Source organism: Gymnoscopelus braueri, assembly GCF_963280865.1.
Source record: "Gymnoscopelus braueri genome assembly, chromosome: 3".
NCBI lineage: Eukaryota > Metazoa > Chordata > Actinopteri > Myctophiformes > Myctophidae > Gymnoscopelus > Gymnoscopelus braueri.
The window spans coordinates 17,506,999-17,647,382 of NC_137612.1; the positions used below are offsets into that span (position 1 = coordinate 17,506,999).

The window sequence follows — 140,384 nt, forward strand, 5'->3', positions numbered from 1 at the left end:
TGTATTAATATGTCACAGACTTGGAAAAAGGGCGCATTAGTTTTTGAAACATTTTGACTCACGTGATTAGCATGGATTGATTCTCCCGATCTAGTAAAACAAAAGTATATATATACATATTAGTTATATATAATAGTTTATTAGTTATTGCTTATAATTTGAGATGTCATCCTGAAAAGTGTTTGACTGCACTTTTGCATCTTTCACTGCACAGCACAGAAAAATCCTCAAGTGTTGATTTATCCATTTGTAACTCTGAGAGTGTTCATAATATGTCTCACTCACTCTCAGAGTTAAATGAACACTCAGGATTTGACTGTGTGTGTGTGTGTGTGTGTGTGTGTGTGTGTGTGTGTGTGTGTGTGTGTGTGTGTGTGTGTGTGTGTGTGTGTGTGTGTGTGTGTGTGTGTGTGTGTGTGTGTGTGTGTCTCCACTCACTGCGCAGCATGTCATTGTAGGCGTTATCTGCAATGGAGTAGATGTGGGGTGGGGACTCAGAGCGGCGTTTGCCTTTGTAGGCAGCAACCACCATGGGAGCGTAGACAGGCAACCATTTGTATGGATTCACTGTCACACAGAAGAGCCCGGAGTAGGTCTATGAAGAACAGCACCATAATATCAATATGGCTGATACACAATCACATAGCTTTTATAGTTTTTATATTGTGCATTTAATATATGTATATGTATAATAACTTAGCAAACATTTTAATATTTTGTTGTTGCTTGTCTGTGTCTATTAAGTAGATCACAACAATACACCAACCTCAACATGTCAAATTCCTTCATAATGTGCAACTCGCAGAAATAAAGAATTCTGATTTTAAAATTGTCATAATAATGAACTCGTAAAGAGAAATTAGACTAGCCTTCAATTCCAAAAAGGGACAAATTGTCAAACGTCATGTTTGCACAAGCTCATGGCTCAACTCTCCAGTTTAATTAGGCCTACTATGGTGAACATGGGACAGTAAAGAAAAACACAGTCAATCCATGTTAAAATACTCACATAGATCATCCAGTGGGAATAGCGTCTGCGCAGGTTGTAAAGCACAGAGGCCTCGTTGAGGTTGGTCAGCATGGCCATGTCCTCTATCATGTCAAACTTTGGGGGATTCATCTGCTGGATTTCCCCCTCCTTCACTACTAATGTTGTCTAAAGGAAACAGAGAGAGAGACCCATGGTTTACAGGTTGACTAGGCCAGTCGTAGCCTACACTTCAAGTTCAGCTGCTACTGCAAACTATTTTCTTTATTATAGTGACAAAGAGAGGTCTGGATTTGACACATTCGATCATGATGATAACAATTTATAACGTTTGATTTTAGACCAAATAAATGCAAAGGAGAGAAGATAAATGTAATAAAATAGATAAAGATAAAATAGATAAGATGGAAAAATAGATCAAATATAAAATAGATGAGGTAAAATAATATCAAATTTTACGCAAAACCATGAGTAGGCCTATAGTGTGTAGGCTACTTACCCTCTGGTCTTTGGTCTCAACGATGACTTTGTCACCGTCCAGTTCTTTGATCTCGACCTCAATATAAGCTTCCTTCTCATCTGGGATCCACACGCGCTTCTTACCTATAATAACAGCAAAGAACCCGGAGGAGAGACAGTGTTGTTATATGTAAGTAATCACTAACTAACACAATGCTGGTGAAATAGACTGACGTTATAATGTCTGTATTCCGATGTGTTGTCGAGTAGGATGCAATACAGTATAAAGACGACAAAATGTGTGACTTATGTTTAAACCCATTAAGACTGGGAAAGCATCTGTGTCATTTTTAGATGTCTTTGGCTATTCAAAAATAGCAGATATACAAGCTCATAGCCCGGCACCGAGTGCCAGCTATGAGCTTGTAGATCTGCTATTTTTGAAAAATCGTGAGAATTTGTGCAAATCTTTGAACATATATATTTTGTAAGTAACTCAATAAATCTTTGCTTCTGTAACAAAAATATTTTCAGATGGGGTTGGGGGGTCCGCGGCCAAATAATCATTTTGGGTGGTCCTTGATGTGAAAAAAGTTTGCGAACCAAGTATTATAGCAACATCAGAACTTCAGAAAAATGTTAGGATTTAGAAGACATTTTGAAGAATCCCCAGAAGCAAAGATTTTAAACGTGCGCGCAGCAAAACCCAATGCCAGATTGGAGCTTTCCAAGTTAAGTACCATCAAACGGTGCCTGCGCGGCCAGCAGCTCCATGTCCGTTTTACGCAAAAACGGTCCAGCCTCCCCGAACTCCTTCACGTCAAAGCGGGACATGATGATGATGATGAAGACAACTCCTGGTGCCCGACGCACCAACGGTACAGTCAGATATGGCTTCTGGGACTCCTTGGACAAGAAAAACAAATCATTCAGTTAGATCATGAAGACGAGACATAATATGGGTGTTCTTCAATCTCCGGCCTTTCCAGAGGAGGTTAATTTATAGGTCGGCAGGCATACCAAAACGCTCGCCCCAAAACACAGTCACCCCGGGTCAAATCCGGCGGTATTCACCTGGTATTCCCAAACGTAACCTCAGTAAACTATGCCTAAACCTAACCTTATTCCTATAACCTCAGTAAAACGGTGCCAAAAGCTAGCCTTATTCCTAAACTTAATCTCAGTAAAACTATCCCTAAACCTAACCTTATTCCTAAACGTAACCACAGTAAAACTATGCCTAAAACCTAACCTTATTATTCCTAAACGTAACCTCAGTAAAACGGTGCCAAAACCTAACCCTATTCCTAAACTTAACCCCAGTCGAACTATGCCTAACCCTAAACTTATTTCTAACCATATATCCTCAGTAAAACAAATACAAGAACCGCTGGTCCGCGAAAAAAAATGGGGGTGAGCGTGTTTTGGGGCAAGTCTTCCGGTTACCGTCGGTAGCAGTTCTAGACAAAAAGAGACCGCAGCGCGTGACCCGCTCAGAAGAATGACTGTGCGTAAAGAGCGCACAAAATCCACTATTATCACCACGGGCCATGCAGGCATTCAATTCCGTATGTCACGCGTAGCAGAAATGCACTTGTCGGTAGCCTATATATGGGCTATATATATATATATATATATATATATATATATATATATATATATATATATAAATATATACTGAATGACATTTGGAGTCGATGAACCACTTTAAAACACAGCCAACCAAACGCGCAAAACGCGTAGCCTAAAACTGGGAAAACAAAGTCAAAAGTTGCAGACTGACCTCGTGATGCCGACACAACGAAATAACAACTCGGTGAGGTGTGTCCCCCTTTTTATTGTGTCTGTCAAGGTCACGGTCAGGGGAGATTTGTCCCTCATTAGCATATGCCACCTCCTCCGACGCCTATTGGTGGTGGCCGCGTGTCTCAATTGACACAAAAGGAAAGCAACGTTTTTATCATTGCGCTAAACCTAAGCCGGCTATTTTTATAGCCCTGTTATTTTATGCGCTGCGTGAAGAGAGTAAAAGAGACATTCTCTGAAGGGACCAGTGGTGTAAAGTAACTAAGTACATTTACTCAAGTAGCCTATGTACTTAAGTACAATTTTGAGGTATTTTTTACTTCTACTCCACTACATATCAGAGGCAAATATTGTAGGCTACTTTTACTCCACAAAAAATATTTGAAAACTTTAGTTACGTTACTTTGTAGATTTTGTAGATTGTTTTTACTTTAACCACTGTCTTCAGCCCTATTTAAACTTCGGCTATTTGAAAATAGCCCACCTACAAGCTACATCACCATATTGATACTTTTACTTAAGTAAAAAAAATGTAGTAGCCTACTACCTTTTCCACCACAGGTCATGTCATGACAAAAACACAGAAAACTGTCAATGATCAAAGTCCCTGGAGTCCCTATTATAGCTGGTATAAAAACGCAGATCAGAGAAATGCCAAAGTATCTTTTAGATCGACAAAGAATTGCCCACATAGATCTCTATATAAGTTTCAACAAGTTACAACACCAAGATCTAAAGTAGCCTACCGTATCTCGAGTGGGCTTCAGCTTTGACTATTTATACTCATGCTATGTCTACTGAAAAGCACAACTTTATTCAGAAGCTCTTGATGTGACTTGGTTATCTATGATCTCATGCTGTCCCAGCTGTAATTGCCCCGCGGCTTTTTTGTAGCTGGGTGCCAACATGGATGTTTGCTATTGTGTGAGGCCGAGGATGCAACCTTAGAAGAGATTATTTCAGGAGGTGCGTGGCATTAAACATGGTACTATAAATACATCACACAATATTTATAGACAGAAACAACTCTCTTTTGAACATGGCGGATAACAGCTCACATCTAGTAGCCTAGGCGGCTAGGCCTAAAGGCAAATGGCTTAAAAAATAAAGAAAATTTGCCTAGAGAAGTGTAATATTATATAATATTATATTATAACACGCAACATGTTATAATATTTAAACTTGAACTTATTATTCACTGTGCTCCTTCAATGCTATCAGTGTCACTTAGGCTATAGATTTAAATTAGGTGTTGGGTTTGAGCTAAAACTGAAAAGGATCTTGGTCTACTAGTACATAATTATGCATATTCTGTGTGTGGTCCTGTAGATTTGTCCTCCCAGTAATTCTGGTGTAAGGACCATGACTTTTAAATCCTGGCCCCAATACATCTGACCTTCAGTGCAAGGGGAGAGGTTGGTGCCTGGTATGAGAGCAGGGTGACAGTGCAACACAGGGGGTGGGGGGGGACCACAGTTTCTCAGAATAGACAAAGCCAGAGTCCAGCATTCCTGATGGAGAGACATAGTAGGAAAATCTTCTGTTGGAGAGATGAAACACTGCGCTGTATTCATACAGAGATTAACGAAAACACACACAGTAGCCGCCTATTGTTCAATTACTGTATGTATTCAGACAGTAAAACACTCATGTTTAAATCTGAGAGTGCAGAAGGGTGGACCCATGACGACCCACATGTTTGAGGGCCATGTTTTACATTCTCAGAGTTAGATGTTTTAGATTCTCAGAGTTAGAAAGGGTGTTGGCTATGCAAATAAAATGTTCAAGGCATATGCTCGCAAACTATAGCCTAAACTAAAAGGGACTTTTCTCGAAGTTAGAGGCGGCCATCTTTGTTGATGGGCCTATCTCTTGCTGTGGCAGGCAGAGAGGTGTTGCAGTGATTGCTGAAACTTTCTTGGGCATCAGTTAGATAGAGCCAGGCCTGAGTTATTCTGGGACAAGGGGCACTTCAGCGTAGCAGAGGCTGGGTTATGTACTATGTCACTTGCTGCACGTTAAAAAAGCTGGCATGTAGATAACACACGAGGAGGAGATGAATCCCAAAGAGTCCCAGGAGCTGCTTGCTTTAAATAAGTCCACAGACACACACACACACACACACACACACACACACACACACACACACACACACACACACACACACACACACACACACACACACACACACACACACACACACACACACACACACACACACACACACACACACACACACACACACACACACTCTCTCACACTCTCTCACTCACACACACATAGTATAGAAGAGCATATAGTATGTGCCGTTTATCTGGTTCAACAGCACATCTCTCTGCACTACAATACTGCAGCCCAGTGCAACAGCTGAGTTCCCAAAGCAGCAGCTCTTCTTACATCCCCAACATTCACATTCAAAATCATTTTGACCCTAATGTGGCAAGGCCCCTGCCATATCATTCTATATGACTACCTTCCTACGTGTTGCTTATTAGTCAATGGGTCTCACAATTACCTCAAAACAGAACAATACAGTCTGCACACACACTGGATCATGCTCCCATGGATATGTATTCAATTATTGCCGCCAAAAAAGAAATTTCAAGCGTCTACCCTTCTTAAGACCCTTCCCAGGCTATATATTTCTATAGGCCTACCTTCCTATATGTTTTGCTTATTAGTCAAAGGGTCTCAAGATCACCTCTCCATGTAATATGACCAGAATAATGTGATTATTATCATACAGTATAAGATTTGATCCAAGTCCACGTTAAAAATGTCATTTGTGGGATTTCCTGCACTACAGTTTGATGATGCGGGACAGAGGAGGCAGCATTTTGGACATCAAGACATGATCTGGGAGGTGCTCACAGTTGGTTTAGATCATCATGCACTGAATGCCAGCAGGCTTACACAGAGAGATGCAGGGAAGAGATTGGGATTTATGATACTGTCCACAACACCCCACACACACGCGCGCGCGCACACACACACACACACACACACACACACACACACACACACACACACACACACACACACACACACACACACACACACACACACACACACACACACACACACACACACACACACACACACACACACACACCCCCACACACACACACACACACACACACACACACACACACACACACACACTCTCTCTCTCTCTCTCTCTCTCTCTCTCTCTCTCTCTCTCTCTCTCTCTCTCTCTCTCTCTCTCTCTCTCTCTCTCTCTCTCTCTCTCTCTCTCTCTCTCTCTCTCTCTAATTTACACACTTTTGGTATTCCAAGCAACCAATGATCAAAATGATTTGCAAACCATGTTCTCTCTTCTCTTTTCTCTTTTCCTTGATTTTCTTCAAGTCCTTACTAACGCTTACAAAAGTAAATCCATATAGTCTACTCTTACAGCATGTTTTTATTGGACTTGAAATATCAAGAACCCTATTTTGGCTGCTTGTCATTAGAAGTAACTAAAAGCCAGTATCAGTGATAGCAAACCAGCCTTTCATTTTGGATCGAAGCATTCACCACTGATGAATATTTCTGTAATCACCCCTTGCCTGTGCACAATAGGCCTTGCAGCAACTGTGTGGGCTCAGGTCTTAGCCACTATTTCATCAGCGTGGAGACAGGCAGACGCGTGGCACAGACACAGGCCAAAGCCCCAATCACTCTACAAGATCTCTCTCCACACCCACTTCTAGCCTAGCACTAACCTACACACAAGCAACAATAACATACAGTAGAGTTAATCAGTCTTTTAGCAACTCGTTCGGGGTGAGATACCTTAGCTATTACACGCTGGCTCCAGACAATACCCTGTCCCTCATTGTGCTAAAGCCAGATTTATGCTTCGTCGTTTGACAGTGTCCCACGCCAAAAAATGCTGATAAACAAGCTCACAACATGTCGCATCTGTGACGCGTTGCGAGATTGTAGATCTGTTTTTTCCGGTGCGTGACACCATTGTACGACGGAGCATAAATTAGGCATTAGTTGTGGATGGGGACTGTGGGCCCAGCAGGCCTGACCAACCCTGCCCCAAGTATGCACGGCAGCCCTCAGCTGTCTTTCTATTCCTGGGGCATGGAGGCATACCTCAGCCCATCAGAGACAATGGGCATGCTGCCTTATCCAAACACAGGACCGCAGACAATCTGACGCACTCCAGGATCCCAGTGAGAGCCCTGCTGCAGCCCCCCTTCTCTCCATTAAGCACCAGCTAAAAGAGAGGGGTTAACAAGGCAGCACAAACACTTACACAGATCACTCATGGAGCAGACAGGCTTGCTCTGTACACTTCTTTGACGAATGGTCTAGTTAGAGCTTCATTTTGTATATTTGTGTTGACTGACACATCAGTGACTGATATTGCGACATGGTTACCTGTGTCCTGTGTATCTCCGTTTTTTGGCTCTGGGCACAGATATGAGGAGTAATATGCAGGAAGATACTCCCGTAAAATCAACAGCCCTAAACGGTGGGCCCGGCGTCAGCCATGTTGCTGGGCTTTAAATAGATTTTGAAAGGAGGCCCGTCCGGCTGCTGGCGAGACCTTCATTTACTGACCTGCAGCAGCTCATTGTCAGGGGCAGACATAGCTTCACCTAATTTACTATCAGTCCCCTTGGGGTCTTTTAAAGATGTCCAAGGTGGCTGGTGCAAGGCCTCTGATGGTAATTGGGGGCCACTGTGATGTTTAGATATGGGAGCTGCTGTCACAATGAGAGGCATTCTACTGCGCTGCCATCAGACCACAAAGCAGAGGGCATAAGGCAGTGTTGCACAGGATGAACCTTTTCACAGTTTACACAGGCTCCCAAGCCACATAGATTATTTTATATACTTGTGCACACGCTTTCATGTCCATGTGCACACACATGCACTCACAAACGGGCGAACACATGCACACGCACCCACACATACACGCCAGTGACGCCACCACTGCTACCACCTCAGCTACATAACAACAGCACCTGTCTCCTATAGCAACTGCTCAAACACAGACACACAAGTGACCAACTGGTGGTACATGTGTTAAACCGCCAATAATTAGTTCAGGAGCGTTCACCACAGAGATAGAATAATTCAGTTAGTTGTCTGGCTTAATCGATTACAATTGATATTGCCTCTCAATGGTTAGTTCAGCTGGCTGTGCCATCACTGAATGAGAGCAGCATCAACTTAAAAAGTTTGCTTAAAACCACATAAGTCATGGTAGGTTTTTTATAGCACGTTTCATAAATAAAGTCAATTGAAAGTGCTTTACATAAGGCATTAAAGGACATAAAAGGCATTTAAAGGCTTAATAGGAGGAATAAAATTGTGAAATAAAAGTAAAGATAGCAAAATTAAGTCAGGGTCACAACCATTCACTCACCAATAATTGCTTTTGACACTACTTGACACTAGTTGTTTATAGTTTTGAAATCTATTGTCCATATTGTATTGTTCTTGTGTTGCATTTTGTAGTTTATGTAGTTTATGCGTGCACACACACGCGCGCGCACACACACACACACACACAGAGGGATATATGTAACTGAGAAGCTGGACTTGACTTCCCTTCAAAATTGTACTTTGGAGATAGATCCATGTAAACATTTTTATGTTTTATTCCCCAATGTTTTATTCCCCAATGCAGTCTTGGTTCATTTCAAATGCTGACGATTCAAAATTATACATTTCTGTTGAGTCAAATTATGTAAATGACTTCAGGTAGTCAGCTCCCTGACTACCCATCCTTCCCCAATAAATCAAGGGATGATTCTTTTATTAAATGAAGACAATAAGAAAGAAATTGGCCCAAAGTAAAAAAAAAAGCTGCACTTTCAAATAGGTTAGGAATTTGGCTCATCAGAATAAAATGGAAGCAACAAGTCCAAGTGTAATTTTAGACTCTGATTTAAATTTTAAATCCCACATAAAGATAACTAAAACAGTATTCTTCCACCTTAGAAAAATTGCCAAAGTATGCCTGTTTTAAATTCAACAGAATACAGAAAAATCCAAATAAAAAAATTTAATTGAGAAACTATAGCTAATTCAGAACTCTACAACCGTAGACTTTTAATGAAAAGAAGGAAGAGAGAGCATACTCTGTTGGCTACATCGTACACTGCACTGGCTCTCTGTAGCTTTTAGAATGTATTTCACAACTGCAGAGGAGCTGCACTCTTGCCTGGTGGATATGGAGAGAAATAAATAAATGGTAAATGGTGCATTTATATAGCGGTGCTTTACAATGATTGTGCATTACATTCTCCCATTCACACACAGATGGAGGAGAAAATCATGCAAGACACCAACCTGCTCATCGGGCGCAATTACAGGGGTTCAGTGTCTTGCTCAAGGACACTTTGACAGTAACTCTGGGGGAGCCCGGATTCGAACTGGGAAACTTCCGGTTCCCAAGCAGCCGCTCTCTAGCCACTGCCGCCCGTAACAAATCTTGCTTCCCTGTCTTTACGATAAAAATAATTGTTGAAGCAGTTTCCTTCCTGTATTGGATTATAGGCAGGCAACCACTTCAATACTCAAAGCTTTAGATGCAGTTTATCACTCAGCATTAAGATAATCACTGGTAATGCTTATGGAAAACACCGCTGCCTGACTGAATCAAAAACTGTCTTGCCTGGTCTATCAGTAAGGAGAGATCAGCATTTTTTTTTAATATAAATCTATTTTACTAAAGCTCCCCTCCCATTTCTCAGACATGCCTTGTAAGAATGTTCACTGTATCCGCTCAACCGGCAGCTTCCAAAAATCCATACAGAGCTATAGACCCTATAGGGAGATCTGCTTTCTGTTTCTGTGCCCCAGATATTTGGACATGCTTCAAAAACATCAGAAATTGTCCATATTAATCCCACTGAGACAATTCTGAGGTTTAATTGCCAATTTTATTGATTTTAATTGTATTTTTTGTCATTACCTTTAGATTTTTTTGTTTTTCATTCTCATTGTTTTATTAATCTATTTTAGTTGCATTGTGAATTCACACTTTCTTGCGCTGTATGATATTAATTGTCTCCGCCAGGCAACCCTGTTGCTGTAGGTTGCCAATCCACCTTAGACCCCCACCAATATGCCTGGAGACAAAACAGATCCAGAGATGACACCACAGCCACAACACTACCCACACTCACCTGGAGAAAATAACTCTTATGTGAGAATGCGGTTTATAGATTACAGCTCAGCGTTCAACACCATAATCCCCTCCAGACTTGACATCAAACTTGCCTCCAGACCATCAGCAGAGGAGCCCCCCAGGGCTGCGTCCTGAGTCTCCTTTACTACCCTTTACAGTGTACACCCACGACTGCATGGCAGAGCACAGATCCAAATTAACCTCTTAAACCATATACAATTTGTTGACCAGAGTCCCCCAGGAGTCTATACTAGACCCACTCCTTTTTTGCCCCATACACCAAATCTCTTCGCCAAAAATAGACACGCTTGTACCTTTTAGATCTGCTATTTTGGCTGAATGGTCACCCCAGATTAGCAAAGTTATTATAGTTTTGAATTTTTCATTCATTTTAATTTCGTTTTGACTTTTTGTTCGTTTTTATAGTGGATTTGCTTGTTTAGTTTAGTTTGTATTCCATGAAACGGCTTCGTTTTTATTTGTTTTAGTGAGCCAGATTCAAAAAGCCAGTCTACAAGCCGCAGTGGATATGGTCAGGGACTTCAAAATCCTTGGCATCCACATCACTGAGAAACCACCAGGGATGCACACTAACCAAGTAGTGAAGGCGGCACAGCAGAGCAAACACCTCTATTACCTCAGGACAGGTGACTGAATAGGTTTGGTATGGGCCCCAAGGTCCTATGGGCCTTCAGCCGTCTATAGAGGCACCACTGAGAGCATCCTGACTGGCTGCATCACTGCCTCAAATAAATACAAAGCAATGCAGAATGGTCATGCAGACAGCAGCGGATGTGAGCTTGCCTCCATCCAGGACATAAGATAGACATTGTGTCAGCAAAGCTGGCAGGCTTATCAAGGATTCTAGCCACCTCAACCACAGACAGATACTAGGGGCAAGTGGCTTCTTAGCCACAGAGCTACTGGCAGTAATTTGCTAAATAAATAGATTATTTCCCCCGGACAATCAGGCATGCGAATGATCTGGCCAAAGAAAAAATAAAATATCTTGGGAGACACCCCCCCCCCCTTTTTCCCCTACTCTGTACATATAGTGTTTTATTTGTGATGATATTGAATGTCTGGTGCTATTTTATATGTTGATGAATTGAATAACTTGGAGGACCCCAATGTAACCAAGACCGCAAGGACTTTTTTGGTATAATCCTTTTGGACAATGTGTTTGACTGTACTTGTGCTGTTTTTACATTTCTGTCTTATACCATATTCAATCAATCAAACACTAGGAGTAAGAACCTTGCACATAGCACACTCAAGCACAACTAGACAATGGTCAAACTGCTCTTTCCTCTTGTTATTGTATATTCATTATTAATAATAGATATTCTTACTGCTGCTGCTACAATGACTGAGGAACCAGAGCAAATTTATTTTACTCTTATGTACAGTGCTGTACACAAGTCATTAACTTAAGACAAGATGTAAAGAAACCTTGAACCTTGAACCTGTTTCCTTACGTTTCCTTCCGTGTTGTGGCCAGCAGAGGGCACCCACTACTGTCGCTGTCGAAACTTGCCATCCTGGCCGAACAACGAGCGAACATTTAACAGCTATGTAGCCTGCAGACCCCAAAGCATGATGGAATGTTAGTTTGAAGTCTATTTTCGGCGAGCGCTACGGCCATACGATGAGGATACATACATTATGCCTTTTAAGAGATGCAGCAGGAGCAGGTGAAGGGAGTCCTGGGGGAAAGTCATTCATTTCCTTCCACTAGTGGCCCCACACACTCGGGAGGCAACAGAAGGATCAACATGGCATCCAGAGAAGTGCTACTTCCCGGCAGAGGGCCAGGCAGACAGCTGGCATGTATGAGTGTCTCAGCTCTCTCTGGTGCACAATGCTGTAGACAGTGTGTTACCAATCTGTTGTCATCTGTTAAATGGCAATTCCAGAATAGTGTGAACATCGGACGGAGATTGAAGTCTGGTAGCAGGAGTCTTCTCTTACCTCACCTGCAGCTGATGCTAAATGAGAGTTGAAAGTAATCTGATCACAGCAACCACTGGCTGTGATACTTGTAAATTACAAGTATTACCAGTTGTAATATTGAGCTATGCTGCCCTCTACTGCCACAGAGGGAAAATAACATGCCCCACCTTACACTGAGTTTTCATGACAGCTTTTGTTTGAATGACCTCTTGGACAAATAGGCCAGCTACACACTGCCCACTGTAACTGCCTCTTGTCTCGAAACAGGGTCTCATGTATTAAGTCAGGACACTGGTGAAGGGTTGACTGCAGGTTAAACTAGGTCCACAAATTCTGGCTTAGTAATTCTGTGCAAGAGGAAGACATCATCAACATGGCAGACATACTTGAAAGGGGATGAGGTATTGCTATCTGTGTTCAATGTAATCTGTGTGCAGATTAGTCATGCTTGCAGAATCCAAAAGCAAACATTTGAAACTCTGGATTTGGATCGTGAGATTTCAAACAATCATCATATTGATGTAGTGGGCAGGCCCGGTGCTAGCCGTCAACTGAGTGGGGCATTTTTAAATGCTATAGAAGGCACCAACAACGTAAGATGAATGTGTTAGCAAAATTTGCCAATTTACATGCCTTTACACCCAATCATAGGCTATACTGTATGTTGTTAATTTCACCATATCAGCAGTGGCTGGCATATGCGTGCAAGTATCGAAAAAGTGGAAAAAAGAACACACAGAATTTCAACACTCAACTGAGGAGACAATGAAGATAGTGGAGCTTATCGGGCACAAAGGAACCACACAGCATCAAAATGACTTTCAATGGTTTACACAGAATGGTTGTGTACCAACAACAGCAAGCAGCACCTGACCTTCCATGTTGGAAGGCCAACTCAAATCCCAATGGACCTGCCATTTTGTTCACTGGGACATTCCTTGCCTGAAATGTTTATCTATTTATTAACTTCCAAGTGTTGCTGATCAAATGCTATTTTCTTGTCCTTGTGAACACATCTCTATATTTAAATGATCTCCTGGCATTCATAATTGTCCTTATGCAAAGAGCAATTTCCTGAGCAGATATTTAAACCACAAGATATTTGTCTTCTGGCCTTTATAACCATGTTGTTGACTTAGAAGCGCAGCCCTAAAGAAGAAAACTATAAAAGATACATAAAGAATCACATACTCATGCACCCTGGCTCCTGGCTTGGTATGTGGACAACATCATGTTTTCCATATGGGCTATTCTGCGTTCTCATTCTTTTCTTGTATTGCGTTTCTTGCTAGTTGTTAACCTATTGTGAAAATATATACAGGATACATGGTTTTATCTTACAGTTTATCTAGTGACACTGGATACACCTAATTTACGTACAATCCTCGGGATGTAAAATTCATGGGGCAGTGCCATGCTGCTACCAGCAGAGGGACCTATATTCCTGTCATGTCACACACTGCTACATAATTATTGGTCTGTGGTCAACACCAGGCTGAATTAGCCAGGCTCAGGCTGAATGACAACACACAGGAGGTTCATAACAAGCAGTATATCTAAAACAATGGGGTTTGCTGGTTAATCAGTAACAGGGACAAAAATGGTCACACCATAAAACTCTAAGGGGTTGGTGATAAATAAAAAGGCCCTTTTGGAACTGAATCATCAAAAATCTTCTATGCTGTCCTTTTCAAATTCCAGGCTTATCTATTTAGACTGAACAGATCAAGGAGAGGAAAGGTCATTCCACCTTTGTCATTGGTCAGCTGGTCCTCTGTGTCCTCTGTTTTGCATAGACAGGAAGGGGTTATCGGATAGGAAGTGGAAGTAGGAGCGTCCCCCCCCCCCCCCCCCCACACACACACACACACACACACACACACACACACACACACACACACACACACACACACACACACACACACAGACTCTCCCTGGGCTGTCCACTTGCCTGCCCATCCTGTGGCTGTTGAGCGGTTTGAGCCAGGAACCCCCCCTCACTGAGGCTATGGCTGCCTGCTTATATTTTGGTAATCATCATCCTCTCCGACCTTCTGGCCCGATCCTGGCGCCAGGAATCTCCACACCTCCCGTCAACCCCCCGCCAGTCTGCCCCCAGCTACCCCCCGACCCCGCTGATAATTCAGACCAGCTGTTGCAAGGTGCCTTGCCCACTCCCACCCACCACACTCACACTTGCCTTTTCTATAAGCCTCTGGTTCGTCATTTGAAGAGAAATAGCTGGTGTTGGTTCGTTTTTTGGAGGCTGCTAAACCTTGCATGGGGTCTCACTGGTGCATAAAATAAATCCCAGTCAATCATAGGCCTAGTTCCACTTCTGTAACAAATCAATGTGGTGTCTGGATTTAATGTTGCCAATATGGAAACGAATTCCACGGGTCATGCAATGGCAGAGAGTCAAACTGCTGCATTGGCCCGTTTGCTGTCCCTGGTGTTATGTTATTCTGCATGGCCGTCCGTCACTGACCTGCATTGCACTGTAGTGTCACAAACTGTTTAGACGTCATGGTATGGAATGTATGTCACCATGGTCTCAGAGCAACAAAGTCGAGCGCTCAATCTTTGCTTTTTTCCCCCTTTGCATGTCTTCATAGCCTATCTCTTCATTGGAGTCACATGAAGAGCATGTGCGCCCTCGATGAATAAGTGATACTGTGTGGGTATTGAGAATTACTGCCATGGAATGTCTGCCGAGAGGACCAAGACCGAGAGAGAGAAAGGCTTCAATGTGCCACAGATAGCTTCCCTCCTGTAAGGAATTTGTGCAACAGGAAAGGAAGAGTGTGTGTGTGTGTGTGTGTGTGTGTGTGTGTGTGTGTGTGTGTGTGTGTGTGTGTGTGTGTGTGTGTGTGTGTGTGTGTGTGTGTGTGTGTGTGTGTGTGTGTGTGTGTGTGTGTGTGTGTGTGTGTGTGTGTATATGTACTTTTATTGTGCTTTCCTTTCGGAAACTTGAGTGTTTTTGGCATCTAGGGGCTCTGCGTAAAAGAGGTGCCTCTCTGTCTAAGGCCTAACCACAGAGGGACTACGCACCGAGACGTTGGGGAACCCTGAAGCTTTTGATCCCCCCTTCACTGCTGAGTAATGGCCCGTGAGTGAACTGTTGGGGTCTGCAGTATGTGGTGTGTGTGTGTGTGTGTGTGTGTGTGTGTGTGTGTGTGTGTGTGTGTGTGCGTGTGCGTGTGCGTGTGCGTGTGCGTGCGTGTGCGTGTGCGTGTGCGTGTGCGCGTGTGCGTGTGCGTGTGCGTGTGTGAGAGTGAGTGTGAGAGAGAGAGGGGTTCTGATTGTTTTTTCTTAGTGGTGGTGGTGAGGTTGCTTCATACAAATGCAATGCATGATTGTCAGAGGTTGGCTGGTTGTGAGACGGGCAGGATGGAGGGGGCGGGGGGGGGGGGGGGGTTGGTACAAAGAGCCGTTCTGGTGGAACGGTGGAGGGGAAAAAGGTTCATGCTGCATTGGGATTTCCTGCTTTTGCCCTGGCTACTCCCCCCTCCTTCTCATATCTACCCACTATGGTAGACATGTCTCTGTCCATGGAAACTGCACACTTTCTCAACGGTGATTGATTAAGTAAACGGTTCGCAGCATATTGAAAAGCACCTTAGGGACCATGGGGGAGAATGTTTCGTAGTGATCCAGACTCTCAAACTTTAGTTTCCATAATTCCATTTCCTGTCATCATCTATCCACTCAAAGGCTCGGGTGGATGGATAGTTTAGAGCCTCAGCCAACGTTGATACATATATCACTCATGGCTTGCGGTACGTCCCACTGACATGCAACCAATCTGGACAGGTGCTATCTGATCTCTTATCAGCCACAGCTGGAATACACATCTATTGCACTCGGACTTTGGGGTTCTGTGGGAGCGAGCTCAGACATCACGCTCCCCTACTACATTATTTGCTCACATTAAACCCAGAGAGGACAGGTGCTTCCCCATTTGGCGGCCCTCAGACACTATCGTGTGGGTGTCAAAGAGGAGGTGGGGGCAGGGTGCATGGGGGCGCCAGAGCGTAAACCAGGCCCACTCTCTTCCAGGACTTTGATCTTAGGTGTTAGCAGCAGAGCTAAGGGACATGTGTCGCTCATTAGCAGCGTGGTGAGAGCGGTGCACTCTGCCTGGCTACTCACATGAACGCTTCTCCTATTTGTGGAGCAAAGCAGAGAGGATGCTGTGAAAAGGACTATGACTTGTAGTGATTCTACTAATAAACCCCACTCAGCCATGAGGAGAGTCACTGTGGCTGTGTGGGTTGGGGTGGGAGTGGGGGAGGGGTGCCATGTTGGAGGACTTAACTCTGTGGCCGGGAGAGAGACTTTAGAAGAAAGCACAACAGTCATCATTCAAAGCATTTACTAATAAGAGGCCATTTCACTTTAATGTGCCAAAGATATCTTTCATGCCCCCTTTTTTGGTGTAACCCTGACTAAACTGATAGCACAGGAAGTGGAATAGACGATTTCATTGAAAAGCCCTGCTGCCAGTACTCACTGTCTTGCGAGGGGAGGGAAATGGAAACCAGATGTCTGAGATCCACCATGAACATGTCAAAGCTCTCGGACTATGTCAGTTCCTCCCTGTCCCATTGGTGGAGCGGGCCTATTCTGCACTGTCATCAGTAATCTCTGCATTACGCCCTCCCAATAGACAGCTCATACATTCGTGGCTGCAGTTACAGCCCAGAAGACACTGAGAAAATAGAATTTTCAATGTTCCAAAAAAAGTTCATTTTCTCTCTGTTCCTTAGGTTTCATGCCTCACCACATTCCTCAAATTTCAACGTAACTTCCCATATCCTAAGGCCCAGTCGGGTGGCAAATCTCTCAGCACTCCTCTCTGGATAGATTGCTTTCTCTTGGCTTGAGAAAATAACAAGCTACAGAGTAATGACTTAACAAGCAACAGGATAATGGCTTCAACATGTGCGAGATTGTGTGTATGTCTTTGCGTGTGTCTTTGCGTGTGAGTGCATGAGCACGGCATGCTTGCGCGAGTGCTCGCATGTGTGTCTCTCTCTGAGTGGCTATTGTTTGCAAATCAACTACACAGACCTCTGTTTGGGGAGTTGTTTGAAAGCTACACCGCTGATGAATAGACTCTTCTCCAGGTTTGCAGTCTCAAAGTCCTTGGAGAGTCAGCAGTGCTTGGTGCGTCACAATGATGGGGACAGCCTGTGTGTGTGTGTGTGTGTGTGTGTGTGTGTGTGTGTGTGTGTGTGTGTGTGTGTGTGTGTGTGTGTGTGTGTGTGTGTGTGTATGTGTACGTGGGGGGGTTGTCAGTGGGGGTGCCGGGTGTTTTCCATCATAACCAGCTGCTGCTTAGGCCTCCCACACAGAAGAACACTCTTCTGTCTGTATGTGTGTGTGTGTGTGTGTGTGTGTGTGTGTGTGTGTGTGTGTGTGTGTGTGTGTGTGTGTGTGTGTGTGTGTGTGTGTGTGTGTGTGTGTGTGTGTGTGTGTGTGTGTGTGTGTGTGTGTGTGTGTGTCACACAGTGACATAGGTATGTATGTATATATGTGTGCTGTGCATGTGTGTTTGTTGAGGGGGATGTCAGAGAAATCGCGTCACTGTATGCTGTATTTAATGATACAATATGACAGCTGTATGTACAGTATGAGTGTGTGTGTCCGTGTGTGAAAGCAGGATTGTTAGTGTTTGTGCTACTTTGACTATCTCTAGGAGTGTTTTGATGCCGTACATCTGTTCTCTAAGGCCCAAGCCCCCTCAGCTGCTTCCTGGGTCTTAGTGCGCCCTTTGATCTCCATTGGAACAAATGGAAGAAGTGCTTGGCACCTTCACACTGACAAACCCATCTCCCCTTCCCACATGCATGCCCTTCTGAGTCTCATGCTGGTGTGTAGAGTTTGGACCAACGCCGATATGCCACTGTACACGGGCCAACAAAATGGCACACTGCAAGCACTTCAATGAGTCCATTTTCCCTTTCTGCATTAGCGTTATGCCATTGTTCGGCAGATTTTACAGTGACATGATCAGACTTGCTGCAACGGGTGTTGTTCCCTTTACACAGTGATCACAATTTCATCAAATCAAAACCTGGGAGACTAGCTTAGTCTTAACCTGGGAGTAAGAACAAACCAAAACAATGTGTTTCTCAATGCACCACCTGATGCAGTTTAGGCACTCCAGAAACATGTCTTGACACGAAGATGAAAATTTTAACACAACCTCTCTTTCACAATACTCTGCCATGGCCTTCGGCAACAGCTCAACGTCCCATGCACCTTGTCTGGGAAATTTAACTCAGGTGCATTCCACTGTGGGATGACAAACAGGTGATCTGCTGCTCTGCTGTCAAGTGGAGAAGAAGGTACTTCTGCATAGCCATGGTGGCTGGTGCTCTAATGTGTTGCTAGTTTGGTGAAAGACTTCGTTGTTCCTCGGTTTCTCCCAATTTCCCCCCTAATTTAGCCACTGCTGCCAATTCCCCCATGTGTACACCAGAATTGTCAGTGTTGCTGCCAACACCATTTTGTGAGGCTCATCAGCTTTAACGGCAGATTTTGCTTGACTTTTTAGTTGAGCGATTGTAAAACTATTGTAATGAGGCTGTTTGTCAGTGTGTGTGTGTGTGTGTGTGTGTGTGTGTGTGTGTGTGTGTGTGTGTGTGTGTGTGTGTGTGTGTGTGTGTGTGTGTGTGTGTGTGTGTGTGTGTGTGTGTGTGTGTGTGTGTGTGTGTGTCACTCTGCCCGTAAAGACTCAATACACTATCATTGTCAACTCACAACACGAGGCCATGATTCTGATCTAACCCTAACCCTAAAATATCATATGAGATCTCTAACTCACACAGTACAAATGGCACAATTTAGTGGTCAACAATATTTCATAGAAGGATGACACGGATTGCTTTTGAAAGCTTGTCTCAAGCACATTCACTTCCCTGTATTAAGTTTCCTAGATGACGTAAGATAATGATGTAAGTTGACATCGAATTTGGCTTTTCACTGCTCAACTATCCACACATCTAGCTTGCCCTTGTGTCATACGTATATATATATATATATATATATACTGTATTTGTTACACATTTCTTTTATTTGTAACCATTATCTATTTTGTATGTGTCTGTAATATTCATTCTTGGTTGTGATCAGGATGTAAGCTCTGTTATAACCCATTTAGACTAAAAACGGCTTCTAAATCCTAAACTAAGTTTTCTGAAAAGCTTAGACAAAAATTTTAAAAAAAACATAGCAACATCTAAAATTGACACGAATGCTTTCCCGGATTGAAGGGTATAACAATGTATAGGCTTTCCAGGTCTTAATGGGATAAATGTAGTAAACATACTGTTTTTCTATATATGGAAGACAACATGTCTCAACAGGCTGAGATGCCACGCAAGTATTTTTGGGAGTAATGATGGTAAAAAAAAAAGAGAGAGAGAGTTAGGTCAAGATACTCTCTGAGAATCTCTTGTTTCCTGTCTCAGGGTAGAAAGAAGCTGGGTTTTCCCCCCCTCCTCCTCCTTCTCCTCCTCCACCTCCCTTCTCCTCTCCAATCCCATAAGCCCTAGTGTGAGGCAATGCCCAGAAGGAGAGAGAGTGAGAGAGGAAAAGCATCGAGCTTAGGCGCCATCCGTCCTCTTCCACCTCTCCTCCCCACTTCTCTCTCTCTCTCTCTCTCTGTTTCTCACTGGCAGTGAGTCCGCAGCAACACATGTCTCTGATCAAGTGCAGCCTGCGTCATCAGTTAGTAAACTCCAGGCTCCAGGAAAACCAACAGAGAGCACATTCATAGCCGGCGACCCTGTGACTGCGTGTGTGATTCATTACTCTTTAATATGCACCCCCTTCCCCACCAACACCACTACCCCCCACCCCAAACCCACTTGACCACCTCTCCAATGCAGCCCCAGGCTGTTCCACAGCCTGATCGAATCCATCATTAGACATACTTGTGGTGTTACTGCTGCTGGCCTCTTTATTTACCAGATGCAGTGGTTGCTTCTCTGCCGCTTTTGGCAGCTAAAGGGAGTGGAATTAGTGTAGGATTTTCATAGGTTAGCTTGATGCTCTGAGGTTCCTCATTTTTATTTTTTTTATTTGGGGGGGGGGGGGTGTAGGACACGACTGGGAATGATCTTTAAAGTGATAAGCGATCACCAACCAAAACAGCTTTCAACTAAGTAATGTAACAGACGTTGAGAGGTGCTTAGAATGAGTTTGAGCTGCTAGTGTGATCTTTGTGTTGGAGGCTATGGGAGTGATACAAGGCTACATGAGGTGAGAGGTGTCAACACAAAATGATGATAGTTTTAATGCAATCAAAACACTATCTACTTCTAAGCATAAAACATGATGATGGCCCCCTTTAGAGCCGAGTTGACAACTGCAACAATTGAATACCATTAAAACACTATCTGGACTTTCTCCTTCTAAGCATAAAACATGATGATGACCCCTTTCGAGCTGCGCTGACAACTGCAATAATTGGACCAATCCCACTGTTGACGTGATATCTTGTGCAATTCAGCACTGGAACGACACCAACAAGGCTGTGCCCTAGATATCATAGCACTTCTCCCATCTGTGTGTGTTGGGGGGGGGGGGCGTCCTCAAAATGCTTATTGTACTACTAGACAGAGAGGCTATGACTGTGGCAAAGCATCCCACGGAAGACCGCCCAAGCAGGGAAAAAAAGAATAATGCATGCCGTGCCCGTGTCTCAAAGGGTAACGTCTTGATGGCTCAACTGAAGGCTGTTCCTGCATGGGTTCTGCAGGCTCAGAACATCATGGATGCAGCATGAGTCCTGTTTATGAGATGCTGACAGTTCTTTCCTGTCTCCCAGGCCACTAGCCCAGGCTGCTGCTGTTGCTGTTGCATCGAAGGCCACTCTGTAGTTTTGTACCCTCCCCACCCACCTCCAAAACTGGGCCTGGGAGCAGGCGTGGGTGGGACGGCCGATGGGGGGGATGGGATGTGGCGGCAGCAACAGCAGCAACAGAAACAGTACTTGAGCTCTCTGGCCCGGCCAGCATGCTTTTTTTGGGTAAAGTAGGCCAATGTAAACTCTCACTTCCTGTCGGCCTTGTCTCAGAGGGGGAGAGATGATCCTTCTGTGAAGAGGGAGGGGGCTGCTGCTCTGCAGAAACCGTTCACAAACACACACACACACACACACACACACACACGGACACACACACACACACACACACACACACACACACACACACACACACACACACACACACACACACACACACACACACACACACACACACACACACACACACACACACACACACACACACACACACACACACACACACACACACACACACATACACGCACCCGTACACACACACTCACATACATAAATAGAAATACAGCCAGCCATAGAGGCAGGCAAAGAGTGAGTGGGAGAGAGAGAGCGCGAATGAGAGAGCGAGGAATACACAAACACAGTGGGGTTCTGGAATGTTAAACACATGCTTTATGGCATAAATAGCAGCCACTTTTGGTAAATTACAGTGAGTGTTCTGGCGCTGTAAAGCACACAGCAGGAAAGAGTTCTCAGATTTCAGATCCAGGCCTTCCACTCCCTGAGGAACAAGAAGGGGAGCATGTTATGTCTTTATTTCTCCATGAGAAAAACAGAAATAAAATCATAAGAAAGTGAGCAACAGACAAGTCAAATGTGTGAATGATAAGAAAAGCCATCAAAATGAAGCATAGAGGGCAATGTCCTTATTAGATGACTAAGAAGCAGAAACAAAAGGATGAGGAATTTGACCGAGTAGAACAGTTATTTTAGTATTTCTTCAGCAGAGCCTCAGCTCATGTTACCAATTTACTTAATCAAACAGGCCTTTTATCAAATTCCCACAGCTGAGATTTAATAGGCACAGTATTAAAGAACATCCTGGACAAAGGTACAAAATGAACAACCAAATGAGCCACTATCAAGGTTATTCGCATTATCACCACATTTGGCCTGGTCTGTATCCGTACACAGCTGTTGGCGCATCTGTCTTAACAAACTTGACGCAGCAAAGTGTTTATTTAACTCAAAGAGCTGGCTGAAAATAACATTCATACCTTTGCTGCGTATATGTAGGCTATGCACTGAATCACTAATGCATAATACAACAGTCGTCCTGGCTAGGGGATGTGTGCATATTTCCCTGACTCAGAAGGAAATGAGGAGCCACTCCGTGGAACAGCTTACCTCACCCTGCACTGGCCTGGGCCTCAGCCCACGCACAACCACCAATCTGACTGCCTGGCTGGCTGGCTGACTTACTGACTGAGAGAAGAGCAGTGCAGTCAAGGAGCCATGGGAACCTCGGCTCCAGGCTGAGCAGACTCTGACTCACTGTCTAGGCAGAGGAAGAAGAGAACATTATACTCTCCTAACGGAGGGGGAAAAATACATTCACTCCGTCCAAGGGCTGAATGGTTGGATGTCAGCCCATCAGAATTCCAACGCAAATGACTATATCGAGCCCTATAGTGATCACAATCAAATACTGTAAATCATGAAACTGTCAAAATAACAAATGTGTCTGACTTACCCGCAACTACTTTCACTTTTAAAGACACCGGCGCAGCGCGCGCACACACACGCACACACACACGCACAAATGCACACACGCACACAGCAGTGTTTGCACAGTGGCTTTGAGAAGTTGGTGGCAGGTGTGAACTTAGAGCAGGTGCAATCAGTTGTCCCCATCCATCACCGTGTAATCACCTGCACACCTGTACTAAAGCTACAACACAATGGTCCATTTTACACCATCCAATATGAGAATAAACATCAGTTGAATATAAAACCCTTGTTTATGGACATTTCTAACCAACATTTTAACTGCTAATTAGAATTAAGCAACGGATAAAGTAATTGCTATAGTTTCTAATAGAAACTACACACATACAGTTTCTAATAGAAACTACAGCAAGAGAAACTAAAATAGAAATGTTCTATATTTAATTATGTATTCTATAGACTGTCATTTATTTTAAAAGCAAATATTTTGCTGACAACATGTCCTTGTGCAAAAAATATTCAATGAATGCAAATGACCAAAAAAAGGTTTTAATAAACATAAATTACTTTATTGAATGCAAATTTCATGAAAAACAAGAAATAGAAGTTAACACACAGGAACAGTACAAAATTGATATAAGACATATCTGGACATTGCACTATAAAACCACCATAAAATATTCAGGAAAGTTTGAAACGGATCTCCATTCAGACCGTTTTATTTACATGGTCTTGGACAACCATACCTCAGTTGAGTAAACACTTGAAACACACGTTCTTTGGTCCCAGCCTTCTTCCTTAGTTTTTTGGTGCCAATTTCCAATAATACTGCAAATGTTATTTTTTCACTTTTATTATTAATTACAACTACCGGCTGAGGTAAAAAAGGCACATTTTTTGGTTTCAAAACGTATAGGCTATATAGATTTCAAGGCACAAATCATATCACATCTTACAAAAAATGGCTTTGGTAGGCATTAGTAACACTGTGGTAACCTTGAGTGCATGACTTGAAATGTCATTAAAAAGAAAAAACATTATTATAGGAACACAGCTTCCATAGAAAATTCCAAACAAAATGGCTTCTCCTTATCTCTGAAACGCATCAGATTAGAAAGAGGGTTTGGATGTGGTCAAAATAGAGGCTTAAAATCCTCTATTTTGATCTTGAAAATAAACCCACGAAGACTCTCTGACGCCATCTTTATTGATAATAGACTTCCTCTTTTTTGTTAGCTATCTGAGGGCAGTGGAAGTTACCTGTTATCAACCAGTGAAGGTCATGGCTGTAGCACCTGTTAGCACTTCGTCTATCTACAACACAGTACCAGGGACAGCTGTGTGTGTGTGTGTGTGTGTGTGTGTGTGTGTGTGTGTGTGTGTGTGTGTGTGTGTGTGTGTGTGTGTGTATTGAGGCCTGCTGAGAGATTTATTCCACCCACGCACCCCTACCTCTCAGCAGCCATGTCTAGGCCATGATCTTGAGTTGGCCAGTACCAGAGACAGACTGAATACTAACCCCCATGAGTCCACAAAAGATTTGGTCTTTGGAATCTAACGCACTTGGAACAAAGGGCCAGATATTTGGTGATTGTCATGATTACTCAGTTCAGTTTTTGGTCCAGTGCCAAGATATCAACCAAGAATGGCTTGAAATAGGAGGCAGTCAAATAAAAATGTGTATATATATATCAGCTCCTCTTGTGGTTTTGCAGCAAACAAAGAAGCCAAGACGCTTGTGAAACTCTCAACCAAAAAGAAGCGTCAGCCCTTACTACCAGGTTGTTGGTTATTCCTTCCAGGGCTCTTCGGACAGTCCCCATGCTGCTTTTTGTCAACAGACTGCTTGGGACCGTGTGTATCTCTTCTCCGCTGCCACTGTCCTCCACCTTCTTCCACTGGCCCTGAGGTCTGTGTGGATCCGCCAACTCCACAGCCTGGCTCAAACCGCAGCAGAGCAACAGCCTGATGAGGTGTGTTTCTGTAACAGCGACATGCGGCTGAATGTGCGAGAGCATACACCACACTGGTACTTCTTCACTTCGGCGTGCGTCTGCAGATGTGCCCTCAGGTTGGAGCGGTCAGCAAACGCCCGATTGCAGTGGGGACAGGAGAAGGGACGCTCACCTGGAGGGGGGGGGGGGGGGGCAAGGCTACGGTTTAGTGAGCACATCATATGACTTTACTGTGATTACTACACTTGCTGCGCTTGAGATGTGGCCATTGAGTGGTTTCATCATAATGCCTAGCAATAGTAGTCTACATAGCAGGTTCCAGGTTAGCGCTATGTTAAGAATAGATTGCAAGGTGTGTTTATCAACCAAAGAAAGGTGACAAAAACTGAAAGGTGATCATATAAACACACACACAATCTGTAGTAGTATCTTGCGAACATATGATGTATATCATGTATAGGGGAGTATTGTTTTTGTTTAGTAATTAAATGGGATTTTGGGTCATGTGAAGCCACCAAAAGTCTTTGGCAAAAGGTGCTAAAGGTAAGCCTCACAGAAATGACAGACAGCCGTCTCCAAGTACAGAAGCAGGCCATTAACACCTGAGAGTGAGAGAATCCTCACCCACAACTCATTCTGAAGCTAATGAAGAGACATGTGGTATTTCTGGAGGGGTCTGACTGAATTAGCATGATTTAATCAAGAGCTAAATGAGATTAGTGCCCTAACATACTGCCACAGGTAGTAAGTGCTCAATGGTAGCTAGAGGCTCTTCAAACATTCTTTGTACCCTTTGACAGAATTCTATCCCTCGTCTGTTGTCTTCAGTCAGTCTGTGATAAGATAAGTACCCAGCAGGTCATTGTTGCAGGAACACAGTGAGTGATCAATGATCCTACAGAGGGCTTCCCTATGGGTGTTTACCCCTTTTGTGATGAGCTCATCGCACTGACTGTATTGAATAATATCCTTCCCCATAAAAAAATAAAATTTCCCCAACTTGCCAAATAATGACTATACTTTAGAACCGATAAATAACAGTTACAACAACCGAAGTGAATTGATTTGCAGCTATAAGATGTGAGCAGAGGCATACGTATGATTTCTTACAATGCTTATACCTCATACCTCATAAAACATAATGGAAAGTTGGCAACCAAGTAAGGACTGTTGTTTTTGTGTGCGGATCCTATAGAGCCAATGGTCTCATCCGTCTATGAAGCAAATCTTACCCGTGTGCGTTCGAATATGGCCGCGCAGCAGCCAAGGCCTAGAGAAGGCTTTCCCACAAGTGGTGCACACACAGGGCAGAGTGTGTGACCGGATGTGCATCTTCAGAGCCCCAAGGCTGGTGTACTCTTTGGGGCAGTGTTTGCAGAAAAAGGCTGGCCTTGCTACTGTGGCGGGGGCCTTTCTCTCCTCCTCTTCCCTGGGACTTCCGTGGCTCTTGGAGCCGGTGCATTTCATTCGCTGGCGAGGGATGTAGCTGTGAGTGGGTTCGGGGCTGGGAGGGTCCGAGGTGCGACCGTCGTCCTCCTCTCCACTGCTGCTGGCATTGCTGCTCAGACTGGATGGGGAGCTGAGGTCCAGTGGACCTGGGGTAGCAGAGGGTTCTATATGGGAGGGTAGGTAGAGGGCTGGGAGAACACTCAGGTCCCACACTAGGCCTGTTGTGTAGCAGGTGGCTGTTGAACTGTTCTCTCCTGATGCGAGCTCAGACAGAGGGTACCTATCCAATGAAGTTTCTGAGGGCGAGAAACAAGGCTATCCGTTCAAACATACAGCCAGCATAAAACAACCAAAGTTCTTTCTAACCATGCAATGATGTATAGATGACACAAATACACACATGTGATCTGGATTATGTTTCATATTTACTCATATACATGTTTTATATACACTCAATAGTGACACCTATTCTACCCATGATAATTTTGTTTAAAATTCCTGTGTTTGTCCTCATAGAGAGCATAAAAGCTGCAGGCAAGTAGAAGTTTCATGGGCCATTTCCTCCCACGTATTCACAAGGGGTTGTAACATGAATGGAGCTCTGTCTAGCAGCAAAAAGGGGGAAAGTGCATCTAACGGGCCTCAACTTGATCATGGAGCTGTGAGGTTTGTAGGCAAGTCAAAGCAAAATCAGCGCACATTCAATAGGTTGACAGGAATTTATACTTGACCATAATAGACTATATATAATTATTCTACAGCCAATTAAGAAAACAGGTGGCTGTGAACCGTTTTATGCACTTATAAGGATGCATCCATAATGTATTATGATTTCTTTAGTAGTAAGAGTTTTGTAACTTACCATTCTGATATTCCAGTTCACTATAGTTTGGCTTTTGTTTGGCGAAATATTTTTTGACCAAGAAAGATCGAGGCATTTTCCTTTTTTGATGTTAAAAGTTATCCTGCGGGACAAATTAAACAGCAGCACAAAACGGCGGAAAACGCAACGGGTTCTTCAGATCTTCACAGAAACAACAATACGAAGAGAAATACCATCCATCCAGTAATCCAGGAGATTTTGGGCTACTTATACAACTATTACTGTAGACTAGACTAGTGCTTGTGAATGTGCAGCGCTCTCTCTCAAAATGACTAAACGCACTTCTGTGCTGAAATACTCTGACATAGGCAGTAGGGGTGTGATCGCCCCGAGGGCACACCCCACCTCAGTGGTGTAAAGTAACTATACATGTAGCTACTCAAGTACTCTACTTAAGTTACTAGTTACTTTGTAGGTTTTGATTATTATTACAAAACATACATTAACCACTTCAGCCCTATATAAATTTCGGCCATTTGAAAATAGCCGATCTACAAGCTCACAATGCTTTGCACGATGCAAAATCTGCTATTTTCAAATGATTTTTATACATTTGAAAACTTGTGAAATGGGACATTATGCATAATGATGAGTAGCCTACTTTTTACTTTTGTTACTTTTATATTTTGATACCAATACTTTTGTACTTTTACTCAAGTATTTTTTTTAATTCCTGACTTTTACTTGTAACAGAGTATTTCTACATTGCAGTATTGATACTTTTACTTAAGTAAAACATGTGAGTACTTTTTCCACCACTGCCCCACCTTCCATGGCAATGGTAAAGTGCACAGAGGAGAGACAGAGACACAAAACATATGCCTCAAAGCCTTAGCAGAGGGCCATCAAGGGCATTGGTCTGTAGACAAAACACAGTAAACAGTTAATGTCTGCTTATTAATTTGCAGCCTGTTTTATTCTGTTGTTGCTGTGATTTATTGTATTTATTCCGTTTAATGTACAAGCACGTTGCAACATTGTATTATGATGATTATTATTATTGTTATTATTAGCAAAACAAACTGGAACAGAAAAACAACTTTCAAAAAAATATTGTTTATCACTAACAGCTTGGTCTGCATGCATGCGCGCACAAATGTAGCCTAGGCCTACACACTAATTGTAATTATTGATTTATTATGTAGCCTACAAATTATGTGACATAATAGCCTACAATCATTACTGAAAGATATTGTCAGGCCTATAGCCTCTATGTTCTTAATCTTAAAATCATGCATTAATTAACATTGTGGTCTTGAAATGCCAAAGGAAACATTTATGGTTCTAATTCTAAATATCATAAATGTTATTGTAAACTTAATGCTAAAAGTTCATTTCTGAGTTGTGACTGTCCTATGTGCTTAACCCCCCCCCTGCCTAAAAAAAACAAACAAACAAACAAACAAAACAGCAGGAGCTCCAGTGCAATAGGCTATCAATCAGTCATTGATTTGTTGTTGCAAACCAATCCAGTGGCGCAACTGCGCCATCTTTGGGAATAAAGTAGCAATTGAGACTACATAGTGCATGCAACAAGTCTTAGTACATACAATGACCGGTTTGTTTGATTGAGGTTTTTATTGAGAAAAATGCATATAGCCTACATGAACATATATTTGTACATAGGCTGATAGGCATATCTATCAAAATGTCATTTCCATTGTGGTCCTTTGAGTGCAAATGTATGAGTAAAATTATTGCCATGTTTATTTCTTTATTTGGGGAGGGGGGGGGGGGTCATCAATCCGTTTTTACTTTTATTTATTATCTTCGGTAGGCCACGTCTGTATTAAAGGAGTAGTTCGCCCAAAACAAGACTTGTTTTCTATCAATGACACACCCCATGAAGCATTGAATTCATGGAATTCATTTTTTTGTTTTTGTTGCATTCCTAAGCCAATACATTTGATTACCGGCGGAAAGATGCTAATGTATCCGGTAAGAGACTCAAAAGGAGACTCTTTGAGTCCGGTCATCAAATTATTGGCTTAGGAATGCGCCCAAAACAAAAAAATCTCGATGAATTCAATGCTTCATGGGGTGTGTAATTGATAGAAAACAAGTAATTGTTTGGGTGAACTACTCCTTTAAAGCTATGTGGCTATGGCATTCCATATGGCAGTACACTTAGGTTTAATGACATTCACTTTTACACCACATTCAAAGTCTTTGTCCTGGTCCTTCAAAAGTGTACAAAAGGTTTTAAGTGAAAATTCCATTCCAGTGATCCATGGCAGGTGTTTTTCTCTCACATTTCTAAAGCCTTTTCAACTGCAATGAAAAAAGAAATCTTTGCCTGCGGGTGTCGCTGGTGAGGGATTTTGCCTGTCAATCATCGCCTCTGCTCCGCCCCCCCCCAAAGGAAAGGATAGGGGAGGGGAGGGGCGAGGAGGAGAGTGGGCGGGATTAATCGACTGTGACCTCACTGTCGAAGGGCCAAGCTCAGATTACTTTTTAGCCTAATTATTCAGAAAACCCCAGACCACAGAAAATCCACTGAATGTTCTAAGTTCAGTTTTTTTGGGTGTAATTGAGGTCATAAAACCCCAAATAAAACAATGAAAATAAAAAAAGTGAAAATGAATGTCATGATACCTTTAAATGTAGGCCACTGCAGTGGTACAACTTTTTTATTTACTCCAAAGATGGGGGGGGGTCCTCTGATTATGGTTTTGAGACTGAGCCACTATATGCTACTTTTAAAATTCAGATTCGGCCCTCAAACCGTTAATGGTAACGCTATCCCCCAAACCAAACCAATTCCAATATAAGAGTCTTTGTCAAGGGGAAAAAACTATAGCAACTGATATATGCAGTAGGCTATTTGATACAGTCTTGAAATATCTCAACAATAACAGTGGATGTTTGTAATTCAATTTAAAACACTTAACTCAACATTAAACTCAGCCCACTGAGCCCAGCTTATGTGTGTTGTGTGTATCTATCTCTGCATTTCAAAAACAGAGGGCTCTTCATGTGCCCTCTGATTGGTTGTGGACCTCTAAGTGGGCGGAGAAAGAGGAGGTTCTGTGGGCGATCAGCTGTTATTTCCAAACAGTTGCAAAACAGCAGCAACGAAAACAGAAATATTGGTTGCAAGTTTAGGCTATTAAAACTGAAGTAGGCTATCTGGTAAAACATTTCAAATTCACATCACAATTTAAGAAAATGGACAGCGAATAACCTCAACACCCAGGTAAGGACATTAGCTTTTTCAGAACCTAGTTCTAGATACATTACATCTGTAAATAGGTCGTCCAACAGTAAATACTGAAATTGGACGAATTCAGACACGATAAAGTAGCCGCCCCCCTACGATGCTCTCATCGTTGGTCTGTAGACGAACAGGTGTTGCGTCCCTGACTCCCTCTTAAATATCAAAATACTAGTAGTTCACGAAAACCGTTATGTTCGGAGGTGATATAATAAATACGACACGGAAGCCACTTCGGATGTTGTCTTATTTTTGTGTGCCACTCCCATGAGGCTGTTAGTGGCATCTCTACTGTTAAACATTTACGTAGGCCCTTGGATCAAGACTATATGTATTTTATCGAGTCTGACTTTTACTTCCGTATCTATGATAGTCTTGGGCTCTACCCCCCAATTGTCAGTGGACATCCACTTCTCCGTACATGTACACAAAATATATATAAAGTACTGGCCCTGATCCGGGGGGATTTTTAACTCGGCATTCGGAACCTGTGTGCGCTGTATTACCATGTGTTTTAATTCCGTCTGTGTCGGATTCTGTCCGAAGTTCCCTGCATTCCTCAATGGGTGGTAGTGACGGGGCGCACCCGGGCGCACCCAGTGAAAGCCTAAATTACACTCAATGTAAACAGGAAGTAAACGAGTGGGGGAAATGGTGTTCGGCCACAGACGGGATTAAAACAAATATCTATTAAAAAATACGGACTAATACAGTGCAAGAAGATTCCGAATACCGAGTCAACATTTGGGGCAACCGGGTAAGCACCTTATATTTTGCATTTGTACATTTTCGGAGAAATACGGACTTTACTGGTGAAAGTCCAGGCTTTCTGGGGGTAAATCCCAAGACTATCATAGATATGCAAATGTCAAAATCGATAAAAAATACATCTATGATAGATGATTGATCCAAGGCTAACGTAGGCCTACTTTGCTCTAAATACTATATAGCCATAACACGTTGGCGATTATTATGCCATTATTTTCGTTTCGTGGTAGCCTATGCTGATGTTCAGAATGCATCTGTTCCAACTTCCAGATGTTGCCTTAAATTAGATCTGTGTTCCGTGAGCAGAAATAACGGAGCAGAAATAAGACTTCCGGTTGACGATCTCTTCAGAATAAGAGTACCCTCTAGAGTAAAAAGAAACCATTGAAAACCATTGAAAAACGGTTCATTTGCACATTAAAACTATAAATTAAGCATTTAAACGAAGCTATATAACACATATTATGTTTCTGTGTAACAAAAACGGATTTAAAACATTAATAATTTATCTAAATGGATAAATGCTGTTCAAAGGAGTGAATAGCCTATACAAATTGGACACTGGACAGGAGACGGAGCTTAGTGCCGGAACTTCCGAGGTACGCACGCGTTCGGGGAGACCCCCTCTACACCGCCACACTCTTCCGAGGTACGCACGCGTTCGGGGAGACCCCCTCTACACCGCCACACTCTCCGCTAAGCGGCACTAAGGTGTAGAAAAAAGTGGCGGCCGTCCAGTGAGGTCAGGGGTCAGAAAAGGGACTTTTTCAGTGCATAACCTATACAAATTGGACACTGGACAGGAGACGGTGCTTAGTGCCGGAACTTCCGGGTTTAGTATGAGCCATTTAAAAGGCATACATCATAAATGTATTTTTTAAATAGATTTGTGTCTTTTAAAAAATATTAAAAAATGGAGATCTTATTTTGAAGGCAACCGGAAACCTTATTTCTGCTACCCCAAAACCGGAAGTCCAATTTCTGCTCACGGAACGGAGCTTTAAATTAGCACCGTTTGAAACATCCCCCTATCGGAGCTAGTCTTAAATCAGCTCCGTTCGCATAGTCAAGTGCATGTTGCTCATGCTCACTGATGGCTACTGCTTTTCCAAAGTTAAACTCTAGCTCATGGTCACATGACCAACATTGCAGTTTGTGCGCTACTAATTTTTGGGTAAATGGGTACTGCACAATATCGTTAATTAATATTACCACACCTGAGCGACAAACTGATACAGAGTAGCGGACGCACGAGAGACGAGACCATAAGAAAGCAAGACTGGAGCACAAGAAGCCCCTCCCCCATGGACCCCCATGACCAAAAACAGATGGACTCAACAATGGGACTCTGCGTGCCAGTTGATTATTCAAAATCACCGTATTAGGACTCTCATTGGCCAATCATCAATGACCATTGCAATCAGTTGAGTGAATATGCTGTTTAATTTACAATAGGCCAAAATGTTGATAGGATCCTCCCAGAAGGATTAGAGTTAGTTACCGTTATACAAAAAGGAGGGGGGGGGGCAGTATCATAGATGCTACATGACAACAATGAACAATAGGCCTAGAGTTGGCAACAGAGAGGCAGGGCCAACTCATCTGATGTGACTGTCACATTTTGTCTCCTTCTGTCAAGGTCTTTTGGTGGGACATACATTGAGAAACTTGCAGCACAAAAGAAAGGAGAGGGGAAATACAGGAGGGAGGCCAAGCAACTACCTCACATACACCAGAAACAAGACAGAAACCAAACATGTTCAAAATAATTACCAGTTTGTTTTTTGGGGGAGATGAGGACGCTCACCAAGACCTGAAGTCTGAAGAAGTGGTTGACGAGGGCTGGCTTCTAGTCAACCATACAGGTCAGTGGTGCTGTAGCAATACTATATGGGTGGTTGGTTTTTTTCTGTGATGATGCAAACAATGAGTTCATGTATCTGCTCTTTTTCCATCGTTAAACTCTAATGCTGAATATAAATCAGAGCTTTGTTTGACACTAATTTATATTTCATCACACAAGGGTGTCACTACTATCAAGTATAAATTAGGCCTTAAAGTTCCTTACTATGTGTTTCTGCAGAAGCAGTAAATGAAGTGAGTTCTGTAGCAGACAAGGATACAGAGCGAGATGACTCCTCTGTCTGTAGGGCCCCATCAAACCCTGCTGTCAATGAGGAGACTGATGCAAACCCAGAAACTGACTTTAGGTGAGAGAAGATGATGGGAACAAGGGAAGAAGTGAGATCTTCTTGCCAGAACTCAGTAGGGTTGCAACTATCGATTATGTCCGTAGCGATTATTCTCTCGATTACTTTTTTAATTATATGAACAATCAAGAAGCTTTACAACATTTTCATATACACATGCATATTTCAATGAGCCGATTAACCTTTTAAGCCCTATGTTATACTTTGTCACACAACGGTGTCATGCAAACATTTTGAAAATAGCTGCTCTACAAGCTTGCAATGTTGCTTTGTGACACCCTGTGAGTTTGTAGATCTGGTATTTTCACAGGGTTTTTTTAAATGCGTGAAATTTGTTTTACAATTTTCACATATAGGGAGGGATTATTACTCAATAATTTAAAAAAAAATCGATTAAATTGATTAGTTTGATTAACTGTTGCACCCCTAGAACTCAGCTTGAACCGAGGGCAGACTGAGTGCTTTTGTCATGTAAATTCACTAACATGTTTCTTTGCTGCATATTAAAGCCAGATGTCTCTGTTCCAAACAACAGTGCCACCATTCCGAGCATCCGTAGCACTACGTCCCAGGCTGGAGCCTTGGCTAAGATGACCCAGGTGACTCGTGTCCAGAGGGCTCAGGCATGGGTTGACCGTCACCAACTGTCCCGCAGCTGCATTCAACGCCAGAACTGTGTCTGTCAGCGAGCCCCGCGGCACTCCTTCCACATGCGCAGCACCTACCTCCACCAGCCAGGGCGTCGCAGCTGCACCCACTAAGGCTTTAGGTCTAGGACGCCAAGCTAATAAGCACACAAATTGGTCAAGCCATAAACCTTGGAAGTCACATACTAAAATACCCATTTACATTTTTTGGGTGCAGCTGGCCTTCACTGGTCGTAATAATGATTGAAATGATGAATCACCTATGATTCAAAATCACTATATAACCAATACATAATATGCACTCCATTGGACATATTCCAAGGTGGCAATTTGGCCCCCATGTCGAGGTGGGAGGGGTGGGGTATGATGTAATAGCAAAATGGTTGCCAGTGAATATGGTCAAGACCTTGAAGCTCTTATCTGATCATGGGCAGCTTTTTTATTTGTACATTTTTAAAGACACTGTTTTTTGGTTGTGTGCGTTTTACTTTTATATAATGTACTTGAGTTGATCTAAATGTGCTTGTTGATTTGGAAAGCCTAGCCTAAGCTAAATGTATCCCCAAACATTTTAAGTTGTGTACCTCAATGTATTTACTTTTATGCTCTGATTTTGGATTACCAGCTTAAAAACTTCATACAGCAATAAAAATATTGGTCTTCAATTTGCATCATTTCTTAATCAATGCCAAGGTTTCTAATGTCTGTATTATGTAAAACTTCACCAAGACTAACGAGAGACAGATATCAGATGCAACTGTGCATGCAAAATCTCATTGGTCAGGAGTTAATTACAACTCCTGTCTTCCATTATTGATTTGTGTAGCTGAGGATTGAGGGCAGTTAGTGAACAACTGCTTAAATAAGGAACACTACTTAATCCCCAAATCCATCTTTTACTGTTTAGCTTTGATATACATCACATGTCTCTTTCAGAGTAAACACACAAAGAATGGATTTATCCCCTGGAACAAAATTGAACAACAACAATCAAACACCTCTCAATTACAAGAGTTTTGGAGGCTCACCCGTGGTGGCTGGCACATTGACAAAAGACTTTACCATTCATTTACAGACCGAACAGGATCCTGATACAGGTATGTGTACCCTTAGTTACCCAGCAAACTGCTTCTACCGTGGTCAGGATCTAAAATCATTATTTTCTTGCCACAGACTTCAGCCATCTCCCAAATGAGATACCTTTAAAACAGCTGGTCTCTGGTGATTGTGATCTGACGGACAAAGGGTTCTCTTTGAAAAATACTGGTGGGGACCCACCTTCTGCAGCACCCAAGACACTTTCTTCCTGGCATGACACACTTGTGCCACTCTATGCAGCATCCATCATCTTTGCCATAGCAGTCACCATTGCTATGATCCTGCATATTTACCTGGGGAAAATTCAAGTAGGCCATAATTTATATCTAACAAGTAGTACAAGTAGTACTCAAACACAACTGTATTCTTGCTCATATCTAAACGTCCTTGTCATCCTAGATCAGGAAAGGTGTGCTGGTGACAGATCATAAGTACTGCACAGCGCTAGGTCAGAGGGTCCTTCATGATCAAGGTTCCAGTGTAGATGCAGCCATCGTTGCTATCCTCTGTCTAGGTGTTGTGCATCCACATTTGTCAGGTATTGGTGGGTATGTGGCCACACAATTAAGGTATTTTTACTGTAAAATATGATTCACAGAATAAGTACTGTCTAATATTGTATTATCTTTCTGTAGAGGAGGGGTGATGCTGGTTCATGACATTTATAAGAAAGAATCCAGGGCAATCAATTTTCAGGAAAGTGCACCTTACGCAATAAAGGAGCTGTTTCACAATGCTCTAGAGCTAAAGGTAATATGAGAATGGGAAAACGTCTTGTATTACTCGTAACATGTTTGAATTTGTTGTTTAGTCATGCAGAAGTTCATTATATGTCATCTCATCCACTCAGCCAGGTCTGCAGGTTGGAGTGCCAAGTATGCTCAAAGGGTTACACCAAGCTCATAAACTGTATGGGAGGTAGGAGACTGGATATGGCTTTTTACCTGGTTTCTTGCCAATTTTTCTCTCCCCTTTTTTATTTGCCTTTAAGCACAAAATTGCTCCATTCCAGCTTGTCATGGGAGGATGTGGTCACCAGAGCAGCTGATGTTGCCAGAGATGGTTTCAATGTGTCTCACAGTCTAGGTAAGTCAAACCAGTGTGTTTTCTCCCACCCAGACTCGTAATTATGTAACTTCAGTTCATGACATGCAGTACTTTCTCCATTAGTATTTGACAAATTGTTGTTCAACAGCTGAAGCCATAAACAAGGTAAACAGTGAGAACCTGTCAGGGCGTTTCAGGAGTACATTCTTCCCAGGCGGTCGGGCTCTTGTTCCAGGTACATTTCTTAGAATGCGGAGGCTCGCAGCTGTCCTCGAAACTGGCCTGTCAGACTTTTACAGCGGGAACATATCGCAAGAGATGGTGGATGAGGTAACAATTTGAAAAGGCTGGGTTTCATAATATATTGGGGGAAATAATTATCAAGTAAAAGCAGTGTGTAGTAGCAGAGTGTCCCTGCCTGTAGCCCAGAAGTTTGGTTTAAACCTGGGTTCGAATCCAGGTGGTTAAGTGCACAGAAGCTGTAATTGACTTGTACTTCGATCATTAGGTGCAAGCAAATGGCGGGGTCCTGAGCAGAGAGGATATCAGTAACTACAGTGCAGAGTTTGTACAACCTGTGGAAGGCCTGTATCATGGTAAATGCTGTACAATATATATCATACGTGACAAATGTGTCTGGTTTCATGACACTTTAACTCACGTTCTACATCTGTGCTTTCCTTTTTAGAATTTAAAGTTCTAGTTACCCCGCCCCCATCTGTTGGTGCTGCCTTGATATCAACCCTCAACATCCTGGAGGGCTTCAACCTCCATGAAACTGGTGGTTCACCTAACGCATACCATTGGATTGCTGAGGTACAGGATCTCAACTTTAGGCACCATGAGCCTATTTGGTGATCACAGAAATTCTAGTTAACTTATTGAATGCTATTTTAATGCTTTTTTCTGTTATGCACTGTAAAGTCGTTGAAAGCAGCTCTGGCATTAGCCAGTGGTTTGGATGACCCTTTGCACAACTCCTCAATTAAGGAGCTTCTTTCTGAGATGCTAAGGTAAACTTTATTTATTTCCAGACAGGCATTCTGTATTTCATGTGTACCGTAAGGACGAAGGGCATTTTGTTCCTGTTTTTTAATTATTCTATGGACCCATGAAATGGCATCCACATGCCAACTAATGGTGATCCTAATCAACAAATTAAACAAATGCACCTAGGGGTGCAAACCCTGCCCACATCAACATCTCTTGTTCTATGTCTCTTGATTGTGACCTTGGCCATTTTTTTTACCAAAATGAAAATCTGCTTTAATTTTCAAGTTTTCATCTGGATCAGTGCCTCTTATGCTGGACTTAAATTCTTATCTTTGTAAGCACAACTCCGAAGTGGTTTTGGTGGATTTTCTCTCTTACACCCCTGTCCTTGTTAAAGCAAGAGTAGGGCTGACATGCTACGGCAGAAAATCGATTCGTCCCACGCCTCTCCACCTGAGCACGACCCAACTATCTCCATTAAGGGTGAGCCTGTGGCTAGCCAAGTGATGGTAACGGGACCAGATGGCCTCATTGTATCCGTGACAAGGTGAAGTGTTTGATCCATTTGGATTAAATCTAACTTTAATGTCAACACAAAAGATAACATTCATGGTATGAGCCACTGGGCGCAGTCTTCTCTTATGTGTTGTTTTTACATTGCAGTTCTTTGAGCAGGCCATTTGGGAGTAGAATCATGACCCCCTCAGGCATTCTCCTCAACAGTCACATCCTTGACTTCTCAATGCCTAACAAAACCAAAGAGATCGTCAACACTCTGGTAAATTACCATAACTAGTAAGCCACAAGAACCAGAACTTTAGTGCAATTCATTACATGTTTTCAAGATGATGCTTTACTTGTAACAATAATAGTGTATAGCATGCAAATTCCTGCATTAATTCTGATAACATTGTGCACTAACTGAAATGTGGCAAAAAAAATCATTTTAGTGGTGCTTTAGGATAGTTTAGCATGTGCAACAATATCAATACAGATTATGCAAGGGAAAGCTTTAAATGTTGGCAGTGAATACACAATACAGGGACAACTGATGTCAAAGACTGATTGTTCATGGAGATTTGACCTGCAGAAAATTCTATATGAAGACTTTCATGATTTCATGTTCTTTGGTTGCCTTTTACATTGTAGAGAAACTGGATCCAACCAGGGAAGAGGCCATTATCATCTCTCATGACCACAATAGTTGTGCCTCCCGGGCATAAATGTGGGAGCTATCTGGCATTAAGCAATTCAGATGGAGAACACAGTCTGAGTGGGATTACTCAGGTCCACAATGTTTCATACTTTACAGTATTTTGACTGTGTATATTTAAATGTGAATGTAGGTAGTTAAGACAGTAACAAGATGCTTTCTATTTTGTGACATTTGTTTTTAGGTGTTGATAAATGCATTATCCAGGCATAAAGAAATGAATGACAGCTTGTCCATAGGAAGACTTCATCCCCAGCTCCAATCAAACAGCATTCTTGTAGACTGTAAGACTTAAGTATATGACCCAATAGTTCTGCATTCTACTATGGCCTTTGTTTTTGACACATACTGTATCATTTGTGTATTTACTTCTGCCCTGCCTTTTCACTTTTAGCTCAGTTTCCGGAGGAGGCGGTGCAGATGTTGCGTGGAAAGGGTCACATTGTCCAACGGGTGAAGGCACTATCTGTGGTTCAGGGTATCCAGTGGAACAAGGACTTTATTGGACCACGATAGTTATACCGTTCATATTATTTAGTTTGTGTTGTCATGTCATTGAAAACTAGGTTTCAGTAAGGTACAAGGATGCAAGAATGTGGTGTCTTATTTGAAAATGGTGCGGCACAATTGTCATTCAGTTTATTGTATTTACAGTAACAACCAGTGACCACCAGAGGGCAGACCACTGCAGGACACACAATAAATGTGTAGTCTACTTTGTATTTGGAATTAAGCAGATTGTTGTTTTGTCTAATAAGTCACCATGTTAGACCTCATCATGTATAATTCATTGGCAATCCTGTAACTAACTAAAGTGAATTCTAAATACAATCATTTGTGGTGAAATGGCTGATTTATTCTGATTTATTTCACATAAACTCGTTTCAATTGATGATTTACCTGTAAATATTTTACATTTTTCCCATTGCTATTCCATGGAATGATAACTGCAGCCTAAATGAAATATGCCACTTTGCATATTACTGTACATGCATGTGCAATGCAGTGGTGTAATAGCCTACATTTACTCAAGTACTGTACTTCGGAGGTACTTTTAGTTTTAGGCGTACTTCCAATTTTCAATACTTTTACTTCTACTCCACTACATCTCAGAGGCAAATATTGTACCTTTACTCCACTACAATTATTTGTTACTAGTTACTTTGTAGTAATTTGATTATCATTACATAACAATTAACCACTTCAGCCCTATGCATACTTAGGCTATTTGAAAATAGCCTATCTACAAGCTCACAAGGCGTTGCTTTTGCAATGCGTTGTGAGCTTGTACATCTGCTATTTTCAAAGTATTTTATAAACGGGACATTCTGCAAAATGAGTACTTTTACTTTCAGTACTTAAGTATATTTCAATGCGAATACTTTTGTACTTTTACTGAAGTACATTTTGAATACCGGACTTTTACTTGTGACAGAGCATTTCTAAATTGGAGTATTGATACTTTTACTTGTGAGTTTTTTTCCACCAATGGCCTGAACTCACCCCCCCCCCTCCCTTTCCCTATCGAAATATCAGTCAGTTAGTCTATATAACCTGCTGTAACAACCAACCTGAACATGGCACATACATATTACTGTACATGTATGTCACGTGCAATGATGTGTCACTTGGAGCATTTTAGATGAAGTAAGGCAAGCTCTCTTTCCAGTCTACCGGCTTCCAATCTGTAACACTTTGTGCTCAGGGCAGCGACGCGCACATGCTAGCACGCACGCACTGAGGAGGCGTCGCCGGTCACTGCCAGGTCACTATATCAACTCACTGGGACCGCAGACTTCCTCATTCAGAGAAACTTTGTGAGGAGTTCAGACGATCGGCTCGTACTGCACCGATAACAGAATGTCTGACATTTAAATAATTGCACTTGGCTTTTGAAAAACCCTGAGTAAGTAGATCTTCCTATATATTAGCCTACTGCTGATATCATCTGTGTTTCAGAATGTTGCAGTGAAACCTTTTAGTTTGACTGCCATCTGATCTCAGACGAGAACCAAACTGTGTCTTTATCCCAGCCTATGGTCAGGCAGATTTAGGCTAGCACAATGTTGTAATTTGTATTATTTAGCAGAATATTATCCTTACTGTAATGCTTTGTATGACCCTTATAAAATGATGAGAATTGATTATTCAACTGAAAGTCACATCTGTTCATTTGAAATATCTTGTCACCAATTATGAATTTTCTTTCATTCTTCTCTTTGATATAAATATAATCAATTTTTTTAGATCCTCTGAAATGACTTTGCACACAATACAGTGAAAATTATTAGAATTATAATTTTGCCCCACAGGTTGTCTGCCAGCCTCAACTTTTGCAGAAAACTGTATTGCGCAAACAAGGAGTCCCATGGAGACCAAAGCAGGAGGAAAAGAGAAGTTCTTCATTGTGACAAGAGGCAAGGCGAGGAAAGGCTTCTCCAGAGGATGCATTGGCCGTGTGGAGGCAGAGATGCAGCATGGGGAACTGATGGGATTGCTGTACACCAGTGGCAGCAATGCGGGCAGCCCCAAGAGTGGGGGGGTCGTGAGGAATGAGGACACGTACCCATTAACCCGCCACCAAGCCCAGCTTCTTCTCTTCGTGTCCCCGTCAAGCAAACGCCTGGAGCTGCTGTGTAATCCTCAGCTGTTTACTGCCATCTGTGAACTGTCTCAGGATGACCTTGTGGTGGTGAAGCACAAGAAAGGACACATGCCAGGGCTGGTGAAGAATCTTATGCAGATCGGAAGGAAGGAGAACCAAGAAGATCTGCAAATGCTTGGCTTTGAGGTTGAATTTGTGGTGAGTGTGTCTTTAATTGGCAATATTACAGAGTACATTGTGAGCCTGTCAGTCATGATACCGTGAGATATGTTGACGAGAATGTTATTTTCTTGCGTGACCTCAGACCTGCCTATATCAAAAAGGAAAATGTATCCAGTTATAATACATGAAGTATATTATTACTACTATGTATGTACTTCCAGGGCTTGACATTAACTTTTTGAGGCACTTGTGCTTCGGAGTACATTTTCCATTCACTTGTCCGGGCACAAAAGTCACCTGTCCGGATAACATCCCTAACATCCCTAGTTAGCAGTCTTCTAACCAGGGATGTCGCCATCGTGTATTTGATATATTTATTTTTAACTGAAGGTTGTTTTTTATTTTTTTACAGGAGTCTGATCACACTTCATCATCCAAGAAGCCTGTCCCTCTTCCCTTATTCAGTGCAGCAGACATCATCCAGGTGGTCCCTGCTTATTCTGTCCCTGTTGGTCTTCACTGGAGAGACAGCCACTCTGGGGGTCAGTACTGTTTGTTTATTTGCATGTCTTTAGACCACAAGGTACTAATCTTCTAAGAAAAATACTATAAAAAGGAGCAGACGTTACAGTGAAATAAACAATTAACAATTGATCACATATAACACAAATAATCACAATTTCTAAGTGTATGCAAAATGATATGAAGGATGCTCTTAAGTCTAAATAGCAAAACAAATACAAATGCTCTGCAGGTACAGTATAACCACATAACTGTATTGTTGGAAAATGTAAACATATTTGTTTTTAACACAAAACGGAATTCTCCAGGTAAGTAGTGGCTTAAGTAAACCCTTTTATTCAACAGAAACATAATCTCTCACACAAAAGGTTTACCCAAGCACCTGTGACTACAGTGAGGGCACCAATCAAGCGGTCCTCTACTGTACATAGAACCTGAAAAACTGGCCCCAGGTGTTCTGGAATGCAGATTCAATCCAAGTTATCGCATTGTGTACATTGTGTGCTCACAGTCTGCATACCTCATATTTAGACCTGTGGCATGTTTACTGGAGATCTGATGGCATGCGGCATGTGACGGTGCACAAAAACCGTCACAAGACCAATAAAATGTCATTGTCAGACACACATCTTAAACGGTGCTGGTGAGAAACAAAGCGTGAAAGGTGGGAACGTGCAAAGGCTGGGAACCAGCACCTGAGGAAGGCCACTGTGGCCTAAAACATCAAATTTTTGCTTCAAATATACAACTTCATAATAACTATGGTTGTTGTCCCTTAACCTCCAGGTCTAAACCGAAAGGCAGTGTCACGCATCAACTCCATGCCAAGTATTGGATCACGTGCACGACAAATGAGGGAAAATCCTGAAGTACAGAGTATCAGTCAAAGCCCCAACGGTTCCCATATTCGCCTAGAAGTAGGGTCCATAGTGGAAGTGACATCAAATACAGGGGTCACTGTATATGGAGTCATCCGCTGGATGGGAGTCCTCCCAGGAAAAACGAATGAATCGGCAGGAATTGAATTGGTGAGTTAAAGAACCATCCTGCCATTGATACATGCAATTTTCTATTCACAGCCTCTGCGTTAACAGCCTTATTTTTAGATCTGGCATTTGTTTACATTTTCTCAATAGTCATTGAAAAGTTAAAGTATCGTAACTTTCACCAAAATAAAACCATACAAATCTGTGTATCTTCGACAAAAATAAAGCCATAAAGTTCAGTGTTGGATTAAGCTGATTTTCATACCGTATTAAAATGTATGGAATTAATGGCTTCCTCAGAAATGTTGGTATGTTTTGGAAAATGATCGGCAGTAATGTCAAGTATGTCATAATGTCAAGCTACTGTAAATAATGGCTATGGCCCTTTAGGACTTAACTTCTGATGTGTTCTGTGTTGAGAGCTCGCTCGCTTGGCTACGTAAAATGTATTAAAACACATTATTTTGCATACTGTAGGCAGGCAGAGAACTTAATTAAGAAGTGTTATGTCAGATTTTCATGTCATCCTCACAGAACAATACGATTCAGATAAAAAATCTGCAACGTTGCCCTTTATGCATAATAGAGGATTATGTTGGATTTTACACCCTTTATCTTGACTCTCACTCTTTCAGGACTATGACGTAAATGGCTGTTCTGATGGGATGCACGGAGGCCAGAGATATTTCTCCTGCAAAGGGAACAGGGCTTTGTTCATGCCAGTTACAAAGTGCAGCCCTGACGGCAGGTTTCTCTGCCCCCCTACATATATGGAGAGCCTGAAACCCAAAGAACCATCTCCAGGTTGCACATGTATATGCACACGTATAGTTTTGACACATACTTATATTGGGACATAATTATTCTATAACAATGTGTTTTTTTGTGTTATTTTTCCCCCCAGATGACTTGGAGGAGGATGCACCCCCTATACATGAATCAGAGGCCTTGTCTTTGTTGGTGGGAAGAATGAAGGGTATTCAGGGTCACTTTAACTCCTGTTACCTGGATGCCACACTCTTCAGGTAAAACAAGTTCAGCAGCACCCCACAGGCCTTGTGCTTCTCCAGTAGCACCCGCTTCAGATTCAGATTTACTTTATTGGCACAGTATTGGGATCGTTTTCATTTCATTTCATTTCACACAACTTGCGTAAAAAAACAAGTAACAGTAAATTGCAACATCCAAGTGCCATGTTGATGAAGTGAATTTTTCTTTCCACACAGTCTGTTCAGTTCATCCACAGCCCTGGATACTGTCTGCAGCACCCGCAAACCAACAGACACAGAACAACCCATATCCTGCACTCTCAGAAAAGAAATCATCAACCGTTTACGCAGGTACATTATAACTCTACTACCCTCAAGTTAGCAAAATAAGGGCATGATGATTTGTTTTCCAACTGGGTAAACAACACATTTTGTTGTATTAGCTTTATTGATATGGTATCTACAGAACATTGATAGGTCTAGCTGCACTAACATGAAATACATGCAGCTATTGTGCATGAGATGGTGAGTCTGTGTGTGTGTGTGCGCGTGTGTGCGTGTGCGTTCTTGTTAGATTTAGCCTGTGCATGCTGTTGTATCATTCCTGTGCTGGCACTGATTGCTACTGTTTTCTATTCAGACAAGGATTTGTTCCTGCTGAAAGTGTGATGAAATTCCGTAAACAGCTGGGCTGTGAAACCTTCCTCACAGAGGAAAAAGGTACAGTATGTGTGCCTGGAGCCTGTTTTGTTTTCATTGTTATGATAGAAAGTGTTCAAGGAACGATCAAGAAAATATATTTTGACCTTGCATCTCAAGATAACAGAACCTACGTTTAAGGAGCCATGTATATTGTAATATACATATACTGATACTGCTTTCCTGCAGACCCTGAGGAGTTCATCACAGTTCTCCTGCAGAAGGGACTTTGCATGGAGCCCCTGCTTAAACTCAGGTATGAAACTGATCCGTTAATGATAACCTGTCCCGTTTCTCTTTGCAAACTCAAGTCTCTAAAGTTCTTATCCTCTTAGATCTAGAGGAGAGATTTCTCAGGGGGCCTATACCTTCCAGATCATCTTGGAAAAAGAGCAGGTGGTCCAGGTGCCCACCGTCCAACAACTGCTGGACACGTCTTTCCTCTCATGTGACCTGAAGTTTGAGGAGGTGGGTTGGGCTGCCCTGTTATGTGATCTTTCAAAGATATGATATACAGTATATTTAAGCTTGATTTATACTTTGCATGTGGGTGTCACACACCGAAAATAACAGATCTACCAGCTCACAATGCGTCACAGCGCGATATAATGATAATAATGTAGACATTATTAATGCCGCATTTTTTGTTTCGGTTTCACTCAGCTGATGGCTGCTTAGACAGTCATATTGAGCGCTTAGGGGGGAGCAGTTAGGGCTAGATGTCTTGCTCGGGGACACTTCGACACTTTGACTGGGGCTGGGAATCCAACTGGTGACCTTCTGATTCCCAGGCGGCCTCTCTACCCACTAAGCTATGGCCGCCCTAAAGCGCCCCAGAGCGACATATTGTGACATGCTAGATAGGATATTTTCAGTGCACTCTCACACAAGTAACTCAGGCTTAATCCCTTGACATTGTCCCCACTATTCCTCCATCAGCCTCCATCCTGTCTAATTGTGCAGATGCCAAGGTTTGGAAAGAAGTACAAGATGTTCCCCCACATAATCCCCTCCACAGAGCTGGACATCACAGATCTGCTATATAACTGTGAGTAAGACATTAAATATTTTTAGGACAACTTTTACTTTTGGATACTTACTGGATTTCCACTTTTTTCATCTTAGTCCCTTTGAAAGTATATGACCATCTAGACTGAGTGTATTTTTAATGGTAGACACAGGTTTGGAGGTTCATACCTTGATTGTTTACCCTCCCTAACAGCTCCAAGAGAATGCTTTGTCTGTGGGTGTGTGGCAGAGATCGAATGTCTTCAATGTCTTCCAGACTGTAAACTCCAACCAGGGAGAATCAAACAGTACTGCTCCACTTGCAATACACAGGTAAGCAGAGCTGTGGCATATGGCTTTAAATCCAACAAAAGTTACATAATTGAAGGACTGATGTTGTTTTTCTACACTACTACAAGTATGACCCTTTTTACATTTCTTACTTTTTCTTAAGGTGCATACCCATCGATTGCGGCAGGGCCACTGCCCCAGAGCTCTGGCAGTGCCACCACAGATGCACTCTGATAACTCTGTGCCAAGGCACATGATGCAGCTGTTTGCTGTGCTCTGTATTAAAACTAGTCATTATGTGTCATTCGTAAAATACGGCACTGACACTCGTTCCTGGCTCTTCTTTGACAGCATGGCAGACAGATGCGGTGAGACAGATTTATGTTTGCCTTATCATAATTGAGATCATAAACAAGTGCTATAGAAGTGTACATTTAAAGTGTACTTTTGACCTGAGCTTGCAGTCACTATCTTTGAGTATTGACTTGTATGTGCAAATAATTTCTATCTTGACAAAAACATGACTGTTCGTGCAAATGCTGTAATGTTGTGGTTTCTCTGCAAGATGGTTATTCATGACTACCTTGTTTTCCAAGTTACCAAGCTAGATTTTGAGATAACACTGCACCATGACGTCTAGGACTGGCTCTTATCTTGGCTTGTGCTGATCTCTAATCTAGTATCCACCTTCTTTTCAGGTGATGACGAAAGAGGCTACAACATTCCAGAGATCATGGCTTGTCCGGAAGTGGGGGACTTCCTGTCACAGACGGATGGGGAGCTAGCACGGGCCAATCTCTCTCAGGCCGACGAGCTAGTGTGCAGGCTGCTGTGTGATTCCTACATGTTTTTATACCAGAGGCCCATCCATGCAAATTGAAAAATAAAGACTGCATTAGTCTCAAACACACTAAGGAAGACAAAATGTTCCCACAACAGTGCCATAATAACCTTGACCTTGTCAGTGTCTTCTTGACATGTCAGTGCATGGCAGCCACACCAAGGTTTTATGCTAATAACTGGCAAAAAAAAGCTAGATTGGAAATGGTTGCAAATTATTACTGTAGAACTGAATGATCAAAGTGTTGTCCCGTTTGACTTAAGCCTAATTGATCCTTGCGAGACTTTTTTTTTTGTCGTCCTTTTGACCTTTGTCAATATCTGTGTTAAAATCTGCCTGTTTTGCCCCTCCACAAAACAGGCATTCAATATGCAATTCACCAAATTGACCTTTGTTTGTCTGTTGTTGTGTGCACTTGTATTTGTGATTATTTATACTAGTTTTATAAAGGAAACTGTCTCAGTGATTTTATGGATTTGTGCTGATTCTCTTGTTTTATCAGATAAAAGTGAAAGGTCCACCCTAAAACACTGACTCTCATGTTCATTTAATTTTGTGTAATTTGTTTATCTACTTCTGGTTAGTCTCTCTCTTTCTCTCAAAAGTCAATTTAAAATGTATAATTATTTTTATAAAATGCACCAATGGTGTAAGCCAGGGAAGTGTAATGATAACACAGGCAAATCTTTGTTTTCTTACTTAGTGAGGAAGTAGCTTGTGCTTACAAATAGCATATCAATTGGCATGCTGAAAACAACAAATCATCTCAAGGATGCTTTTCCCTCATGTTAAAAACAAGTTCTTGTCTGATTGTAAGCTTAGCTGCATATTGTAACTAACATTTGTTCTCTGAATTCCCTCATTATGCTATTCAGTAATGTTATAACAACAAAGTCATCAGTGTTGCCTGTCTCTGCATCTCTTAGGCAGTCATGGGGTGGTAGATCAACTAGTTAGTACACTGACCACATGCTCCCTGTGGGTTGCGAGGGCCCGAGTTCGTGCCCAACTCCCATCATGTCTTGCATGTCTCTCCTCTCTCCTCCCTGGGTTTCCTGACACTCTTTTCTAAAAATGAATACATAAAGGCAGTCCTACGATCTGAGAGATGAGATAAGCTATTATGTGCACAGTTTGACTTTATTCAATCCAAATACAACAAAGTGATGAAAAGAAAATTATTTAACCTCTAGACCGTCTTGACCCTCTAGTACTACAGTAACTGGACCCGAGTAGGCTCTGTACTTGGACCGTTTTTCTTCATGCATCTACACCAAATCTTTTAGTCAAAAATAGCCGATCTACAAGCTCACAACGCATTGACGCGTTGTGAGCTTGTAGATCAGCTGTTTTTGGCTTATGTTCCCCTCTGAATATGGATGCTGAGGTTCAAATGGTTAATTTCACATTATTAGCATACAGGGAGATCTAATAGCCTACTTCCCCTACCATCTTTTCATGTTGCCACACAGAATACCTCACCACACAGCCTGTCAAGGTCTGGGCTAGTTCAATTACAACTACACAGATTGAGAGCATAACCTTTAAAGGCATAATAGGAAAGAAAAGGGGGTATAATTGAACACTTATGCCTCTATACCTGTGCCTGTGTAATTATTTTTTAAATGTTAGTTTCTTTTATAATGAGTCTGATAGATAGGTGTAAAGGTGTTATTACATTTTTTTTAAGGTGTTTAGTTACAGCTTTGTGATGGGTATTGTGGTCTCTACTACCCTCTTGTGGAGAAGTGTAATTTGCTCAGATCCAGTGAGCAATATATATTCTGATTCTGTTCCAAAGTAAGATGTAAAATATGATTCCTAGCCTCGTGAAAAGACTTATCAAGTGAAACAATATATTGTATTTTAAACGATAACAACCAAACAGAGTAGACTAGCTCCTCAGTAACCAGATATTGATACCTACAGGTCCATTTCATTGTGGATATACAATTTATACAGATGTTCAGATATCTATTGAGTGATACATACATTCCAAGGTAATCTTTTTTAAATCATACCTTGTGGTTTGGAACACTATTCTGCATAGTCATATGTATCCATGGGTTGGCTTAACACATCATTCTGTGAAGGTATGGATAGCCTGCATTCTCATCAACTTTGATGGTGCAGATATGGTTACAGGACTAACAGGCCTTCAAAATCACAGTGAAATCAAACAATACTTTTGTAATAACTTTTTTATCTGAGAAAAAAACGTCAGGTTGCAAAATATGACATAGTATTTACAACTAAGTCGGTTAGTTGTAAATTAGTAAATTCAGTCAATGTTTTCCTTATTCACAACCATGTGATCATGTGATATGATGTGGTCTGGGAACACACATTGATGTGTGATAAGGCCCAACAGTGTCACTTACCTTTTATTCACTAGATGGCGTGATAGTTCCTGTCATTCCATTTATGTCTTCTGAGCTTCACCATTCTGAAATCACAGAAAACACAATACTATATTCTAAAAGGCAGAATTATTTTAAGAACAGCTGAATTCCAGTAGCCTACTACAACATCATACAAATGATATTGCATTTTGCCACGCCCACACCCGAAGTGAAAGCTCTTGTTTTGGAGGTATGCTAAAAGAAAAGAGAAACATTAATATGTGATTCGGGGGTTGATTTGATCGTGATAGTGTTTTTACTTTGTTGTAGAAAAAACGCCCCTCAAGGTTCAAGCCTCAAGGTTCAAAGTTGTGCTTTAATGGGAGCGGCAGTGGCTCAGGGGTAGAGTGGCCGGTAGAGCAACTGGATGGCAACCGCGAGGTTTCCAGTTCGATCCCGGGCTCCCCTGGAGTTAGTGTCGAAGTGTCCTTGAGTAATTTCTCCGAAGAGCAGGCTAGTGCCTTGCATGGTTTCCTCCACCAAAGCTGTATGAATGAATGGGTGAATGTAATGCACAATCTATGTAAAGCGCTATATAAATGCACCATTTATTGTTACATCTTGTGTATACAATAGGTACATAAGAGTAAAACTTATTTTTGTTCGGCTTCCTTCAGACAATGCAGCAGCATAGCTAATAATAATAATAACAATAATAAAAAGAAAGCGAGAGAGTGCAAAAAAGAGCAAAAAAAGAGAACATCAGTGTATGTACACGTGTATACACTAATTTATGCAGTATGTAATATCCAAAGCCTTCATGGCTCTGGGAATATCAGAGCCTTAGAAATAGATCAACTGGGAAGTCTGATTAACTTACATGTTTACAAAAAAAGGGTTTCCAAAGAAGAAGAACCCCAAAAAGGGGTGAACTGCAGACTTACAAAGAATATAATTCCAAGGCACTCCGTCTTAAGTGAGAAAATATATAGATTTATTTAGAGCAAGGCAACAAATTATGACCCAACGCATATCGACCTAGAAGGTCTTAATTTTTTGTTCATATGTTCCTACCTGTATCACCAAAGAGCACCTATCTATCAGAGCCACTGAATGATCCCTGCAGCGCTTCTTTTTTTCTCTTTTTAGCTTACATGTTTATCGCATGTTTCTAGAGATAATGTATAGCGATTTGTGTGAGTTTTGGATTAAATCTGTCTCATGATCCAAGGAATCCGGGGTAAAGAAATTCGGTTGTACAATCTATGGTTTAAGAGTTATATGCCAAAACATAAAGCGGGCTGGTAGATCCCCATGAGGCAGATTTGAAAGATTTGGGTGTACTGTGTCTTTCTTGGCCTACTGGCAAGCGTGCACAACACTTTTGGCACTGATTGGTCCAGCAGTTTGGTTGTGAGATTAGTTCTGGAATCACACATGCCCGGACACTGGTGAAAACATAATCATGGCCTTCCGCCTGGCAAAGATAAAAATGAAATACAAACACAAGTACACACATAAAGATGGGTTGGAAGTTCTTATCTTACAGATATCTTCACTGGCAATATGTCAGACTGCAGGGTTGCCAGTCAGATGTGCTAGTGTGCAGTACGGGTGCACCCCAGGGCACAGTGCTGTCTCACCTTCCTGTTCACCCTCTACACCTCCGACTTCTGTTTCAACTCAGAAATGTGTCACCTCCAGAAGTTCTCAGATGACACCGTCATTGTCAGCCGCATCACAGGGGACAACAGGGACAATAATGCCCTGGTGGAGAGCTAGCACCTGAAACCTGTGGTGAGTGACCACCTTGACCCACTCCAGTTTGCGTACTTGCCAGACATGGGGGTGGAGGATGCGGGGCGGCCATAGCTGAGTGGTTAGTGAGCCCGCCTAGGGAGCCAGAGGCCCTGGTTGCCCCAGGTACGATTCCAGGCCACGCCAGCATATGTGTCGATGAAATGAAATTTGTCCCTGAGCAAGACTCTTAATTGCTCACAGGCCCTCATTGGAAACAAGCCCGCAAGGACTTTCATGAACGTCCAGTGAAAAGGAATTATCCTTATGCAATCATCTATCCTGCTAAACAGGGCCTACACTCATCTCGACGCCAAGGACAACAACACCATCAGAATCATGTTCTTTGACTTCTCAAGAGCCTTCAACAACATCCAAACACACCTGCTGGCGGAGAAGCTTACAGTGATGCAGGTGGACAGCGGTATGGTGGTTTGGATTACGGACTATCTCTCAGGTAGACCGCAGTATGTGAGAATGGGGGATGCCGGTCTGATGAGCTAGTGAGCAACACGGGTGCTCCCCAAGGCACTGTGCTGTCACCCTTCCTGTTCACCGTCAACACCTCACTTCCGTTACAACTCTAAGACCTGTCACCTCCAGAAGTTCTAGGATGACACAGTTGTTGTCAGCTGCATCACAGGTTACAACACAAGGGAGAACGATGACGTGGTGAAGGACTGCGCGAGATGGAGCGAGGTGAACTGCCTCCGGCTCAATGCCAGCAAGACCAAGAAGATGGTTGTGGATTATCGCAGGAGCAAACGGGTCCCTCCAGTCCCTAGAGTCATTCACGGGGAGGTGGTGGAGGTTGTGGATAGCTACACGTTCCTGGCAGTGCACCTGAACAAACAACTGGACTGGTCTGACAACTCTGGTGCCCTCTACAGCAAGGGCCGGAGTTGATTGATTCTGAGGAGGCTGAGGTCTTTCGGTGTGTGTAACTGGAATGCTGCAGATGTTCTATCAGTCTGTAATGGCTAGCTCTCTCTTCTTTGCGATTGCATGTTGGGGGGGGGGGGGGGGGGGGTGGGGTTACATTAATGCCGGGGACACAAGCAACCCGAACAGGCTGGTCAGGAAAGCTAGCTGGACGGGGTGGAGGAGGTGATGAAGGTGGGTGTAGTGAGGAAGTTGGATGCTATTATGGACAACCACTCTAATCCTTCCCCTTCACTTGGAAATTGTGGGAAGGTTCAACAGAGGGAATGATTCAGTCCTTTGTGCCGTTAACTATGAAGATGTCAGTATAACGAGGCACATGTTGGTCGCTCATCTTGCTCAGTGGACTAATTTCTCGATAACAAGCAGTCCAGTACAGTATGCTGCATGTGTGTTGTCTTGTACTGTTACCTTTCTTGCACTATATTAGCACTGCCGAGGGTGTTGTATATTGTATGTTGCAAATCTTAATTATTAATAATTTCATAATTATAATAATATAATAATAATATTTATTATTTATTTATTTATTTTTGCCACTTACTGATAGTAAGAAAAACTAACACCTGGGAAGTGCAGACAGAGCGGGTGGTGAAGAAAGCACCACAACGCCTGTGCTTTCTCAGACAACTGAAGAAAGCTGGCATGGGTCCTAAAGTCCTAAGAGCTTTCTATAGAGGCACTACGAGAGCATGACTGGCTGCTTCACTGCCTGGTATGGCAGCTGCACCGACCGCAACCGCAAGGCAATGCAAAGGGTTGTGCTGACAGCCGAACGCATCAGTGGATGTGATCTCTCCCCATCCAAGCCCTGTACGACGAACGCTGTGTCAGCAAAGCTCTCGGAATCATCAAGGATCCAAGCTATCCTAACCATGGACTGTTTGAGATGTTGCCTCATGGAAAACGGCTCAGAGCCACTGGCAACAGACAGATTGCTAAAAAGCTTCTTTCCCTGTACAATCAGGCACATGAACGAACTGACAAGAACTAAAATGAACCAAGACAAAAGGAAACGCTAACACCCCCCCCCCATCCCTCACACCTCTCCCCTCTGCGTCCTTTTCTTGTACTATTATGCTTGAACTGTTCCTAACTAATCTGCTGTATATAGAATATACTGTGAAGTTGTTTACATAAAGTATTGTGGCAGCTACTGAAGAAATGCTGTTGGTGTACATAATATACCAAGATTATATGCATGTGTACTGCACATACGCTGATGTTCTCCCTTTTTTTTGTCTTTACGGTTTTATCAATATTATTGTTGTTGTTATTATCTATGCTGCTGCATTGTCTGGAGGAAGAAATAAGTTTTACTCTTATGTACCTGTACACAAGATGTAACAATAAAGCACAACCTTGAACCCTTGAACCTTGAATGATGTCTCTCTGTCATGCTGTATCTATCTACTGTACTTTTTCCCCTTGCTGTTTTTAACTTCTGTAATCACTGTCTTTGGCGCCTGGATATCCCCAGCGGGATCATCAAAGGTCTTATCTCAAGAAAGACCAAGGAGCTGGTGGTGGACTACCGAATGAGACAAAGGATACCCCCAGCTCCCAGCACCATCCACAGGGAGAAGTTGGAGATCATGGACACCTACAAGTACCTAGGCTGAACACCTAGGTACTTGGAAAGGGAACAATGAAAAAGCTGGAGGTGGAGGCTATCCTGGCAACCCCTCCCCCCCTCCAGAATTAAGTAGTGGGGAAGTTTAGCCCCAGGGGTTCTGGCGGGGTTATCTTCCCCAATCAGAACAACAAAAGACTCGGTCAGTCCTTTGTGCCGGTAGCCTTGAGGCTTTTCAATGCCACGGCAGTGGCCTCCAGTCAGTGGTCGCTCTGCTTGGTCGAGGGAGGGACTAATGTCTCAAAACTGTGAATTTTGTTGTTGTTCTATCTATCTATCTATCTATCTATCTATCTATCTATCTATCTATCTATCTATCTATCTATCTATCTATCTATCTATCTATCTATCTATCTATCTATCTATCTATCTATCTATCTACCATTTGATATGAGCAACAATCCTCTATCAAAGATTAGATCTTCATTTTTCATGAACCCTAATCAGTAGTCTTGAGGGGTGAAGGAGCTTCACCCCTCTGCTCTGCTCTAACATGATATGATTCAGCATCGGGGAGAGAGAGAGCAGACACAGTCTTCTTCTTTTGGCTAATTCCCATCGGGGTTGCCACATCGGATCATCTGTTTCCATCTGTTTCTGTTCTGTGCATCTTCCTCTCTCACCGAATCCATAAACCTCCTCTTTGGCCTTCCTCTTCTCCTCTTGCCTGCCTGGCAGCTCCATATTCAGCATCCTTCACTCAACGTACCCCTCATCCCTCCTCTCTGCACATGTCCAAACCATCTCAACCTCGCCTCTCTTGTCTTATCCCCAAACCTTCTAACCTGGGCGGATCCTCTAATGTAGTCATTTCTGATCCTGTGGATCCTTGTCACTCCTAATGAGAATCGTAGCATCCTCAATTCTGCCACCTCCAGCTCCACCTCCTGTGTCTTCGTCATTGTCACCGTTTCCAAGCAGATACAGTATAGGGTCAGTTCAACTACAGCTGAACTTGGTACATAACATCTACATCAACAGCGCTCCTGTGTGTGTACCTTTGCAATCTTTTTCAGAAGCTTAGCGAAGTTCATTCCCACCTAACCAGAGCCAGCACTGCAAACCTGTCTATGCCCATGTTCACCACAGAAATGGGAAATGCTTATTTAGATTTGGAGGATCAGTAAACTGGAACTCGCTACCCTCGACGATCATATTTATTATTGTACTGCCTGTATTTGTTGTAATGTATTGTTTGTCTCAGACCAAGGACCACAATGGAATAAGTCTCATGACTCTGTTGTGTTTGTATCCTTGATGTTTCTCCGATAAACATGTAACATGCGTTGTTTTTTTTATGACGTCTAATAAAATCAAATCAAGGATTGGAATTCCTAACAGGACTTTAATTTATTATTACTCATCATGCCTTGTTGTCAAAAGAGACATCTGGTTTATGATAGAACCTTAAGTAGCCTAAATCATAAGATTAACATATTCTTAATAAACTGAATACAGACACATAAATGAACAGAAGCAGTGTTGTAAAGTAGCTGAGTACATTTGCTTAAGTACTGTACGTAAGTACAATTGTGAGGTAGGCTACTTTGTGTCGTGAAGCGACTTGTAGATCTGCTATTTTCAAAAGACTTTTATACATTTGAAAACTTGTGAAATTGGACATTCTGCATAATGAGTACATTCTACTTTTGGTACTTCAAGTACATTTTGATACCAATACTTTTGTACTTTTACTCAAGTACATTTTTAATTCCGGAATGTTTCCAAGTATTTCTACATTGCAGTATTGATACTTTTACTTAAGTAAAAAAAATGTGAGTACTTTTTCCACCACTGAACAGAAGGAAAGAAAGCATACAAGCAAATAGAATCTGTGCTGTAGTACCCTCTGTCTCCTCTGCTGTTAACAACCACCAACAACGTGGGCCGGAGAAGCGAACACGTTTCGGTAGGGGGGAGGGGCTACAGCGCGTCTCTCCGCCCATTTAAAGTGTCTCGCGCGTGCGCACTGGTATAAAACTCGGACTTGGTCTATTACACAACTATTTCTTTCTTCACTCTGCCTGCATCTCGTCAGCCGGTGTTTTAAACCACACGTTTCTCACTTTGTTTTTGTTTTTTGTTTTAATCACACAACGAATAGGAAATGAGTGGAGGTCATAGCGACGGCCAGGTAATAGTACATGTGTTTTGTCATCATTGTCATTTAAAAAGCTTCTGTTGTTTTACTTGGCCGTTTTTATTCATTTGCCTGGGTTTACAGGTCAGCTAACTTAACTAGCATTCGGGCTAGCGCGCTCTAGCTAGGGCACTAGGCATGTTTGTAAAGCGCACAACATACGCTTGACTGCTAACGTGAACTTGATATTATCATCGCACCTTTTTATCCTCAATATCCATCCAAATGTATTGTATTGTGTAACTTCTCCCATAGCGGTGAACGAGCATGTGTTGTGTTTGATAGTAACGTTGTTTTAAAGCTGACGCTACTAGCCAGTGATGGCTACGTTAGACATGGGTAACCGTTAGCAGCCAGCTCACACTGTCTGCCGGTGTGGGAAAGCTAAGTGTGGCTAGTAGCTCACTGGCTAACGGGCTAATTTCGGTCTACTTTGTGTCGATTGACTAAAATGACTCTGTTGCGACCTAGAAAAGTGTCGCCGCGGGCCGCCTCGACACTATTTCTATGTTCATGTCCAGGTCACGTTCCACCGTCGCCCGACCAAGTAATATGTCTGTGTATTAAATGACTGACTGTGTCGCCTTTGCGGTCCTCCAGTTGGAAGTTAAAAGTTAGTTAGCCGGGGCTAGTTGGCTACTATGGAAATTTTTAACCATTTGTCTTTTTTTAATTTATTTTCAGATCGACTGTGGCTCCCGGATCAATGGTAAGCATGCGGTTATAATGTGGATGACGAAATAAAATTGGATTTGTCTGTTTTTGAAACGGTGACATGTCTTCTCTTCACACACTGAACGTTGATCTGAGCAGAATGACAGAAATGGCGTCCAGAGACTAAGTCCTCTGCTTCGCTCACAAGCGCCTATTGTTCAAAAGGGGGGCCTTGAAAAAGCTTTTTGGTCGTTTATTATCTCTAGCGGACCGTCTGTATCTACACATTTGGGCGTGTTTTATCAGTTTATCTGATTGGATTCCCATATTGGTCCGCTTTAGATGCCTTATTTCCTGACTGAAAGTGAGGGTTTGGGGGTTGAGGACTTAGTCTCTGCGCCATTTTCTTTTTCAGTAGCGGCCTGACTGTACCATAGTAGGCTGATGATCTGAGGTTGTAAAGTACAGATGAGACCAGGTTCCCTAGGGTGACTACACAGTACAATCCTCACTGTTATTTTAACTGTGTTGGTGTGTACAAATGTAACCAATAGTTAATAATGGATACATTACGGAAGGATTTTACTGTGTATGAACAGTAGCAAAGACTATGTGACTCAATAAGTTCATGATCAGGAATATTGGATTTTTTTTGTATCACACAATTTAGTATAACATGTTGGGATGCTTAACATAACTATTAACTACAGTTTACATCGCTTCTTACTATGGGAAAGGTTCAACAACACCTCAAGCAAGATTTATTTTAAACTCTGATTTAAACTGTATGGATGTATAACGCATTATGATTGACTGTATATGCCTCTAATATCTACAATGTCTACTGTCTAAAATTGCAAACTAATGTATTGAAATACTTGGTTATCATTTGTCTACCTTAAAAATATGAACTCGACAAATGATTACAATGCAAATTACTCCATTCACACTAATAATGAAACTTAATGGAGCACATACCAAAACAAAGTTACAAAGTGCTTTACATAAACTGAATAGATAATCAAATAAAAATAAAATGACAGCATAAAAAAGACAATTTATAAATGAAAATAATTTGTAACAAAAGTTGGGTCTCTCCTTAAATAGCAACATGGTTGATTGATGATACTTTATATACCATGGGCCTCATCTCAGTTGTCATTTCCAGGCGTTAGAGACTGTTGATAGATACCCATTAGTTCTTGAATGATCTGTCCAGGATGATGGGAATTATATACTATCTAGAAAGTAACCTTTTTGGTTTAATTTAAACTGTAATATTGTGAATATTTGAAGTAGACTTATAATGTGAAATGGATTCAGTGGATTTCAGCAACAAATGAGTGTGTGTATATAAAGTATTAGAATATATCAATTGAATATACAGATGCACATCAATCTAATACACATTACTGGTGCAAGAGAATAATGCAAGCAGAATCTGCAGCCTTCTATGGTATAGATTTTTCACATGCGCAAATCATATTTTTTAACAAACTGCATGGCTGACTTTGCATGCCCCTGCAGTAAACGGTTGCCTGGGACCCATTTTGCTCATCTGAGACAATGAGTCCTGTCCTAAATGATGAACTTCTTATAACGCTTCCAGTGAAAAATGTAACTGAGGAACAGCTGTCTGTCTGATAGAAAGTTTGAAAATGTGTGGTTTTCCTTGACTAAAGTGATCACTGAACTAGCTATTTCTGTTACAAGCCATGCAGATTTAAGTTTCCTCCACCACGTAGCATCATGGAAGAGTCATGACCTGATTTTAAGGACATCTTTGTATTTGCCAGTGTGTTTAAATGGCTCTCTTTCAGAGTTTTCTTCATGTCAGACAATTAGCTGAAGTTCTTGAAACATGGACGTTTGGCATGAGGTGATGGTCATTGATGCTGGTCAGTTTTTTGTAGAATTTGTGTTTACAATACCAGCCGTTGAGAAAATGAGAGAATTACAGGGATTTCCTCATGGCTGTGACTTTGAAGCAAAGGATGATTGCCTGTTTGTATTTTCTGAGCATGTTGGAGCCTGTCTAGTGTCTTCCATTTCATAATGTCTCTCTGACAAAGATTAGTAGAACCATCTGGACACTAGAGGGTGCTATCTCACTATGTCATAGATGCTCTCTGCTTGTTTTCTGATGGTACAGCTTGTTCATAACTAAAGCAAAATGCATATCATGCATGGATTTTGAGATGCATAGTTTTTGAAAGGCATCCCTGTTGACTGATGGCGCCCCTATGAACTTTTGTGAAGTGTTGTATTCATAAAATACTGCATTTTTGACATGGACATTTGTATTGCAGTTTTAGTCTTTTTAGGTGGTTGAAGAGGGCTATTTGCACAACTTGAACTCGTTTGTAAAAAATTCAGTTAGATTGGATTTGCTTAGGTGGGTGTTGGTTGATTGGATTTGCTTAGGTGGGTGTTGGTGGTTGAAAGAGGGTAATGTTGTCTGGTCAATTGGTTGGTGGTTGAAAGAGGGTAATGTCATCTTACAATTTTTTTTCCTCTTAATGTAGTGAGACTATGAAAATCTCCCATGGTTGCTTGTCTTCTGTTTTGAATATATCTTAAATGTATTTGACTCTTCCCTTTCTTCAGATTCGCACAAACATAAAGAAAAGTACAAGGAACACAAACACAAGGACCACAAGAAAGACAAGGAACGAGAGAAATCAAAGTATGGCAGTGGGTATGTCACATGCATTGTTTACATGTTGAGACTTTTTGTGAACCTTTAAATATCCCGCCCACAAGTTGGAGATGGGTTTCATTGCAGTTTTGCAGGGGTATGTGCCTGATAAGCAGTCTGCTCATCTCTAGCTATACATACCCGTAGTGGTAACACTTCGGGGTTGCTGTTATCATTGTCCTATTATCGTTTCCTGTTATAGCGATGTTCTACCACACCACAGGTCCAATTTTCAGACTCATTTCGCCAAAAATTTGGCCATGCCTGTAGCGTTTTTCGTCTACTTTTAATTGTTTACTATACATTTGAATTCGCTCTTTGGGACATATTTCGGCTCAGTAGCGAACCACTCTGACATCACGCATATTGTCGCCCCGGAAGGGAACGCTATTAGCGATAGCACGCTAGTGCAGACCGTTAACATGGGCCATAGACAATGCCAAATAGTAAGCTAGTAATCACTAACCGTTAACCATAGACAATGCTAATAATGAGCTAATCTATAAACCGTTAACATGGGGTTTCCCATAGCGATTAGTAGCATCGTCTAACATTAACATGGGGTTTCCCATAGACGATGCTAATAGTAAGCTAATCTATAACCGTTAACAACACTGCTAGCAGTTTTACCTTAGTCTTTTTGGCGATCCACTTTTTTTTTTTTTCAACCCGGATGTAAACAAACTATGTCTCCGTGGAAGTACGAGTCTCTCTTTTCACCGGAACAAAAACATTGTAACCACTATCGTCCATTCTGTTTATCAGCCGTTGAATATGGCTTGTTTTCACCAGCTAATGTAATTTCCGATTATCCTTCTCTGGCAGTCAAGGCATCATTCATAGGTTGGCGAAGAGCGCCCTCTAGTGTAATCACTAAACACGTTATGCATTTTTTTAATGGATGCAATATCGCGTCTTTGGCAGTGAAGCGTAATGTGTTAACATGGGGTGAATCACAACGTGTGAAGCTGCCCTGTGCGTCTTGTAACTGTCACCAGGCAGTCCAACCACTACGCGACTGTGTATATAGATATGTAGCCATGTGCATGCCCACAATACATTTTAGCCTACTAGATGTGGTCTAGTATGACTACATTACCACAACCAAGTGTTTTGTGCAGATTGAGGTGGTAAAATGCCTTTTCTCTTTCCTTTGCTCTTCAAATGTCAGTGACCACAAGGAATCATCTGACAAAAAGCATAGGGAAAAGGACAAGCTAAAGCACAAAGATGGCAGCACGGACAAACACAAGGATAAGCACAAGGACAAGGACAAGAAGAGGGAAGACAAGGTGAGTTAAAGAAAATGCACTATCAACAAGCTTTGAGCTTGTAGGTCTTCTACTTTTGAAAACAGTTTTTGTGTACTATTCTAATTTCTAACTTGATCAGTCACTCTTATCTTGTGCATTCTGATCAAGTAACATAGTTACATCCATAATAGGATTTTGATTTATATATTTTTTTTGTTACTGTACTACGGTAATTTAGTGAATTTTTAAAGCAACTATGACGGGACTAATACTGGCAGAATATAATTTTTCATTTGAAAATGTTAGTTACTGGAGCAAAATACTTGGGGTTCTGGTGGCCCTGAAAGAAATATGACAAATTGATTCAATCACTTCAGCAATCACAAGGTCTAGCACAATGCAGCTCTGGTATAGCACTGAGCCTTTTCCTCACTACTCTAAAGTCTATAATGGGGACATTCTACACTACAGTATCGCTCTCCATCCATCAGGCTCCCATAGGCAAAATGACATTACAGTAGTGTTCCCAAGGTGAGGTCAGGTCTATTAAATGAAGGGAAATGAAGTAGTACATTACACTTTAAGAATTCTGCCAATTTGCTGGGAGTGCTGGGGGCGGAGAGGGGGGGGGGGTGTATGCTGCAACAAATATCATCTTTTGTCACCCAAAACCAATCTTTGTTATAGTGTTGTTTGCAATCATACATTCAAATGGACAGATTGCTTGTTCATGACTTCTGTTGGTCCTCACATAACGCATGCTTGTTCCTTTAAGGTTAAATCCCTTGATGTCAAGAAGGAAAAGGAGAATGGCTTTGCCAGGTAGAACATTTTACTTGTCTGCTAAAATTATTAATTGGTTGATTTTTGAAGTGAAACATCCCTGATTTGTGCCTGTTTTCGTTTCTAGTCCTCCACGTGTGAAGTCCGAGCCCAACGATGACTCTTACCACTCGCCTAAATTCGAGAAGACTCTGAAAAGAGAACGGGGTGATGACAATGAGTGAGTGCCCAAGTTGTCTTCAAACAGGATAGCGTTTCACTTGACCTTAAGAAATGTGTGCAGCCAAGATGATGCATGGATAGATAGTACTTCATTGTGCATATGGTTGTTTTTCAGGGAGAGCGGGCTTGCTCAGCCATTGGAAAGAACTATATAAACTGCTATTCATAGGATCTTTTAGAGAGGGAAAAGAAAAATGTATATATTATCCACATACAGTATATAGTGTCTGTAATTATCGTTTTTTTTTAGGCCTGGGTGTAGAGACAGGAAAGACAAAGGAATGAGATTAGAAGGGCACATTACAATGTAGATTACAGTTTGGCTTTTAAACTGCACCAGATTTGAACAGTTGACAGTGCAAGAACTCTCCCCGTTTCCCACCGAGTTGCTGCCAAATGCAGATTGGAGAAGACCGTTACCTTGGATAACACTTGGTGTTTTCTTTCAGCTCTGATTTCAAGCCTAAGAAAATAAAGATCGAAAATGAAAAGAAGGCCAAAAAAAGGAAACCAGACGGCTATGACGAGGTGAGGTATTGTGCTGAATTGCTCTTGGATTTCATGTCCATGAATGTGGAGAGGTTCTCTGATCTTTTCCAGCATGTTTGGATGGGGGGGGGGGTGGGTTTGGGGGCACACCTGAGGAATTGGAAATACTTAAGTTTCAAGCCCGTCTGTTGATGCTAAACCTTTTTCTGTCAGTCTGGGAGTTAAACGAGGCTCACATGTTCACTCTTCCCTTTTTAGGATGTCAAGCCCAAGAAGACAAAAAACAAAAAAGGTCAAGTCGCTGACGGAAAGAAGAAAGCTAAAAAGGAGCCGGAAGAGAAGTGGAAATGGTGAGCTCGGTGTTCTCCTTGACCACCACCTGCTAAGCATTTCCTTGTCTGTTATCAGTATGGCGACGAGTGAGTTGTGTGGTTGTATTGCATGACATGAAGTCATTTAATTGTGCGTCTTATCCCCTAACTCCTCATTCTGTGGTGGATCCTAGGTGGGAGGAGGAGAGGTCCACAGACGGCTCAAAGTGGAGATTTATGGAACACAAAGGACCAGTGTTAGCACCACCGTATGAACCTCTTCCCAGCCGTGTCAAATTTTACTATGATGGTGAAAGCAATTTCCTTCATGGCATTTTACTCATTTACACTTAATTACCAGGTATGCGGAAGTTCTGTTGCATTCATAGGCGTTAATGACTGATCAACCAGTGTTTATGCATCCGTTTTAGGAAAGCACATGAAGCTCAGCCCGGAAGCTGAAGAAGTGGCCACCTTCTTTGGAAAAATGCTGGACCATGACTACACCACAAAAGATATCTTCCGAAAAAACTTCTTTAAAGACTGGCGAAAGGTAGGAACAAGGCATGGGTCGTGTACCCTTTTGGAGAGTGCAAAAGCATAATCTGTTCATTTTTAATCGTCCAAATGTTTCTTTCCCATCACACCAACAGGAAATGAATGCGGAGGAAAAGGCTACAATCACAGACCTTAAAAAGTGTGACTTCAACCAGATGAACGAGCACTTCAAGGCTGAAACAGAGGCCAGGAAAGCAAGGTCAAAGGATGAGAAACTGGTGAGACATGGACTTGTTCAGAGGGAATTGGGTGCATATTCTAACCATGTCCCCCGGCTTCCAGTGAGCTGTTGCTCTAGTGTTAATTGACATCTCCCTCTGTTTTATAGAAACTCAAACTGGAGAATGAGCGCATCCTGCAGGAGTATGGCTTCTGTATCATGGACAACCACAAGGAGCGCATCGCTAATTTCCGCATTGAGCCGCCTGGACTTTTCCGGGGCAGAGGAGATCACCCCAAGATGGGCATGCTGAAGCGTAGGATTAGACCTGAGGACATCATCATCAACTGCAGCAAGTGAGTGAAGTATTAAGCTTCAGCTTGCTGCAGTAAATGGATTTTCTGTCTAATAATGCACAATGATTGAATGGATTTATTTCGTTTTCCTTGCCTCACAGAGACTCCAAGCACCCCAAGGCTCCCCCAGGCTCAAGGTGGAAAGAGGTTCGTCATGACAACAAAGTAACCTGGCTTGTATCCTGGACAGAAAATATCCAAGGTTCCATAAAGTACATCATGTTGAACCCCAGTTCTAGGATCAAGGTAGGCTCATGATCTTGATGATGTACTTCAATATTTAGTCAATATTAAGTATCTACAAATTAAATTTTATTTAATCTTCTGTAGAGTGAACATTCTAAATGACAAATAAGTTAATGTCTTTGTTCCATGTCATATGGAAGTTACTTTGACTGCTGGATAAACACAAATGTAAGATGACTGATTAGCTTTTACCATTATTTTGTACATGATTACCTCTATATTTATGGGCTGAGAGGAGTAATTGTTGGTTGCAGCGCTACAGTATTGTCATTTCAGTCTAGTTCAGAGTGCTTAGTCATCTCCTCGTATTCATCTTCTGTGGCGTTTGTGCCCGCAGGGAGAGAAAGACTGGCAGAAATACGAGACGGCCCGTCGACTGAAGAAGTGTGTGGAACGTCTGAGGGCCCAGTACCGTGAAGACTGGAAGTCCAAGGAGATGAGAATCCGACAGAGGGCTGTGGCACTCTACTTCATTGACAAGGTGAGGGTAGAGGCTATGTGGCTTACCAACTAGGGGTGTAACCAGTTTTACTCAACTGTGATTACAAATGTAGAGCAGTGGTTTTCAAACCTTTTGTACCCAAGTCACACCAAGTGAAAGTCAAAATCTCTGCAAAATAGATAATAATGTAGTTTGGCTATATTTGAACATTTGGGGAGGATCGCCGGTAATGACATGCCCAAAATGGGAATGCCAGGTGAGTATAGACGTGGTCTCTGTAATGTATTAGGAAATGATTGCACACACTGCCATAGACAGTGTGCACTCATTTCCTAATACATTACAGAGGCCATGTTTGGGAACCACTACCATAGAGGGTCAGCAACTGTATGTAAAAACAAAACGGTTCTGTTCCCAGAAAAAAGGGGCATTACTCTCGCTGCTGCCAGAACGTGCAAATAAATATGGGCTAAAAATGGGACCTGAACGGTCTTGAAATGCCGCCTGGAAGCCACAGTGATTATCCGAATTGAGAGAGAACTCGCACACAGCGCCCGCCACCTCCCACTAACTCAAAGTACTCTGCTGCTCTCTTCTCTCCTCGACTTGAAATTAGTTTGCACATCACAGTGTTGCTTGAATATGGCAAGAGCCTCTGCAACTGGATTGATTGAAAAAGCAGATGTTTGTTTGAATAAAATTGTGATAATTGAATTCAAAGTCGTGTGAAAGTAAGCATTTGTAGAGTTGCCAATAAGACTGAGTTGACTAGTAATTATTTTTCTTCAAGCATTGGAGAACTTATCAGGACTGTGGTAAACGATCAGAATGAAAAGGGATACGTAAAATATAGTATTAAATTATACAATTTTAAGTAGTTAATGGTCATTACAGCAAGTATAGTTGAAATTCTTTCACCTTCCAGTCTGTGCTAGGGAAGCGCTGAACATGCGAAGAAACGACAGTAGTCTACTCTAGACTGTCTTTGCAGTTGTCATAATGTAAATCAAATTAGTCAACGCATATATAGCTTGTTGCTTAGCAGAAATAAAAAAAATATTTCATAGATATTGAAAAACATATTTTCTTGGACGGAAATTGCTAATGGATGACCGCTTCTGTCTTCAGCTTTCAGGAGGTCTAGACTTGCCAATAAGACTTGCCAATTTTGTCTTGAAGCACTGTAGAACTTATAATCAGGAATGTGTTATAAACAATCAGAATGTAGCGTGTGAAGATTAAGCTTGTTGAATAGTTGTCTGGCTTGAGATATCCCTATAAATGACCCCCTCCTTTAGAAGTGACTTGATGTACTGGCTTACAGGTTTGGTGGGGAGATTTCTTATTAAATGCTATGTAACTGCATTATCCTCATGTTGAAAATAAAGGCAGGAGCTTAAATCTTTAGGTGCTTTGAGGGTAATGTTCCTTAAGCCTTTTTTTGTGTGTGTTCTAGCTTGCTCTGAGAGCCGGTAACGAGAAGGAAGAAGGGGAAACTGCGGACACGGTGGGCTGCTGCTCCCTCCGAGTGGAACACATCAACTTATACGCGGAGAAAGATGGACAGGAGTTTGTGGTTGAGTTTGACTTCCTGGGTAAAGACTCCATCCGCTACTACAACAAAGTCCCTGTGGAAAAGAGGGTAAAGGCGGCCATCTTGCTGTAACAGTGTTTGTGAGCGATTTGTGGTATTCTTGGTATTAATATTTGTGGTATTCTTGGTATTAATATATCCCACATCTCTTCCAGGTATTTAAAAACCTCCAGTTGTTCATGGAGAATAAGCAGCCTGAAGATGACCTGTTTGACCGTCTCAATGTAAGCTTGATATTGGATTAACTGTAGTAATCGTAGAATGACCCCATCTGGTCATGTTGAATGTTTATGTATTGCCGGTCTTGAGGACTGAGACATAATGAAAATGATGCATATATGTAACTATTTATGTATCGTCGGTGTCCAGGACGAACCAGCTAACTCCATTTTCAGCTTTAAAAAATATATATATCAACGCTTTTGAACACCCTTTACGTCTGTGTAAAAAAATAAAATAATAATAACCTATGAAAAGTATTAAAAAGCGCCTCTGACGAAAACTCCCAACTCCATTGGATCCTCAAACTGTCCGTCAAAAACAAACTCCCCCCCCCCCCCCTCCTCTCCAGAAAAAAACGTATATTTTGTTTTTTCATTTCCTGAACAATGAGCGTTTTGGAGTTAGCAGGTTCGTGCTGGACAGCAGAGATATGATCTTATAAAGCCTTGAGTCCAACTTTTGATATGAACCAACAATGTAGTCAGTCTTTAATGTATTTGCAAAATGATAATGCAAGATATAAAAGTTGTTGCCGTTTATTGGTATACTCTTCGTAATGGCGTTGAGCATCAAGCGTTTCACATTCAGTGTTTGAATGTGAAAAGCTTGATGCTAAATGACAGTGTTTTGTTAGACAACTAATGACCATGTCCTTGCCATCCCAGACCTCTATTCTGAACAAGCACCTCCAGGAGTTAATGGAAGGTCTGACGGCCAAAGTTTTCCGTACCTACAACGCCTCAATCACCCTCCAGCAGCAGCTGAAGGAGCTGACCAGTCGTAAGTTCTTCTCTAACCCCAACTCATCCTACCCTACCAGGGATGAGCGAAAGTCCTTAATGTGTACTAGTTATGTGTGGTAGATCTCTTTAGTTACCCATCCAAGGTAATGAAATCTTTACTTAGTCTACTATTCTGATCCATCCCAATAGCCTACTTGAACAAGTTAAAGTCATTGTTTTGTTTGCTTTAAGCTAGAGGAAGCACCTATGAAACAATGTGTGGACATGTAAAGTGTTTTATGTGCATACCAGGTGTTTGCATGTGGGTAAGACTTATTTTCTGTGTGAGCCATGCTTGCCTCTACTTCGACATTGAGAACTCTTCTTTTTGTCAACAAACCACCTGTTTAGTATAGCATACTCAACTCTGTGTTCTGCCTCTCCAGCGGATGAGAACGTTCCAGCCAAGCTCCTGTCTTACAACAGGGCTAACAGAGCTGTAGCCATCCTCTGTAACCATCAGAGGGCGCTACCCAAGACCTTTGAAAAGTCTATGCAAAACCTGCAGACTAAAGTGAGTTCTGTTTTAGTTAATTACATTTGAAATGGTTTCCTCAGCTACTGTGGTTTGAAAAAAAAATATTTCTATGTGACTATCCATAGAGTTGTAGGTCTGACTGGGCTTTAGTTGAATATCAATTGAATTAGTCATGTAGGTTAACTAAGGGTCATGATACAATGAAGTGTTGATGAAGAACGGGTCAGTAGTATGGGTTGGTATACTGGAGAACGGGTCAATAGTATGGGTTGGTATACTGGAGAACGAGTCAATAGTATGGGTTGGTATACTGGAGAACGGGTCAGTAGTATGGGTTGGTATACTGGAGAACGGGCCGATAGTATGGGTTGGTATACTGTAGTTGACATGTTTTCAGCAGGGCTTGATGTTTGAATTGTGGATTAGCAATGATAGAATTTAGCAAGCTAAATACTGTGCTTATTTCAGGAAGCATTTATGAATACGCTTGGTGTTATTAGCTTTCTCAAAATGCTGTAAGCCCACATATTAAACACTATTGTCTCCACTCGCTGAAATTAACCATCTTCACCGTTCTCAGATTGATGCAAAGAAGGACCAACTCTCTGATGCCAAGAGGGAGCTGAAGAGTGCCAAGGCTGACGCCAAAGTACGGAGAGATGAAAAGACCAAAAAGTGAGTAACACTAAAGACTAGCAAATTTCCCTGAAATACTTTTGGTGGGGTTTCATAGATTAGATTACTTTTCGTGACGGTTCCCCCAATCTTCCATATCCTGTAGGACCGTGGAGACCAAGAAAAAGGCAATCGAGAGGATAGAAGAGCAGCTAATGAAGCTGGAGGTGCAGGCCACCGACCGCGAGGAGAACAAGCAGATTGCCCTCGGCACTTCAAAACTCAACTATCTGGACCCACGTATCTCTGTGGCCTGGTGAGACTCCGATATCAGCAAGACTCTTCACTGCTGCGCTTGACTCCTGTTACAGCTCCCCATTTCTGCAGCACTCGCCTTACGCCTTTGGCATATGAGACGTAATTGATTAACATAAACACACGGGAGAGTGGAGAGCATTGTGCTTTGCTTTGAATGATGAGTGACGGCTTAAGAGTACCCTTCTAATTTCTCTAATCTTGTTTTCTTAAGGGCTAAGAAGTGGGACATACCCATTGAGAAGATCTACAACAAAACCCAGCGTGAAAAGTTTGCCTGGGCTATCGACATGGCAGAAGATGACTATGAATTCTAAATCCAAGTTTGTGGTTTAACTATGATACTCTCATTTTATTGGATACTTGTTTTTAGCATAACTGAATTTCACCCGATGGCCAGACCTGACAATGAATTGTGGATAAAGTGTGAGCTGACAAGAATGGCAACGTCAGGCAAGCAAACTACTTCATTTTGATTGCATTTCGAGCTGACGAGGGTTGTGGTTAGTCTGAGGACCTGATCCAAGGTCGGGCTCCAAGGCTGAACTATGCCCACAACCGAGCGTCGAGGCGTAGTCCCAGTAATTGGAAGAACCTTTGACCTTTTTTCTCCCTCAATGGGGACAAGACCTGGCAATGCCTGTACTTCGAACTCTGTGGTCCTATAGCTACTGTATTCATAAAAAAAGAAGCTTTGTGTATCATTTTAATATCTTTGTTCACTCTGTATTTTTAGCCCTCCCATGTATTATTAATGAATTCTATATTTTGATAGAGAAAGTTAAATCAAATGAATTCCTTAAATACACCCACACGCCTTTTGCGGGAATGCAATGTGAGCTTTAGTTTTGCGATGAGTGTGGGGGGGAGGGAGACCATGAAAGCTGTGTGTTTGGATGAATGATATTTTAAACTGGACTGTCGAATAATATAACATGAAAGAGCGTGTCTGGATGGGCAAGGGGGTGGGGAGAATACTGCAACCATGTCAATATTTACTTGCAAACAGAATGTGAATATTTTGTTTTACAGCCTCTATCAGGGACTTTTTTTTTTTTTTTTCAGTGTAAATGTGAACCAATCATTTTCTTTTCACCCCCTTTTGGTTGCCAGCATCCTCTTAATCCTTCTCCATTGCCCTGTCTACACCCGATTTTAACTTAATTATTTTCACATGTCAAGAGGAAAGAAACTCCCTTATCTGTTACTTGAAGATAATTATTTAAATGTATTTCAAATCAGTAAATGTTTTTTTTCTTCCTCCCAGAAGGGTATTAGAGGGATATTGACTTTGCCAAAAAAAGAGAGAAAAATAACCTGTTACAATTTTAGGCAGTTTTAACAATTGTGTAGAGGTAAAGGACAAAAACAAAACATTTTAATGTGAATTATCTATTGATCTGATTCCAGTCTGTTCCGCTCATGTATGACAAAATTGATGTAGGTAGTTGTCAAATCATGTCCATTTCCTGTTTTACAAACCTTGTTCATAGCCTTCAATCATGGTTTTATTTTTTCCCCTCAAGTTTTTAGTTTCAAGCTCATTGTAGGTTGAAAAGAGAATTAATTAAACCCTACAACTCAAAATGCTGGATGTCTGTGTGATCTCCTCTTACTGGTATGCGTTTTCTTTAATTGTTAAACCTGCATATTGTTTGGGAAACTAAACTAGAGGCTAGTGTGTTCTGGAATGGAGTTCAAAACCAGTCCCCTCCCTCTGAGAGCAGGCCCCAAGACGCCCAGATGGTTGTTGGTTTTGGATTAGCAGAAGTTTGGCCAAGGGTATTTTTCATATTCTGACATTCTCAAACATTAGATTTCTATGTCCACAAATTGAACTCTGGTTTCTCAAAAAAATTAACTCTGGTTTCTCAAGGGCTATGCTTGGGGCATTTGTATAACAAATAAGATAAACCTGAAGAGTCTTTTGTCAAATTCAGTATAGCATGACTGATTACATTTCAGAATCCCTGTAAGATGTGTTTTTGCTACCGCTTCCCCTAGCTGGTGTACATGCAGGTTGATCTGTGATGGGTTGGCATGGTTTACTGGACTCATTGCAACCTTGTGCATTCTTGTGAAGTTATTCTGTCCAGCCTTCTATCTTGCTCAGGAATGTTTTTGTTTTTCTGAAAACATCTGCCGCCCATGTAAATAAGTCCTATGTTCTGTACACTTTTATTGAACTAGACTATTTTAATATAGGATAGAAATGCTTGGATAACATTAGCATACCTGTATCATGGTCTAACTCGTGTCAACGCATTACAAATTTGAGATCAAATTAACCACTTAAACCCTGTATTCTATACTAGGTCTAGACTGGTTTTCCTTCTACACTAAAGCTCTTTGCTGAAAATGGCTGCTGGACACTAGCGTTCACAGGATGGCATCCTGTCCATATCGGATTTGTTTTCTTGTGTACCATGGCTTACTACCATAGATGACACATTCGTCAAATAGAAATGCCAGCGAGTACTGTGTTGCTTACATTACATCATGCTTTGATAATTGCAATGAATATAAATTCTATGCTAATCATGCAAAGAGCATCCTATGTACAATTGATAAACATTCAATACATTGTGTTGGACACTTGTGGAAAAAGAACTAGACATTAATGCCTGGTGAGTATTCTGTTTATTTTGTAAAGATTTAGAAGTGTAGAAAGGATGATACAACAGTGCTTTATGATCAGACTATTTCATAAAAGTGATCATAACACCGTAAGTCCAGATTCCATTTATCTCGAACCAAAATAAATTTGTAACATTCGACAAGTGCATACACTGCTGGTAGGAGATCAACCTCCAATTTCACTTTGGATGGTATAGCACCGTTCTTAGCTATTAGCAGCTTGACAAAGATGCAGCTCAATAGGATTCATGTAGTGACTTTATGTTTATATGAACACAAAATTCTGACAAGAGGACACATCTCCTCATTTGGCTCTCTAGCTAGCACAATATCTCACTCTGTCAGTGTAGGGATCAAATTGATAATTTTGCCTTTGGCAACATTTTTGCCAGTAACAAGATTTGATACATTTACAGTAAAAGTTAAACATTTCCAAGTGTACAGAAAGCAGCACAAGATTTATTTATTTTTCACAGATGTAGACCAACAGTGACCATCAATGCACTGGCAAGTAATTGTTTGGACAGCACATTAACTGGAAAGCAAAGTGATGGGCAGACAGGTCATATCAACACATGGACAGAGCTGAGTAAGGCAACGTTAGCGTGACAGGCTTCTCTGTTCGGTTTGCAGGGCAGTGTAGTGTACTGATCTTGACAGATCTGTCAATATCTTTACTCTGGGGCAGTGTGAGTTTAGCATTGCTGTCTTCATTAGTGCATTTTATGTAAATAGTCTTGCGTGTAGCTGAACAGCGAAGTGATCACCAACATTTATACAGATCTAAATAAAACATGTTTGATTGCATCTGGACTTACAGTGACTATAGAAGAGTAAATAGAATTGAAAAACCAAATAACGGAATAAAGTAAAATTCAAGGCAGTGCTGAAGTACTGGTTGCTAAAAAAAAGTAAAAAATATCACAAAGCCAACAATAACATTTCTTGACACATCTCATGTTTGTCCAGTCAGTACAAACCCTCCTGTTTAGTGCAGTTTCAATCATATTATATATTTCTCCCTCAGCCCCAAAACAATATCTTTCTTCCCTCTCCTATGTTTTTTTCATTCAAGTCAGTTTTCCAGTCAATGTGCATCTTTTCCCGTTTCTTTCTCTTTCTGTCAGATCCCTCGTACTGACCTCATTGTGCACCCTCCCCACACAACCACAAAGAAAGCATGAAGGGCTTAAAAACATCACAGGACTCAAAGGTGACGAGTTCTTTCTTTTTGATGATGGCAGGAAGTGATGGGAGATGGAAGAGGAAGGAGGAGGGGTGGGGGTATTCACAGTTACAGTCAGAGTCCAGCGGTCCAGCTACAATCACATCTGCTGTCATAATGAACACTCCAGACCATGGCCTGGGAGTGAGCCAGCCTAACCGTCCTTTTTCCCCTCCGGGTGAGATTAGGGCATCCTCTGTCACACCTCCAGCATCTCCATTCTCAGGCGGTCCCTAGTGGCCAGGCAGACACACAAACATGGAAGTGACACGTGTTAGGGCAGCCATGTACTTATATGATCAATTCTATTAGAAACAGTTTATGTCACCGATCCACATTTTGAGAGGGAGTGTTGTGAAAAGAAGCCCGGGTATCATCCGTCGTCATGATTTATTCACATATATTAGCACGCGCTCTCTCAATCTATAATTTAATGGCCCAGACTCCTACTTATCTAAAAATAGCTTCTTAAAACAGACCTTTGATTGTCTGAATAAGCCACTCAACAACATCAGCGTGCATCATTTTGCTTTTAAATGTAAATCACTCACTACACGACAACCAAGTGACAGATCTTTGTGGCTTTGACTGGCATTTAGACATACATTTATTTAATTTATTGATGCAAAATTCAAATAGCATAGAAAAATATTAAGAGGCCAACATCAGTAGGCCTGTCACAATTATTACATACTCGCCTAATCGCAATTATTTGAGATAATCGCAATTCTTTTGCATAATCGTCATAATTGTTTCCATGTTGAAAATTTTTCATTCATTTTCAAACATTTTCCAAAAACAGCATAAATAGCAGATCAACAAGCTTACAACGCGTCACGTGATGCAATGTAAGCTTGTAGATCGGCTATTTATGCTATTTTTTGTCAGTAATTTCGTTATATATTTAAGTTATTTGTCATATCTGCCCTAAAAGGCAAGTTTTTATTCATATGTTCCAATGTTCAATGCCAAAAACACAATTAAATCGTTAATCGCAATTATTTGTGTGGCAATTAATCGTCAACTTAAATTTGTAATCTTGACAGCCCTAAACATGAGTAAGTATTATGTAGTACCTATTGCAGTATAGTATCGTCATAAAAAGATTGGACTTACCTGGCCTGGCTGGCGTCTGTCTGCTGATCAATGAATGACTGACTGGCCCCTGGCTCCTGGTGGGCTTCTACTCTCTCAGACCAGGGATCCCGCATAACGACCGGTTGCACCGCTTCCCCAGCTCTGCCTTGCTCTCCGGCCTCCTCCGACACCATCGCACCCAACAGCGGTGGGTAATGGTATGTATCCTGCCATACGACCCGCTGCTCCGAGTTCAGTCCTGCTCCTCCGTCAAGGTGCTTGTTCACGTCTTGCTCCACATGCTTCTCTTGAGCCATCGGAGGGTCTTTCTCCATCTCTGTGCCAACTTCTCCATGGCCCCTGGGTGCCTCTGTATCCGCTGGCAGGCGCTGGTAGCTCTCCAGCCTCTTCAGCTGACCGTTCTTATGGATATATCGGCTATCGCTAAACCAGCGCACCACCTCAGACTTGGGCAGGCCTGTCATGATACTAAGCTCCTCGTACTGCTGGCTGCTAGGCCAGTGGGTGCTGGAGAACACGTGTCGGAGTATGTGCACTTGCTGGGGGGACTTTTTGCCCCAGGAGGGCGAGAAAGCGGACTGAGAAGCAGGCACCTCTGCCATTTCAGGCTTGACCCCTGGTACCGTCTCTGAGACAAATTTTGCCTCAGGCTCGTTCATCTTCAACCGTTTCAGGTTGATCTTAATGGGGTCGACCCTCAGCTCTGGACCGGTCCTGTCTGCCTCGAGGTGGTCGTCCTCTTTAATGAGCTGCTGCAAAATCGACATGCCTTTGATCGGGAAGTCCTTGGTGCATTTACCCTCCTCCTCTGTGATGGGTAAGCCACTGCTGCTTTTGGTAATGACAGTGGTGCTGGTGATTTCATTCAGGGATTTGCTGGCATAGTTCAGGCTAGGGGCGCTGTTACAGGTGGCACTGGAGCAGTCGCTGCTAATACTGCTGTTGCTGTTGGGCGGGTGGACGTAGCTGTTGAATTCATCGTCTGCCTTTTTGATGCGGGACTGATCCTGTGGACCGCCGCCGTTATGATCATTGCAGGCGATGTTGCATTTGCTGGTGTTGTTCATTATCACTTTGCTCTGGTTAGTGTTGAAACCTTCCAACCCAGTCGGCACACTGTTACTTCTGACACCTGGCTTGCCGGTGTAATCAGCGAGGCAGTGCTCCTCATTATTGTTAGCAGAGCAACTGACAACGCTGTTAATGCTGCTGGTGGGGCTGCTGTTGTTCATTAGCTTCCTGGCGATGGCATCGCCGCCGTTACTACAACTGGAATAGCTGCTGATGCTGCTGCTGCTACTGCTTCTACTGCTGCTGGTGCTACTGACACAACCACTGCTCCCAGGCATGTCTGGGCCCAATCCGTTTGGCTCCAGAGTATTCCTGGCCAGTACCTGCGTGGTTCTGACCACTGATGGAAACTTTGGGGGGACAGCTGGGGCAGAATATGACACCCTGGTGACATGCGGGTTGGTTGACATGCTAGCCTGAGTGGCTATCACTCCGACAGGACTACCTTTCAAAGTGCCATAGTGAAGTTTGGTCATCTGGTAGTTTGGAGCCACTGGGCCTGATTGTGGAGGCTGAGCAGTGACTGTGTGGTGAGTTATGATGTGATTGACATGTTGCTGCGGAGCAGGGTGTTTTGGGGGCGCGCCGCCCTGGAAGACGGTGTTGAACATCTTCCTCCTGGCCTCTTCAATCTCTTCGGGAGACCAACTTATGCCCTGCTTAAGCCTCTGGGCAGTAAACCACAGTTTGATCTGCTCTTCGGGGAACTCGGAGACCACCGTCAGATAGCAGAGTTCGGCTTTGGTCGGGTAGGGGAACTTGCCAAAGGAGGTCTTGAGAAAGCTGCTGGTGTCCATGGCAGCATCATAGGTGGGGATGCTGCTCAGAGGGATCATCACCTTTGGAAGGTCTTTATTGGAATCAGAGGAGGGGGAGGAGTAAAGCGAGGGAGTGTGCTGGTGAAAGACTTGATTGGACACCGTCGTCGTAATCAAATGATTGACAGTGGTCCTCGGCATAGTTGGGGCTCCAGAAAGACTGAGCGCCCCGTTTTGGAGTTCAGGCACATTTGTCAGCATGCTGGGGTTTACCTCCTTTCCAGTGTCTATCTTCCGTACCTCCACAGTGTGGGAGACCACAATCTTTTTATGCTCCGCCTTGGCTTTCATCATCTTGGCGATGGGCGTTTTGATGAGGGAGAGCCCAGACTCTCTATAGTCCTCTCTGCTGTCTGTGAAGAGTCTCTGCTCCACAGTGGTCAAACCGTCCCTCTTGTTGACATGGAGGGAGGCAGTGATCAAACCCTCCATTATCCCAGGGTGGGCTTTAGCGTTATGCAGGGCGAGGGCCTCGAAACGGATCACTGACACCCTACAGTTCAGGCAGTAGAAGGTGGGCTGGGCCCTGAAGTCTACGTGGCAGTTGTGCATGTGATCCAGGAAGTAGTTTAGATCTCTGGACTCAAAGCGGCAGGTAGGGCAGCTGTACGTGCCCCCGCTCTCTCTCCCATTAAAAGCCTCAGGTTTGGAGGAGCTGTGGGAGAAATGGCTGGACTCCTCTCCAGAGATGCTCAGTATGCTATCCTCTGGGATTGTGGGGAGGAGTTCTGGCAGGCAGCCCAGTATGATCTCCTCGCGCACATGTTTGGATTTGGACGGTATCATGCATGGTATGGTGGATTTCCTCTTGCTAGCCATTGTGCAGCCTTGTGTAGATGGGAGGATGACTGATTGGTTGTCTGGTCTAATGGGAACAGAGGGCAGGTGGATTGTTGAGAGGGCCGGATGAACTTTAGTGTCATGGACCAGCCGCTATGACGTCACAGTGTTTCTTCATGTCTGCTGTCTGCCTGTTTAGGAGCGCTGTCACATGGATGACTGTTTTAACAGCAGCTCACTGGGAACCTATGGCAAAAAGAACAAAAGATGAGGAAAGTGTAAGACAATATGAAGTTTGCAGTTTGCTGTTTCAGTGGATTTCCACTGATTATGTTAGTCACTTTTAGCTTGATGGTGGAAAAGGCCATCATACTACCACTGTTTCTCAACCTGTGAGCCCACTGGTGAGCCGTGAGGCTATTGCAAGTGGGCCCCCAAATAATTGGCAAAACGATAAGATTTAGATGATAATACAACATTAATATAAAAAAACAAAATCTGTTAAAAAATAAAAAAATCTATTTTTCTTTAAAACCTCGAAAAAGATGTCATTGTGATAATGAATGACTAATGACTTAAAGTATACTGTTAGTTCCACTGATTCAAGCCAGAAGCATAATCAATGGATTGATCTTTAAAATAAACAAGTTCTGAAAATGCACGCAAGCCCATCCATCCGACCACTGGGTCAGCCTTTCGGCTACCGTGTTAAGTGGTCAGATGGATGGGCGGCCAACACTTTTTCAATACTTTTAAGTGGGCCCTGATCCACAAAAGGTTGAGAACCACTACGGAAACACTGTATACGACTAGCAGCGTTTTTTACTCCAGACCGGTGAGCTGTATTTCATTGAATTGTGTATTTTGTATTAGTGGTAAATCACATGACACATTTTTAAGTATTTCAATGTAATTAAATATGAACACTGGCAGGAAGGATGTTTGAAAGAATAATGAATACCAATATTTACACCAAAAATTATGAAATGTTTCCAGTATCCTCTTTTAACCCATTAAGACCGGGAAGGCATCTGTGTCATTTTAGATTTCTTTGGCTATTAAAAAAATTGCAGATCTACAAGCTCGTGCCACGCTACGAGCTTGTAGATCTGCTATTTTTGGAATTCACATCTTTGAATATATATATTTTTTAAAGCGAACATTTGTAGCTCAAATCTTTGCTTCTGGGGATTCTACAAATGTCTTCTAAATCCTAACAGTTTAAAAAGAAAAAAATGCATGTTGCTATAATCGGTGGTTCTCAAACTTCTTCATGTCAAGGACCCCCAAAATGATATGTATTTTGCTGCAGACCCCATCTCAAAATATGTTGTTCCAGGGACCCCAAGAAGCAAAGATTAGAGTTAAAGATTTTCACTTTTAAAAATATATATATATTCAAAGATTTGCAGAACTTCTCACGATCTTTCAACAAATAGCAGATCTACAAGCTCATCGCGTGGCACTCGGTGCAGTGCTATGATCTTGTATATCTGCTATTTTTGAGTAGCGAAAGTATAGAATAATGTTTAAAGTGGTTACACAGATGCGTTCCCGATTTGAATGGGTTAAAAGATGCATATTCAGAGGGTGTGATTCACTTCATCAGAAAGTCAAGCTAGTGGTAGAGCAAGATGTGTCTCACATTGCCAACGACGCTGTGTCAGGTTGTGTTGAGACGCCACAAACATGCAAATATATGCACAGCCATGCAGGTTTGTGCTCACTAATGTTCAAATCATACAAGGAATTCAGAGCTTGTTCTTTGTGATAAAAAAAGCATTAATGCTGTTTTTATGTTTTTTTTTTATTATCCAACTTGGATGTGTAGGATAGCAATTTGTACAGTAGACCCCTAACCCATTAAAACCGGGGAAGCATCTGTATCGTCTGTGTCATTTTAGATTTGAGAAACATACGTTTTTCAGAAAACTCTTAGGATTTAGAACAGTGGTTCTCAAAAATAGCAGATATACAAGCTCAGTTTTTTACGCAAATCTTCTCTTCTGGAGGGCCCTGGCACAAAACATTTTCAAATACACTGGTTTAGAGGCCAATTGTAGAATTTCTTAAGGGTGATATACTGTATATCTGGACAACGGTCAACATGGTTTGGTCAAGTTAATGTTTTGCAACTTTCTATATTAAAATACAATACAAAAAAGTTGTGTTTTATTTGTGCTTTTGTAAAGCACACATAAAAAAGGTTAAGAAAATATTACTGACCTAAACGTTCACATTGTCAGCGGGCGAGAGGGAAAACGTATTGGTAATTCTGATCATGTGCCTCATATTAAGGATAGATTCTTCCTACTCGGCCATGGATCCAGATAATTTTTTTCTATATCATGCCACTCCTTCATATTACAGTGTCCACGACCAATCGGATGACTGATGTCCTATCAGTATGTTGTCAACAACGCTGATGACAGGAAACATTCTGATAAATGTCTGACAAGGTTACTGCTAATACATCTGGAGCCATTTTATAAGCCTGCAAATGGGCCTGTCACTCAACAAGAAGGGTATGGCATCACACGTGTACACAATTTACAGATCTTTGGCTGTACAAAGCCATGAGACATCTTTATGTTACAATTCGTATTTCCTAATACACTTCTAGCGTAGAGATGGATATGGATTGTATCTCATATGTCTCAACCCCTTCTCTCCTTCCTTCATGAACAGCGAAAACACGCCCCAGTGCAAGAATGTACATGCGCTTGCACACAGTCTCTCTCACACACACACACACACACACACACACACACACACACACACACACACACACACACACACACACACACACACACACACACCCACCCTTGTGTACACCCTGGCAAACTATAACTTTACACAAGTCACCCGAGGTTAATGTTCTCTAGTTATATAACTGCTATTTGTAGACATTTCAATCCTGGTTGTTTCCCAAAATGTAAAACAAATCCTATAGAAAACAATAACGCATTAAAGTTAAGAAACAGCTTTTCTGCTCCTTGCCCTCCAAATGAACCCTTGACATACACACCCACCTGCCGACAAGCATGTAGTCAGTGCTCTCTCTCTCTCTCTCTCTCTCTCTCTCTCTCTCTCTCACACACACACAGACACACACACACGCGCGCACACACACACACACACACACACACACACACACACACCTCTCCCTCCTTGTGCAGAGCGGAGACTGGTTGATGTGTGACATGCAGCTGAAAACTGCTCTCATTCTATCATAATCTATCATTCAGAATACACCTCCTTCTTCCCCCCAAGCCTCTCATCTTGGGGAAGGAATATCGATGGCATAAATGACACACCTTACCGCTAGTGCCTTACATGGCCGTTACTGCACCTTTTAACGCTGCAGCGTTTTTTTTTTTAGGCCACCGCACAAAAAAATACAATGTCACACACTTCAGACAAATTTTGCATCACGCAGCGTTGGGCGCAGTCTGAAAAACCCTCCACGTGTACATTAACCACAGCCAGCCTGCTGACCTCATAAATAAAAGATGAACCTGTTCCGGAACTCCCCCCAAATGACTGGCCAAGAGTACACACTGATCCCAGACAAGCCTGTGACGTCCTCCTAAATGCCTCTCTCTCATTTCTGATGGTCGCCTTCTGACCAAAAAAAAGAGGAAAACAAAACAAACACACACAAAAAAAAAAACTAGGTCAGCAGCATCTTATGCAGTAATCCTGGTTCTGCTGCATCCAGACGCAGGCTTGTGCTGTATGTTTGCCGCTGGCGAGGTCATGATACTCCCTGATGGCACGCACACGCACACGCACACACGCACGCGCGCGCACACACTCGATTAACCCCTGGTGAGGACACAGGGGTTCAGCGAGTTTGTTCCACTGGAACCAGGGATTTAGAAATCGGTTCTCAAGAGAGGGGTCTTAGTCATGCACATCCAAAACATCTGTGTAAGAGACCTGGTTTTGTTATATACTGTAAGTTGCTGAACAGTTTTAGCTTTAGTTGGACTCTCCACAATCCATTTCCATATGACATTTGTTTGAGCAATGTCATCTATACAGTATGTCGCCATATTTGAGAAATAGCTGATGGGATGTAATGTCGATTTATGGTAATATGGTCATGGCAAATTGCTGTGTCTGGTGCTGCGGCCTAGGGAAGCCCCAGAGGGCATGTTGCTATGTGACAGGCCAGACACTGGCCTGATAGAGAGAGCCTCTCCCCTCCCCTAAACACTCCACTTCCTCCATGAGAAAACGCAAGACAAGCCAAAAGTTGAGAAAAGGTTACATAAAGAATCAGGTCACCTATCAAAAGAATGGGTTGCTTTATCTAGCGGGCGAGACGTGCGATCAGACACAAGACAAGGGCTTTCCAGACAGGGAGCACCATTGAAAGGCGCTCTCTGAAAAGCCTGGCCTCGTGTTTCAGCAGCGAGGTAGACAACACTCAGACGATCGCTGTCCCCAGTGTGTCGTATGTACCTGCACTGGCACTGGCAATGTGGCACCGAGGGGGATGAAGCTCTTTTCATCTACACAGAGCTGGGGAGTTGTATCTGAACTGAGGGAGAGTGACAGAGCTCTCAGTCAAGCTGCCTCTACGCCCACACTCATGGAAAAGGGGGTCTCGTGCATGGAACCAAAACCAAACGGATTTCACTTGTGAATCATTCAGCTTTTTCACGGCTTGCTTTTCAAAATAAAATGTGATTAAATCGGATTCTGATTTTGATAGCTTTTATACATTTAGCCTTATTTGGAAGGAGCTCTGAGATCACACTTAAATGTTATAACAATATCATCTTTGAATCTTATATTTATTCTATAGTGTAGTGTACTGCTCACATTTCAACCAATCCATATTCTAACCCCAAAGAAATCACTAAATTCTGCACTCATTAATTTCCTCTGCAATTGCTGCGGTAGTTACAAAAAAGGCAAGGTGCATGTAAGGTACTTTGCTACTAGCGTAAGGGGAACAGAGGCTGCAAAGTGGTTGCTAGACATTAAAATGTCATTCAAAACAGTCCACTGATTCAGACACTCCCTGTTTGTTGGGTCACCTACAGCTGACATTAACAGAGATTGGTGTTTGTTGTGCCACTTGTCACACGAATGAGATCGTGGAGGAGAGAGGAAAACTGAATCCAGACAGTTGAGAGTGAAGTGAGACAATGAATGATGACAGCATGTACAATATTCCACCTCCTCTGACACAACCAAATCACACATGCACACATGATACTGAAGCATGCAATGCACAATTGCACATACAGTGTCACACACACACACACACACACACACACACACACACACACACACACACACACACACACACACACACACACACACACCGTCTCCTTGCAACTCCCCAAATTAACACCTGCACCATTCTGTGAAATTTCTCTTTGAAACTGAAAAACTGAGAAACCGTCTCTGATGCGGCTGCCACAAGAGACAGTGAAGAACGGCTGACATGGTGCTGCTTTATGACAATATTTTCTTATAATTTGTCTTGACAAGAATTCACGGCTGTCTTGCTTCAATCAAAAAAAAACAGCATCAAATCACCTGGCATCTGTGGTGGTGGCAGTTGGGCGTGGCAGGGAGGGGTGGGGGAGATCAGTGAGTGGAACTCCTGACAGAATGATCAAAAAATCTGTTTAGGGACAACATTTTCTGCCAAATGTCCATTAAATAGATTAACGTCATGTGAGTGTATCAGCAGGACACCCAAATATAAGCCAGAGACAGGGAGCAATTATTCCATTGCACAGCAAAAAGATTGGGAACAATGGCGCCTCATTTACAAGAGAAACATGATCCATGCCGGGAGCCTTCAGACGACAGACTGTCTATCTGCCATCATTCTGTTTCCTGCACGTCGGTGTCAGTCATTCCCGTCTGTGTGGAGCAATGTGCTATGGACAGTGCATGGATGGAGTTTTCTCAGACATGGGCACTCCTTTCGCTGTGCACGTGGCACGCTCGCCAGCATGCATAAGTGGCGAGCTCCACACTTATACGTGTGCTGAAAAATAATTCAAGAGTCATCAGGGTCATTAACACGCCGCTAATATGGCGCATTAGTCCGGCATATCCACCACGTCTACGCATCTGTCCTCGCCCCCACCCCCCAGTGTCCCGGCTTCCTTCCAAAGACGTAGCCTTGGTGTGTCGGCTCTGTCTGGCCCTGTGCTGGATACCCATGTGGGTGTGTTGGTGTCTGAACGTCTGCTGAGACGCAGGTGTTGTTAGACAGCGATCTCCTCCACCCCCTACCCCCCCCCCCTCCTCCCAGACTGCAGCCCCATCCGCTGGGAGACCAGTCAGTGATGCCACTCATGTGTTAACATTGCCATGGCAACCCCTCTCTTCCCGTTGCCCACCACACCGCACACTGGAGTCACTCGCCCACGCCCACCGACCTCAAGACATACACACACACACGCACACACAGACAGAATTCCTTAGACTACGTCCGGTACAAGACAAACTAAATCCACATGACCTGCCAGCCATCTTTGAAAGGTCCATTCATCGTTTAGTGTGTTTCAGATCATTTGCAGTGGTCAGCAGTGAAGACATACATGTTCCTTTTCTCCCCTTTTTGGCCGCAGCCATACAACAATACCTGCACTGTACTCGTCTTGTTGTCTTCATGACATAGCTCTACATAAAAGAAAACACGAGTGCAATATACATTGCAGGCGATGCTTTTATCTTGTTAAAGCAGCAAAGTGCAGGCCTGAGGACCGAGTGCAGCAAAACTACTGCTACTCTGCCTGTTGGGCGCATCTTTGCCTGAACGGAACTGTTTTGTGTTATAGAGGACGCTCACTGCTGAAATCTTACATTGTTCTCCAAAACCCTCTATCTGTGGCCCACATGAATGACAGACAAACAAACCATGTTGTGCGAGGGGGTGTGGGGGGGGGGAAGAAATTTGTGAGTCATGCATCCTTTTTCATCACTTTTGATGAATAACTCCTTCAGTTCTGTAGCCAGGACTACAGGCATTGATTTGGCAACTTAAAAAGAAAGGGAAGAAAGATGGCGGCATACCGCAAATATTGTAGCCTACTGTCCATCCTAAAATGGCTGACATCACAGCCTCTTGCAACTGCCAGAGCTTGGCAAACTCCTGCTGCTGCTGCTGACCAAACCTTTCTTGCATAGGACAAAGTGTCAGGGATTTCTATCCCCTCTAGGCCTTTTCTCTCTTTTTTTTTTTTACAATATGATTGCAGTGCACAGAAGTTTCTTTTGGTTGGAACGCTGCAAACGCACACCGTCTAAGTAAGTCGCTTTTGAGTGCTTTGGGCTGTGATACCAGAGCAGTGGTCCTGTGACAAAAGCAATAGGAAAGGATGAAAGCCTTGAATAAAAACTGAACCTGTATAGAAAGGCATCCTTTCAAACTAGGGGGGAAAACAGTACGCGCTGCTGTGCTTTGGAGAGAGTTCTGTAAGGACCACTTGGTATGCCATTATCATGAATGCTTGTTTGTACAGAAACGGCTTGGAAATAGATCTGGTTGGCATTAGATAGTTGATTTTCCTCTCTGAACTGAAGGAATGCTATACACTTGATGTCAGCTAAAACTGCAAATCATGACCATATGACCTTCCTCAGTACTCTTCTCTGGCATACAATTCCCAGTAAACTGTAGGCTGCACATAAGAACCTATTATTTTTCACTGCTACTGGCAGAAATCATAAAATCCTAAAAGTCCTGTAGTCCTACAGTAAAACATAAGGAGTGGCTTGGAGGATGTTTTTTTTTGTGGAAGGGGAGTGGGCGCATGCAGTCCATTACGTTGTGTCTGTGTGTACAAACACACTCTGTTATGGCCATAACGAAAACTGTGAGCTGTCCCTAATTGCAGGGAGTAAAGGATGAAAGGCAATATGCCTGGCCTCATTAGACCAGTTCCGAGAAGGGAGATGGAAGAGCGTTCCCAGGGATCCACAAAGGGAATTGACATTCCCCCATGGTAACCCTCCTGCTGGAGTGAAATCTTTCTACGGACCAGAATTACTGAGCCAAGCTGGGCTGAGTCCACCCGATCTGGACGATGAGAGCTCATATACTTTTTTTTTTTGTTTTTACTGTAATGGCAAACGCCTGCCAATTAAGAATATGAGTGATTGGATATTCAATGTCAAGGGTTCCAGTGTATGTCATTGCTTTGCTACTGAACTGTATAATTTCTGCACCCATTTTCTTTCTTTTTTTATCCTCATGACTGAGCAAGTGATTTTATCTACAATAGTGCAATCTAAATTATATGAAACTAGTGTATATGCTTAAATGTCATATGAAAATGTGCTTGCTTTGAGAGCAATTTGAGACACTCTTAGCCTATGTTTTGGACACAGGACCCACACATTATAGCCTGCAAAGAGGCAACATTAGTCAGCAAAGAGGTCCCTCCCCTAACGGACAGAGAGACACATGGCAGTCACAGTTTACTCAACATTAATACACATGAGCTATTCATGTATTTAGTCTAGGTTATTACACTGTAAATACGCCGACTCCTCTAGGAGATAACCTATAGTTATGAGTGTATTAGTCAGCACGGTAATGATCAAATGTAAGGACATTTTATTGTCTGGCTTGAGTAAAGGCAACAGCACATGTTGGTGAGAGAGGAAGACGAGGAAATGAAAGAAAGAGTTCTGTAGCCTAACATAGAGATAAAGGCCTACCTTTTATCCTGATCGGAGGAAGGGATTTGTTGGGGTTGACAATCAATATACAATTGATAGTTCGCATGCGTTTCGAAAATCTATAGGAATGGACTATAAGTTAGTCATGATCATGGTGTTGTGGACTGTTTCAAAAAGTATATATTTTAAAACAACTGGAAAACACTCTATTTATTTTTTTTACTACGGGAGAAAATATACTGCGTTGTGCAATAAAATATCCAAAGACGTCACATTGCATATAGCGTGCGAGAGACGGAGGAAGAATTACATTCTTCAAACTGTAACAAACTGACAAGTTTAACCCGTTCCCTTCACAATGCTGTGGGCAAACACTGCCTCTCGGCTTATACTTGCCAATAGCGATATAGCTGCAACTCTCAGAGGGATAGATATAACCTAATGAATATTCCCCCCCCCAAAAAAAAATCCTAACTCGGCACCCCCTCCACCCCCACCTTACTGTCGCCATTTTATACATTGGCGACTTCATATAAACTGCCTAGTCTACAGCATAAGATAAAATGCAATAGCGATCTGCAATTTCAGCAAACAACTTGGGATCATAGCGTCGCCAATAATAACAAGAACGATTCGGTTTCACACACAAGATGCAATTCCTTACCTTAATAGTTAGTCGGGGAGGAAAAAATGGAATCCCGCGGTATTAATATATATAAATGAATGATTTTAGATTATAGCTCCGTTCGGTTGTGCTTTGAGAAGAGGGGAGGAGGGGGGTGGGAGGACCTCTCCTCAAGTGAACCCGGTGAACTGGCGTGAACCCGTCAGTTGACCACAGTAAAGGTACATTACCTCCTGTATGCACCGTATGGACGGTCACACAGCTAACAACTATGGTCCTTGGTCGGCGGCGGTGCAGGACAGAGGCAGCCCAAAATTATAGCAGTGTATTTCCTATGAACACGTGATTCAAAGCGTCACCCAAAAAAATCCAAAAGCTCTTTCATCTAAATTTTTTGGAGAGAGAGAGAGGGCGGGGAGGCGGGGGGGGCGGGGGAGGGGGGGGGGTGCTACATATATTCTATTGAGCATGGGCACATAATGGGCACACGCAGTAGTTGCCATGTCGGCTTAATATAAGCGACCTTTTTGGGCTTATTTTTCTGTAAAGTGTGCTTGTAAAAATTGTAGTTGTTATTAGGGTTGCGTTTTTTTTTTTGGGGGGGGGGGCTGGTTTCTAACGTGTACTTGCTTATTTATAGGCTTGCTTCCACATTTGTGGTTCTCAACTATTTTCATAAATGTTTTGTGCCAGCCCAGGGAGCATTTGTGTTGTTAGAATGTTTCAAAAGATATTCCAAATATTCCACATTTTATTTCAAGAGTTTTTGAAAATAGCAGATCTACAAGCTCACAACGTGTCACGATGCGCTGCCTTGTGAGCTTGTAGATCGGCTATTTTCAAATAGCCGATGCATATAGGTTTAAAGTGCTCATATGGCCTATAGTAGGAATAGTTGCTTCTTTTGGGCTTGTTTTCCTAGACCTGGCTGCTTATTTCTCTCACAAAATATGGCAACACTGGGCACACGACGTTAGGGTAAGACAGTAGGCTACTGCTCAGAGAAGGACAGACAGACTGTAGGCTAAATGCACGCAACAACGCGTAATACACCAAGAGGCAAGAGGGTAAATAGGGTAAATATTTTAGTGCGCATTCTGGGGATCTGGGCTCAGTGATTATTGTAGCTACATTTCACAAGCTTTGACCTAAAATCTTCTTAATCGGGTCAAGGAATCTCAATCGATTTCAATGGAAAATAACGCTCTGTATAATAATAATCTTAAAGAGAAGATTATGTTTTTCCAAGCACATATCATGTTTTTCCATGTACATAAATTATTTCAAATAAAACAGCCAACTACAACAGTGCGTAAAATGTTGATGCACCAATTTGCGCTATTGCACGATATTGCAGGATATTGTCTATAATATTTTTAAATATATGATTCAGAAATAGTCCACACGGGTGTGTGTGTGTGTGTGTGTGTGTGTGTGTGTGTGTGTGTGTGTGTGTGTGTGGGGGGGGGGGGGGGGGGGGGGGGGGGGTGTCCGTGACCCTCGTGACCTTGTTGGCCTTCGCGTAAAGACGCACAGCTCACCAACTCAACACCTATAGGCTACTAAAGGAAGAAAATAGGAATAGCTATCAGCATATATGATTGAAATAATATTATTAGAAGTGCTGATAGCATTAAACACACACACGCACACGCACGCACGCACGCACACACACACACACACACACACACACACACACACACACACACACACACACACACACACACACACACGCACACACACACACACACACACGCACACACACGTTTGTATGACAAAAATCAGAACGCAATTTTATGCATGTCATTTTAACCATAACCAATCTACAAGCTAATGCATTGTGCTGCAACACATTGTGAGCTTGTAGATCTGCTATTTTCGGTGCAAGACACCCAAGTATAAAACAAATCAGGCATAACTCCAACCCCAACCCTTAAACCTGTCTCATTTCTGTCTCAATATGAACTGACTATGATTTTATTAGTGGTGATTTTAGTATTGTAGTATTTTAGTATTCTTTTAACTAAGTAGTTTTAGATTAGCCTATAGTAAGCCAGTGGAACAGAATTTCGTTCAATTATGCATTTTATGTATTGTTGAATGACAATGATTGACATCAGTGTTAATTTTGACAGCAAATTTTGATTTAATCTTAGTCTTAGTCTTTTGAATAACACACCATTTAGTTTATCTATCTAAACCTATAACCTCTTAATATCTAATCCTAACCCCAGCCTGAATCTTGATCTAATTGTAAGCCTAACTCAAAAAATCTGTTTTAACCATAAATCAACCATTTCTCTTGTGAGGACCAGGAAAATGGTCCTCACACTGTCTATTTCTCTGAATCTCCTACTTGTGAGGGAGGAGGGCGAGCTCCAAACCCTGCTGCTATTAGTGGGGACATTTGGCCCACACAAGTATAGTAATTTAAGCACACACACACACACACACACACACACACACACACACACACACACACACACACACACACACACACACACACACACACACACACACACACACACACACACACCCACACACACATTTTAACAATTCATGGCCACATAAAGGAGAGCATACAAGGACACAAATATTAAAGGTACAGTTAGGGTTACCTTCACAAAATTCACAAAATCATGGCATGTCTTCATGATACAATAAGCATGTCACTCAGTACTCTATGGGTGTAAGTAACAGCGTCTGCCACACACACACACACACACACACACACACACACACACACACACACACACACACACACACACACACACACACACACACACACACACACACACACACACACACACACACACACACAAAAAGCTGCTGTGCTTATAATAATCAGAAAGCTCGAATTAAAAACATACATCATCATCATAACTGAAATGCCTCAAGCTGTCTGTTTTCTCTCTCTCTCTCTCTCTCTCTCTCTCTCTCTCTCTCTCTCTCTCAATTCAATTCAATTCAAATGAGCTTTATTGGCATGAGAAAACATACGTTTACATTGTCAAAGCAAAAGTGGAACAAAACAGTCAAAACAAAAACAATGTATGTACAAATAAATATTGAATATAAATAAAAGTGTAAACAGAGCTGTTACATTGCAACTTTGAGGGAAGACTATCTTAACCAATCAAATCAAATTGTGCATTTATGCTCTCTCTCTCTCTCTCTCTCTCTCTCTCTCTCTTCTCTCTCTCAGTCTCTCCCTCTCTCCTTTCCTGTTTTGAAACATTCTCTGTATGTACCAGTGTTGCCAGATGTTGCGAGAGAAATACGTAACCAGGTCTATGAAAACAAGCCCAAAAAAAGAGACTAGGCTACATGAGCACTTTAAAGTAACCTATATATAGCCTACAGTAGGCCTACATTTATATTCGCGACGCGTTGTGAGCTTGTAGATCTGCTTTTTTCAAAAAGATCTTGAAAAGAAAAAGTGAAATAATATTTGGGGGAAAAGTTCTGATGGGGTCTGCGGAGAGAGACATACATGCATTTGACATGCAAATGTTTGAGGACTGTTAAATCAAACATTAAAAAAAAATCAACTACACTTAGAAACAAGCAAAAAAAAAACGCAACCAGCAACTACCAATATTTACAAGCAACTTTACAGGAAAAGTTATAAGTCGCTTATAATAAGCGGACATGGCAATCCTGGGTATGTACAGTGTAACTACAGTGTCGCCAGATCATGGGCGGGGCAGAGAGAGAGGGAGGTACCATTCGGTTTGTTTGCCTCCAAACGGACCAATGAGCGTCGGTTGTGCCTCAGAGTGACAGCCCCTGCAGAGTTTATAATCCGTCGTGCGACGGTGCCGCGTTCCGAAAATCAACGTCCTACAAGTCCACGAAGCGTGGCGGACGCAACGCATCGTGTACTTGTAGATCGGCGATTTCCGGGAGGCTTTCACATCTTTACATTCAGGTCGGTCAACAGTCAGACAGGGTTGCCATGTCCGCTTATTATAAGCGACTTTGTGCTTTTTTTCTGTAAAGTCGCTTGCAAATATTGGTAGTTTGCGGGTTGTCATGTGTCTGTCTATTGTGTAGCTACCCTCCCTCAAACACATCGAGGACAGAACACGGGTTGCAGACTGTTTCTTGGGCTTGTTTCTAAAGTGTAAGTTGCTTATTCGGGCTTGTTTCCTAATGTTGTTTAAACCAGTGGTTCTTAAACATTTTCAGGGCAAGGAGCCCCAAATTAATATATATTTGTCAACAGACCCCCCTATCTGAAATATTTTGTGCCAGGGAGGGACCACCCCCCCTCCCCCATACAAGATTTGTGTTGTTATATATTTTTTCTTAGCTCTGGTCCACAGCCTGAAGGAGAACTCCTTCAGGCTGTGGACCAGAGCTTATTTTTTTCTCACATTTTCTTCAATATGTTTTTTTAAACAGATCTACAAGCTCACAACGTGTCCCATCGCGACGCGTTGTGAGCTTGTAGATCTAGCTATTTTTTATGTAGAGCTAGCAATTTTTTTTGTGGAGCTAGCTATTTTCAAATAGCCGATGCATATAGGTCCAAAGTGCTCATGTGACCTAAGTTGCTTCTTCTGGGCTTGTTTTCATAGACCCGGTTGCTTGTTTCTCTCAACAAAACCTGGCAACGCGGGACAACAGTCAGACAGCCAATGCGGAGCGGCGACTCGCCGACGTCGACGTGGAAGCGAAATACAAATTCTAAGTCGGTTACCTGCACGTTGTTATTATTCAAAAAAGAGAAAAGACTTTTAGGCTATTATCATGGCGCTATCGCAATGTTTAGACGACTCCCCGGCTCGGTGGGGTCCAAAGAAGCCGGGCATGAACGACCTCCTGAATCTCCAGGAGTTGTACAACGAAAGACACCGGCTGGCGCTGGAAGAGCTCGTCTCTGGAGGGGTCGGTCATTTCTTGGATTTCCTCCGCAAAGAGAAAATCCCGAACTTTCTGTCCGACGACGAGATGCAGCGGATCGTCCGCTCGGCGGTGAAGCCACGGTTCTCGGCGACGGTCCACGGAGATGGAGACTCCGCCATCATGGAGCAGTCAGTGAGCGCCTCCATGGACTGCTCCTCCGTCACGTACTTCCCCGAGCTGTCGGACGCGGAGCCCCCGATGCTGGAGATCGGTTGGCCCGCCTTCACCACGGGCTCCTACCGGGGGGTCACCCGCGCCGTGGCTCACTTCCAACCCAGTTACTATGGGGAATGCATTTATAGTTGCAAGGAGGCTGCGAGACGGATGATTAAAAGTGCTAAAGAGGTAGATGATTAAGAATTCAATCTCTTAGATAAGCTTTAAGACTTATTGTTTTAACCAGCGGTGGAAAAAGTATTCACATTTTTTACTTAAGTAAAAGTATCAATACTGCAATGTAGAAATACCCTGTTACAAGTACAATTCTGGTCATCAAAACTTACTTGAGTAAAAGTACAAAAGTATTGGCATCAGAATGTACTTAAAGTACTCATTGTGCAGACTGTCCCATTTCACAAGTTCTAAAAATGTATAAACATCTTTTGCTCACAATGCTTGTAGATTGGCTATTTTTGGGCGAAATGGCCGAAATGTATATAGGGTTGAAGTGGTTAATGTATATCTTGTAGTAATAATCTAAATCTACAAAGTAACTTGTAACTAAAGCTGTCAATTGTAGTGGAGTAAAAGTACAATATTTGCCTCTGAGATGTAGTGGAGTAGAAGAAAAAGTATTGAAATGGAAAATACTCCAGTAAATTAATAAAAATCCTCAAAAGTGTACTTAAGTACATCATGTACTTAGTTACTTTACACCACTGGTTTTAACCAGTTTAAATAATTATTTAAATATATAACCGATAGGCAATACTAAATAATAGAACATTGTATCCAGTCCAGCTAAATATAGACAAATGGGCCTGTTCATTTGTCAATGTACTAATTTGGGTGAATTTCTGTATAACATCTAAAAATACATTTCTGTCACTAAGCAGCTGAGCTGGTTCACATGTAGCATATTTGACTTCCCTGAGCAGGCTCCGACTTTAGTGGTTAATTTTAGGGCCATCATCTAAAAATATTCATATAGGCCTACAGTTAGTTAATGGTGGACGTGTTGGGATCTGTCAGTTTAGATGGCAGGCTTGATGACAAGCATTCCAACATAGATATTTATTAATTCTGGTGTGCCTGAACATGCTTTGCTTCTGACTATGAATGTTGCCATGCACCTTTTCATTCACTTTATGCAGTGAATGTCCTGTGTAGGTGAGGATGGGTTTGTAACCAGAAGCTGTATATCAGTATCAAATGACATATTACTTACACGATGAATGGTGTAATATGAAAATGGGATGTCTGGGGGGGCAAAAAAAAATCCTAACCACATGAATACATGAATATTGTGTGATTGTCCTTTTTGAAATGTAAAACTATCATCTACCACCTTTTATGGCACACAATGCACTATGCATGTCCTGTGCAGAAAATAATATTGTTAACGTGGCACACTTATGACGTCAAAGATACAGTTACCTTGGGTTTTGAATGTTGGGTGCCTGATGTCGATGATGTAGTCACCTGTACAAACTCCTTACTAAACCTCATTGATGACACTAGTCTGAAACATCTGAGAAATGTCTCCATTGCACACTGCACAACGTTTACAACACAATGTGAAATTCCAAATGTACTTGTGACAAAACTGAAAAATGCAATGATCCCATTCCCTACCACGTCCACCTGTCTCCTGTCGGGAACTCATTTGTTTGCTGACAACTGATTGTCATGGTAACAAACCACAGTCAATAGAGAAGCTCATCACAGCACGTCTTATACAGAGTGTGTCCAACAGAGACGCTGCCTCTATGTTTGAGTAAGGCCCTGGATTTGAGCTTAATGAAAACACAATCACACATTGCATCTGGGATACCAAGGCTGCAGCCCAAAATGAATTATATTACTGAAGCATTTCTTTCATTGCAGGTTATTGCCATAGTTACAGACTCTCTGACAGACCTGGATATCTTTAAGGATCTTAAGGAAGCATGCACACTCCGAAAGGTCCCTGTCTACATCCTCCTTGATCAGTCGAATGCACCCTCTTTCCTCAAGATGTGCAGCAACTTCGGTGTGAGGTTGGATGACCTTCAGGTATGTGGTTTATTTAGTAATACTAGGTGTGGTTTTGATGTTTATTCACAACTGAACTGTAAAGGGTTGTGTTTTTAACATTTGATGTCATCTGTATCTCCCTTGAATCTTGTTTTGAAAGAGCCTGTATATTTCTTTGTTTAATCCTTAGCAAATGCGAGTGCGAACCATCACCGGTGCAACATATTTCACGAGATCAGGGGCAAGGATTATGGGTAAAGTTCATGAGCGATTCATGCTGATTGATGGAAACAGAGTGGCTACAGGCTCCTACAGGTAAGGACCCACTTAACAGCTCCACTAAAGTCAAATAAGAGTACGATTAAATGAAGACGCTTACCTTTAACGTCCTTAAATAATGCCTATCTTTGGGTGCCCTGTGGTTTACATGGTAAGAGCACATGCCACATAAAAATGTCTATAGTCCTTCTCGCCTCAGACCTGAGGCCTTTTGCTTCATGTGATCCCCTCTCTCTCCCGCCTTTACTGTCTCGCTGTCACTATTGAAAATGCAGAGGGAGAAAAAAAAGCCTATCCTCCAGACTCCAATATATGAAGTTTTATTTCTGGATTTCTGTGGGCATTTGTTTTTGATTGATTGAATACTTTATTAAGCAGTCAAACTAATTAGACTCTGATGCACAAAATACAAATCAGCCACCCCCACACACATTGGAGCTTCTGTATGAGTCTGCTCTGGCTTGTAGCACCTTGCCCCTCTCTTAAATAACCTGGGATGTGATCTTTCAGTTGAAGCAGCGTATCGATGGGGACTGTCTTTGGACAGCTGGGGCTGGTAGTCAAGCACATAGCCAGACTGCCTGACTTCGGATGCTGTCAATGCACTGAATGGGACATTATCACGTTTAATCAGACTATTGATTGGTAGGTGAGATACTGACCTACCGACGGGACTCAGTAGGTGTTTTGTCATTATTCTGTGAGTTGATGAAAGTTCGCTGAGTCGGCTCAAGCGAACTTCGCAACGTTCGGGACGGCAACTTGCTCGCTTTCGCTCGCTCGGTGGTGCCTCTCGTGGCTCAAGTTCGCTTGAGACGGCGCGCCTCCGTCACGGTACAAAACTAATTTATACAAAACACCTACTGAGCCCTGTCGGTAGGTCAGTGTCTCACCTACTTAGACCAATCAATAGTCTGATTAAACGTGATAATGTCCCATTCAGTGCATTGACAGCATCCGAAATGGGTGGCTGCGGCTGGTAGCCGGACTGATAGCCAGACTGCTGTGGCTGATAGCCCGACTACGAATCCCAATAGTCTGGCTATGAGCCCGGCTACAAGCCCCAATAGCCTGGTTATCAGCCTGGGTACGAGCATCCAACTGTCTGGCTACAAGCCCCAGCAGTCTGGCTACAAGCCCCAGCAGTCTGGCTATACGCCCCAGCTGTTCAAGGAAAGTCACGATCGTTACGTTATTTCAGCAGAATAGTTGTGGTCCCAGATTATTGAACAGAGGGGCAAGATGATACAAGTCAGAGCAGATGGAAAATGCTTTCATGACAGAGGCATGTGTGTGGGGATGGACGATTTATTAACAGATGTAGTCAACTTAAACTCCAACTCCTCCACTTCAACTTTGTCAGCATCACAGGCTTACAGGTGTAATTGGGTGAAATCCTTCGTCATACAAGCTACCATCGTCACACACAGCCCAGAGTGTACACATGCACAAATTAAATATTCGCCTCCCGTTCACTCCTATTCTATGCGAGCGAACTCCTGCCTCACATATAGTTCAACTTTGGTGAACTCTGTTGTGGATTTAGGCTCTGCATGTGATAGCCACTCCCCTGCATTCGCGCATGTATGAGCTTACTTACATAATTTGTTTTAAACAGGCCAGCTTTGCCTGCTGAAATCACCCACCACCCACACCACTGCATTCAATCAGTTATGTTGCTAAATTCCATTATTGTCTGCAGGTTCAACTGGACTGATGGTAAACTGAACAGCAGCAATCTTATTGAGCTGTCTGGCCAGATCTCAGAGAACTTTGATGAGGAGTTCCGCATCCTTTATGCCCAGTCCCTGCCTATTGGTCCTCGCTTCCCCTCCAGTGCTCGCAACAGTGGTATCTATGACCACCTGCTCATCAAACACTCAGTCCTTGCCTCCCCTCATAATACCAAGGGGAGGACAATGGAGCCAGTATGTCTGACCAGCACACCGAACCACAAGTCTCGGGCCCAGGTCCCTGAGTTACAGCCCCCCTGTGAACCCCTAGATGGGGAGACCGGTCATAAAAGCAGGCCAGCGTCTAACTCCTCCACCATAGGATCGGTTGAGCAGCAGCAACTACAAGAGGAGATCCTGGCTGACAGCGCCCCCCAGTGTTTAGCTACCCATACCTCAGCAGTCATGGAGCTAGTGAATCCCACCGCTGTGTCCTGTCATGTCTCCACTCAGACTGGCAGCTCCATAGCAGACAGTGACATACAGACCGACCTACAGTGTTTGCCCCAGCACACAGGCCAGCAGCAGTCAAATCCTATAACATCCACGGCTAGCAGCATTAACCCGGCGAGCACCACCCAGGGTTGCGTTACTTCCCCTTCATCCGATTCGAGCTCTGCATCTCCAAGACGGCACAACACCCACCAAGGACCGGACTGCCGCCCTCCCATCCGTCAGGGTTCAGCAGCCGCGGACAGTGACCTGAGGGACAGCTTCCACAAGCTGTCCAAAGAGCGCCAGCAGCACTACTGCACCATCCGCGCTAAGCTGGAGCACATGATGGGCATGTTGTCCCACAGGCAGGAGCTGGCGGATGTCACCAACTTGACTACAGGACCTAGCGTGCACATGCAACACGAGACACAGACAGAGTGCGTGCAGGGGCGGAATCCGGGCCTGCTTGTGGACAATGTGGGTGTGGGCACATTGCCAAGAGTCAGATGTGTACATTAATAGGACTCTCATGCCTGATGTAGGCTTCAGCGACAAATTCAACAAAAAATGGCTTTATAACTGAAATACTAAAGTGTGAAAGCATAGTATCAACAGTTTTAAGATTTTTGTGGAGCGAAACCTTGTGCAACAGAAGTATCAGGCGGTAATGCTGGGAATTAGGGATTTAGGTTACAAGGAAAGGAGTTGTTAGACTATTTTGTGAGTATGCTTTAAGAAGAATGGGTTTGGGGCAATATTATATCATTTCAACACTACTGTGCCTTCAACATTACTGTACTAACTACTTTTTCATTTTTACAGTTTGTACCTCGACTGTAAGATAAATGTAATTGACTTCTGATAGAGAAGGTCTTATTCTAATCATATACCTTGTGCTATACTGATATTCTGTCCATGTCAAGGAAGACTTGAGTGCAAAAGCAAAATGAGTGAAAATGATTTAATTTCAATCTAAAATATATAGTGATCTATATATAAGTGCTGTGAGACTGAGTCTGTTTATAGAATGCATGGTTATTTGAATTAAATATACGTCTGCTATGGCTGCATTCTATCATGATTGCAGAGCGTCTGTGAGTCTCATTTGTGCATTGAGGAATAAAATATCTCAAAAAGAATAAAAAAGTTGTATTTTTTCAACTAAAAGTTGTATCATTGCCCCATTTGTACGTTTCTTAGTGAATAGCTGCCTTAGAGGAACATTTCTATGGAAGTTGAATACACAAGCAAATAAAACCTAGATAGCATTAGTTGATTATGTAGCCCAGTGGTTCCAAAACGGTGTTCAATAGCACTGATTTATGGGAAAAAAATGCAAAAGCGTAAAAATGGAGTTAGCTGGTTTCTGCCGGACAGCAACAAATATATATATATTACTATATCAGTATTTTGTGTTTACTAATTTCCCAATATAATGGGAAATGTGCTTTACAGTTTCCTCAATGCAAAATCTAAAAAAATAAGCAGCTGTTGTCCTGTTCAGCTGTGGAGCAGAAGGCTATTTGTGCCATGTCATGTTAATGGGAATAAAATCTATATGCACTATAAAAAGTTGACCACAGATGTTGTTCTGAAATGTAGCTCTGTATGTGCAGGTTGTGCACTACTAGTTCTGGCATTTTAATGTTTTCACATTTTGCTTTTCAGCTCCAAGGTCTGTGAAAATGTCCAAGTGACTGCTGTGGCTTCATTAAGAAACATGCTTGAAATGCTGTGTCCGAGTTTTGTGTGAGTAATGTTTAACCACAACATAGCCATAAGTAACATGCTGTCCGACATAAGAACAGATTTGCTGACAAATGAAGAAGCTACCTTGCATATTTTATATAGGCCTACAGCATGTAGAGGACAAAGCAAAAACTAGATAATCAATTGGATGTTATCAATACTTCATATATTAGCAAAATGTTGTAATTCAACACATTTTCATTTTAGTCAACGTTATACTAAATATTTTATTCCATTATCTTCCTTGAAGATGGATTCCTTGTGCCAAATGCAATGACTTTTGAACTTTTACTTTTGACACTTAAGTATGTTTATTATAGGAATATATGAATGGAGGACTTTTACCAACCTAGTATTTTGTTAGTTAACGAAATGTTTGATAACTTACAATGCAGCCACAGTGTATTCTGCACTTGAGGTGGTTTTAGTACAACAATAATGCTAAGAATTAAATGAGTGATGATGATGGTGATTATTATTATTTTTATTATTATATAGTTAATATATATAGTTCATATAAAAGAAAACAACAACCCAGTAGCGTAACAAATTGTTTTAATTTATTACAAGCCATTACTACCCACCAGGCTAAATACAGTGAGCAAATTATTATCAGGGAACTACCAGAATTTCACAAAATCTTCCTGTGGTGCATTTGTCTCCCACAAGGCATGCATATCAAAATCCTTTGTATTCAATATGTAAAATGGTGCAGCTTAAGGGAATTGATTTAAAAGTATTAAATGCACGGTTGGTAATGTGTGAGAGAATAGTATTCAATTTTAATTGGCTGTTGCAAAGCAACCACTGTGCTTGTAATGAAAGAAGCGACAGGCAATCCACAACACAGCAGTCTGCAAATATTAGATTCAGCTCATTGGTAAACAGTGAGGTCCTTGCATAGTCTACTTAACAGAACAACAATTAAGGCAATATGCCGTGTGATTTAGTGCATAATTGATGCATTTTTTCCCACCATTTTTTTAAAAACTTAATTTGATAGAGCGCCTACTATAGCCTACTCATGTGATGATATTCTACTCTTTGTGGAGTAGGAGTAGCAACAATGTCATTCCTTAACCACCAGAGAGAGCCCTATCCTAGGTAAAGAAAAATACTTGCTGACGGTGTGATTTGGTGGTTTATTGTCTTCCTACATCTGCTCTGTCTCATATCAAAGTGTTAAGGAATTGCATATTATTTGGAATAAAAAAGAAAACATTGCTAATGTCAGACATGTATTCCAAAAACAGTGGAATATCTTGATTTGGGATGGGATTATTGCAGAGACAATCCACAAGTTAGAATCCCTTTCGTGATCGCTTTATTGCAGGTCTCTCTTACCTAATAGTATCAAATAAAATAAAATACTTTAATAAAATAAAATCCTGTTTACATGGGCAGAGTGGCCACATACTGTCCTCAATTGATGTCCTGTTTAGGTCTCATCTGTTAGTACCCGAGAGTTCTCATAGCAGAACTTCTCCTGGTGCATGCTGGGTAAAGTGCTCCTGTTTGGCAAAGACATTGCATTACTAGGCATCAGCACATAATTGTGCAGATCTGAATTAACCTTGTAGCTCCCCTATGGTGAGCTGATCCCACTGTAGTGATGGTGGTCATCTCAGGAAGTTATTGGTGGGCATAACGGATGCCAGTCTAATATATTATACATTTATATATATACATTTTCATTCATTCAACATTTATATATAAATGTCTATGTCCTCAGAAAATCATTCTCTGTACCTGAGTCACCCACGATGCCTCAAGACAGGTTTCTATTAACACACTGGTATCATAACCATGACCCCCTGTCCCTGAACCTCTGACTGGTCCAAGAATGATACAAACAGACAGACACAGTTTTCCTATTGATTACTGGATTTATATCCATACCTCCACCACCCACCCACTGCCCCACCCCCTTTGTTCCTGGGTTTTCGGTATTGACCAGTGAGTCCACTTGCGTTGTTTACTATGGCACAGATGAATAGGAAAGGAGTGCTAAATAAGTTTTGTAATTCAACGTAAACATGAAACATTTTGTCATTCATTTATTCTGGTTGCCAGGAGGATAGAATAATAAAATGTTGTTCCTGAAGTAAACCTTTAATTATTCTGTGATTTATGGGACTGAGTCTTGATTACTTGTCCTTCATTAGACAGATTGTGAGCTATAACCATTCCCAGAGGCACTGTTTAGCATCTCTAGACATGGTTCACCTTTTGCAATGTGCTTAGCAGTTACATTGACTCAGAGTGTGAAAACATACCTACAGTATGCACACACACACACACACACACACACACACACACACACACACACACACACACACACACACACACACACACACACACACACACACACACACACACACACACACATGTATGTAAATGTATATGTATGCACATACTACACATACAGTATACTACACATATACGTATATGTAACTATGCACAAACCCACAATTGCACACATATACTACAGTATGAATGCATGTACATACAACACACGCACACACACACACACACACACACACACACACACACACACACACACACACACACACACACACACACACACACACACACACACACACACACACACACACACACACACATGTATGTATATGTATGCACATACTACACATACAGTATACTACACATATACGTATATGTAACTATGCACAAACCCACAATTGCACACATATACTACAGTATGAATGCATGTACATACAACACACGCACGCACGCACACACACACACACACACACACACACACACACACACACACACACACACACACACACACACACACACACACACACACACACACTTTACCCAGTATTATCAGCTGGAACTAAGAATTCAGTACCTCCTTTAAATGTATAAAATAACCTATAAGAAAGCAGAGATAAAATGTGCGGAGCTTGCAGAACGTTACTTGGTTGAACTGTCCCACTGTCATGATTAATCCTTTTTGCCAGGCCATCCCCAGCATTGTTTTCCATGAGGGAGCCCAGTGGTATAGTCACCATACCAGACAGGGCAGGGAGTGTTCTGCCCGAGGGCAACAAAACAACTGATAATGAACGTTCAAGTAACTGGAAAATGAAGAGAAGCACAAATATGTGGTCAGAGTTTGTGCTGATTCCTGGTGGTTGTTTGGATCATATGTGAGTCAGTTGTTGTAGTGTCATAGTACTGTAACGACAGTCATTTTGTGCAAAAGTCATCTGCGTCATCTTCTCTTTTGCTGTTCAAATGCTGATGCCGCTGTTAGGCTAACGCAGGTAAAATACATTGTTCATAGGTTCTTTTGTGCTAACTTTGTGGCGAGCTTGTACACACCGTCCGACAGCAGTGTGGCCGCTATTTTTAGATGGGTACAGCTGCTCCTTAGCACCCACCCTTTAAACCATCCATTCACCAGAGATTTATGGCTGGAGCCCATGTGAAACAGCTGTAGTGCCTTGCCTCTTATTTGTGTAGTACAAAATGGGCTGTCTCGTGCAGCTATGTCCTTAAATATAATATATTTCATTTTACTCTAATATTAATTGCAATTAGGTCATATAATCACTTCAATGGAAATAGAAATTACCAGGAACTAATCTACCGTTACCAGTGAGAAACAGTCAAAGACCTCTAAAACCCTGATGATGACTCAACTTTGTCCGCAACACCTGAGCCCCACAAAGGTTGAACACTTGTGGTGTCCACCATGTGTTCTAGGACATTAGGTCAGCATGCTTTCCTACCATGAAAAATTACCCCCAGTTTGTTTATCTGAAGTATATCCTCCCCGTACTGATGAAAGTGGCCTGGTGTGTTTGTTCATATGTTCTTGCGCTGATTAATACAGAGAAAAAAAGATAGCTCTTCACTCGGCTTGTCCTGGAACAGTGTTCTTTGTCCTTTGCTCTAATATTCTGTGCCTCATCTTCTTCAGATACTGTAATCTGCAGTCCTGTCCATTGCCTGTTTTATAACAACCATAGTTTGACTCGGGTATGTGCATGATCACATTAGTGTAAATTGGCAAGAGAAGATGATGAGTGTGAAGTGTTGAAATGATATGATGTGTGTGTGTGTGTGTGTGTGTGTGTGTGTGTGTGTGTGTGTGTGTGTGTGTGTGTGTGTGTGTGTGTGTGTGTGTGTGTGTGTGTGTCAGTAGACCATGCTTTAGCACTTCAAATTTAAGTTTGGTTCACGTACAGTCGTATTCCAAAGTGCATCTGTGGTAACTATTAGCCATCTACATTGTGTGCTGCCTACGCACAATGCTGTTCCTCACTGTTCCACATTAACTCTGGTGTCTATTTCAGCAGCTCTCTATCCCTTTATTGATGCATGTCTTCCATTGATCCGAGCATTGATTTGCAATGCAATCCATTACCCATCTGTCTGTTTCAGCCAGCTTTTAAATGATCCGTCAGATTGAGCTATTACGGGGAGTGGTGGAGAAGTCCAAAGGTTGGTGATACATTCAGTGGGAAAAGAGTGCAGAAGGAGACCCTGATAATGTGGGGTTGGGGGGGGGGGGGGTGGTGACTCATAGGACTTTGTGTTTTATCTCACACTACATGGAAATTAAAATGTCCTCTGGGATTTTCAAGTAAATAATGATAATGGTCTATACACAATTACATATATTTTGTCTGGTTCATGTGTGGAACATGTAAGTTTACAAAAGACTACAACAAAAAAAACATGGATATCCTAACAACAGCATCAAAACAAAGTAGCAAAAACTGCTGCTTTGAATACAATGAGCATATATACATTTTTGACAGGTTTGAGATGTTAATACATTTGTACCCATTCAGAACAAAGTACGGTATATGCAGAGTCCCCATTGCAGCCTCTCCTAAGCACAAAGAGCCTATTGAAGGAACAGTCTTAAGAAAAGAAAATGCTACCAGCAAAATGTAGATGAACGGGCCCCCCCAAAAAGGATTTCTTTTGGATTGAGATGCAAGATAGATTCATATATATTCATAAATTCACACAACAAAGTCAAAGGAAAGCAGTATGATAATCCTGCAGTAATTGCATTTTTCCTCCAACCATTTTTGGCAGGTGCAGCGAGAGGCACATGGTGAAACTGTATGACTGTGTGTAGTCACCAGGAGTGTCACAGCAGCGAACAGTGGATACAATCTGACCCTGTCTGTGAGGCCAGTCAATCCACAGTGGGGTCAACTGGTGGGTATGCCAAATCCTATGGATTCTTGGGTAATGGGATTGCTATCATTAGTCCTTCGATGGTCAATTATATGTTTAATTAAGTGAGACGGGCATCAGATAATTGAACTATTGAGTGCCCTCTCTTTGTAACATTTGTCTTAGGATTCATGGAGGGCTCAGCGACGGCCTTAAATGCAGACTTTAGATTTCTGTATAGAGGCATATAAAGGATAATACACTCTGGAATATGTTTTTTTTTAATAATCGTTCTGAAAAAAAGTCATTGGTTGACAGTTACTACTGGTGGGCTGATTTAGAACTGAAAATTGTATTTTTTTTTGTCTGCCGATCTCTATACCCGATCCTTATTTTCCAGCTACAATATGTAGATAGATGTGTGCAGTCTGTGCACACATGCTTGGGAATTTACAACAACAAAAAACATACCAAACCCATATATGAAAATATCAAGCATGTTTTAAAATGTGAGACTGCTGGGTCTGCTGGTTACATGTTGGCAGTCATCTGCAAAGTGCTGACATGGCTGCCCTCCTGTCCAACAGCCCCCTTCCTCTGTGCGAACTTGGATTTAGCTCAAGGGTATAGCAACCCAGCTAATGTGATGTTGCTCCAAGAAGGAAACAAATTGGGCTGACGTCTCATCCACCGCCTCATCTTGATTGTGTGATGGTTTCTGCTGCTAATGTGTTACGATGGGTAGACCTGCACAGGGAGGGGAGAAGTGTGTGCGTGTGCGTGTGTGTGTGGCGTGTCTGTGTGTGTGTGAGAGAGAGAGAGAGAGAGAGAGAGAGTGTGTGTGTGTGTGAGAGAGAGAGAGTGAGTGGGGGAAGGGCTTCAGTCTGCAAGATCAGCACAACTGGAATTGCATTGATTCAGTTAACTGCAGAGTTGGAGGGTGATGTGGAATTCTGTTTATCGGGGGTGGAGTTTACACGATAGGCTCCATTTTGTTTTTATTTTCCACACCGTATTCATAATCCTTCACTGCTCTCTCACTTAAACAGATGAAATATTATATCTCCACCAGGCGTTCCATATGTTCAGTGATATCAATGGATGTCTATTTAGGTTCATATAAATGCAGGTTAAATGTGTTGGTGGTAAATGAAATAGCCATGTGAATGGCTTTCCCCTGTGTTTTTATAGTGAATGTATAAAACATATATATTACAAGTACAAGTACAGCAATGTTGGTGAATTGCCATTGTAAATAGAAGATAACTGGTAAAACACGTGGTAGGTGAACTCATGTACTTGTATATGCAGGGATACTTTATGTAAGGGAGAAGGCACATTCAGTTTACATTATCAACATAGTTCATATTAATCTAGCATCACGTGCAACTGAAATAATTAAATTAGTTGTTGCATTGCAGTACATTTGCAAAGTGATATAATATTTAATTGTGTATACATTCTAAATTCTGCCTTCAATCATACAGCATATCCATTCTATGTTTTAGTAATCTTTTCAGTTCAAACTGCTCTCTGCCTATTATTAACGTTTGGAAGATGCCATTCTCTGTGACACAGGATTGTTTGATACTAATCCACATCTAGACAGAAATGTTGATGAATTGTTTGTCCCACTTTTGTGATCTGTGATGTTATAACTATGAACACAGACTTTATGCCGACAATGTCCAGGTGTAATGTTCCATAATGTCTAAGAACAATATGAGTCAAAGTGAATTGCTTTCCCTTAAAATAAATTCAATAAATAAACAACATTTCCTACTCGGAATCGGATCATCCCTACATCATATGTGAATTTATGAAACCATTTATTAACAAAGCGTCTTTTCCTTTGTCCACAGTTTTTGGTATGCTGGCAGGGTAATACTCATTCATTATCCATTATAGAAATTCTATCTTAAACATAAATGTAAGAAAAACAAATAGCAAATATATATTTGCTTTATGTCTCTTTCCCTTTCACCATCCCTCTCATTTTTCCATTTAGCTGCAGGGAATTTGTCTCTAAGGGTTTATCATGACTGCCTCATATTTCCCCCTAGTTTGTCATTTTGCTGATCCAAACGCTTTTTCATATTTCAGTATTCTTATCATCCACCGGCAGTAAGATGATCCATTTCACGTACTTCTTAGACGTGTGACTGTAGCCTAAGTAACCATCTACTAAATGTATTCAGTGGATGGAAAGCTAGCTGAAAGAGAGGCTGCTAGTGAAGGTAGTTAGTGGTATCGGTGCTACTGGTGATGCAGGTTTTTTTTTTTCTTTTTGTCCCGAGTCAGCAAGGGTAAAATGTCAAGCATTTCTTAAGCAAGCGGCTCCATAGGATTCCATTTGAAGCTTTAATCTTAATTGAGAGCATCGCACATTGATATTCCATAGGCCTGTTTGCCCTTCGCCTCTCAGCTACTTCCATTTAGAGGACAGCCATACTGCACTACAGCATGGAGAGGAAAGGGGGGGGGCTTTGTCAGACAGCCAAGAGGCCAAAGGCAAGGTCAACCTCTCTTTGTAACAGTGGCTGACTGGGGAGGGAAGGCCTCACCCCTTTGATGATGTCCGTACCTTCAGCGAATCCTTCTGAGGCGTTTTGAAGCAGAAAATGACTGAAATGTATCACTTTCTCACCCTGCTTTCATTGGCACGTCATATTATCGGAGGAGTCACATTCCAAAGCATATTTATTCCTAAACGAGCTGTGTTTGCTGCATCTATATAATGTCCGTTTTGTGTCAGGGCACGTTTTGTTCTAACCTGGTATCGTGAAAGGATTCAACGGGCGAACAGGCCGACCACAGAGCTGTGTCATCACCATGTCGATGCGTGAAAGCTCCGCCGAGTGGGAATTATAAGTGTTTAATTTACCTTGGAGTTAAATTTACGCTCCACTCTCTGTAGCATCCTTCCAGTCTAAACATTTAAACTAACAACCCCAGCAGATCCAGGTATGATAAGGCACCTGTCCTGTGTGTGTGTGTGTGTGTGTGTGTGTGTGTGTGTGTGTGTGTGTGTGTGTGTGTGTGTGTGTGTGTGTGTGTGTGTGTGTGTGTGTGTGTGTGTGTGTGTGTGTGTGTGTGTGTGTGTGTGTGTGTGTGTGTGTGTGTGTGTGTGTGTGTGTGTTGTGCCACCTCTGTCACCCAAGGTGACAAAAGACAGATGCTTGAACAAATAGAGCTGCAAACTACTTAATACACTCCTACATACACGCACTCACACACACACACACACACACACACACACACACACACACACACACACACACACACACACACACACACACACACACACACACACACACACACACACACACACACACACACACACACACACACACACACACGCACTATGCATGCATGCAAAGCACACAATGGTTGTTTACTGCTGAGCTCACAACCCCTATCTCTAGGACTGAGGACTGGGCTCTACTGTGTTTCTCATGCTCCTGTACGTCTCTGCTCACTGCTGACACAGATATGCTGTAAAGAGATAGGAGCAGATAGGTATGCATGTACGCTACATGTCAAAATAGCTCTGGGGGTTGGCGAGTTTAAAAACACAAAGGGGAAATAAGACAAGATATAAAATTATATCACTGCAAAAATAATAATAATAATAATAATAATTCTCATTAAGCTCAGAGAGAATTACACAGGATTTTTACCACAACTGCCTATTTTCAACAGCTGAGATCTTCTAGAACTGTGATTTAAAATGGTGGGAAGTTTAAGCCATTGAAGCAAACACATAAGGACTGAGGAGGTGTTTCTTCTGCTGATGAGCCTTTGAAACGGGTATCAGGATTAAAGGATTAATCCCTCAGTTTGGTACCTTCAAAGGTTTGTTTTGCCAGTGCGTGCTGTGCCTAACAGGTACCTTTAGGAGGGAGTGTCGCAAAGACGGCTTCTGATAGGTTTATCAAGGTGATCAGTGCTTGATAAAGGTTCAGAAGATACTCTTATTTCAAAGTGTCTTCCCAGCTCCTGTGGGAAAGCCCACTGTTTCTACTTTCCACTGATTCCATCATCAACCAACTCAACTGTCATTCAAAAAGTCAACATGGTTAGCCTGCAGACATTTCCTAATGACAGCAGGGCTCTAGGGTAGGACACTGACAGAAGATCCTTAAAGAAAAGCTCGATAATGCATAGACCACTTTGTAACTCATCAGGGGATAAGGTCATAAAGCATTTATGTTGAAAAACTATATATATATATACCTACTCTTTACTGCAAAGCATGTTTTGAAGACTAACATCCATAATAACACTTAAGAAACAAGGAAAAAGCTAATGAAACATGGAGCATGGTGGCTCACTGTGTTAAGATGTTCTCTCCATGTCCCCAAGGTCCTGGGTTCAAATCCCACCAAGTGTGGTCTCAGGCCCGGGAAAAGTAATTCCCACTTTCAGACATGATCTGACTCAGACATGACCATAGACAAAACTCACTCACACCCATATATAGGCAGGACTACGGCCACGTCATTCTGACATAACCATAAAAAAAAACGATACGCCCATATATAGGCATGTCACTATGACTCAGACATAACCATAAACAAACTCGATATGCCCATATATAGGCATATACGGAGATCCGTTGTCCAGAGCCACAGATCCGACCGCTAATACCCATGCACATACTATATGGTCACGTGCATATATGGGACTGACCGGCTTCAAACTCGGCTCGCACATTGATAGGCAAGGACTTGAGGGAGTGCGCTGACCAGAGCCGCCGATCTGACCATACATCGGCGTATACTGATTGAAGATCTTACAAAAGGTGGATTTAAACCAATTAACTTCACAGTCTCTTCTTTTCAAGTGTTGTGTTTTAACCACTGTACCACCATGGTGTATACTTGACTGGATCAATAGTGCTGCGACGATTGTATCTTACCCTCCTTCAAAACCTTCATAAAAGAGCACCTGTCTGCAAATTGTAACTGTCCTATTAACGTCTAAGCTTAACACCAGAAATGACCCCACCCCCACCCCCTACTGTTTACTGTACATATATGTTTTACTGCTACTAGTGTTGATGATGTCTTGTATGTTATTGTATATTATTGTCTTTAAATGTCTCAATGATTTGAATACACAGGATCAGAATGGAAATAAGCCCTCAGGGATTTTTCTGTCATCCTTTTAGCACCATTGTATAATCGTACCACTGTACTATTTGCAAACTGTTAATAAAGTATTCAATTAATCAATCAAAAACGATACCACATCACTCCAATGAACAGCAGCAGCCAATGAGGTATGTGTATAGTATAGAGTATCTATGGGTAACATTTCTCACTAAACAGGGAACAGTGGGTAGCCAATTCGGCCTGGCGGAGGTCTGCATTCTGACTTTTCTTTTAACTTTTGAAACATTTAAAATATTTTTGCCCCAGAGCATAATGGCATGTCCAAAATAGGGACACCAGGGTTAATGTGGTTAAGTTAATGTATTCTATACATCTCAACACCTCTACCTCTTCTTTGAAGGTCAAATATCAATCAATGTTGAACATAATCACTGTTAATAACCATAATGTTAGCTCTGTTTTTTTAAAGCCACTTGAGCAGAAAGGTTGAGTAATTATTGTGAACGTAAAGAGGATGTGTTGGGTCCACATGAGTCAGGGTTGCTCTCCCTAGAACTTAAATATAGCCCAACTACCCCTGTCAGTGGAAGAGTTATCATGACCTTTTGAACTTTACACCACTGTACAAAAGAGGCTTAGAGGAGACATACTTATTCTAAACACTTTCACCAACACAGCCCCAACATTGCATTGGCTGATTTTCAATTTTCTATTCATAGAACTTTTCATAGTTACAAAGTGCTTTACTTTACATATAAAGAACGCACAAATCAATAAAACCCCAAAGAAGCATTAATTTTTATCTTTTTATGCTCTCTTATTATGTTTCTTGCACATTTGTATGCTTTTATACTCTGTTAAAATGTTTCTCGCACAACTGTTATATTTCTTCACTCTTGTATATCCTTTTATGCTTTTTTATTGTTGCTTGCCCATTTGTATCCTTTATGCTCTTTTATTGTTTCTCACACCATTTATTTATGTTTTTATATCTAATGCTGTGTGAAGTGTGAAGTCTCTGTTTTAAAAAAAAAACTATACAAATAGTTCATAACAATAATAATAACCATAATCATAATAATAACAAAAATATTAATTATTATTATTATAGAAGCAATTTAGTGCAAGAAGAAGGTGACCCCCCCCCCATTCCCAGTAACAAACCATCACAACAGCTCTGGTTCTATGTCAGAGGCCAACAATCCATGTTGTGTACTTGTTTGGTATGTTAGTAATGCAGGCCACTGCTCAGCCACATGTGGGCGTTATGTTCCCTTCCAGACCTCACTCTCTCCTGTCTTCACTGGATGGGCATTCCACCATTTTCTGCTTTATGTCAGTGCATTCATTGTAGACAATTAGCAAGTAGTTTCTCAAGTTAAATATTGTCTTAATGACATTATAAACATGTTTGTTGTTGTTGTGCTGGAATACACTGAGTGCAGTAAATGTGCAATAAATGAAAATAGTTATACTAACAGGAACAGTGAATGCTAGTTTTAGTCATGCTAGGAAGAATTACATTTAAGTATATCAAAATGTGTATTTCTTGAAGTAGTCCTCTTTATCAAATTGATCTGCTTCAACAATGTTGATTGTTTAAATGTGGTAATCTTATAACAGTGTTTTTTTTATTGTTAATGAATACTTCAGAACAGATATAACTTATTTACTGCTACATAGCCTGCTTTCCATGCATGCAGGTATTTCTACAGATATTTATTTTTTTTCACTACGCAGCAGAACACATATGAGTTCATCATCAATCACCAGCATTACCCTTGGAATCCATGTAAACTATTCAGTTATTCTCCTACTTTTCAGATTATAGTATAGAAATCATACTTATAACCCATATGAACATTGAAATGAAATGTATATTTTTCTCTTGCTTTGGTGCAGCACTTAATACACGAGAAATGCATATTGTGAAGGGCCCGGCAGGACCGTTTGTCTGATACAGTATTAGTTTTAAACGACAGCACCAGGCTGCGCAAGTGAGAATGTCTTCTGGAGTTTAGAAATTATTATTTTTAAATGCAATAAACTTTGTTGGGCATTTATAGCCTTTCATTTGATTTTGCTCCCTGAGAAACAACGGGCTGGGCTTTCTGTGTTCTGCTCTTAAACTGCTAGAACAAAGTACTTCCTGTATGTTCACCACAAAAAGAGCAAACAAGTACATGGGTTCACTGCAGTATACAGGGCAGTATCCCCTTAAATAGACTTCTCATACGCTTTGTGTTGGGTCAATGACAAGCTGCTGAACAAGACCCAACCACAGAACACAGCTGGCTGGTCCTCAGTTCTACTCGTTGTAGCTCAGTCTTAATGATGAGAATGATGAGAGAGGCAGTTGACAATCAAAGAATGGGCGTGTGAACTAAACGCTATCGCTGCTGTGTCAAGTTCTGCGGCGGTTTATGAACGTGTAAAAATTGGAGAGACACAGAAATGACAGAAGCTGCTGGGAAAGTAATAATATGGCTAGCTTTGAGAGTTATGACACAAGGGAGATGTTAACATGACACATAAGTCGCAGAGAGACACACCCAATTCCATGGAGTCCTGTTAAGAGTTACCAAAACGAATACCACATTCTCATGACAGCAACAGCCACATGGATTTGGTCTGGCCTTTCAGGGTGTCAAACAAAGATAGGATGGGGATTTTCATCTTTTTGTGAAGGGGGGGGGGGGGTAAATGATTGTCAGATTTATGCCTTTGTTTTCATGTTCTTTTCTTATACTATTTTCGGTAAATTAATATTTTCCCCCATAACAAGCTGTCAGATGGTGCAAACGTTCCCTCTAATGTTGTGCAACTTCCTTTTTTTTTGGTGTGGCTAATTTATACTTTAGCACACAACCCCTGAAAATAACAGATTTTTGGCAAGTGAGGAGGCAGGCATATGACAAAGTATAAATGAGGTATAATCCTCCAAAAAGTGTTCTTCCATGCACAGCTTTTTTTTATTTATTGTGTTGTAAATATGGGACTACAGTCACTGTGGGTCGGGATCTCTTTCCACAGCGCGTTGAACCCCACAGCGTGCATATGCTGCTGTCTGAAAAGGAGCTGATCCCTAATCAGTAACTGAGAGCTACAACTATATGTTGTGCTTGGGGGCCAGGGGCTATGGAGCGGGAAAAGGCTGTGGGGTAGGGGGGGTTGAGTTAACCTCTGTGGCTCATGTTTCTACCACGCACTAATGGATGCCTGTCATCATTATGGACAGAAACAGGAGGGCACCTGCCAGCTGTATGACCTCCATAAAACAGAGCAGGAAATCCTAGTTGGGAATGAGAGGGAGACAGTGTGCTCTTCTCTTCACTTCTCTTCTCTTCTCTTACTTCTCTTCTCTCCTCGTCTCTTCTCCTTTCTCTTGATCTCTCAAATGATACTTCCACCAGTCATTGACCCCTTGCTCACAGTTATTAACTCAGCAACAAAGTGAAGCAACCTACACCTGCCTTTAGTTTTGATTTTGCATAAGGTAAACAATGTTGATAGAATAGGTGACATACCATTGCTGTCAGGCAGAAACCTCATAAATCTCCATATTTCAACTTTTTATATTTTTTCTTCCTGTAAATTAATGCCCTACTTTGTCATACTACACTACAGTGTCACACAAAATATGTGTGCTATTTTTGAAAAACTTTTAAGTAAAAGTAAAAGTTGAAGAGGTTAAGTTTGTCCGTGGGTTTTGAAATGTTTTAACAAGAGCTTGTGACTCAATAATGACATTGGATCCGATGGAACACATGCAGGTTCTTTTTTTTTCCATTTCCTGTAAAGTAACGGTTTTGGACATACAAGGTTTCTACCTGACTGCGACACCCTTTCTGATTAGTTTTTCTAATTAGTGACCTTTTTCCAGTGAAGTGAAATCATAATGCTACAGCTACAATGACATTCTAGACCAGTGGTGGGCAACCACCTCTTTTTAATCTCCTGGGTGATCAGTTTGGGCTATTGAGGTTGATTTAATTTGATTTGATTTGATTGAGGTTGAATTGAGTTAATCAAAAAGAACCATTATCCACTATTGTTTGGATATCTCTCCAGATAGTCTACCTTTATTATTCGTATACAACTTTGACTCATTCTTTGTTAGGTTTTTATTTTTAAATTATTGTCTTATTCTATGCTTGTATTATTCTAATTAGCAGCATATAATAAGACGCAGAAGCATTATTGTGGTTTTCACAATCTTGTACTGGGTGATCACGCCAGTCTTGGAAAGCGCTAAATAATCATGTGCCCGAAGAGGCTATACCACCTTCTAGACAATTTTGTGCAAGTGAGGTTGGACAGTGATTAGGCCTGGCTCGCATTTGGCGTTCAAATTAATTCCAAAGGTGTTTGACAGGGTTCTTCTGTGCCGGCCAGTTAACCACTTAAGCCACATATATATACTTTGTTGTGTGACGCTGACGAATCACAAAAAGAACCGATCTACTAAATAGCCTTGTTTTTTAAAATTGGCCCACAATAGGGACACCAAAGTTAATGTGATTCATTTCTTCCTCACTCATATCAACAAACCATTTCTGTATGGTGGAGCATGGGGGGCACGGGGGAGATTGTCATTCTTAAACAGTAAACACAACAGCCTGTTCCACAAACTGTTGCCACAAAATAAACACACATTGTCTAGAATGTCATTGTACTGTCGCTGTAGCATTAAGATTTCCATTCACTGGAACAAAGGGCACTAATTAGAAACAGTAATTAGAAAGGGTGACAGACTTTTGGTCATGTAGTGTTCATGTGATGGGTGAATATTCACAGAAATCAAAGTCATGGGGATTGGCACAGTGGTTGGAAGAAACGGCACTTTAGGTATAAAGTCCATCTAATTTCAGTGTTCAAGGTCAGTTCATTTGGCCTCCTATAAAAAATACTCTGTTTTTCACTTCTGTTATGTAGACCTGGCTATGTTTTATAGACTTCCCATAACACAGGGAAGAGGCTAAACTGTATAATTATTACATGCTGAGAGTCGCCCTTTGCCCCGTTTCCAAAGTCCAGCGTCTGTAATGTGACAGGACTTTGTCACGCCCCTTTCTGTGGCACTCAGTAGAACATGACAGAGACTTTATCAAAGGGACGTTTTTTATCAGATCCCAGGGAACTCGTGCACAAACACACTAATCACACTCGTCCCCAGGAAGCCAGGTAGGGGCCCTTATTATAGCCAATAGATAACAGACCAGCTTTATTGTTGTGCTGGGGCTACATATTAATCCACTCTGCTAGGTTCCCTGCTGGGACTATCATGTGATAACTTGTCAATTTAAGACATTTACTGTAGTGCCATTGTAATTGTTGTAGTACCCTTCAAGATGTGGCAATGGAATCCTTTTACAGCCCATGCAGGAGCCAAGGTTACTGATTAAGTTACAACATGTACCTGTGATGTTTTTATGTCATATTTGAAACAGAAATTACATGTAAAAATGTGTATGTGTGTGAGAGTGTGTGAGTGTCACAACGCAGCACAGATACGACTGGACATCCTGAGCGGAAACCACAGCCGGCCGAGCCACGTTTTCCTGCACCACATAATCTAACGCTCTCACAAAGAGTCACTTGACTAGATCCTCACATAGGAAGTGAAAGAGGAAGTCCCAATTCCATCCTGTCCTCCATCATCCCTCTCTGCTCTGTGCTTCACGTGAAGCCACACATACGTATAGACACATCATCATTGGTACTGGCCTCAACCATTGCACAACACCACTGGTTAAAACAAACTGGTTGGGACCAGCGATGTCCTGTTGTTGTCAGGGGTCAAATGTCTGGTGGTCAGTTGACACCTTACCACAGAAGATTACTGATGGTCATCTTTTGTAAACGCCGAATTCATTGATTGATTCAATCTGTTTGTTTGACACTGGCCTCTTGTCGAGACAAAGGCAAATTTGCTCAGCTAATCAAGGTAAATGAGTCCTATCATGAGTCCTATCATTGATGGATCCATTACAGCCATTTTGCAGGAATTTATTTGACGACATTTAATCTCTCTGACAATCAAAGAGAAGTCTCCTTTCTTTGAGACAGTTCGTCAACAGCTCTTAAATTAGATCATTTCGTTTTGAAGAGCCTATGCTACCCTAGAAATTTGATATAATATCACAGATACACTGTAATGTCCAGAGTGTCAATTTGTCTCTGACACTAAATTAATACTGGATTTGACTGTGTATAAATGTTGAGTAATGCTTGAGTATGGGTGTCCTCTGAGCCCACCAGCCTGCCCTCCCTCACAGCCTGAGGCCTCTTGCTGTGTCCACTGGTGACAGTGCAGCCTGGTGGCCTGCATTCCTCTGCCTCTCCCCACACAATGGTGAGTTACACCAACATTCCTTTGTCTGTGTCCGTTGTCTGAGGCACAGTCAGACCTCGGCAAACTGGCTGCACTCTATCTATCCTTCACCTTGTCTGTCCGCCAATCACTCCTGTTACCAACATCCAAATAATGCCTTCTTGGACTTTGAACATTCTTGGGTTTTAAATCAAATGACAGACGGACAGATGGACAGATGGACAGATGGACAGATAGACAGACAGACAGATAGACAGACAGATAGACAGATAGATAGACAGATAGATAGATCTATAATGTGTGTGCATGTGTATCACCTATATGTCATATAATGTACAGTATAAATTAACTTTATGGAAACCAAATATGCACTGTCACTGATCAGGCAGTAATGAGTATGGGCGGTGTGGTGGGGATTAGAAATGATTAATGGAAGTGATGTCCTGTCCTGTCTCTTCATCCATTTCTCGTGCTCTGACCATCCTGTTTTCTCTCCCTATTCATATTGGTTGCATTTTATATTCTAATGATTTTCCTTCTGCTACCTTGTCTACATTCAGCTATTCTCACCATTTCTTTGTTTCCTCCTCTCTCTCTCTCTCTCCCTCTCTCTCTCTCTCTCTCTCTCTCTCTGCTTCTGATGCCACAGCCGTGCAGACAACTTTCCCTCCTGCTGACTCAGTAGCCTCCCCCAGGCGGTGTGGGCTTGGGGTGTTGGTGGCAGGGAGAAGGGGGAAGTGCTCAGCTCCCACATCAGGCCCGCCAGCCTATCACATGGAGGCGAAAAGAGCTGGCTAATCGGTTCTACAATGGCACCCTGCAAGCTGTGTTACAGGACCACAAAACCACTGCCTTCTGCGACATTTTACTTCTCTTAACGCCGCCATTGCATGCAATGTACATGTGATGTGCGTATGCGACTCCGTGCACATAGGCGTGCACCACTTGAGATGCACACATGCTAAATCACATGCACGCAGACACACAAATATTTACTAATCAAAAATGTATCCATTTTGGGAATGGAAAAAAAGTTACCTGATTGCAATTGCTATATATTTTTTTTAAAACAGCTAAATATTGTATAGTACTTAAAATGTCACTGTTATTGTTGTAATGATCTACACATACAGTGAAACAATTAATTCAAGATTTTTACTTTCTGTTTTTCTGTTTATGAAAGTAGGTAGCAGCTGATATACTGCACTTTTACTTTAGCGCTAGGTATACTCTTGGTTGCTTGTTTTCGAAGAGAATGCACTTAAATGCTTCTGGTGATTAGTTCCCTACCTATGTTGAATGCACTTATTGTAAGTCGCTTTGGATAAAAGCATCTTCTAAATGACTGTAATGTAATGTAATGTACTTTTACAATTGTTTGTATTAGAGCATAGCTCGTGTGCAGGAAATCTAATAGGCCTAATAATAATAAACGTTACTTTTTAAAACTATAAAGCTATAAAGCGCATCACACAGCATTAAATATAATAACAACAAATATTGTGCAATAAACACAATAAAAGAGCACAAAAGGATATAAGTGTGCAAGAAAAATAATAAAAAATGGAAAAGGGAAAAACACAAAACGGACGAAGTGTGTTTAGAGAAGTGATTTAAAAGAGAACATTGAACTTGCTAGCCTGATCTCCTCCATCTAGTTTGTGATTAAATTCTTTACATATTAAATAGTATTCTGGGAAAGCAGTTGATCGAATAACCCTTTGCCACTGACACAACAGTATGAAGGACGATTTAGTCGACAAAATCCTCCGGTTAGTTCTACATCCCTGACGTACAATGTACACAAAAATCACACTCACGCAGGCGAGTAGGATGACACTTTGGAATTAGGCCTGCTTTAATGGGAAAGTGCTTTGCACCTGTGGTATGATTTTATGGCCGTCTTTACTGAACAACAGAGGCTGGGGTCAGAGGGCAGAGGTCACACATTGAGAAGAGAACCTGTTAGCCAGGCTAAAGGTAGGTGGCATTCGCATACACACCTGCCAACCAGCCAATCAAAAAAACTGTCTCGATATACTGTGTACACAATTATAACAAATGTATACATACGCACAAGCCATTACATATACTATTAATTAAATCCAGAATGTGACAATTTATCACATGATGAGACTTGAACTTAGGATCAATTAAAATACTGTTTTAGTCCTGAAGTAAGCATAATCTGTGTACGGGAAGCTAGCATTAGGATTTCAAAATGGTGCCAGGGAGAGAATCAGAAGAGTGCACAGCAATGTGCTGTGGTTGTTGTTTCTCTTTTCCTCTGTTAATGAATGCAGGGGTGACCTGTTTGTCTGAGGAAGAGAGGAGAGGGGAAGCCTGATTTCAACTCCATATTATCTGTACCCCACAGCCCCTGCCAGTCAATCCTCTGTGCTTTCACATGCCGGGGTCCCACAGGAAACAGCCCTCCATGAAGGGCAAAGGTCAGGGAAAAAGAGAGGGCCACTCGTCCTTTCATTTACCTCCAACCCAGCAAATATTGCCACGTTGCTGGGCTTGTCCCCCTAATCCTTTTATATTCATGTTGTGGTTTGATTGAGCATTGTAATCGGAAATCAGCCTGAGATCCATTTCAAATAAACAAACTCCCGCATATGAGGAGTGGAGGGTGGGGGCGTTGTTGATCAATAAGTTCTTTAAGACTTTGCCTACTGCAGGTGTCACGGTGGAAGAAGTCGACCTGATGGTCAGACAGTCAATTGGGACTTTCAGAATAGGTTTTGACTTGATTGAGGGATAAGATTAGCTGAAACCGCTGGTAAGTATTGACGATTTCTGCACCATGACACTGTACATTCACACACCGTTGTCTCCATACAATGTTTGCCTGAAAAAACATTCCTCCGACACCACATCCTCTGTATGGATGACCTTTCCCTGTGATTAGTTTTTAAAATTCTGGTCCCAAAAATCTAAATTAAGTTTAAAGTAAGAGTTGATGACTTTCCACCTGTCCATAATAACGTGAAATAGAAAATCAATCACCTTACAGTTGACAATTTCCAGCATTGTTTTTCAAACATGGCAGGAACAATTGCATATAATCTGGGAAATTATTTTAAAATAAACATTAAGATTAGGCTCGAGCACAGTAAAATTATATTAACATAATGGTAAAAAACCTGGGGTATACCCATTGATGCCGATTGAATATATTATAAGGAAAAGTTACTTCATAAAGTGCTTGTGATATCTGGTCAAACTAGCCAAATTCATGCGTTGCAATTGTTTTGTATGGAATAATGGAAAATAATTTAGTATGTGCACAAAAAAATGTTTTGTCATTTAATTATCCCAGTTTTATAAGTGTCATATATAACGCATACATATTTTCCCCCGTATGTCTCTGTTATTGTCTTTAAATAATCATAATTATGGCTGTTGATAACTAATTGTTGATAATAATATTAATATTATTATTATTTATTTTGTGGCAATATAACTTGGACTGCTCAAAAAACTTTTAGGTCTATCATGAATTTCATGTCCATATTGCAAATTATAAAACATGTTTTGTTGTATATTGATTGTTGAGGAAATATCTGCTCTGTTGGAGAACATGCATAACTAATGAGAGATAAGATGAGACACAAATGTACAAAGTCATGATGGCTTTATTGATCAATAGTAGATGAAAACAATTTAAATACAAAATGATGTCAGTCAGTCAAATACATTTTCTTGCATAACTGACTATTATCTTTCAAAAGAAAAGGACCATTTCTGTCCAGCAGAATTATTTTCATAAAAATAATGGAAATTTCATCTCTAGTAGCCTATATCATTATGGTGAGAGTGTTGTCAGAGATATATACCGTATGTACAACACTTGACAGAAAAAAATAACTGAGCAAAGCAAAATCACGACAACAAGCAATGAAAGCCTATAGAAGTAGCCTAATTGATAGAGAATAAGGCAAACATGACTTTCTAATAATAGTAAAGTGAATATTCTCGTGGGGATATTAGCCTATATTTCAAGTGTTTCCATTAAGACAAAATGCAGGCAGGTAAGCCTGTACAAAAAAAGTCTCATACAGTAGGCCTACATGTCCAGCATGCGTGTCTCTCCAGTTGAGTTTTGCTGCGTATAGCTATTTCAGTTACATTTAATTGAGTGGTAGATACGGAATTACCCCACTTTAGTTATACCTGGTAGGCAGAATTAAGTGGTCTCTAATCGATTATTTTGTGAAATATCACATGTAAAACCGTTAATAGGAAAAATCAGTCCATCGGTGAAAAGCACCACCACTCACATCATATAGGACTCGGGTGAAGAGGGGTTGTCACTGGTAGAGCCAGTTTCATGGTAACCATTTGTCACCAGTTTCTCACATTTAAGTTTATATGCGTCCCTCTCACGTGCCAGCCGGTTGAGCTCATGCTTCAGCTGCTCCACCTGCCCGGCCAGGCTGGTCTTCTCGTGCTCCAGAACATGCTTCTGCTGGACGCGCTTGTAGCGACAGGACTGTGCATAACCTCGGTTCTTTAAGGTACGGCGCTTCTGCTTCAGACGCATCACCTCGTCCTTGCCCAAGCCCCTCAGGTGCCGGTTGAGATCTCGGACGGACATGGTGACCAGCTGGTCGTCCGAGAAGTGTTCGTCGCCGGCGCCGCCTCGTCTGCCCCGGCCGTTGTGCTGGTGGAGGTGGCTGAGCAACGCCTGACGGGACTCCGGCGACTGGGGAGCGGAGTCATCATCGTCGTCGAAGTCGTCTTTGTACTGGTCGGGGCAGTGCGCATTGGCCATGTCTTGCATGTCGGGGTGACCCGAGAGGCCGTCGGCCTGGCGGAGAAGTCCCGGGTAGTGCGGGGCATGGTCACTGAGTTGGCCGTACCCTTCGAAATCGGCTTGGAACGGCTGCGGGTGGCCGTGGGGCGCGGACGGGTGCCCGTGCACCGTGGTGCCGATGAGGGCCTCCACCGCGTCCTCGTGAGTCAGACCGAAGCCCGGAGGATACATTTGCTGAGGGTAACCCCCGTTGTTAGCTATCCAGAACTGCTCGTTGCCGGGGGGGTTGTTTTTCTGCTCGTTGGGGTTGAGGTTCGGCGAAGAGGGCACCGAGTTGCAAGGCGTGCTGCCGGGGGTGGACGACACGGAGTCCGGTCTCTGGAGCTGACTGCATGCCCCGATGAACGAGCGCTCGATCCCTTGCATCGCCTCCTTCTTCACGCCGAACTTCATCAGCTCGAACTCGCTGACGAAATCCATAGGAGTTTTCGGAAGTCCCAAGTGTAAATGTGCTTCGTTAGCCATATCAATTGTTATATTCAATCTGTCTCTCCCAGAGGAGTTCCGTAATGCTACAGTCAATGGAGTAATGCCACTTTCAAAGAAAGAAAAAAGTAATTCCGAAATGAGGCTAACACATAATAGTAAAAAGGAAAAAGACGTCCCACCGTATTGTGTTGGTAAACTAGTTAGCCATGTATATGCCGACCGAGCAAAGCTGTGGGCAGTCACCCACGGGCCACAAAGCTAAGTCCACTGAAGTGACAGAGCGGAGGACAAGACCTTATGTACGAGAACCCTCTGCCTTTTCAGGAGAAGCGCACTTTCTTCATAAGGCAAGCTCTCCAGTGTGATGTCACGCGCTCAGAGTGACTACACCTCCGCGCTTCTCTCCAATGAAAAGACAGTGAAGAGGGCAATTTGCATAAAGCTGATGTGTGTATCTTAAGGGGCTGAACATGTGATGTGATGGTAGGCTACTCTTTCTTATATTGGGGGTTGAAAAAAAATCACGGACAGTGGCGTTATCTGCCTTTTCTTTTTGCCTTTTAGACTGGCCTATTACTATACCCTCTATTTATCTGTCCCACTGCTCATCGTGCTTGTAAAGATGCCAGATATATTATAGGCTACTTGTCGTTAAGCTGGCTCCACCAGCAAAAATCCACTTGGACTAATAGGCTTTAGCCTACTTGAATTCATTTCCCGGGACATCCCATTAAAATGTCACCCCGGATTTTGCCAACTTAAAATAGTTGTAACAACCATTTAAATATGCGGTAGTGGAATATCTCTATACATTTGTGTTTAAAAAATATGGCATGGCCACTATTTCCATCCAACAAAAAGGATGCGCTGTTGATTTTGTGAGGATACATGGGCCAATACTGACACCTTGTGGTCACTATCCGTGACTGCTGGTGCCATTTCTGCTGAGCTTGTGCCTAAAAATAAGTGCTGACTGCTGCCATAATTCTCCAGCAAGATTTTATCTAAATAATCACCTTTTTCTGTCATTTTCATTGGAAAAAAACAACTAATTTGGAGCAGTACTGCTTTGTGTGCATGCGTGTGTGTGCGTGCGTGCGTGCGCGCGTGCATGCGTGTGTCCATACGTGTGTGGTGTGTGTGTGTGTGTGTGTGTGTGTGTGTGTGTGTGTGTGTGTGTGTGTGTGTGTGTGTGTGTGTGTGTGTGTGTGTGTGTGTGTGTATGAGTGTGTTTGTCTTGGTCACTCACTGTATCTAGGTTGACTACTGTGTTTTTCTCACCTAGAATAATTCTTACTTAATAACTGTCATCCCGTTTCTACTGTATATGAAGTAGAACTGATCTCTCTAATGTTTCAGGTGAAAGCGCTTCTCTGTTTCAATCTAACCTGTGACAGTATCTGATCATATTTTATGATTACAATTAACATTTTAGGTATTTAACAGCAACTCAATTTCTCTTTTTCAATTGACAATCAGTGGACATTGAGTCAATACTTTTAAATTACCAGATTTTCGTAATATTTCTGATAGCAACAAGATGTTCAAATATTATTGTCTATACTTACAGTATAATGCTTGATAAAAAAATATTTCAAATTACTTCAGGATGTGAGAGGACACTGGCATCTGTTTATTCGCTGCTTCTCCATCTGAGTTGTAGATCTCCCATGTAAAGCGTCTTTGGGTACTAAAGACTTATTATAAATCTGAGATAGCCTATTATTCTAATTATTACTTTTATTCCTTTATCTCATAAAATTTCATCTTTTGTTTTATTGTTGTTTTAAAATGAGTTCTGTGATGAGAATAATTTAAAGGGTTAGTTCAGATTTTTTGAGTATTTTCTGTAGGAAATACTTGCCATTAATGTAGTGGTTGCAAAGGTATTAATTGATTGCCCGAGTCCCGTGGTCAGAGTTATGGTCCGGTTCTGATGAATATGAAGTAGTTCCGGTAGATTAGTAGATTTGGTGGGGGCCGCTCATTAAAAATAAATAAATTAAAAAAACTAGCATCATTTGTATTGTTGACCTATTTCTACCATATAGTGCAGGTTTCGTTCAATGTTGACCCCTCTGTCACATGGTACTAATGTTTGTGTCCAGAATCACTACGCCGCGGCAGCCTACTCACACACAAAATATATGACACAAAAAATAGTACCATGTGACAGGGGTCGAAATTGAACGAAACCTGCACTATATGGTAGAAATAGGTCAACAATACAAATGACGCTAGTTTTTTAAGATTATTTATTTTTAATGAGCGGCCCCCACCAAATCTACTAATCTACCGGAACTACTTCATATTCATCAGAATCGGACCATAACTCTGACCACGGGACTCGGGCAATCAATTAATACCTTTGCAACCACTACATTAATGGTAAGTATTTCCTACAGAAAATACTAAAAAAATCTGAACTAACCCTTTAAGAATGATTAAACAGAGGTAGTAATTCTATGCAACAACCGAGGGGACTGTTACTGTTGCAGTATGTGTGTGTGTGTGTGTGTGTGTGTGTGTGTGTGTGTGTGTGTGTGTGTGTGTGTGTGTGTGTGTGTGTGTGTGTGTGTGTGTGTGTGTGTGTGTGTGTACACATAACACCCATCCCACATGGCAAAAGGGTTCTGTTTATTTTCCGGGCTATTTGGTAAATATAAAGGACCATACAGACGAGTTAGCTTTCTAGTCCAGTGGCAGAGAACAAACATGGAGCAAATAAGCACCATCAGGAGAAAACTCATGACAAGACTACACAAGGCTGAAGTTATGATTGCCGGAGAACAACTCAGGTATGGAGATAAAGAAAGAGACAGAGAGAGGAGAGAGACAGAGAGAGGAGAGAGAGAGAGAGAGAGAGAGAGAGAGAGAGAGAGAGAGAGAGAGAGAGAGAGAGAGAGAGAGAGAGAGAGAGAGAGAGAGACTGACTGCCTGATTGTTACAAGTTAACAATGTTAACTTGTTATGTTATGTCTATATGATGGCGTTTGTTTAGTGTTAATGCATGTTTGACTTAAGTCTTCTCATATACAGTATGCGACACAGTAGGAAGTGAATCTAATGCCTGTCTTTTATGAATGTGGATTTTAAACTCACTTCAAGACTGAGGCTCCACGATGGAAAGCTAATCAAGGAACGGCGTTACCACTTGCGCACATATCCTAACTGTTTTGTGGCCCAAGAACTAATGGACTGGCTTGTGACCCACAAAGAAGCTCCGGATCGGACCACAGCTATCTGCCTCATGCAGCATCTCATGGACCATGACATTGTTCACCATGGTAAGGACAAGACACATTTGAAAACAGAACTGAACCAATATAAATGTAGTAAGAAGTTTTTAGGTGTCACACCGATATGAAAGCTCACTGGGGATGTATCTTGCCTTTCCTCAGTCTGTGATAAACAGCTGGTTTTCAAAGATGCAAAATTGCTGTACCGTTTCCGTAAAGATGATGGCACATTTCCCTTCAACACAGAGGTGATGGTCTTCATGAGAGGACAAAAGCTTTATGAACAGTAAGTGGTGCTTTGTTTGCGGTGGGATTACTCTTTAACTTTCTGAACAACACAAACCAGTGTTTACCAGACATGAGCTTATGTTTAAAGGCCCAATCAGTGAACATAAACAACATGGGTCGCCCCACCACCAAAGAAAAAAGGTCCAACAAAATAGACAGCCAAATGAATTATTTTTAAACTGTATTTGATGTATTTTGTCACATGTTTTCCATCCATCCACCACTCTTACAGAATTTATGTTTTCCAAAAAATCTGGATTTGGCCTTTAATAATCATTTAAATAATTGTACTTGGGATTTCCCACATTGCAAGTTATTATCTCCGCCAGGCTGAAATGACCGGGAGGTGGAGATTATGTTTCCCCCCCTGTCCGTCTGTGAACAGCTAATCCCAGGCACCGCTGGACCGTTCAGCGTGAAACATTGCATGCCCACTCTTAGTAGGTCAAATTGGCATCGTGGTGGCAATATAACAGGCCGCTTCACCTTTTGGCCTATAACTCTTGAACCATAAATCGTACAATAAAATATTTACCCCTGGATTCGTTGGATCATGACGCAACTCCTCATAAAGGCACCATGACCTTGTGTTTCCCAGAGGACTTGGATTTAATTGGATATCCCAGGCGATTTAATTGGATATCCCTGCATGGGATAGTGCCTGCCTACCCTGGGCCAGAGCCAACAGTGACACCGAGTGGAGACAGGGGAAGGGAGCGCACGTTTCCTTTCAGGAGATAAACTATTTTCTTGTTCTGAGCATTGGGTCCGTGAATTTATGTTTTCAAGTAAACTGTTGAGCTGTAATGAACCGTATGATTGGCCAAATGGATATATTATCTGACTTGGCTATTGTTGCATCCAATAGAAAGAAAGAAAGAAAGTAAGTAAGTACAAATAGAGAACATGTTTTGATCTATTCCATTGGCAATATGTGATGGAATTCTGGACCAAAATCTTATTAATTTGGGATCTCAGATAAAATCATAAAATGGTACAGGTCCATGGTATCCATTAGAGTCTAATGGATATCACATTGGGGGTCTTCGGAATGAAATGCATTCTGCATGTCTTAGATAAATAGATAGATATCATAAATCAATCAATTGATTGATTGATTACTTAATTGACAGGCAGTGCACAAGTTAAAAAACACGCCAAATGGATGACAAAAAAAGCCAGAGGCTTGTTTCCATTGTGGTCTGTTAAACATTCAACACTCAAACTGGACAAAACAAAGTGCAATAAAAACAACTACACAACAATTTAGAAAATCAAAATATACAGATTAAATTCATGGTAGTGACATAAAGGGGGGGGGGGTTGGCAGGTATACGGCACATGGAGGATGTCACTCACAGGAAGTCAGCCATTTACAACCCTGGGGGAGGCCGGCCTGGCTACGTCCAAATGAAATGTTCATGGAGCCATGCTTTTAGGTCAGCCTTAAACCTTAATGGGGAAGTTAAAACTTTCAAGGCTGTTGGTAGAGCATTCCACTCAGTGGTGTGTTCTACCGTGTTACGCTATTTACGTAGTGCGACCTGCAGAACATTTTCGTACCCAAGCGTAGCCCTCTACAAACCATTTCATTCATTGAAAACGCGCTAGCGTGCAGGGAATGATTATCGTATCCCTCCAAAAAAAACTAGAACACACCACTGATTCCACTTACAGTAAGCGACTTGAATTTTTGGGGGGACGAGGTCAGACGAACTCCCTTTGGTACCTATGAACATCCCCTACTCTGGAGAAGTAGTTTGATAACTTGGGAACTTCTCCTTTGAGTATCTTGAAAACCAGACCCATTGAGAGCTAGAAAACTCTTTCTTCCACCTTGGGCCATCCTAGCCTAATTAAGTGGTCTGGGGAGCAATCTCACAAGCTTATTTTGGGAGGTCTGCAGTTTTTTCTGCTAGTGTACCATGAGGTGCAAGCATAGTCAAAATAACACTGAATGAGGGCTCCGACTAGAGTCCTCAGAGCACTCCTGTTGATAAATGAGGAGATCCTGCCCAAAAATCTTGTTCTTTGATCAATCAATATCATCTCTCTTCCATCAGTAAATCAGATGGAAGAGAGATGTCAATAAGACTTGCAGAATATAGAACTAATCTGATGTGACGTCAGCAGGTTGGAGCAGATATACTGTAGTTACACAAAGGTCTCGTTCTTAAAAACTACTTATCAATAAAATATCAGTCCAAACTTTCTGTTTGGGTGGACTACTATGTAGCCGCCATGACACAGCCCTGTGTAGGCAAGCAGATCTGGCAGAGATCTGTGCTCTGAGGAGCAAATGTTTCTAGTCCTACAATGTCTCCTGTTTTGGCAAGATACTTTCGTGTAATTGTACAGTCTCTAATATTTTCTGTGTGCCTTTTCTCTTTAGACTCATTGCAGTCAAAGATTCAATTCTGCAGCTGAGAGAGGAGCAGGGTGTTACATATCAGCGCTCCTTTCCTGGCTGCCAGTTCATTGACTGGCTCATCCAGAATGGAGAAGCAGAGAGCAGGCGCCAGGCTCTGGACCTTTGCCGTGCCTTGCAGGAGCAGGGCATAATTCAACATGGTGAGAGAACGTGTCATTTCACCTTTCGTTCTCTAGCGCTAGAAAGGAGCAGACCATCACTGACTGCCATCAGTGAGCAGCAATGTTGGACTTCTAGTACATAAACCCAAATAAAAAGCTCCCTGTTTAGGCCAGTTTTCCCATGAATCCTGATCCTATATCTTCCTGTGCTCTCAAACCACCATTCAGTGTCAAAGAAGCACAACTTCTTTGACAGTGGGTTACTGTATCAGTTCTGCATAAATTTCCGTCGCCGCCGCCGACTGTCTGAACTCCTAAATGAGACTGAGAGGGACAATGAGGAGGGGTCGTCGTCAATGCAAACATCAGAGGACAGCCATTCTGACAGTCCTTTCAGCCTACGCAAGACCCCATCTCAAGAGGGCTGTAGTGGATTCCAATCTGGTAAAATAATGTCTTGTGTGCACAACTAACACTTAAACATAAGGTGTTTGCAGACAACTGCTTAATGATTATAACTATTATTGTTTTCACAGTAAGGTCTAGCAAGGATTTGACACACGCAACCAATGGGCGACGTGGAAGCTTGAATTCCCTTCAGCTTCCTTCCTTGGGATTTTCCACCCTCGTCCAGCTGTCTTCTGCCCCACTGGTGAGATGCAATCCAAAATCAGGCAAGTGTGTTGCTTATATTTTAAGTCTTGAGAAACGTCATCAGATCCTGTATACTGCTCTTGTTCAGCATCATAATTTATTGATCATACTAATGTTTCGGCCCCTCTGGACTTTCGTCAAGAGTATGTTAATCCATGATCTTAAATAGATAATGCCAAACCAATTATTAAAAAGAAATCCTTGAAACTTAGGGATTGAGCTTTGTTTGATCAACATCTGTGTTACAGAATTTCTATTTATGATATTTTTCATTTTCCATACCATGAACATTTGTATAATTAACGTTTAATTGATGGTGTGGCAGTGCTTCGAAGAAATGTTACATGTGGAGAGTTACTGTCACCAGGCGCACCCTTCATCAAAAAAGTGTTAACGGTGAGCTTTATGATTTATATTATTATTATTATTATTATTATTACTACATTGTGTGGCTGTGGCAAGTCATTCAATAATTGAACATGACAATACTCTTTCAAGGCTAGAAACAAAAGACGTAGATGTATTTATACTGAAAAGGAAATGTTGACAGCGATTAAAATAGCAGAGGTGATATGACTGTATGTATGTATTTAGGTTTGTAGGATGACATTATCAAGAGAGACAAGTTGCTGTTCTTCCTAGCCGTTTGAGAGACTTATTCATGTTCACAAATCAAGAACTATAGAAGTGGCAAGGACTAGATGGACTGCATAGTATCAGTGAATGGCATAAGCCTATACATCTGTTGTTGGGATAAACCTCAGGTGATTGGGGAAGCAGTGGGCTGGGGCTTGGTTGTCCGAGGAAGGGCACCCTGTTATGTCCAGGCGGTTGACCCTGGAGGTCCTGCTGCAGCAGCTGGAGTTAAGGTAACTATTCAACAAAGTACACTCATCGCTCATGGTATACAGAAAAATACAAAGCAAATGGGTGGAGGGGGGTGGGTGATGTTATTTTCCACTTAAGTGCACTGGTTTGGCGTGCTATATGGAACAACAACCAAAATTATACATAGCATAAGCCTACATAATTACCCTTACTTTCTCTCTTAAGGTTCGACAGTTTGTGTGCCAGGTGAATGGACAAAATGTTCTTCACCAGGATTATTGGACAGTCTCAAGGTTGGTGATGACAGGACCTCGCACTGTTGTCTTGGAAGTTTTGGAACCACTCGGATGAGGGCAGCCATTAAGTATCAAATATCTGCCAGGATTATTGGATTCCCCAGTATTTTTGCACAATCTTTTGCTACTCTGAAAATGTATCTTATATTTGATGTCTGACTTTTTAAGGTTGCTATGATGTATGGGTTGCAAATGACAGGCTTACGTTTGTTTCCCCACCTGGGAAAAGTAGAATAATCAATTAATAAAATGTTTATAAATCTGAGGTGAACTTGTCTTCTCTCTCTCTCACACTCACACACACACACACACACACACACACTCCCTCCCTCTCCCTCTCTCTCTCTCTGAAACACACACACACACACACACATACATACATGCATACACACACACACACACACACACACACACACACACTCCTACCTCCCTCTCTCTCTCCCGCTCCCCCCATCACTTCCGTCTTTTTCCCGTCGCCATTTTGGATCAAGTGTTGACTTACTTTGAATAGGTAGCGTTAGCTCGCTGGGTGTCTCTTGATCATCATAGACGGTCCTGATGGCTCGCCAGTAGTGAAGTCAGGGTTGCAGTTAGTTAGGAGGATCATCTGAGCCCATTGCCCACTGGATGATCCGCTACGCAGCTTGAATGAACGAGTTCATCATTTATGGATCCACTCAGAAACACAGCAAATGTGACTTGTTAGCTTGTTGCTAGTTAGCTTAGCTAGCTGGGTTAGCTGAGCATCAGCAGCCGGCTTTGAACATCACTGACTTCGTCCATCGGCTCGCCTAGTGTCTTTGTTATCCACTGAGCGACTTCACGCGGCCCATTCCCTCCTCAAACCCGTGCGAAAGGTGAGTTTACACCCGTGTATGATTTCATATTACGTCGTTTCACCAACGAACGGGGGGGAGATTTAAGGCACATTTATACTTCGTCGCACGAGTGTGTCGCTCGACAAAAATGACGTATTTTCAACTGGAAAAGTGTAAATTTCCCCACATTTGAAATGTAACCTTGGTGGTTTTGTTGAAAATACGTTTTTTTTTTCCTGGGGGTCAAGCGACGCGAGCGAGCGATGAAGCTGGTTAAACTTCAGTCAGTCATCTCGTGCTGCTGGTGGTCGAGGAGAGGAGACGACATGCGGGCGGTTTGTCTGGATGTTAGCTGCTAACGTGTTAGCCATTTAGTCAGCTAGCTAGTTACACTAGTAGCCACATTCTACTGTACGGTAGCCATGCTCAAAATGACCACATTCTCATTAAGGAATGAATCGACCAGTTTTGTGTATGAGGTATGGGAACAAAGAAAGTCGAATCTGTTATTTGATCCGCCGTCATCGGCCATACGCCGACGTTAGAGCGGAAATGTCCGTTTAGTTATCGATAGTCAATATAGTCGATAAGACTATCGATAACTAAAGGGCCGTTTCCGCTCGGGCCTTGAATTGGCCCAAATGACGTGCCACTTTGGATGCAATACAACATGTAAGAGGAAAAATCCCCAAACAAATCACAGCAGAATACAGAATTGAGTTTAAAGCTACAATCCGTAAGTTTTGTCTCTCTCTTCAGTCCCGATGGCTGTCAACGATGTCCAAACTACAGTCAAGATGGCGGCGCATCTAGTGTCCAATCTGGTGTGCCCTCTGCTTCAAATAACTTTATTAACAGAATCAGAATCAGTTTTATTGTCACATCACAGGTTTACAAGGTAAAAAAGTGGGTGAAATTCGTTTTTGTACATCGTTCCCATCGCAACGTTAATTTCCATAGAAAGAAGAGGGGGGGGGGGGCAAGTGGGAAGGAGATCAAAACAAGAGAGCAACAGAAGGCCAGACAAGTTATCTACATATTTACAAAGTACCTGAGATAATAAAAAACTAAGGTGCCTGAGCATAGCAGCAATGTATGTATACTGTGCATGTTATACTTATACTGTGCATGATATACATATGGACGTTAAGGTGCTTAGAGAAAAAAGAGCACAATAAAAAAGACAAAAAAAGTCAGTGCGTTTTTTTGTCTTTTTATTGTGCTCTTTTTTCTCAGAAAAGACAGAACATTGTCAAGACAGAACATTGTCAACCCATTGATGTCCTAGTAGACACCAAGGGTAGGGAGACCACATCCAGCCACTGCAGATGTCCTAGTTATATTGAATTAAGATACTCTGCCATACAGATTGGTTAAAATAACACTGTATTCATTAGAATAAGTACTGGATTGATTGTAGCTTCCTGAAGCTCCCAGCAGTGCATCTGTAGCATTCAAAACCCTTCAGAGACTAGTAGTAGTAGTTCTCAACACCCATATGGGGGTCGGCCAATGATTGATACTTAATAAATCTTAACCATTATTACATGTACTAGCCTACAACTAACTACATTAATTGCTATATTGATCAGTGTTTCACTGTTGCCACTATACCGTACAAGAACAGTAAGGGAATTTTGGACCAAATGAGACAATGAATAAATGTTGTTTTCCACTCACTCATACAGAGATACAAGCAGCAAAATGTTGGTAGGAAATGTTCTGCAAAGACTGCTAACAGAACAATACAATATAACAAGAATGGTGATAATAATTCTGGATTTAGATTTTTTTAAATTAAAATAAAATAACAAAATGCAGCAGGAAAGAACAGCAGGTATGATAAAACCCATTTAAAGCAGTTATAAAATCTATTTAGCAGGAATGGGAGGAGGATCATTTAGAATCAGGATTGATCGAATGTGCAGAAGGCATACATGGTATATAAAATACATCAATTACTCTTATCTATGCACATCTGTGCAAATAACATTGTGCACAATATAACTACCTCCGGGCTATGGTCGATGCCTACACCCCTGCCCGACCACTTCGGTCTGCCACCTCGGGGCGACTGATTGCCTCGTCACTCAAGGGTCCTTCTGGCCGATCCACACGGTCACGACTCTTTTCTGTTCTGGCCCCACAGTGGTGGAATGAACTTCCCACTGATGTTAGGACAGCAGAGTCACTGCCCATATTTCGCCGCAGGCTGAAAACTCACCTCTTCAGGAAACACTACCCTTCCTCTCTGCCTGACCTACTTGTTGTTAACTAGTTGTACGAACGCTTGTTTTCTATTGCTGTATTGTTTATTGGATTATTGGATTGTTTATTGGATCTTGTTTAGTCGATTCACTTATTTGTTTTAGCTCATGCTCATTTGATTTAGCTATTTTGTCTCATCTGTTTAAGGAAATAGGTAGCTGATATATTGCACTTTTACCTTAGCGCTAGGTATACTCTTGGTTGCTTGTTTTTGCAGATAATGCACTAAGGACTTCTGGTGATTAGTAGTTTTCGTTCCCTACCTATGTTGAATGCACTTATTGTAAGTCGCTTTGGATAAAAGCGTCTGCTAAATGACTGTAATGTAATGTAATGTGCAACCAACTGAGGATTCTTGCAGGACCATACTCCCTATCATAGTATTCGTTAACGTTTCCTGTGGCACTGCTCTGCGGGTGACTTGGATACACACCTCCACTGCTGTTTGTTTGTTGTTGCTTATGAAGATAAATTGCCCTCGGGACAATAAAGTCCATCTACCTAACATATTTAATACCTTTTTAGTCAAATGGGGTGAAAATAGTCATCATTCATAGCAAACAACCAAGTGGAGAAGTGGGTCTCTGGTCAATTAAAATGGATGTAGGCCTTTTGATTGTTTGACAGCGAGTTCAATAAGAAAATATGTGAGTTAAGCATAAGTTGTATCCCAACACTGTGGTCAAACAAACTTGTAACAAGTTTAAATGTTAAGATTAATCCAGTGGCTAACTACCCTTTTTTTGTTTCATTTATGTTTTACAGGAAAGATGTATCAGCTCCCTGTTAACAACCTTACAAGGATACGGAGAGCCAGGAGGCAAGTGAAAAAAGCACTTGGTGACATTGGGCTGGAGTACTGCAAGGAGGCCGTGGAGGTGAGTGTAATTTACTATATGAAATAAGAATCCAAAGGAAAGCACACACATCTCAAAAGAATTTACATTATTTGCTTAGATGGAGATATTTGGCAATTCAATGCATACTGTTAATTTAAGTGGTTTAAACTAATAACTTTTAACACCATTATGTCAATTAAGCAGTAACTAAGTCTCAGGGAAGACAAGTTACAAAGAAAGCAAGTTGACAAAAATGCATGTACATGAACAATATTTGTGCATATTTGTCAAAAGGATAAAATACAAAAAAGCTTGAGAGCTTATTTCTATTGTGGTCATTTGAGTGCAAATGTGTGTGTAAGCTGAGTGCCATGTGTTGGGGGGGGGGGGGGGGGGTTAGCCTAGTCGTACAGAAAAACAATAATAAATACATTCATACAATTTCAACTCACTAAACAATTGGCAGTGGCAAGACATGGGTACAGTAAATGGAACCTATTACAACTCAACGAATTGATAAAGATAATGGACTGCAGAAAGGAAAAAGAAAAAAAAACAACGTTGCTATGTTAAACCTTACCTGTCAAAAATGCCAACCTTGATCACATCTAAATGTATTCACGCAGAAAACAGGCTGGTCATCATTTTTGTTTTCATCTCATTTACACAGGAGTTCAAAGAGTTTTGTCCCCCTGACCAGTATGTGAAGAGCACTCTATGTCTTGATATTTGCTCATGGGATCCTTCATCTTCTAAGTCACAGGTAACGTATGCACCTTTGTTCTAGGCCGAGTGAAATTCATAACAAAAGCACATTTCTGTCTTTGAATTATAATGATTTTTATCCTTTTTAGGAATATCGATCCAAGCCATTTTGCTGCACAGAGTGTCCATTTGCTTCCAAATACTACTCAGGCTACAAGAACCACTTCCGCAATGTACACAGACGAGAGTTTGAGACCAGTATCCTACTCAACTGTCCTTACTGCACATTCACTGCAAGCAAGAGAACTATGGAGACGCACGTTAAGATATTCCACATACCCAGTTCAACAAGGCAGAATTATGGGACCCCCCAGGGAACTGCTGCAGGGCAGAAGGACAAAATATGGCTTGATAGAGCCAGACAGGGGGATAATGTAGAGAGAGCAATGTACTTTTGTAAGAAATGCACATACAGGGACCCTCTCTACAATGTTGTGAGGAGGCACATCTACAGGGAACATTTTCAGCATGTTGTCTCACCCTATCTTGGCATGGTTTCAGAAACATCTGTCAAAAATGGTGCTAATACTGTGAATGGCAACAACATCCTATGTAAGCGCTGTCAGTTTTCTACCCGAAGCTATGAGGCATTGGTGCAGCATGTTGTTGAGTACCATGAGCGCATTGGTGCTCAAGTGACGACTATGATTGGACATGCTAACATTATGGTGTCCAGGTCTCAAGCCTTCCCAGGGATGTCTCAGAAAGCATCTATGATGATGACTGGAGGGCGCACACTTATGTCTGATGCACTAAGCAACATGGGCCATTTAAAGCAGGGGCCCTCTGTTCTTAAAAATCAATCCGCCATTGCTGGCCATCAAGTGCGTGTTGCAGTTCCTAGCAGTACTCTGACAGAGAGCTCACCAGCAGTAAACACAGCCCAAACTCAGAAGTGGAAGATATGCACTGTTTGCAATGAGCTTTTTCCTGAAAACCTCTACAGTGCTCATTTTGAAAAGGCACACAAGGCAAAGAAGATATGGGCAATGGCAAAGTATATCATGAAGATCCACAATTTCACCAGTAAATGCTTGCTTTGCAACCGATATTTGCCCAGTGACACACTGCTCAACCACATGTTAATTCATGGGCTTACTTGCCCACAATGCCACTCTGCTTTCCACAATGTAGAGAAAATGATTGAGCATGTGAATCAGGCTCACCCTGAAGACTTTGCTGGTCTTCCTGGTGTATCCCCATTGACCTTTGACCTCACAATCAAACAAGATAAGTCCAATAACATACAGCTTGTTGTTATCACCTTCAATATGAAGGAGACCATAAATGGTCAAGATCAGTCTGCCCAATATCCACCTCAAGTCAAAGTAATGGCTCCGAAGATGATCGATAAAAAGAATGATGCACATGCTAGAAGTTTGCCTTCTGCATCTCTGTCTGGCAAGGGCGAGGTTGGGAAAACTCTTTGCCCGCTGTGCTTCACCATCCTCAAAGGACCCATTTCTGATGCTCTCTCTCAGCATCTGAGGGAACGACACCAAGTCCTTCAGACAATGCACCCTGTTGAGAAAAAGATGACATACAAGTGTATTCACTGCTTGGGCGTGTATACAAGTAACATGGTGGCTTCCACAATCACGCTGCATCTTGTGCAATGCAGAGCTGTTGGCAGGTCCCAAGCAGGCCAGGGTATTAAGTCTGCCTTAACTCTCAACTCCTCTGGGGCTGGGTTCCTCAAGCGGCAGCTACCCACCCAAGCCACATTAGACCCAAAGAGGATGAAGATGAACTCTGACTCAAAGCTTTCCCTCGCCACAGCAGGGAAGCGGGGAGAATCTGACGGCCTTGTATTGGATCCTCGAAGCTATGAGCACAAGACTTACGAGGCCCGAAAAAACTTCCTCACAAACTACTTCAACAGACGACCCTATCTATCATCTGAGGAAGAGGAAAAGCTGTCTGGGAGTCTCTGGCTGTGGAAGTCCGATATTGCCAGCCACTTTGCAGACAAGCGTAGGGTATGTGAGAAAGAATGTGAGACCAAGAACGTGGCTGTGTTGCTTGGATTTGACATGCAAGCTCTCGATAAATTAAAGCATGATATGACATTTGAGGAAAGTAAGTTGGCTGGTACCTCGACAGTCAGATCAGGCACTGGGGGCCTCAAGTCTGGTACTCCAAGCACAGACCAAAACAAGCAGTGTGGTACAATTAACTGCACCCTAAAGCTTAGTACATACACAGAGACCATATCAATTGACTCAGACAGTGAACCAGAACAAGAGGGTAGCATTACTGAGAATGGAAACATTGACGGAAACCAACATGTAGCTGAAGTCTCTGAAGAGCCAGCAGATGTGTCAGAGCCTGAGGTGATTCCCCCTACGAACATGGATGGGCCTTCAGAAATCAGCACTCTGGAAGATGGGAAAGCAAACACAACTTTTTGTTAGTGTCCCTGCTTAGCAATGTGCCTTGGTAGGGTAACATTTAGATTTGAAAGGTACTTAAATCTAATGGTATAGAGAGAATCTTCAATTTGTTGGTTATGAGATAGCCTCATCTTTATGAGACAGTATGGGCAGTTAGAAATCACAAACATTGGTCTGGCATGGTTCGCATAAGAAATACTGTAATTCCTAATTTTGACCTCAATTCAAGTGTTGAAACAAAAGATTGCTGAGGTACTCGGCAACATTATAATGCAAAAGTGTATGGCTTCTGTAACTGACATCTGTTGTGACACTGTATATAATAGGGATTGTACTTAATTAGATTATACATACTGTCTGTTTCTCATTTGTTAACCGTTAGTCACAAAGATTTATGAACATGATCATATCCCAACTTTCATACCCCCCCCCCCCCTCAAATGTGAGATGGAGCTGTATTGTCATTTCACATTTAGAAAGTTGGAATATGCTAATTGCTTATGTATACTTCTTTTTTAATAAATACATTTGTTTAATAAATATCAGGATTATTTTCATTTTAACTAATCCATAATGAATCAATGGCATTTTTAATCAAGGGGCAGATCATACAACACTGGATCCTAACAGTCAAGTGTTTTTTATTAATATAGTCAGTTGTGTAATGCTAGCCAGGAACATGAAGTATTGTTATGGATTCCTGATTCCTAGAGATTACAACATTTATGAATAATATTAAGGAAGTGTAATGACTTGGAAATGTTACCTATAGCACAAAGCACCATAATGACGTGGTTTAACTAAGGCTTTATATCGGTTTATTTATTTTCCCCAAACAATTCAATTATTTTTCAAATGAGATATTCACACATCCAACTATCAGATGCAGTGTATGATAAGTTAAAGTATCACTTTACTTTATCAAATAAAAGAGGGTTTATGGAAGCATGGCTGTCTATCTAGATAACTATCTATAGCCTCTGTATAGATATATCTAAGATGGATAGATTGCGTGGGTGTGAGAAAATTTCATTTAAAATAGTGAAAATTATTTATGATAAGTTTATTCTTCAGGCACCAGCTTCCGTTAAGAAAATGTGCCGGTTGGTGCAGAAAGTTAAGGAGGGACATCCGCTCACCTTGGAGAACTAAGATCATGTGGCCAAATGATGGCCAATGCAGAGACATAAAAACATATGTCTATGGGCCAATGACTGCCGTCCATAGTTATAATAATATATCTAGAGGGTGGACTGCCCCGCCCCCACCTATCAATTTCAATGAAAGTTGCTCACAAGCGCATGAAGCACCCCAAAGTACCTCTATGGATTGGCTCCAATTTTGGAGCCAATGGAGCAGGCGTACTAGCGTTGAAGACGATAGAAGCATGCGCAGTAGCGTCGCAAAAGCGAAAGTCCTGCATTACCATATTTAGACACCAGGCTTCTGAGGCTTCCGTGGTTCTGGGGTCTTGATGGGCCAATGACTGCCGTCACCGTGCCTGAATGGTCAGGCCCTCCAGAGTGCGCAGCTGTAGAACAGTGTTGCCAGGTCTGCTTATAAGCGACGTTGGGCTTTTTTTCTCCTGTCAAGTTGCTTGTAAACATTGGTGGTTTGCGTTTTGTGGGGCTTGTTTCTAAAGTAGTTGCTTAATTTGGGGTTGTTCAAACCGCTGATTCTCGAAAATGTTAATGTCAATCAAAGACCCCCAAATGAATATGTATATGTTGTCTGCACACCCCCATCTGAAAATATTTTATGCCAGGGACCCCTATACATCTCAAACATTTGTGTTATTAAAATGTTTCACATTTATTTCAAGACTTTATTTTGAAAATAGCGATGCCGCGTTGTGAGCTTGTAGGTCTGATTGATTGATTGATTGATGTAGTTTATTTAGAAAGACATGAGAATAGTACATGACAGTACATAACAACATGGAAGTACAAATTCACAATACAAGGTCTACTAAACTGGAAACCCTCATTAAGCATTACGCTTGTTTAAGATGAGAACCCCATGCACACAAATCATGATGAAATATAAGAGGCAGGCAGATATACACACTACTATACAGAATGTCATACAATCAGCTTTCAGGTTACTGGTATGACGAGAGAAATCAAATAGCCGTCAAATAGCCGATGTGTTTAAAGTGTTCATGTCGCTTCTTTTGGGCTTGTTTTCATAGACCTGGTTGCTTATTACTTTTACAAAACCAGGCAACATTGCTGTAGAAGTGACGCTGTGTGGTTGTGTGCACATTCACAACGACACATTTTTGTAATTCCAAAATTGCACTTTGAGAGTAAACTGCCTTCTTTTTGCGGTTGTAAGTACAGGCGTTTATTGTATCAAAACATTCCCATCATGTACATCCAGTTTATTTTTGCATGATTTGAAAAACAACGTGTAGCAGTCTATATGAAGCCAGCTAGTTAGCATCTTTAGCTAATAAATAGGAACGTATTTTAAGTGAGATGTCAGTAGGTTTAGCTTCGGAACGCCTTTTGTCTGTTCGCATGTAATAATAACGTATTATTGATAAGATAATGGCACCGTATTTCATCAAAATGTCAAGCTGTAGCCTACGTAACTAAATGCCAACTTGCTTGGTCGGTGGTAGCCCCAGTTAGAACCTCTCCCTCCGCTACAGCTCCGAGATAATGTCCCACTGCGTAGGATGCCGCCGAATGGTGGCCAATATAGTTGATTCTTATCCTTTTCCGCACATCATATCCAAAAAGTAAAGGTCTTCCCCCTTGCTCTCAGATGTTTAAAATTTTAGCGGTTAAGACATTTTAAGTGACTGGTTGAAACAAGCGTTTAAATCGCTTTTTTAGTCAGCCTGTGCCATGTTTTCCAATGTGAACGGGAGCAGTACAGCGCATGCGAACGGGGGTTGACTGGCCACAGGCTGACTAAAAAAAGCGACTTCATTGCTTCTTTCAACCCGTCGGTTACATTTTCTTGACCGCTAAAATTTAAAACATCTGAGAGCAGGTGGGAATACCTTTACTTTTTGGATACGATGTGCGGGAAAAGGTAAGAAAAGGTAAGAACAATGTTGGCCACTGTTCGCCGGTGTCGCACTCTGCCAAAACCTTACGCAGTGGAACCTCATCTCGGAGCTATACAGCGGAGGGACTGAGGGAGAGGTTCCGATTGGAGCTATGCTGTGGTTGTAATGGCAGCCAGTTGAAGTTAGCGTCGTTAACTACGTTCGCTATAATCATAGATGTATGGCATCTATGGCTATAATAATGTTGTCTCAAACAAGCGTTTTGGTTTGCTGACATTCTAAGCGAGCAGAGCTACTGCTAACTGCAATAGGGATGCAAAAATTCAACTAATCGATTTAATTGATTACAAAAAATATATACTAGATAATTTAATGAAATTATCTATTAATCGATACTTATTTTGGGCATGTCATAGGTGAAAAGCTTAAAAAATGTCAGAAGATAAGATAGCCGATCTACAAGTTCAACAGCTCGTGGTGATGTGAAGTGTTGTCAGCTTGTAGATCTGCTATTTTAGTATGACACTGTTGTGGGAAAACTAATATAACGCTTAAATGGTTCATTTGTTTATAGCCCATATTTAAAAAATCGATTTAAAACAAAACGCAGCTCACGATTATTTGATTGATCGAATAATTGATTGAATAATCATTAAGACAGTGGGGATGGTCTCCAGATATGGCTCACCACCTTTTGTATTTATTTATATACATGTTATTCCGGTTATTATCTCAATCTTTTTGATCACTGAACAGGGATCTGCATTGCATCCCTGCTTAACCTTTTCAAGGAACATTGCCAAGCTGATCCTATTTCAATGGGCTAACGTTAATTTGGAAAACGTTTTTTATTGAATACAAATAATTCTGACTGATATCAAAGGAGGCTGTTATCTACATGGCATTTTACTTTTGTAGTTTTATGTGACTCTACCTGTTCCATAACATTTCCAGGTTATGGAAGTTACCAACCACAAGATGGACATCCCACTGAAGTGTGTGGGCCATGGCAGGAGAAACTATGAGGTCTGAGTAACTTTTAAGTGTGTGTGGAAATTATGTTGTACAGCAACAGAGAACTGGTGGTGTTCTTCATAAGCTATAAACTGTCTCAGAGGAACTTGAAACTGGATGATGCCAGTGAAAGGACTGAAGGAGACAAAACCAATGGATTGCTGGTGAACAATGTAAATGGTAGTAGCCAATTAGGGACATTATCTTCTCCAAATGGAGAGGCACTGAAGGCAGCTCTTCGGTATGCTGCTGATGAGTTTGAGCTGCGCTATACACAAGCCTTTAGTGACCTCTCTTCTAAGTTCCATATTACCCCTACCACTGCCTACAACAGTTTTGAGGGTGTGATGGACGAGTTATTCAGGGACGGAGTCAACTGGGGACGCATAGTGGGCCTGTTTGTCTTTGGGGGCACCCTTTGTGTCGAGTGTGTTGAAAAGGATATGGTCCCTCTGGTGTCCCCCGTCGCAGACTGGATGACCGTATACCTGGATAACCACATTGAGCCATGGATCCAGAGCCAAGGAGGATGGGTGAGCAGGCAGAGGGAATTCTAATGATACAGTATCAAATATGGTTCAAATCAAATCAAATAGTACTTTATTGTCAGTTCACACTGAAATTAGTTTACGACACAGCAGCCATGTATACAACACAAATACAAATACAAGTTACAATGGAATGTCACAGGTACAAGTACACAGTTACAGCAAAACAAGGCACGCTGGGTCGCAGTGCAGCCGTTACAGCGCAGGTTCTTTTATCATTCAAAACAATGACCGTGTAGAGACAAACAAAAAAGAAAAGCTCATAAAAAATGTGTCTTCCTCTGTCTGATCCATACTTTACATTACAGGATAAATTCACCAAGATTTTTGGTAGAGATGCAGCCAGGGATGCTAGGAGGTCCCAGGAAACCCTAAGAAGATGGCTGCTTGTGGGTGGGATGCTGCTTACAGGAGCGTTGCTCTGCACTCTCATTGTAAAGAAAGGCCAGTGAAGTGGAGGACCATGAGTTGTCTCTCGTTTACCCCATGTGCATACTGTGTAATGCCACGTCAACAAAAACAAAACAGAATATTTCTATGTTTACAAAATCCCAGTCTGATTGTGCACTGATCTCGATTGGCTATGGCAGTTTGTGGGAATACCCATAATAGCCTGGGGAGTCATTTCTCACTCTGCCTGTCCTGTGACATCATTCTTTTATACACAGCAAAGCTCTGTTATAGCCTAATTTTTTATTATTATTATTATTGATCACTTTTATTTTTTCATTGTTTGTTGGAAATGGTGTTTTATACTCAATTAGAGGCTTTAAAAGGTATCAGATAAGCTAAGAATGGATGGGGGGGGGGGGGGAATCCTTATCTTTACACCAAGGGACCAATTTTAATTATTTACAAATGGATTTGTGACAGATAATATAAGTTCTATTTCATTTTATATTTTATTTTTGGTGCTGTAATAGTTTCAAGCATGCTTCAAATTAAATTACATATTTTATTATGCTGCTGTGTGTGCTTTGCTGCGGTAATTGTGTGATTTGTGAGCAACAAATCACAATGAAATCTTTTTAGATAATTTGTTACTTAAACTTAAATGCTTTTACACAAACAGTTAATGAAATGAATGTTCACATCTCTTCAGTAGACCTGGAAGTGTATGTGGCTGAAGTTTTTTGTTTTACCATTAGGGGGTGCTTGGTTACCAAGTCTCTGAAGAAATTGCATATTATGACGTTTATTATGACATGACAGTAACAGTGCAAGCTAATTATTATACAGGCTTTTGTATTTCGTCACTTACTGTTGTATTAACTACATGGGGCAGACTGTACTGTCTACCCAGAGAAGTCTAGTAAGAAATTGTATACTTCTCATCCTTTTTGTCATGTTCTCTACAAACAATTGGGTTTGTCAAAGGGTTTGAATGCACAATGTCATCCATGTGGTCTCTCAAAACACCAACATGGTGTCCTATGTACAGTATTAGTATATCTCATAGGTTTGCAACTAGGGACAATTTAAATGTGAGTAAAACAGGATGGATGGGAGAAGAGAAAAAAGAAAAGGAGAGAGAAGACCACCAACGGACAGCCTACTAACATGCGAGTTGGATCTGGCCTGTGGTTACTAATCTATCCCTGTCATTTGTTACCATTTCCCCAAAGCTTAGCTGGCGGCAGAAACAGATAAAGCCAGTCAAGGAAAAGCGAATGAATTATGGTCTCACTCAAAGAATATCTAAATGTTAAACCTTTTGGGTTCTAAATGTATAAATATACTACATCTATCTTTCTGCTTTGCACTTTCTTAGACAAGTGGACAGTGACTTTTCTGTGCTTTAGTATCTGTAATGTTTAGTTGATATGGCTAAATCATTCTGCAGTCACACCGATTTTGCAGGGCGTCAGTATATCAAATCAAGGGCATGAAAACTGGTTCACACAGCATTTGTCTAAATAATCTAGAAAATATTCATATATTTTTTATATTGTAATAGTATAGAATAGAGTACTTTTATTGGCAACATTTAGAAGCACACAGTATCACTATTAAAAGCACCAAAATGGATTTAATCACAAAAAAGCTGAAGCTTGTTTCCATCGTGGTAAATTAAAATGTCATCATATACTGTAGATATACATACGCACACACATACACATATATATATATACACACACACGTATGTGTGTGTGTATGTTATATATATATATATATATATGTATATAATTTATATGCACAGTATATAAGTTGTCATGTTTATCACTATCATAAATGCCCTGCATACCCAGCAAGAGACATGAGTGACTGATTGATGTTTATGAATGATATACTAAAAGTGCTCCTAAAGCTCAAAGAGAAAGAGAATGTCCATGACATGCTTTGTCATGAGTGCCCAGATGTTCACTAAACTGAAACTGTTGCATAAATTGAAGTCTCCCTGAATTCTTCACTCAAGCGCATACATGATGATGAGCTACAAAACACATGCCAATATGTGTATTATTTACTATTTATCTGAAATGGTAATCCCTTGTGTGTGCGTATTCACGTGATGATCTACATGGAATTTGACCAAAGTTGACATAGCAATGCTTTAATACTGGACCTAAAGGTCTGTTAGGATCATTTTACCTAGCAAAAACGCCATTCTGCTTAGTATTTAAACGAGTACACAGTAAAATCCTCAGTATTCATTTATCCATTTGTAACTCAGAGTGTACAGATGTGTGTACTCTCTCAGGGCTAAATTAACATGAAGATTTTACAGTGTATATAAATCCAAATATATTTTTTGTTTAATGTAGCATGATGATAATTTAGGGTCTAAAAGGCTTGCATACTGTACCTGAACTGTACATGTTGTCCCTCTAGTCTGTAACGGACAGGGAGTGTATGAGTGCCTTTGCCAGCAGCAGGTGGATTGTTTAGGGTCTGTGGCCTCAGTGATAAGTTATCAGTCATCCACCAGTGCTAAGCAAGTGGCCCCAGCCCTACTCCCCATCATTAAGAACATTTAACACAGCATTTAAACCAGTAGTGGTTTTACACACTACTGTATTGTTGTATTTTAGTATTTCTGTTTTGTACAGTAAATATAGATCATTTAGATTATATTTGGAGTAAAAGAAAGGACAAATATTAAGGACAACATTAAGCCTCAGTAATGGTCTTCCATTACTACAGGAGACAGAATCTTAAATAGTACTATCTTAGCACTGTTTGCATTGATTATTAGCTACAGAGAAGCAGTGTGAGATTTGGATTTGGTCTCTTTTCAGACATGATGGATGCAACACAGTGTTCAGCGTGAAATGCTCAAACATACTTGGCC

The 140,384-nt window shown here is 41.8% G+C and overlaps 12 protein-coding genes across 18 annotated transcripts in view; 8 read left to right on the forward strand and 4 right to left on the reverse strand.

Annotated features, from left to right (window-relative positions):
- The window catches only part of myh7ba (myosin, heavy chain 7B, cardiac muscle, beta a), a 25,287-nt gene extending 22,034 nt beyond the window's left edge, over positions 1-3,253 (reverse strand). The window contains exons 1-6 of one of the 2 annotated variants that reach the window (XM_080425243.1): positions 3,231-3,253; positions 2,188-2,353; positions 1,488-1,591; positions 1,010-1,156; positions 439-595; positions 63-90 (exon numbers count right to left, since the gene is read on the reverse strand). In XM_080425243.1, the coding sequence (XP_080281369.1) occupies positions 63-90; positions 439-595; positions 1,010-1,156; positions 1,488-1,591; positions 2,188-2,281 (530 nt within the window). In that variant the 5' untranslated portion in view covers positions 2,282-2,353; positions 3,231-3,253. Of the gene's footprint in view, positions 1-62; positions 91-438; positions 596-1,009; positions 1,157-1,487; positions 1,592-2,187; positions 2,354-3,230 lie in introns of those variants that run through there. The other variant, XM_080425244.1, reaches the window with a different exon arrangement.
- Positions 3,254-23,448: 20,195 nt separating this feature from the next.
- Positions 23,449-27,459, reverse strand: snai1a (snail family zinc finger 1a). Its single transcript, XM_080423867.1, has 3 exons — positions 27,172-27,459; positions 26,093-26,605; positions 23,449-25,032 (listed from the first exon to the last, which is right to left on the reverse strand). Exons 1-3 carry the CDS (start codon positions 27,245-27,247, stop codon positions 24,848-24,850), a joined length of 774 nt encoding a protein of 257 aa, XP_080279993.1. The 5' UTR covers positions 27,248-27,459; the 3' UTR covers positions 23,449-24,847.
- A 2,799-nt stretch (positions 27,460-30,258) lies between these two features.
- On the forward strand, positions 30,259-34,696 carry tp53inp2a (tumor protein p53 inducible nuclear protein 2a). Its single transcript, XM_080423355.1, has 4 exons — positions 30,259-30,388; positions 32,814-33,039; positions 33,258-33,384; positions 33,920-34,696. The coding sequence occupies exons 2-4, from the start codon at positions 32,931-32,933 to the stop codon at positions 34,143-34,145; spliced, it is 462 nt and encodes a 153-aa protein (XP_080279481.1). The 5' UTR covers positions 30,259-30,388; positions 32,814-32,930; the 3' UTR covers positions 34,146-34,696.
- Positions 34,697-34,983: 287 nt separating this feature from the next.
- LOC308081835 (glutathione hydrolase 7-like) lies at positions 34,984-39,012 on the forward strand (the record flags this gene model as incomplete). The annotated part of the gene is made up of 15 exons (XM_080423458.1): positions 34,984-35,128; positions 35,319-35,437; positions 35,529-35,677; positions 35,765-35,879; positions 35,980-36,047; positions 36,142-36,215; positions 36,325-36,506; positions 36,685-36,772; positions 36,865-36,992; positions 37,101-37,189; positions 37,567-37,716; positions 37,833-37,947; positions 38,319-38,456; positions 38,567-38,666; positions 38,777-39,012. The coding sequence occupies 15 exons, from the start codon at positions 34,984-34,986 to the stop codon at positions 38,896-38,898; spliced, it is 1,782 nt and encodes a 593-aa protein (XP_080279584.1). The 3' UTR covers positions 38,899-39,012.
- Positions 39,013-40,196: 1,184 nt separating this feature from the next.
- On the forward strand, positions 40,197-47,013 carry cyld2 (cylindromatosis (turban tumor syndrome) 2). Of its 2 annotated transcripts, none has more exons than XM_080424657.1 (14): positions 40,197-40,288; positions 40,695-41,185; positions 41,562-41,691; positions 42,458-42,699; positions 43,293-43,461; positions 43,562-43,682; positions 43,884-43,997; positions 44,287-44,366; positions 44,535-44,601; positions 44,681-44,813; positions 45,285-45,393; positions 45,568-45,686; positions 45,808-46,012; positions 46,343-47,013. In XM_080424657.1, exons 2-14 carry the CDS (start codon positions 40,751-40,753, stop codon positions 46,522-46,524), a joined length of 2,106 nt encoding a protein of 701 aa, XP_080280783.1. In that variant the 5' UTR covers positions 40,197-40,288; positions 40,695-40,750; the 3' UTR covers positions 46,525-47,013. The 2 variants fall into 2 exon arrangements, with proteins under 2 accessions (XP_080280783.1, XP_080280784.1); XM_080424658.1 differs by having other exon boundaries at positions 40,248-40,292.
- Positions 47,014-55,192: 8,179 nt separating this feature from the next.
- On the forward strand, positions 55,193-69,109 carry top1a (DNA topoisomerase Ia). 3 transcript variants are annotated; one of them, XM_080425090.1, is made up of 21 exons: positions 55,193-55,333; positions 56,024-56,048; positions 58,601-58,691; positions 59,863-59,983; positions 60,720-60,766; positions 60,855-60,947; positions 61,399-61,477; positions 61,697-61,788; positions 61,944-62,059; positions 62,181-62,302; positions 62,403-62,525; positions 62,636-62,823; positions 62,925-63,069; positions 63,407-63,550; positions 64,968-65,153; positions 65,261-65,329; positions 65,993-66,107; positions 66,496-66,623; positions 67,168-67,262; positions 67,369-67,521; positions 67,735-69,109. In XM_080425090.1, exons 1-21 carry the CDS (start codon positions 55,307-55,309, stop codon positions 67,832-67,834), a joined length of 2,259 nt encoding a protein of 752 aa, XP_080281216.1. In that variant the 5' UTR covers positions 55,193-55,306; the 3' UTR covers positions 67,835-69,109. The 3 variants fall into 3 exon arrangements, with proteins under 3 accessions (XP_080281216.1, XP_080281215.1, XP_080281217.1); XM_080425089.1 differs by having other exon boundaries at positions 67,369-67,518; positions 67,732-69,109; XM_080425091.1 differs by having other exon boundaries at positions 58,601-58,679; positions 67,369-67,518; positions 67,732-69,109.
- Positions 69,110-70,145: 1,036 nt separating this feature from the next.
- On the reverse strand, positions 70,146-84,792 carry zhx3a (zinc fingers and homeoboxes 3a). Of its 2 annotated transcripts, XM_080423761.1 has the most exons (4): positions 84,475-84,792; positions 83,850-83,929; positions 72,496-75,392; positions 70,146-71,612 (listed from the first exon to the last, which is right to left on the reverse strand). In XM_080423761.1, the coding sequence occupies exons 3-4, from the start codon at positions 75,183-75,185 to the stop codon at positions 71,579-71,581; spliced, it is 2,724 nt and encodes a 907-aa protein (XP_080279887.1). In that variant the 5' UTR covers positions 75,186-75,392; positions 83,850-83,929; positions 84,475-84,792; the 3' UTR covers positions 70,146-71,578. The 2 variants fall into 2 exon arrangements, with proteins under 2 accessions (XP_080279887.1, XP_080279886.1); XM_080423760.1 differs by lacking the exon at positions 83,850-83,929.
- A 4,271-nt stretch (positions 84,793-89,063) lies between these two features.
- fam83d (family with sequence similarity 83 member D) lies at positions 89,064-95,097 on the forward strand. 2 transcript variants are annotated; one of them, XM_080423763.1, is made up of 5 exons: positions 89,064-89,691; positions 91,393-91,560; positions 91,712-91,836; positions 93,503-94,436; positions 94,491-95,097. In XM_080423763.1, the coding sequence occupies exons 1-5, from the start codon at positions 89,191-89,193 to the stop codon at positions 94,503-94,505; spliced, it is 1,743 nt and encodes a 580-aa protein (XP_080279889.1). In that variant the 5' UTR covers positions 89,064-89,190; the 3' UTR covers positions 94,506-95,097. The 2 variants fall into 2 exon arrangements, with proteins under 2 accessions (XP_080279889.1, XP_080279888.1); XM_080423762.1 differs by having other exon boundaries at positions 93,503-95,097.
- A 20,863-nt stretch (positions 95,098-115,960) lies between these two features.
- mafbb (v-maf avian musculoaponeurotic fibrosarcoma oncogene homolog Bb) lies at positions 115,961-118,062 on the reverse strand. Its single transcript, XM_080423889.1, has one exon. The coding sequence runs from the start codon at positions 117,622-117,624 to the stop codon at positions 116,620-116,622; it is 1,005 nt and encodes a 334-aa protein (XP_080280015.1). The 5' UTR covers positions 117,625-118,062; the 3' UTR covers positions 115,961-116,619.
- A 2,197-nt stretch (positions 118,063-120,259) lies between these two features.
- LOC308082628 (DEP domain-containing mTOR-interacting protein) lies at positions 120,260-125,637 on the forward strand. Its single transcript, XM_080424506.1, has 9 exons — positions 120,260-120,386; positions 120,697-120,875; positions 120,990-121,113; positions 123,508-123,686; positions 123,876-124,091; positions 124,184-124,321; positions 124,627-124,697; positions 125,066-125,170; positions 125,355-125,637. The coding sequence occupies exons 1-9, from the start codon at positions 120,304-120,306 to the stop codon at positions 125,478-125,480; spliced, it is 1,221 nt and encodes a 406-aa protein (XP_080280632.1). The 5' UTR covers positions 120,260-120,303; the 3' UTR covers positions 125,481-125,637.
- A 264-nt stretch (positions 125,638-125,901) lies between these two features.
- adnpa (activity-dependent neuroprotector homeobox a) lies at positions 125,902-133,042 on the forward strand. The gene is made up of 4 exons (XM_080424483.1): positions 125,902-126,282; positions 129,277-129,389; positions 130,021-130,113; positions 130,205-133,042. The coding sequence occupies exons 2-4, from the start codon at positions 129,282-129,284 to the stop codon at positions 132,527-132,529; spliced, it is 2,526 nt and encodes an 841-aa protein (XP_080280609.1). The 5' UTR covers positions 125,902-126,282; positions 129,277-129,281; the 3' UTR covers positions 132,530-133,042.
- A 1,702-nt stretch (positions 133,043-134,744) lies between these two features.
- Positions 134,745-138,054, forward strand: LOC308082634 (bcl-2-like protein 1). Its single transcript, XM_080424514.1, has 3 exons — positions 134,745-134,840; positions 136,485-137,077; positions 137,401-138,054. The coding sequence occupies exons 2-3, from the start codon at positions 136,589-136,591 to the stop codon at positions 137,542-137,544; spliced, it is 633 nt and encodes a 210-aa protein (XP_080280640.1). The 5' UTR covers positions 134,745-134,840; positions 136,485-136,588; the 3' UTR covers positions 137,545-138,054.
- Positions 138,055-140,384: the final 2,330 nt, after the last annotated feature.

Excerpts from the sequence above, each read along its gene's own strand:
- snai1a (XM_080423867.1), bottom strand. The coding sequence starts at position 27,247 with ATGCCTCGATCTTTCTTGGTCAAAAAATATTTCGCCAAACAAAAGCCA. Across the intron at positions 26,606-27,171 it reads TGAACTGGAATATCAGAATG|AAACTTCATTGGATAGGTAC; the intron begins GTAAGTTACAAA and ends TCTCGCCCTCAG. Across the intron at positions 25,033-26,092 it reads CCATATTCGAACGCACACGG|GTGAGCGTCCCTTCTCCTGT; the intron begins GTAAGATTTGCT and ends CCCCCCCTCCAG.
- tp53inp2a (XM_080423355.1), top strand. The coding sequence starts at position 32,931 with ATGTTCAAAATAATTACCAGTTTGTTTTTTGGGGGAGATGAGGACGCT. Across the intron at positions 33,040-33,257 it reads GCTTCTAGTCAACCATACAG|AAGCAGTAAATGAAGTGAGT; the intron begins GTCAGTGGTGCT and ends GTGTTTCTGCAG. Across the intron at positions 33,385-33,919 it reads AACCCAGAAACTGACTTTAG|TGCCACCATTCCGAGCATCC; the intron begins GTGAGAGAAGAT and ends TCCAAACAACAG.
- cyld2 (XM_080424657.1), top strand. The coding sequence starts at position 40,751 with ATGGAGACCAAAGCAGGAGGAAAAGAGAAGTTCTTCATTGTGACAAGA. Across the intron at positions 43,998-44,286 it reads ATCATCAACCGTTTACGCAG|ACAAGGATTTGTTCCTGCTG; the intron begins GTACATTATAAC and ends TTTTCTATTCAG. Across the intron at positions 45,687-45,807 it reads GCTCCACTTGCAATACACAG|GTGCATACCCATCGATTGCG; the intron begins GTAAGCAGAGCT and ends CTTTTTCTTAAG.
- top1a (XM_080425090.1), top strand. The coding sequence starts at position 55,307 with ATGAGTGGAGGTCATAGCGACGGCCAG. Across the intron at positions 62,824-62,924 it reads ATCATCATCAACTGCAGCAA|AGACTCCAAGCACCCCAAGG; the intron begins GTGAGTGAAGTA and ends CTTGCCTCACAG. Across the intron at positions 65,330-65,992 it reads ACCTGTTTGACCGTCTCAAT|ACCTCTATTCTGAACAAGCA; the intron begins GTAAGCTTGATA and ends TTGCCATCCCAG.
- zhx3a (XM_080423760.1), bottom strand. The coding sequence starts at position 75,185 with ATGGCTAGCAAGAGGAAATCCACCATACCATGCATGATACCGTCCAAA. Across the intron at positions 71,613-72,495 it reads ACAGACGCCAGCCAGGCCAG|GGACCGCCTGAGAATGGAGA; the intron begins GTAAGTCCAATC and ends CCTGGCCACTAG.
- fam83d (XM_080423762.1), top strand. The coding sequence starts at position 89,191 with ATGGCGCTATCGCAATGTTTAGACGACTCCCCGGCTCGGTGGGGTCCA. Across the intron at positions 89,692-91,392 it reads TGATTAAAAGTGCTAAAGAG|GTTATTGCCATAGTTACAGA; the intron begins GTAGATGATTAA and ends CTTTCATTGCAG. Across the intron at positions 91,837-93,502 it reads GTGGCTACAGGCTCCTACAG|GTTCAACTGGACTGATGGTA; the intron begins GTAAGGACCCAC and ends TATTGTCTGCAG.
- mafbb (XM_080423889.1), bottom strand. The coding sequence starts at position 117,624 with ATGGCTAACGAAGCACATTTACACTTGGGACTTCCGAAAACTCCTATG.
- LOC308082628 (XM_080424506.1), top strand. The coding sequence starts at position 120,304 with ATGGAGCAAATAAGCACCATCAGGAGAAAACTCATGACAAGACTACAC. Across the intron at positions 123,687-123,875 it reads GCAGGGCATAATTCAACATG|TGTCAAAGAAGCACAACTTC; the intron begins GTGAGAGAACGT and ends ACCACCATTCAG. Across the intron at positions 124,698-125,065 it reads TCATCAAAAAAGTGTTAACG|GTGATTGGGGAAGCAGTGGG; the intron begins GTGAGCTTTATG and ends GATAAACCTCAG.
- adnpa (XM_080424483.1), top strand. The coding sequence starts at position 129,282 with ATGTATCAGCTCCCTGTTAACAACCTTACAAGGATACGGAGAGCCAGG. Across the intron at positions 129,390-130,020 it reads ACTGCAAGGAGGCCGTGGAG|GAGTTCAAAGAGTTTTGTCC; the intron begins GTGAGTGTAATT and ends TCATTTACACAG. Across the intron at positions 130,114-130,204 it reads CTTCATCTTCTAAGTCACAG|GAATATCGATCCAAGCCATT; the intron begins GTAACGTATGCA and ends TATCCTTTTTAG.
- LOC308082634 (XM_080424514.1), top strand. The coding sequence starts at position 136,589 with ATGTTGTACAGCAACAGAGAACTGGTGGTGTTCTTCATAAGCTATAAA. Across the intron at positions 137,078-137,400 it reads TCCAGAGCCAAGGAGGATGG|GATAAATTCACCAAGATTTT; the intron begins GTGAGCAGGCAG and ends TTTACATTACAG.